The sequence below is a fragment of the Epinephelus lanceolatus genome, chromosome 16 (assembly GCF_041903045.1).
Source record: "Epinephelus lanceolatus isolate andai-2023 chromosome 16, ASM4190304v1, whole genome shotgun sequence".
Taxonomy (NCBI): domain Eukaryota; kingdom Metazoa; phylum Chordata; class Actinopteri; order Perciformes; family Serranidae; genus Epinephelus; species Epinephelus lanceolatus.
In genome coordinates, this window is record NC_135749.1 from 8,360,506 (window position 1) to 8,504,684 (window position 144,179).

A 144,179-nucleotide genomic window follows, 5' to 3' on the forward strand; every position below is an offset into this window, starting at 1 on the left:
CCCATTAGGCCCTGAGGCTCTGTGCAAAATTTCGGGTGATGACCACAAGGTGGCACTCTTTAAATTGAAGTATTTTATATCTCAACATTGGTTGGGAGGATTAACACGAAACTTGGTATAATTATTGTCAATGCCCTCCTGAGGATATCTGACGAAGGACTTACTGATCTGCCACTAGGTGGCGCTCTGGTGGCCGTCTAATTTAATATTTGGCACTGTGCCAACACCATAACACTCATGGAAATAAAATTGATAGGGGTGGTATAGACTGGCCCCTGTAACTCACACATCAAAAATGACCAGGAGGTGGCGCTATTTTCAATGCAAAAGCGTTTTTGGCTAATAACTCCCACATAACATGTCGCACATTGTTAAACCTTGTATTTACGTGTTCTCTGAATTCAGCTGAATTGTGTGGTGTAAGCCACGCCCACGTTTGCAGTAACTTTGCATTCGCTAAATCACGACAAATGAAAAACATACTTTTTCGAACTCCTCCTAGGCGATTTGACCGATTTGCACCAAACTTTGCATGTAGCATCTGTGGACCCTGAAGTTATTAAAAGAATTTTGATCGTCCAAAAAACGCCCAAAATATAAAACAACAAATTCCTGCACATTGTTTTCAAAACAGACAGTCTTTCATATCTTGACCAAATACAGTCCGATTACCACAACACTTGCTAATTGTGTTCCATGGCCCGATGAGGGTTTGTGCAAAATTCGGTGCAAATCAGCCAATAGGTGGCGCTCTGGTGGCAGTCTAATTAGTGTGAACGGAAGTAAATTGAAAAATCTTCAAATCCTGTTCAAAACTCATTGACTTTCAACCTCTTCTTGTCCCTCATACTTTGAGCTAGAGACACCATGTCAACTTTTAAAGAGTCAGAAGACCTTGAACTATTGGGCATGTATTCAGCTTCTACTTTTTGGAAAAATACATATGTGGGTTGGGTGCCTACCTGTATACTGAAAATGTAAGTAAGAGATAACGTTTATTTTTTTATTTATTACAGCTGACAAGACATCTAGGTGCATGCCGCCCGACGGCAGCATGCCCCGACCCAGCTTTAAGTTCACTGTTAATATACTGCATATATGTGTATATATATATATATATATATACATATATGCAGTGTATTAACAGTTCAGTCAGGACCATTTTTCTCAAGGAAAACTTTATTTTCTATTTGCAGTATTATATTTGACGGAATGGCTCTGTTCTGGGGCCCCTCTGCCTTTGCTCAGGCCTATGCAGAAAGCCTAAGGTGAAGAGAGCCCACCTCTCTGCTCTTGTGCAAACCCACGTGGAGAGCCTTAAGGCAGAGAGTGTGCTCTCTCTGCCTCTCCGCCTTTTCACGGGCATACAAGCAAAGCCTGAGGCAGAGTGAGAAAACCTCCCTGCCCTTCCATGCGCCTACATGGAAAGCCCAACGGCAGGGAGAGCAGCAGCAAAGACCCCCCGGGAACAGAACAGAGCAGCATCAATGACAAACAGAAATGATATTGATAAGTCAGACACAGCATGAAAAGAAGGCTCTGGGGTGGAGGAGGGTTGCAAAGCAGCTTGCAGAGGAAGCAGCAACAGTAGGCAGGCCAGAGCAGTTTGAATAGGGCGCCCTGAATGAGATTTGCCAACTGGTTGCATTGTAAGGAATCATGTGATCTATCAGCTGACTCCCTTCATCAATCAGCTGCTCCATTAGTTGATTGGGCTGTTTGAGATCAGCTGATGTAGCTGGGATGTGAGCTGAGCTTGACATCGTGTCCTGCCTGAACTAACGCTATGCTTAGTATTCGTCCTCCATTGTTGTTAAATTCAGTTCAATTCAATTTTATTTATAAAGCCCAATATCACAAATCACAATTTGCCTCAGAGGCTTTACAGCATACGACATCCCTCTGTCCTTTGGACCCTCACAGCGGATAAGGAAAAACTCCCCCCAAAAACCTTCAACGGGGAAAAAAAATGGTAGAAACCTCAGGAAGAGCAACTGAGGAGGTGTACAGTGTTCCATATGACACAATGATACATAAAGAGAGACAGAGAGAGAGAGAGATGCAGGACAGACAGTAATGATAATAGCTTACAACAACATTAATTGTGGTAGCATAGGTTGTAAGTATATATTAATATATTATATAACCATATGTGCATAATGACAGTAGAAGTATGACTAATAATAACAGCAGCAGTAGGAGGCATCAGGCAGGACCACAGCAGCAGCACAGCAACCACACACCATCCAGGTGTAGCTGCGATATGAGTTAGTGGAGCACAAAGGCTCCAGAGAAGAAGCCGAGTTAGTGACATGCAGAAATAGGATGTAAATGTTAGCAAGTTAACAATAACCAACTTTTCAGAAACTTTGTTGTTGTTCGGCAAGAGCTCAGCATACAGTTCACACCCAGCACCTCGTCGCGCTGCCAGTGTTTGTGGCATGGTGTAAATGTGCAGCGCTCCCCATTGCAAAGCATTTAAAATATATGCTGGTAGACATGGCCCCTTCAGCTGCTGACTGTATTAACCTGATTCTTGTCAGGAATGCATCTAGACTTGAGAAAGAAGCACATCAGTCCTTGATTGCTGAACAGAATGATTTCTCCACACCATGGCATTACGGTGGGGAATGCAGACCAGCTGCCGACTCCTGTGCATCAAAGATGGATTGTGAATTTAATAATACACCAAGGTGTTTCTGCTCAGTCTTCGTCAGGGTTTGTCAGGAACTCATTTCTCCATGTGTTGCTGATTTTTCTATTGGCTGGTCTTTTCTTCACATTCAGACACTGTGTGCTGTGCAGCTGTGGCAGATTGTTCTGTACAGTCAGTCACTTTGTAGACGCTTTGCTCCAATGCACCAATAAACTGTAAGCTGTCTTACTAATGCAATCAGACATTTAAACATATTTGCACTTCTGGCCAATAAGGTTGAGTTGCACTTCAAAGCAGGTGTTTGTTACCGGAAGCTAATTGAGAACATATAGGCAGCCATATGACATGGATGCCTAAAAGTTTACAGATTTTTATCCAAGTCAGACACCACAGGTGTTTTTTTTTTCATGCATCTTTTTTAGTTTTTTCCCCTCACCCAAGGTTCAATGTGTGGTAATTATTAAAGATTTTAGTGAGATAACCCTGAACATGTTATCGCTGCTTCTGGAGTAGGTGTGTTTGCATTTCAGTCAGATGAAAGCACAGTCTGTCCTTTTTCCCTTCCAACCCTGCATGGATGTTTACACTTTGCTTTGTGAATGAGGAGAACTTTGAGGAGGAAGCTGTTTTGCACAGCACTTAAAGGTAGACCTGGTGAAAAGTATATGTATTGGATTTTAGATACAGTACAGAGAATTGAATGTAATTGAGCGGTTTCAGTGTGTGGGTGTACAGTATGCACTGATGGAATCATTGCCATGACCAGCAAACACAGAATGTATCAGACAGGAAGCGCTCTGAGTAGTTGCCATGCTACGCAGGCAGGAGGGACTCGTGGCAAAACAAATTGATAATTAATTTTTTTCTAAAGCATGTTGTGACAAATTTTGTAGAATTATAACTTGTCCCTGACTTGTTGACTTTTGGATGAGCTTTAAAAGCTTGTCTCTACATTGTTGTGTGTGCTGTGAGATGGATAGCTCTAAATTAAGGTGAGCTCAGACTGAACACTGAGCAAACTTCAGAGGCACAGTGACAGCATAATGAGTGCTGTGGGCAGCACAAATTAAAGTAAGGTTGTGTCAGTGGCAACTGTCTCAACCTGCTTTATTATGCCAGTTTATTAATGTATGGAGGCAGGTAAAAAAGGAAGGAATTCCAGATTTAAAAAACAAAAAAACAGAAAGAACTGAAGATAGACGTCTTCATAGACCCAAACCTGAATTGACCCTGGACATTTGTTTTGAGATCCGATTGGACCCAATGATTTGAAAATATTTATAACTCGACCAGTTTGTTCTGAGATATAACAGACCAGACCCTGTGCATATTCAAGGTGAGACCAGCACCGGTCTTGGATCTATTTTATGGACCAGAATAACCACGTAAACAACATTGCTACTAAAAATGCAGCTCTCTTTGTTGTTGTTGTTGTTGTGAGCCGCATCTGCCCGCCAGCAACCAGTTTACGATAGTTATAAGTAAAGGTGTAAATCACCAGTTTCAATTTTATATCGATTCTTTGGACAACAACACAGTATTTGCCGATATTACAAAGTCTGCCACAATATGATTTTAATTCGATGTGATTTAGGGGCCTGTGATCGATATGAGATGATGTTATGTGTGTGTTTAACACAATCTGTCACAGAAGAAGCTGTCACCTCTTTCTTTTATGCTTTTGGACGTAAAAGATAAAAACAACACATAAATAATGTAAATAATTGTGACCACTTAAGTGAAGTAAAGTTAACTTTAAACTGACTCCACTAACACAAATAAAACAGCAAATGGGATAAGTTAACTTTCAGGGTTTTCTTCCAGAGAGACCTTTCTGGAATAAATCCTTTAATTTGAACCCAAACCATGATCTGTTTCCTAAAACTTCAGGACTAACTGGCTTTCAGCTCTGAAAGCAAACTTTTCCCAACAGCCATAAAACCTGGATTATGTTTACACTGCATAAATTAGCCTAGCGGCTAGCAGACTATTTTTCCTTTTCTCATAGCTCAACAAATGACATGTAACATTATTATTTTTTCTTACTCACCCTACTTCTTACTCATTGGTTTAAGTCACTGCATCTCCCAACAGAACAGCCCAGTTGAATTTTGAAAACAGAAGAGAGATTTAAAAAAGATGCAACTCCCTAAAGTTACCTCTGAAGTGCAGAAGTGCAGTCTGAAGTCCAGTCCATACTCCTTTAGTCTGCAAGGGTTCACCAATCAAAACAATCAAAAGGGCTTTTTCATTAAACAGATCCAAAGTGTAAATATTGTTGAGCTCACTATCTTTCCTCTGGTCTGCATCCGACTTGCTGGCACTGCTGCTCAAAGTTTTTTCCACCTTGCATTTGCTCTTTTAATCCCTTGTAACAAACCTAAGTCGGCCTAATCATCACTCAAGTTACACACATGGTGCTTATGTGTTTCTCTCTTGATCATTGCTGATCACGGGTCCTCTGGATCCACTAGGATTCCAGGTAGACCTGTGAAGACTTCCATTTGCAGCACCTGGTACCTTTATGCACACACAGAGTTTGTCCATACATGCTAGCTACAGCTATAAATGTCTGCACAGTTTGTACAACTGTTGTGGGCGAATAACTGCACACTTCAAAGCCAGTCCAACTAAGTGGCTAAAAATTCAATTAATGTTGCTCTATGTAAAAAAAATTTAAAAAAAAGCCACCTGACCTGTAGTGTGGAGATAATGATTGTGGTGGCTGTATTTCTTTCAGTTTGTTTTGGAGACACTGTCGAACACATAACAAATAATTGATAACACAAACAAGTAATAATACACAGAAGTTATTTAAATGTTATTTTCTTGCTTTGTCTACCTTATCTTGTAAGTCCTATTACTTTTAGTTTGTGGAAAATCTTCTATTTTGTGTTGTTCTGTAATCTTGTGGAGCTGACAGTCCCACGGGAGGATACAATAGAAGTGGCCTCTGAGAGGAGAAAGCTTAGATATATAGAGTCAGCAGCAGAGGCACAGCAGCGCAATTGGAAACTTAAGTTGGCTGTAGGGGTTTTGTAGGCAGATCAGTTTTGTTCCTGTTAACTGAACTGGGTATAAGAGGGCAGTGCCTAAAGCAAGCAGTGAGAAATTCAGCAGACACTGCAGTAAGTTCCAGTAAATGGCTGTGGGTTAGAAGAAAGGTGAGTGACTTATAGGTACGTGCAGAACTTACCACATAAACTCGTGATGCTGTGGATAGAAAAGTAGGATAAGGCTGAAGAGGCTGGGCTGGTTGGCTTGGTGGATTTAGCTGCATGATAACGGTATTGCAGGCTGTTGGATGAAAACTTGGCTTCCATAGGGATTCTCACCCTTATTTTGGTACATTGTACTGTGTATTAGTAACTCTAACTCTACTGTAGTTATTTCATGTGGAGGTAGCAGCTATATATTCAAAGAAACGTCAATAACAGCATCTCACATTTTTTACATGAGCCATTTCCGCCACTTTAATCAATACAAAACATGTATTTTTCAGAGGGACACAGCAGCTAGCATGTAGCTTGTTATCATTTGCATTATTTTATGTATCGTTCTTTGTCTTTCTGTACTTTTGAGTGCTTAAAAACTTTGTGAAAGCCCTCAGGGTTTTTTGCCTTTACCTGCACCGTCTTTCAATATTAATTTTTCTTGCCTTTTTTGTTTTTTAATTATGCATAAAGAAAACAAACAAACTATAAACTATGAAAAGGTTTAGAAAAAGGATCATGTTTGGGTTTGAATAATTTGTCCTGTAACTTTACTTGGTAAGTAAGGGAGAATGTCATGCGACCTGTTTGTCATGTGACTTGTATATTTTGTGACGTTGACTAAGTAATGTCGTTAAAAAAACCTCAAGGTTGACTTTTAGTTTCCTACAGGACACAAACAGCTGTCACCTGAGTTAAAGTCCTGTGTTTGTTTGACCCATCCACCCTCCCTCCTGCCTTCCTGCCCCATGCGGACTTTCTTGCTCTTTATTTCGTTTTGCTGCAGATGGGTTTCCACTGAAGTTAGTTGAAAGCCTGGAACATCTCATACAGATGCAAAAGGGTACTTTGTGCGTCGGAATCAGATGCCATCGGCCACTGACCAAGCTGTTGTATTTCATGCCCTAGGAATAACAACGGGCTGGTCATGCATGAGCTTAATTGAATATAAAATTTATGTCATAGCTACATGTACCACTAAAAGTAGTGAGAGGTGTTTAGCCCAATGTAATGAAGAAGTACATATATTTAATCGCAAATGTACCAGAGTAAGACTAAAAGGTACATTTATTAATTAAAAAAAGTTCTAATACTGACTGTGTTTACAAGGTCTTTAGTATCCCGGTTTTGATTGGGTTTTTTAAGTATCCCGTTTTTGTGTTTGTGCATGTAAACACCATATCCCGAATTCAGAAACCGGGTTATGCCCTTTTCCCGGTTTCAAGAAACCTGGTTTTGCCACCTGGAGTACTCCGATAGAAGCCGGGATACTGGAGCATGTATACGCCTTATCCCAGTTTCATGAATGGTTCAACTACGTCACACAGCCGGCTGAAGGATGCCCTACTCATTCTGAAGTTTTCTCTCCACTCTGAATCTGTAAACTCCATGAGAACGATCCTATCCCACCAGTCACGGCTACGTATTTTCATCCACTGTTGCCTTGTACTGCGTGGTGGCAGTGACAGCCAAATACCTATCAAAGTTGGTGACGTATTCAATATTTGTTGTCGCTCTCTCCTCCCATTGCTGAAGATGAAGTGGATGAGCCATAGCTGTAATGCGACGTGAGTATTTACTAACGCTAAGCCCGCTAGAAGCCACAGAGGTCTCATTTTTGTCTTACTTCTAAATATAATAAATATATCACATTTCCCGCTCAATCTGTTGTAAACAAAAGACGTAAAAGACGAAACACACGCCTGCGCAGATAGGATGCAGTGATCAGAAAACGGGTTACTGGTATTTATCATGTATACAGGGATATGAATAACCGGGTTTCTCTGTGTTCCATGTAAACATCATATCCCGGATATGCTCAAAGCCGGGATAAGCCTCAAAACCGGGATACTAAAGACCTTGTAAACACAGTCAGTGTAGATGTACCGTCTTAACACCCACCACTGCAAATGTAATACACAGCCTCTTTTTAAAGAGAGACATGGCCATGGTGAGTAGCAGCAGCACAAAGAGAAAAAAAAGGCAGAGCACAATGTAACAGAGTACAGTGACAACGCCACAGCTTCTCTGTCAATGGTTGTTGCTCACTGTTGACTGCTCTTTCTGTATTATGCCAACTTAAAAATCCTGTTTTAGCTGGAGGCTGTACGTTCAGAACATGTACAGACGTTCTATGGCCATGGCCCTCAGTATGCATGACGTCATTGCATTAAAAAATATTACAATAATGTTGTATTTGAGAAGCATATTGCCCATGATGGAGCATCTGGATTATCACTCTGTGTGTGTAACCTTATAGTTGTGGATATTTAGCTACATCTAGCTGAGTTATCAACCATATAACTTGAACTTTAAGCTACAGCCTGATCAATATTTTCCTAATAGCATTTCTGTCAAAGCAAATACGCCATTTTTTTTTTTTTTTTTACTGTTTTACCAATCCATACATGTGTTACATGAGGTCATTATATGGTTGATTTTATTACAACTATTAGAAAAAATGTTATTAAACTGGCAAACATGTCAGCAAACTACACTGAGCAACTTTAGCTTTCATTTGGAGTCACATTTTGGGTCATCTGATGAATGTAAGTCAAACGTGCACCCTCTTTATGGTTTAGTTTCTGTCTCCACTAACTCCTGAGAAAATAGTATCTGGCTCTTCAGCAGCTCTATACTCTAATATGTTAATGAGCCAAATGCCAGCTTTATTTGTCTGCCATTTGATGCTAGACAAGTAGTGTATTGTTGGTTTTTCAGAGCGTTTTTCTTTTTATGAAAACAGCTGCCTGCTCCTGCTGGGAACTGCTGGGTTGATGAGAGTGGTGTTTTGGGCCAGAGAAGAAGAGAGGAGGCTTAAAAGCTCCACAAAGCTGAAAGGAACCGCAGTCTGGTGATAATTTTCTGTGGGTTTGCCACCATAAACATGTGTATATGATACACATATACATTTTATCCGTTATCAGTATCCAAATATTGATGAGTGCAGCTTTATATGAGCCATGTCACCTACACAGGTACACAGAAAAAATACAAAAAAAGAGTTCTGCTTTTGGAACAGGGTATATTTTGATGTGTACATCAGTGTCAGAAATACAGACAGTGCAGCAACCACAGCTACACCAGGGTAAGGAGACATATATAACACAAAACTTCATATACCTACACTTTGTCACACCCCTTTGCCATGTGATACTGACACCAGGGGCACCCTTTGGCATCTCTATGAGACACACTGGGCTTTCAGCTAACTCCAATGCAAGCTCATCTGCTGCAATAGTTGACGCTGAAAGCAGAAGACACTCCACATAAGGTGGCCAATAGGGGTGGTGGATGGGTCAAACCAACATGGACTTTACCCAGGAGACCGCTGTAGGTGTCCAGTGTGTGCAAAAGTCAACATTGTTTTAATTAGCATTATGTAAATTATATAGGTACATGACATACTTATATCTCATGTAATGTATTTATGTCACGTAAGTACTTATTTTAATCCAAAACTCAATGTTTTTTAAAAAATAAAGATCTAATAGAGTATTTTTGTTACCTAAACTTAACTGCGGCGGTTGAATAACTTTTAAGTACATGTTGCATGTTTCACCCATGCGCTGTACAAAATTTATTTCACGCCTACAGAAGTGAAGCTAAAATATCCTGGATACAGCCACTGCCATCCTGCTCGGATAACGTCATTCGGAGCCGGAGTCTGTGTAGTAGGGATCTTTGCAGAATCAAGTTTCCCATCTATATGCCTGTTGCGAGCAGCACCACTCAATGTGAACCCACTGATTACCGGGAAAACAAGCACTTGAAGTAACAGCAGCATGAAAAAACTACCCTAAATGACAGAAACCATTGCAAAAATTTATTTCACGCCTACTTGTACTGAGTTTTTTTGTTTGTTTGTTTGGCTCATGTCCCATTTGCTAACATGGAGGGGTGGGCTCTCAGATCAGTACTGTAGGCAGCCACTAGGGGGCGATCGAGATGTTATGGCTTCACTTTTGGGGAGCTGTCATGTCGTCCATCTTTATATACAGTCTATGGTTTCACCCTCGAGACAATTGTATGCTGCATGCAGAAGGTAAAGAATGCCTTGTGCGTCAGTACTGTATGAGATGTTGAGGAGACGTTACCAAGTGTTGGTATTTGATGACCTGGGAATGAGAACATGTTGATATTTTCATAGCTTAGTGCATTTTCTTGGGTTTTGTTTATGCTCAGTTCAATGGTCACTGTCTGTGCCTGCCTCATCCCCTCACACTTTTTCTGGACCAGTACACCATCTTTTTAATTTACTTTAAAACATAAAAAATGCTGTGACACCATGATCTCAGCTTTATTGTTCCCAGAGCCTGTAGCCTCAAACAAAAGTACCAAAGAATAAACCAACAAAAATATTTTTGTGCCCAGTTAGGTAACCTTTCACTACCCTTGCTGAAATCCAGTAGCCTGGAAATCCAGACCCAAATCTAGAAAGATTTAGGGTCTGGCTATGAGTAATGCAAATGGCCCAACTCGAGGGGCGGCACCAAGCATGCATTTGAAAATATCACTGCATGCAATTGGATAACACTACGACCAATCAGAACAATACACGGGGTGATGTATCCAGAGTGCTACCAGCGGAGCTAACTGGTAGATTAGACTCTTGCCGTATCCGGTCGGCAAAACAGCAAAAACGTCCTTCTTGCAAAGGAAAGATTCGAGCACCGTCTTCTGTTCCTCTTTTAGAGAAAAAGCCAAGTCTAACTCGTTCATTGTAGCGGCCAAAGCCGTTTCAAACAACTGGTGTTCATCCGTAGCCATCTTGCAGTGTTTACTGACTGATTCCGGACTTTTGCAGCGCTGTCGTCATCTGTTTAGCTCGCCTCTGGCCTGCCTATATCAGATACACTGATGTGATTGGTGCAGCTCGGCTACAAGGGCATGGGTAATGAGCATCATTACTGATTGCCAGAGTGACTCGCTGAGCAAATTCAAATTGTGCTCTCGTGAGAACTCTGGATTTCCAGGGTAGAAATCCAGTTGATTTCAATGATCAATCCCAGTGTCATGTTCTGCATAAATATCTTGATTCAACTGTAAATACAAAATGACAAAAGCAAAATTCTCACAGATGCTTGCAAGTAAAACTGCACCAATGCAAATGGGTTATTTCACAAGCTGTAGTGCACATTGTGTTCCAATCAACAACCCGAGCTGCTGAAACAGAAGGCATTTATAAGGTGGATGTGAGGGTCAAAAATGAATCCCCTAATAACTACCCGGGCTCGCTAACCAAAAGGTCAACCTGATGAATCAGAGCTCAACTGACAGACACTGGGAGCAAGAGGAAATCCCCAGGAAGATTGAGGGCTGTGATCACCTTTTCATTTACCCTCATTACAGGAGAATGAGCCACTGTGCAGATCCATGGGCAGATGAGGGATTATCGCTTATGTGATCAAGAGGCCGGGATGGTTTGGACCTTGAGCACTGGATGTTCTTTGAAGGTGGAGTAATTTCAGTGTTATCCTGAACAGGAGCACTCCTGTGGGTGCTGTGATACAGATTGATTAGTATGCCTTGTCTGAGATTTCTGAAGTGGAAATGGAGAGAGGGGAAAATACTGCACAACAACTGCAACACTGTAACAACAGTCATCACCGCAGGCGTACGACCTTCTTTTGTGTTGTGTCTCCTTTTGGATTAATCTCACCTGGGACTGCATGGTTCATAAACAAACACAAAACAATTTCCCGACTAAATTACCGGCAAGAGTCGCCAAGGAGATGGAGGGGAAGCGCCAGTATCCGAGGGTGCCCTCAATTCATAACTTCACTCCCAGTCTGAAGTTTGAGTCGCTCTCATCTGATTTCTGTGTTGTGAGTGACACGGTCAATATGAAATGGCATCTGATCATGATGAATGAGTAGACTAACCTTGAAGACAACAAACAGGATGACAGGCTGTTGTTAGTTTTTCATGTCACTGTTTAGTAAAACATATCCAAGGAGACACACAAACTTGGCTCATGAAAGGAAAGCTATTTTATTAATGAACCGGCAGTTTGCAGAGATGAGTCAAAAAGATGCTGCCTGAGCATGAGAATGTCATGAGATAAATCTAAGCAAGGTCCTAATTGCTGTGGTCATGTCATAAAATAAAGAAAAATCCCAGGTAGCTGTGTAAGACAGGTCATTTGAGGTGTCAGAGCAGTGGATGGAGTTCTGAATATGTGCCAACTCTGGCCCATAAATGGCTGCCAGATGTAGCTGGGTTTTGGGGTTGCAGACTGGGCCTGATTTAGACTGCATATCAGTTCCAGTTTGAGGCACCTGGGCTGCTGCAGGCCCATGATTCTGGCAGGTCGTTTATCAGGATCCTGGCATGAGTCAGGTGACGAGCCCTGCCAGATTTAGGCCGTTGTTCGGCACAGCTTTTTTGGCATTCAAGGGCTCATGGATTTCGAATTTGACTGACAGCATAAGTGAAACTTTCTGTAGACTTTGTTTTCTCTTATTAACTATTCATTGAATCATTGAAAGCAAGAAAATATGAGCCTCTGAGGGGGTTTGAATCATCCAAACATTCAAGATGCATTTAAGCCCAATCACATTCCCCTCACTATTTTAAAAGAACACACTGATGCCCAGACCCCTATCCCCACGAAGTGGTAACCCAATGACCACTGGCACTCCCACTTCCCTGACAGCTCTGTCAAATTGTTTAATCTATCCTCCTGACTTTCTATTCTGGTCATTTTCATCTGTTTTAACGCCTAGACATAACATCTGGTACTCATCCTGAGTACATACAACCATATTTAACTGTCGTTTTAACATCTGTATTGGCCAGAAACGGCTCCCTTTTTTTATCCCCAAAGCCCGAAACATCTTTTTTTTTTGTTTGTTTGTCCTGTTGATCATTGAAAGCAGTGACAGGATTCAGTCCCCTGAGGTTTCACGCTCACTGATGGTCCAGATGGAGGTTCAGAGCAGTTTAAACTTCTTGCTTAGCATTAGCTCAGGGCCCTGGCAAAGCAGGCCCATGGTGAGCCATCAGTCAGTGTCTGGCCATCGGCGGGGGCCTCAGACTCTAGTTTTGTGTCCTGCACCATTGGCACTAGTTGGCCCTTGTCTGCTTTTTTTTTTGGCCAACTCTGCACATTGAATAAAAAGAGAAATCCCTCTTATTGGCAGATCAGCACAGTGCAAGAGAAGAGAAAAAGAAGTGAGGAAGTATATACGTCAAAAGTCAAGAGGGTGTGAGATAGAAACAAACTGTCACGACACACTGTCCCCTATTGGCAATCCTGCATGGCTGTCAGGCCAGGTGCTTTGGGCTTACCTAGGCGTAGAGCCTGTGTTAGTTTGAAAGGGGCCTTGGCAAAGTAATTGAGAGAGACGATTTGGACCAGCTGTTGGAGCAGAACTGAAGAGAGATGTTTCTGAATGCCATGAGGCAGACGGATGGTCAAGTTTCCTCATTTTTCCTGTGAAGTTTTGTTTCAAGTGATTGTCCGCGTGTTTAATATCTACAAATGAACTGTCAATGCAGCGCTTACGCGAAGCACTGTTAGACCATGGAGAGTGAGCTGACCGAGGGAACGCTAGTGGATCAGTGCCGGGGTAGCAAGACTACTGGTAGGCCTGCAACCCTCACCTTCACCTTTAGGCAGCCGAACGCTCACTCTCTGGTAATCCATACATACAGGCAGCCAAGCCCTGAAAGCCCTAGACCAGTGTTTCCCCTAAGTAATAGTGCCAATGCTATGTTGCTGCACAACAACTTGCCCCTTGTGGGATAATAAAGATTTCTTGAACTTCTTGAACTTGAATCCGTCCTATCGCTCTTCCAGTTTCCCTTTTTGAGTGACGAATACAGTAGGTGAAGAACGCAGACGAAGAACGTATGTACTAGTGGCCGTTGTATGTAGTCTTTGTGGTGTGTTCCAGTGCAACTCTTTGGCCGAGACCAAGTGGCAACCTTCCGTGCTGAAAAATGAAGCCAACACACAGTGCCGATAGCAGTGCAGTTCCTTGAATGGCCACTTGTCAGTCGATGTAGACCTCCATGTTGAAATATCCAACTTTACAGCAGAAATAAAGATCTTTACAGCCTGGTACAAAAAGAGTTTGGTCTCTTTAGCTAATTCCTCTGTTCATGCCAACTGTGAATTTGTATACAACTCACCCATTCACATTTTATCAAGGCTTAAAGTTACACATATTTAAGGGTAGGGCCACTTACCCTTGACATGCTGTCAGCCGATAGTGTCCTCGGCTTCTCAGTTAGATCCACCCCTCGCTCCTTTACAATACAGCCTCTCACCCAAAGTGGTCACCTCTGGCTCCCAAACACCAAGATGGTGACGGCCAAAGTGCCAAAGTCTACGCTTTAAAATGGGACTAATGGGTGATATCACAATATGTACATCCATTATTTGTAGTTTGTGGCGGAGACACAGGAGACGTGAGGCAAAGCTAAAAGGTGCCTTTGTTGCCACCAGTTCTGTGATGTAGGTTTGGTGTGTCTGGGCCTTTAGTGAGGCTTTAGCAGAGGCAGTGGAGACTCAAGCAGACCTGCAGCAGAGTCGTAAGCTCCTTTCTAAGTTCACACCCCCCATTTTTATTCAATTTCAAGCATGTTGTTATATCCATATTTTAAAGACAGTAATTGGGGAAAACATGCATATTTTACAGTTTAATATATTTTCATGTGACCTACTGTATGCTTTCATAGGACTTCTTTGAACTCTGTCTTCCTTTTTGTTTCAGCCCTGTATAGCCCTGATTTTACACACTTTAGTTATGCTGCTATTCACACATGGTTTTCAGTCTTTTATCTCCACATAATGCGTTCTGGTATCTAACCTAATTTCCCGACGGGGATCATTTAAGTTTCCTATTATCTTTCATCTACGTCTTATCTTAATAGGTCTTGGCTTTTTCTGATTGCAATACCCAGAAATCCGTTCCCTGTAATGTCAGTCGCCTGAGCAGCATGTGTGGGAGTGTAATTCAGGCTCTCGAAGACGAGCAAATCATACTGCGGCTGACAACAAGATTTATACACCTGATGGTGATCAAAGTGTATAAATGACAAAGGAGTTATTGATGAAAATGTATAATGACAAGGCAGTAAAAGGAAAAGATGAAAGAAGATAAAACTATCAGTTATTGTCAGTTTGCCTCGTCATCCTCTATATTCATTATGCCACACTCAGAGCAAACACATCAAGTTTTTCATATGACAGCTTTATCTTTCTTAGACTAATTTTAAATGTTTGGAAAGGTTCTGGAAGGGAAAATTGAGTTAAAATCAAAAGTCTCTTTGAAGGATACTCACTGTCAGTTCTCCTGTGGTGAAAGGAAAATTGTAAATATTTAAAAAGGGCCTGTTTGTTGTGTTGAGTCTGCCCCACTTGCTATTTGGAGTGCCAGTTTATTAAAGCACCTTCCCCCAGCAGTGTCACATTACTGATATGAGAGGAGAAGCTTTGCAGTAGCGATGTATTTAACATATCTAACACTCCAACACGGGGCCGTTATTTCAGCAGCCACATTGGCAATTTCTGCGTAAGTGAATTTTGCAGCGTCATGAGTGATGCTTCACTGGTTGAAAGGTGGATGGAGGACTGTCGCTGAAATTAGGGGAGAATACTAAATATCGTTTCATCTCCTCTACAGTCACCTCTGGGAAGCAGTCTGAAGAGAGTGAAGAAAAGAAATGAATGAGAGAAGGAAACGCTATCATAACCTGCTGCCCAACAGCCGGTCACATCAGGGCTGCAACTAACGACTGTAATCTGTCAGCTATGTATCTGATTAAAGGAGAATGCCAACAACTTTACACATTGAGCTCATCTATGAAAACAGCTGTATAGTGTCTTCTGTGGAAGTCAACTGCTTTCTTTAAGCAACATCAGGGCATCTTAGCTTAGGATTGGAAACTACACATTTTTAGCCGTGTTAATGGCATGACTTTAGGGAAGGCAGCGTTGGTCTTTGGGTCTTTCAGTCAGTTTGTCCTCTCCTTTGGTTCAGACTGAAATATCTCACAGCTACAGGATGGACTGAGATGAATTTTGGTACAGGTGTTCATGGTGCCCAGAGGATGCACAATGGTACCGTTAGTGATTTCCTAACTTTAAATCCAATGGCCACAGAAGGTAAAAGGTTGCGTCTATCCTCTGAAATATCTCAACATCTACTAGATGAAAAGGCACAACATTCAGTACAGATGTCCATGGTCCCCAGAGGATGAATCCTAATGACTTTGGTGATCTCCTGACATTTCACATAGTTCTGCCATGAGGTTGAATGTTGTGGTTTTGAATCCAATGTCTTGACAACTATTGGATGGATTGCCATGAAGTTTGCTACAGACATTTATCTTCTCCTCAGGATGAATGGTAGTAACTTGCTAGCATGTGCTGCTGATACACACACAGGAACTAACAAGCACTAATATGGACTCACAGCTGGATCCTCTAGCACAGCAAACCCAGAGTTTCCCACACATTCATATATTTGAGGCAGGCCGCCATGATTAAAACATCTGCCGCCATGTATTAATTTTTTATTTATGGTGATGGACCATTCATTAGGAGCGCTGTTGGAATATACAGGATATACAGATATCTTGACATCACGCTTTTGAAGCGCAGCCTGTAGACAGAGCAGTGGAACGTGAGGTGTAGTGAAAGTGAAACTTAACCATTCATTGTGCTCAGTCTTTAAGTTTGCTTTTAGATATTTCACTTCCTGCAGCAGTTGTCAATTGTGTACCACGCAACTCAGAACTTCACAAACTGCTGCTGAGGAAACAAAGAACTCAAGATGAGCTCCACCTATGCTGCATTCATGAACCTGCAAAAAGCTTGGAATTCAGAGAATGGTCACAATATTTCATGTCCTGCTGGCAGTGTTACTCTTGTCTTTGTCACACTGGATGCAGAAGCGCTGCAAGGTGCGCCAATTTTCCGTGACACGCTGCCTGCTTGCTTTCAGTGCCCATTTTAAGCAGATGGGCTATGCACACTGGATGCGGCACGGCACCAAGTGCCCTGGCCAGCTCGTGATATGCAGTGATACTTTTGGTGTCCAGTCTATTTTTTTTCTGCAAGCCATGAGCAAATCTGGCAAGAAATATTTTGTAAATGGTATAAAGGCCTCATTAGATATGATACAAATGATCTGATTATGATAAATGATCAAATATATGCACCCCATTGTGTCTAAACAGAGAAGCAAGCCTGGTGTAAATTAAGAAAATACATGAATGGGCTAGACTACATACATTTATGACGAGTCACCCCCGGGGGGGACAGTTGTGTCGGCCCAAAAGGCATGTCAGCCCACCCAGAAACTGCCCGGTATTCCAGATAGACAGTCCACCCCTGGTGTTAAGTTTTATTTCATAGTGTCTCTTCTTATGACAGGGATATTTTCACCGCCCTGTCGCCCTGTCAGCAAACCATATGCCCCCTGCCTCTTAAGATAACAAGCTCAACAACTGCTACCAGATTAGCCTGTTAGCTCCTGTTGGCTATAGAGCATAAAAAGTGACATTATGAAATTCAATAAAAATTCCAAAGACATAAAAATGTCATTGGGAGAAATACCATTAACTTAAAAAAAAAAAATCTATTATGAAATAAAAATGAACTCCTGTTGTTATTAAGATGTTGAACGTTGTAATAACATTTCATAATAATCATAATTTTGGTTCGTTTGATTAGTTTGGTTAATTTACATATAGATCAAAAATTTGTTAATTATTATTTATCTCATAATGTCTTTTAGGAAACCTCCTTCCCTCGTGTTAGTGAAGAACAGAAGAAGAGGTAGAGTAGGAAAGAAGGAAGCATGCTGAGGGAAATGGGACCTCTGCTGTTCCTCTATAGTGCTGTGTGTCTCTTCCTGTCCTTCAGAGAAACACAACATCAACAACAGTTGTGACTGATCTTCATGTTGATAAAACAGTATGATCAAGGTGAAATAGTACCCTGCCTGGAGAGATGAATGAGGCAGCCTTGCTAAAAACAAACAGAACGAGGCTGTAGCAGCTTTTTCATTTGCTTTGTGAAACAAATTGCACCCAAGATGAGACATAAAATACGCCAACCCTGCATTTGTTAATTCTCGCCCTTGAATTGACAAACTGAACTGCCTACATGTCATGTGTGCAATGAGGCAAATCGAGCAGCTTCATTTTTGTAGCCAAGTCCTCAGTCAGTAGTTATCAGCAGGGACGGCAGCTGTAGCCCCTCATTCAAATGCAGCTTTGAATGTATTTTTAAAGACTAATTCAAGGAAGCCTTATACATTATAGCAGCTCCAGCTGTGATGGTGACATTTGAAGAAATGACTTAGGTGCCTCAGAGAGATGAGATCATGACTAGTGTGAACAGTTCGCTGGGATTCGTCCTGTCATTATTCATGGACTTTTATCATGTTCTAGGCTCCAAAGGAAATTGCTTTGCGGGAAAAGATGCCTGTGCATGACAAGTATGTACCTACGTGTGTACTGTTCATGAATCAACCGAGCCAATTAGTCATGACATTAACTAATCCTGTAGCTTGCATCAACCATGGGAGCTGATGAATGCCGCGGCTGTTTCTATGGCTTTCAGCATATTGTCTTTGTGTGGTAAACCTGATAACAGCAGCAGGGCCAGGGAAGAATGTACTTGCGTCGCCATGGTGACCCCATCACAAAGTGCCTTTGCAATTTTGGGCTGTGCTCCGATTGTCAAATGCGCCCAATTGGGATTTGCAAATCTACCGTACATGAGATTCAAAAGAGGAAGAGATGCAAGAGAAATTTGTGTTTTGAACCATGTTTGCAAAATAATTATCCTCAGCCTGTGATGTGGGTAATTATGCAGGTAGGATGACATTATTCAAATGAAAAGCAGTTTAGCAAAATAGTTTTGTTTATCTGTTTTTTTGTGTGTGTGTGTGGTACACTTAAGCAAGGGAGTAAAACTAACCAGAGAAGAGAAAGCAAAAACAGCCACAATAAGTGTTAAATAAGTACACTTGAGAATAATGTGCTTTAAATGAGTTTGAGGAAAAGACGCTTTAGTCTCTTGGTGTAAGGTGAAAAGCAAGTTATAATAACAGCGTCCTATATATTGTGCCTGGGTAGATTTTTAGTAATGTTTTTAAAAAGAACCTCTTCTTCTGTCATCTAATGAGCAATTCTTACTTTAACTTAGACCCAAGAGTTTTCCCTGTATAGGCTAATAAAGGAATAATAAAAGGACGATTGATTGCAAACTCAAAAGTACATATTTTCCTCTTACCTATGGTGCTATTCATCAGCTTAGACTGTTGTGTGTGTTGCTGAGTGTTGGAGATGTTGACTTTCTCTCCATTATAATGGAAATAGATGACACTTGGCTTGTGGTGTTCAAAGCGCCAATAAACTCAACATGAACATGAACTCAACAGCAATGTCTCTTTTCTTTCAAGATAATCGACGGACCTCGTTGTCATGGATGTATAAAGAGAACTGGATACAGCCTTAGAGGTGGGGCCCCATTCATTCTTACTAAAGTTGCTCAGTGGTGAATGAAGCCAAAAAAGTTCGACATCCTGGAACGGTTATTGCCCAGATCTTCTGAGTTGTTGGGCCCATGGAGTAAGTGCACTAGAGACATGGGCTGGCCAAGCGGCTAACGTCTGTTGTCGGCCTGCCAACTTGAATGGAGATTAAATGATGGCTCTTTTAGACTTTCGAAATGAAATCCCGATCAAATGAGTCATTTTGCCAGGGCTGCGATGTTCAAAAATATATATACACTGATTTACAGACATCTCTTTTCTAATGTAGATTTATGGGGAAAAGTCTTTTGCCCAGTGGCATCACATGATGGACCCGATTATTGTAATTCTACTATTTGGCTACTTTAAAATTGACGGATCGTCTTGTTTTGAGCAGTTTCATGTAGGAACTCTTTTCTTACAACGAACTACACCCGCCAACTGCAACTATACCTCACAGAGGGAAGCGTGCATCTACTGCTTGCTCACCTAGCACCAGGAAGCAAGCTAACCTTACACCTCAGCCAAAGAGGATGCCATTAATATTTACATCTTACGCTGTCATGAGCAGAATTCTCACATCCATGAGCAGATGCATGCTGCCCAGCACAAAGAAAGAAAATATTTCCTACATGATCCTCGCAACAAGGTCTGTGGATTATCTTGAGTAACTGGGACGTGATTTCTGGAAACAGATATTGCTGTTAAATTTTTCATATGTATTGTTTTTGGCGCTTTGAGCACCACAAGCCAAGTTTGGGCTAGTTCCATTATATTCAACAGAAGGCAGATGTCTCTACAGGAGGTATCTCCAACACTCTGCAGCTTACACCAGAGTAATCTAGATCGATAAATAGCGCTACAGGTAATGCGTGGTTCCCATTACACAACATTTTTGTCCATTCCGACGGTCACTATGTCAGATTAGGCAATTGTGGAGTCATAAAATTGTGCCGTGACTTGGCCGACAGACATGACACACTACACGGTGGTCCACACCAATCCGCCCTGGTCATCTTTCATGACGTGTGTTATGTCATCGGGTTATTCTTGTGCTATTTTTATTATTATTACTATTATTTCAGTCACTGTGTCTGTTCATGTGCCAGGTGAAATGTTATTGTAGTAATGGACAAAGTTTCAGCAGGATGGCAGGAGCTACATTTGAAGCTCCGCATGCAAAATGTGCAAGTCACTGTGCTTGTTGTGGAGGATTGTGGAATCCTCCACAACAAGCTCCTGCAAATTTTTCACAATAAAAGCCTTTAAGAAAATGAAGGGATTCTCTCAAACCAAGTTATAAAGAGCTTTTAATTTTAAACAGATACAGGAAGTGTTGAGTTTGAAATGATGGTGTGATGCATTAACTTTATCAAGGCAACGGGAGCGTATTAAAAGTAAAAATATAAAAATACAGACGGAATAATAAATAACAGCCCGTTTATTATGTAGTCTGTTTCACATGAAGCTGGTAGCCTCTGCAGTTGTGGTGAGTAAAAGCCACTTTTTTTTATTTTATTTTCTTACTTTATATCCTCCATTATAAAGATGTCACATGTTTGCTAGCTTGATGCTAATGGCAGTACTCACCGGGTTGATAAAGTGCCTCTGCTGTTTCACACCATTATTTTTCCCTTTTTACTCTGTGTGGTAACATCCCCAGAGGAAAATCTAAAAGGCTGGGGTGTTGTTGTCATACAGTTGTCCACAGCACCAGATCGCTCTGTGTTTCTACTGGCCAAAGTGACAGCTGTGACAGGAGACATCGCCAACAACAAAAAGAAAATCATACATGCTGGACTTTCTGTTGGAACGTCCCGAGGCGGCCCAGACATGGCGTTGGTTTCCGTCTACTATGACACACTACACGAGATGAAACGATGGATTATTGCGTACGACTCATTGTCGTTCACGATCCGAGCTGGCACCATACAACACTACGTCGGGCTATAACTGGGCTGATATTGTGGAGTGTGTACCCGGCATTAGAAGTAAAAAAAAAATATTTTTGATTTAGAGGTGAACTGTTCCTTTAAATATGCTGAATGCTGCTGCTGTTGCCACTAACCTTCAATTAAAGTTACAATGCTTAAAGCGACTATAATCGATATTTTACGAGCTTTACAGTGAGTTTCAGTTCATTGTTCAGCCGTTCGGCCCACAACTCTCCTGTCTTGGTTCACCCCCACTCACTCCCTGATGATGCAGATGTTTTTAGTGCAAAACTTCTAAAAACCCACTGTACACTACCTGCTCAGCTCCAAACAGCACACACACTTACAGAGACCAGCTGGTGAACATAGTGAAGCATTCAGCAGCTAAAGATTTAACAGTCCTGTCATTCACAGGAGAGTGGTAGTGTTGCTCTGTAACTGCTGGATGTGTAAATAAGCAACTGTTGGCAAACAAGTTTACCGTATAAACTTGCTGATGTGTCAGTCACTTGCTTCTGAAAACTTTTAAACTGTATTATGAGAGAGAGAGCTGTAAATTGCCTCCTCGTGTGAAGGTGAAGAAGTCAAGAGGAAACAGGTATTTATCATGTAAAGATCAGATACTGCTGTTCTTAAACAAATAGCACTTCACACCCATGAGTTGTCCTGTGTTCCAGCATGTGTACTAAGACACGACTTGTTTTGAGACAACTATCATTTATAATTACATGGCAGAATCAGGAGAAATTATTTGTGCTGAATGCATTTATTTGAAATGTACAGATGATAATCATTCCACGCCGATCCCCAGAGAGTTCAGTAAATGAGCTGAAATTAAATGTCTGAAATGAGAAAATAAAAGTGTGACCTAAGCATACTGTACAACTTTAATTAATGTGTAATCCTGTAATCACGTAATCCCGCCTTTAATTTCTCTCCTATAATTTTCAATTAGTTCTGTGCTCTCTCCTCCAAAGCAGCTGAATACATTACATGCTCAGGTTGGTTAAGGCAAAATTATTTAGGTGAGATGTTCCAGTGTTCCTGAGTTGTCCCTTTCACCTCCTTGACAGAGGTAATTCATGCAGTTTGACAGTTGTGACTTCATACCTTGGAGCGCACAAGACAAAGACGAGTGATGGAGGACATCAAGAGACCAATGACAACTCTGAATGGGAGTGAGAGTTGAGAGACCGTGAAGACAAAACATTTGGCCGAGTGCTTTACAAATTGCAGCTGCATTGAAGAGAGGCAAAGAGAAAGCCACTCTTAAAAATGACATCTTGGCTAGTATGCCAAAAGGCACGAGGGAGAAGCTGGAAGAAGCTTCTACACAGCCAGATGAGACCAAGACTCAGCATTTTGGACATCTAACTAAATGCCTGCACATTATCATCTCATTTCCAGTGTGTGACATGGTGGAGGCAGCAGCATGAGGTCATCTCATATAGGGAGGCATGATAATATCGGCACGTCATTGGTATCGGTGATATCTGCTTTCAAGGAGCAATATGTAAGAAATCTAAAGCAAATAGTCGTAAAATCCTCCTAATATGTCACAGAGACTAAGGAATAATGTTAATATAACATACTGATCTCACCGACAACAATAATACAGCAGGAATATTCGCATTTAAAAAATTTTTTTACTGTACACAAATCATGTTTATGTTTTGAATTTGTGTTTTGGCCTGTTGTGCCACCCACCGCCGTCTACCAGTCACGCAGTCAGTAGAGTCTCAGCATCCGGGTTGCCAGTAGTTACGACTGAGCTGCAATGGCTGACGGTGCGACTAAACCCCAACAACCTCGTTATGATTCCCAAAAACGGCAAGATAAAACTCGAGGTAAAGCAAGGGTCTATATAGGAGATGCTTTTGAACGGTGGAGACGGTTGAAAGCGGAGAAGAATTTGAAATCGGATGTCGAAGTGGCTACTCTTGTCCTCAACAGGTAAGCTTTAGCCAAAGTTGGCTAACTAGCATCATAGTTAGACGGGGATGGACATTTCAAATACTTTCAACTGTTATTCATTTTCGATCACACATTGTAGCCCATGTGCAGGTGGATCATCGACCCGACTGATTTTTTTTAGAAATAAATGTTAGCAGCACGGCAAGCAGCATTAGCAGTGTCCCGATACAGAGCATTAGCAGCCGGCTCCTCCTCCACTGTATCCCGGCAGCAGCATTAGCAGCAGAGAAGCCGGACTTTCTCGAAGGGGGGGCAGACACAACTCGCGGCAGTATTTTGAATTTGAGTGCAGTAACCGTTTTGGCCACATTCTTACATACGGTGCCTTTAAAATAAAGTATCAGAATCGGCTAACATGCTTTTTATATTTTGCAAGATTACATACATTGAAAAGTATTGTATTTTATGTCTCAATCTGCTGGTGGGCCATCACAATGAGAATATACATGCATAACATGATGCTAATTCCACTACAGAAGAGATTTGATGATCAGTAAAATTAGGTAGGGAAACAAGTGGATGTATCGATATTGGTAATGGTTATTGGTCAAATGAGTTGTTGCATATCAGCACATCGGATATCGGCAAAAATTCCAATATCATGCATCTAATCTCATAGCAGTGTGTGAAATGACCATGACCTCTAAACACCGTGTTATATGGTGGTGGCACAAAATATGTTAAATGATGGGGTGGTGGCGTCATTGTGGTTTGCACTAAAACTAGTTGGTCGAGTTTTGAAAAATACTGTGTTTTTAGTGAAAGTAAGTATGTTAAGTACAGGATGTGAATACTTTGTAAAGAGTAATGTGATGAAATGACTTAGGTCCTGTTTATACGACAACGATTTCAACGGAAAACAGTAAACTTTTAAAAAACGTTTAAAAAACTACTACATTTACATGACAGCGGTATTTTGGGTGCCTGAAAACGCAACGTTTTGAAAATGGGTTCCAGAGTGCAATTTCTTGGAAACAGCACCGTCTCCATTGTCATGTAAACTTGCGATATGCAGTCCTCTGAAAACCGAGACTTTTCGCACATGCACATTACGGTTCCAGTCACTAGGCATGCGAGAAAGTCGACCATCACAACATGGCGGACTCCCGAGCTCTGTTTGTAGTGCTCACCCTATTGAATTTTTCAACGCTTATCCAGCAAAGTGTAGAATTACTGTAGCAACTCCACCTCGTCGTGTGTCCAGACAAACGTTCATGCATGTTGTTTCATTACAAAGTCACACCGCCATCTACTGGCCTGGCATGTATACTGCAGCATTTTTGGTCATTTTTGCAGATCCATGTGCATGGCGATTGTTATCAAAATGTTGTTGTCTGAACGCAGAACTTTTTTCGAAACGAAAATGAGAAATGATTGTGTTTTCAGTGGATTGTTTTCATGTAAACATGGTCTTAAAGGACTTAAGTATATAAAGTTAAAAGAAGTCAACATTTACTCGTATGTCACGTATGGGCTGCAAGTTCAACTTATAGTGATTAAAGTTAAGTAACTACGTAAAGGAACTGAGTACGTAAAGTTACACTGACTTTCTTGCTCTTCATTCTACTACTACGAGATCGTGACATTACCCACTGCCCTTTACTTGGGCCCAGTTGTCATGAATGTTAAAATTAGCTGTAGAGAGAGCATTTTAACATGGGGATCAATGGGGATTGAGTCACATTTGGAGCCATAATATGAACTGCAGTTTTTGGCACTATATTATTGGATTCATTTTTCAGCCCTAGAGGTTGCCACTTGGTGCCACCACCACATATTGTGATCTTAAGAGTTCGTGGTCATTTCACAGTTTTCTGTAGGATCAAGTTGAGGTGGAGATGCTTTTCTGATGCAGGCCCTGGAAGCCTTGTGCGGGTAGCTAGGTAAGGAAAACCTGATGCAGTGTGTAAGAGCCGCCCACTTGGGAGATTTCTTTTCCAGCAAGACAGTGAGCCCAATACAAAGCCACATCTGCAGAGTAACAGCTTTAATGTCCCTAAGTGTCCGAGTCAAAGTGCAGATCTTAATTCAATCAGGAATTTGTGGTTGGACTTGAAACAGGCTGTTAACTCATGATCCTCATGCTGACAGAGCTCAAGCACTGCTTTAAGGGAGAATGGGAAAAAATGGCACATCTGATAGACCTACCCACTCAGACTGAAGGCTGTTGTTGCTGCAAAAGGTGCATTGACTGAATACCAACTCAGAGGGAGTGATTACTTATGCAAACATTATATATTTGTAATTAATTTGGATCACTCTGTAGGTTTGTTTTCACTTTGATTCAATGTTGTTTGACAGAAAACATTAGAACTTTCAGGGGTGAATATTGCCTGTAGACGTTGTAAAGTAAGTTTTATGCATAAGGCATAACATCTATCACAGTTCTTTCAGTTCTGTTATTGCTTACTCGTGATGTGGTTTGCATTAGTTTAGTCGTACAGTAAATAAGAACACATCCTGCAGGGCAGGCCTCAGTGCGGAATAGTAGCACCAGAGACAGATGCAATTAATGACTCTCTCAGTCTGTCTGATAGAACTACAGTGAGCTGCCGCTGTGCAAATAACTCTCATAGTCAAAGTTTGTGATAGGCAATTTAAAGAACTCATTATTTTTATGTAATCGGTATGAGAAACCCCTTGTTCTCCATTTCCGAATTAATGAAGCGAGGGCGCTGCAAGGAGATGAAATCTGTTTCTTCCCAGGTGCTTTGATGATTTCAAGTGAAGTGACCGGAAGAAGTACAAAAGAATATGCGTGACACAGTATAATTGGCCTTTGTCTTCAGTCAGACATCCAGACTCTGTGTGTTCTGTATTGAAAAGAGATCTAACACACAGGGAGATGACACATGGGGCACAGCTGCTGCTGAAAAGTCTAAATATCAAATGCAAGAAAAGGCCAGAGGAGCAGGCTAGTGCGTTGCCACCATGCAGCTACTGCCAGTCATGACAGGGGGTGAGTTTACTGTACATCTTCTTTACTGTACATCATTAAGACTGATTTACAGCTGTATGAAGGCTCTACGCTGTTGTGAGCATTTATAGTCGTGCACGCTAGTTAGTGGTGGGTTTTCTTTTTTGTTTTAAGAGTATTTTTTGGTGGAGCAGTGGTTAGCACTGTTACCTCACAGCAAGAGGGTTCCTGGTTCGAACCCAGGGTTGGGGAGCCCTTCTGTCTGGAGTTTGCATGTTCTCCCAGTGTCAGCGTGGGTTTCCTCCAGGTACTCCAGCTTCCTCCCACAGTCCAAAGACATGCAGGTTAATTGGTGACTCTAAATTGTCCGTAGGTGTGAATGTGAGTGTGAATGGCTGTTGTCTCTATGTGTCAGCCCTGTGATAGTCTGGTGACCTGTCCAGGGTGAACCCGACCTCTCGTCCAATGTCAGCTAGGATAGGCTCCACCTCCAAAAGGAAATGAATGTTGTTAAAGTGCTATTACATTTGGTATAGAGCACATTCTGACTTGTTTAGGACTCAAAGCTCAAAGTTTAGCACTTGGGACTTGAGTGTAGAGAGTTAAGATGTACTTGTGACTTCTGATAAACAAAGTTACATATGTGATTTGTAGATTCCTCAATATTTATTGAGGTCCGGTTCTTTCTTAAAGAAGGAGTGTTTACCAGTGCAAAATGTTATGAGGTTAGAGTCAGTCAAGGTTACAGTATGTGATTTAGAGTAATTGTAGCTTACACAACTAGCCATTAGAAATGGTTGTTAAAATAGCTGTCAGCCATTTTTTTAATTGACTGCCTCCTGTGGTTAAAATGCCTTTCATGATGTTTTATGGTACTTCTCCACATTTTAGATTCCATGTAATATCAGGTGTTATTTTTCAGCAAGGCTCATTACTGAGTACTGTATGGGGAGAAAATTATAGTGGAGTTCTGTTTAAAGTACCACTTCAGTGCCACCTTGTTATTTCTTTTACTTTGAGTTTTATATCACAGTATAGAAAAGCACTTAAAGCTTTTCAGAAACTACTCTCCTATTCAGTGTTTGCTAAAAATCAAGCATGCTGCAGTAGATATACTTCTACACTAACTCATTCTGACCTGGGATTTGTTAGCAAGTCTTTTGTCTGCCTGGTTCGAGCGCAGTGATCAAGGTGACGATCTCGGCGTGCCGAACAATGGGTGCGACCCAATGTCACGACATCTTGAGAGAAGCCTGTGATCCCATGAGGCTTTTACAGATGGACGGTTCCATCCAAAGCTTCACTCTGGATGATATCCTGCTCATTATAGTGAGAGTAATTCCACTTAATACATTCCTCAGCCATGCTTTCTTTCCATTATCTCAATAAATCCAATGCCTCATATTCGGCATTCAGTCAATGCCTTATTTCCTCCTTTCTTTGCAGAGGCAAGCTATTTGCCATTAAAAGTCTTTGCCATTAACAGTAGTGTAATTTAGGGTGTAATTTAGTGGAATTGTGTGGAAGCGGCAGTGAGAAATTTGAAAGCCGACTGAATTCTTCCAGGGACTTGATGGCAACTGCGTTGTTACCTGCTGTGTAGCAGCTTTCAGAGATTTTAGATTGATTTTCTTTCTGCAGTTTTTTAGCATGAAGCACGGATGTGACATAGATTGCCCAAATGCACCAGTATAAGTCACTCCAAAGAACGCAGTGAAAATGGTCTTTCTACCGATGATAACAATGAAGAGACTCCTTATATTCAGAGTAATCACAGTAGAGGGTAAAGACAAGTCAGATGGAGACCAATGTCATTTCAAACGAAACACAAAGTCTCATCTTGGTACCTGAAGTCAAAGGTTAAAAGTTTACCATTACAATTATGTGCCACACAAAGTGGTATCAAAATCCTCTTCATAAACAGCTTACAGTTAGGATTAGAGAATTGCCATACATTAAAGAGCTGTAGATAATATCAGAAGCTGCAAAAAATAAAGCAGCAGAAGGATCACAGTTGGTGGCAGTGTTTGTTTTGCAGATGAAAATGATTATGAGAACTCTGGCAACAACTGACACACATTTACAGACAAAAATAAACTTTTTTTTTTGCTTTTTATTACTTATTAACTTCCTGTTTAGTTATCATTAAAACGTTGCTGTAACACTGAAAAAATAAATTTTGTTACCAGTATTATCCTTTTGCTGAAACTGACAATGAAGCCATATACCTGGAAAACAAAATCCAGCCTCACACATAATCCCTCATGCTTAGAAGTATTGTATTTTAGAAAACATGGCAATGGCAATAAACAGTGGCAGAGTCTTAACCAAACTATCTGTACGAGACAGCATGACAGATGTGCTGTATAGATCTAATATCTGTCTCTGCAGAGTTGTGGAACAGGCACAAGAATGTCTGAATATGACTACAATCAATTCTCGAGAAAGAAAAACTAAGGTTCTGAAGTAAATCTGGGAGGCATCAGTAAACTTGCACGCTATGACATCACGAGTGGGTGCTGTGCATGGAACTTTTAGAGGGTTTGCATAGATTAACAATAAGAAGTTTATGGTCCAATCAAGTGATCAGTATGAACATCAGTTACATTCGTTCAGGGGAATGAGGAGTTCAATTTCTTAGTTCCTACACTAATGCCTGAATGTCCGAGCTTTTTTACATGGAAAAATAAAAAGTAAAGCCTTTTGTTTTTATACATCATTTCGACAAATGTAACAGTGCTGTCAATTCACTGACAGTAATCAAGACTCCTCCTAGGCTGAAAAATGAAGCCTGAGCCGAAGTGCCAAAAACTGCAATTCCTCAAATGGCCACTGGAGGCTGGCTCCAAAACAGATTCAGTCACAAATACACTTAAAGGCGCTGTATGTAAGAATGTGGCCAAAATGGTTACTGCACTCAAATTCAAAATACTGCCGTGAGTCTTGTCCGCCCCCCCTCCCCTACAGATTCAAGGTTGCTGGACAGCGGCACGCTGGAGACTGATTTGTTTGGCCACGGGCGGCTGCCGTGGCAGGGCCGCGTCGCCATGTCCTTGATCTTCGGTTTTCCAGCGGACCGTTCAAGCAAGTTCGGCTTCTCTGCTGCTAACGCTGCTGCCGGGATACAGCTGAGGAGGAGCCAGCTGCTAATGCTATGTACCGGGACACTGCTAATGCTGCTGCCGGGATACAGCTGAGGAGGAGCCGTCTGCTAATGCTATGTACCGAGACACTGCTGATGCTGCTTGCCGTGCTGCTGTAGCTCAGTCGTAACTGTAACTTATGCTGAGACTCTACTGACTGCGTGACTGCTAGACGGCGGTGGGTGGCGCAACAGGCCAAAACACAAATTCATAACATAAACATGATTTGCGGACTGTAAAAATGTTTTTTAAATGCAAATATTCTGGCTGTACTATTGTTGTCGGTGAGATCAGTATGTTATATGAACATTATTCCTTAGTCTCTGTGACATATTAGGAGGATTTTATGACTATTTGCTTTAGATTTCTTACATATAGCTCCTTTAAGTTACAATGCCTAGCTTTCGCTGCTGTCACATTCTGTCAAATGAGTTGATAAATAGTGCCTACTCATCTTTCCCTGCAGATAACAAGATATAAAACCCACATATATCCTTTTTGTGACTGAAAAAATGTATTCATATATATATATATATATATATATATATATATATATACAGTACAGGCCAAAAGTTTGGACACACCTTCTCATTCAATGCATTTTCTTTATTTTCATGACTATTTACATTGTAGATTCTCACTGAAGGCATCAAAACTATGAATGAACACATGTGGAGTTATGTACTTAACAAAAAAAGGTGAAATAACTGAAAACATGTTTTATATTCTAGTTTCTTCAAAATAGCCACCCTTTGCTCTGATTACTGCTTTGCACACTCTTGGCATTCTCTCCATGAGCTTCAAGAGGTAGTCACCTGAAATGGTTTCCACTTCACAGGTGTGCCTTATCAGGATTAATTAGTGGAATTTCTTGCTTTATCAATGGGGTTGGGACCATCAGTTGTGTTGTGCAGAAGTCAGGTTAATACACAGCCGACAGCCCTATTGGACAACTGTTAAAATTCATATTATGGCAAGAACCAATCAGCTAACTAAAGAAAAACGAGTGGCCATCATTACTTTAAGAAATGAAGGTCAGTCAGTCCGGAAAATTGCAAAAACTTTAAATGTGTCCCCAAGTGGAGTCGCAAAAACCATCAAGCGCTACAACGAAACTGGCACACATGAGGACCGACCCAGGAAAGGAAGACCAAGAGTCACCTCTGCTTCTGAGGATAAGTTCATCCGAGTCACCAGCCTCAGAAATGGCAAGTTAACAGCAGCTCAGATCAGAGACCAGATGAATGCCACACAGAGTTCTAGCAGCAGACCCATCTCTAGAACAACTGTTAAGAGGAGACTGCGCCAATCAGGCCTTCATGGTCAAATAGCTGCTAGGAAACCACTGCTAAGGAGAGGCAACAAGCAGAAGAGATTTGTTTGGGCCAAGAAACACAAGGAATGGACATTAGACCAGTGGAAATCTGTGCTTTGGTCTGATGAGTCCAAATTTGAGATCTTTGGTTCCAAGCGCCGTGTCTTTGTGAGACGCAGAAAAGGTGAACGGATGGATTCCACATGCCTGGTTCCCACTGTGAAGCATGGAGGAGGAGGTGTGATGGTGTGGGGGTGTTTTGCTGGTGACACTGTTGGGGATTTATTCAAAATTGAAGGCACACTGAACCAGCATGGCTACCACAACATCCTGCAGCGACATGCCATCCCATCCGGTTTGCGTTTAGTTGGACGATCATTTATTTTTCAACAGGACAATGACCCCAAACACACCTCCAGGCTGTGTAAGGGCTATTTGACCAAGAAGGAGAGTGATGGAGTGCTGCGGCAGATGACCTGGCCTCCACAGTCACCGGACCTGAACCCAATCGAGATGGTTTGGGGTGAGCTGGACCGCAGAGTGAAGGCAAAGGGGCCAACAAGTGCTAAACACCTCTGGGAACTCCTTCAAGACTGTTGGAAAACCATTTCAGGTGACTACCTCTTGAAGCTCATGGAGAGAATGCCAAGAGTGTGCAAAGCAGTAATCAGAGCAAAGGGTGGCTATTTTGAAGAAACTAGAATATAAAACATGTTTTCAGTTATTTCACCTTTTTTTGTTAAGTACATAACTCCACATGTGTTCATTCATAGTTTTGATGCCTTCAGTGAGAATCTACAATGTAAATAGTCATGAAAATAAAGAAAATGCATTGAATGAGAAGGTGTGTCCAAACTTTTGGCCTGTATATATATATATATATATATATATATATATATATATATATATATATATATATATATCTCTAATAGAATAATAGACCTAACTATCTTTAATTACTTTTAATTAAAGATATATTTCTGTAAATATTGGAGCAATATTTCACAAAGCACTAACCAAATGTTTATTTCTTACTAAAATTCAGGACATCTTACTTCAATTCAACTTTCCTTTAATTAGGCCATAAAGGGATGTTTAAAAGAAGACTTCCGTTGTATGCCTCACAGAGTACGTGACACAATGCACATTCTCCTCTTAATACCACTGCACTTTTGAACTAACCCTACTAGTACAGGCAAACACACTGTGAAAGCAATGTGGGAATAGCAACCACCTGGTGTGACTTAAGCTCCATTCCTCTATCTACCTCTAATTGGAGTTCAATTACTGTATGCTTGTTAGCACTTTCAGGAGTGTTTGCTAATTGCACAAAGTTTTTCACAGGTTTTCTCTCACCAGAAGGCTTTGCTCTCTGTCCCAAGACATGGAGCTACATGTGCTCTATGACGACACCTTTATGTAACCATGTTGGCCACTGGCATCATGTGAATGTCCTCATTGATGCTTGTCCACCCGTCCACTTTCTCCTGGTTGATTACCTTTGACACCTTTCCAGTGGATGCTGTGAGTGGTTTTGATCTGGTGTTCACAAGCAACTGACGTCTGTTTCTGGTGTTCATTTGGACTCTTGTCCGGTGTCCTTGTTGTTGTGTCAACTACTATATAATCCGCTGCTGATAACGTTGGCCCAGAATATCCCTTCTAAATTCAGCGCAGTCGGCACAAGAAAATATTGGCAGCTGGGGTAGTGCCACGAAAAGCAGTGCTTTTTACTGAGACATTGCTGCATTTCCTGCTGGGATAGTGCCACGAAAAGCAGTCATTTTTTCCTGAGACATTGCTGCATTTCCAGACAGAATAGTGCCACAAAAAGCACCTGGTTTTCCCAAGACACTGCTGCGTTTCCAGTCATGATAGTGCCACGAAAAGCAACTGTTTTTTACCGAGACATTGCTGTGTTTCCAGCCATGATAGTGCCACGAAAAGCAGTTGTTTTTTATCAAGACATTTCTGCATTTCCAGCCGGGATAGTGCCACAAAAAGCAGTGGTTCTTTTACCAAGGCATTGCTGCTTTTCCAGCCATGATAGTGCCACAAAAAGCAGTTGTTTTTTACCGAGACATTGCTGCATTTCCAGCCCTGATAGTGCCATGAAAAGAGGTTTTTTTTTTTTTTTACCAAGGCATTGCTGCTTTTTCAGCCATGATAGTGCCACAAAAAGCAGTAGTTTTTTACCGAGACATTGCTGCATTTCCAGCCATGGTAGTGCCATTAAAGCAGTGGTTCTTTTACCAAGACATTGCTGCATTTGCAGCCATGGTAGTGCCACGAAAAGCTTTTTTTTTTTTTTTTTTTTTAACCGAGACATTACTGCATTTCCATCTGGGATAGTGCCATGAAAAGTGTTTGTTTTTTTGTTTTTTGTTTTTTGTTTTTTTTTCCATTCATTTGTTCATCAACAGCTTTTCTCGTCATGATTGTGGCACCAAAACTTTTTTTTTTAAGCCCAAACATAGTCTTTTCCCAACCATAACTGTTTATTGTGCGCAATCCTAACAACAGCATTGTTAATATGTAAAGTTTAAATGTATCTGCTACATAAAAAGGTAAAGTTAATGAAACTTATCCATGGTTTGCAGACTGTGCCAGCATTTTTGCTGCAGATTGGGTTAAGTTGTGTAGAACGGCCCTTACCATTCATCGTCAATATTGTCAGTGGTGCTTAGATTCAAAGGTTCCCAGTGGAGCTTTCTTGTAAACAATCAAAAGTCATGTTTACGGCTGAAATGAGTGAAAACAACTGAGGGAGTCTGTGTTGTGTTGTGTTGCTTTTGCAAAACATAATAGGGAGCCACTCTTAAACATTTCTTCATGCTGCTAATGGTCAAACACTCCACAGGGTACTGTGAGATACCGTACATATCTCCGTATATACAGTGGGCCATGCACTGTGGCCCTTATGCTGCGGATGTTACTGATGTAATGACACTTGAGTTGGTTCCATCGGCTGATAGAGACTGCGGTCGATGACTCTAAACAAGCTAGTAGGGGAAAAATAAGAATCTTCAAGTTGAAATATCAAAATAGCATATGTTAAATTTGAAAAAAACAGAAAGTGACATACTGTATCTTGTTTTGCAAGCTCACTCAGCCTGATGTGCTCTATCTGTTACTACAAGCACAAGAACCAAAGTGCCTCCGTCTCTCCTTCACTCCTTTTCCCAACATGCAGTTTGACGCTGTAGTGACAATCTGTTAGAGAGGCTGAGAACACACTAAAGCTTTTTCTCACTGAGGATTTCCCCACAGTCTTCCCTTGCAGCTTGTACTGTATTTCAGATTCATACACATCTTTACTGTCTCTCCGTGTATTTCATATTTTACATTCCCACTCCACATTGTTAGCAAACTATAGCAGGCACTACTGTCACTGTTTTGTGCTCGTGTACACTGTAATGAAATCTGAAACAAATCGTGTTTTACTTACACCGTGAAAATCTCTCTGGAAACAACCTGAGCTGTCCTGTAAAGCCTGAAGATGTACCTGGCTAACAGCTCTGCAGTTGGATTAAATTATTACATCCCTCCTCTACATTTTCAATATGTTCCGTCCATTGCAAATAGAGTGTACGTGAGTAAGGCTATGTAAGTTTCCACAGGGATGACATGCTACAGCAGGTGGATTAAAGTACATGTCGAGAAATAAAAACAGCAGCAGCAGCAGAAAAAGACTGTAAACTTATAAAAGACATTAATTATGGGGCAGAATAGTGCCACAGCTTCATTAAACAATGGTATAATGCCTCAGCAGACAGCAATTAAAATAACCATTAATGCAAACTAATACCACTATATCTCTCTTCTGTCAGAGCCCATTAGATGCCCAATGAAGAAGCGTGTTTTAGCTCATTTGGATCAATCTCTGAGTGAGTTAATGCTAAAGAATCCCAGTCCATTTTGCACTAAAAACCTCTCCAAACACAACATTAAAAGTCATTTTTCTCTACAGGTTTAAGTTTATGTCGCACTCTGACGATGAGTGGTGGAGACTGTGACATTACACTGTCATTACAGTGAGTTAAAGCTCATTTGGTTGTAAGAGCTGATATAAGCTGAAAAAAGTTGCACTCCACAGATTTATTGTTAATAGATTAGCTAAGGGCTGTGTCTTTTATTCATCCTCATAAATCCTAAAATGTTTAACAACGGGTTTTATTTCTTTATTGCTAGTTTTGTTAGACGTAGCTCTGTGGTTTCAAAGCGATATACAATTACTAAGTGGAATGAGTTATTTCAGGTGCACAGAGTTATAGAAGTTAAACATGCCTTGCATACACAGTGTCGTTGTGGCACTTTCAAAACTTGGATATGCACAAAACTGTCCAGGTTGAGTCATCTGAAGATCTGTGTTGAAAATATTTAGTTCTTTTCTTAGAAGAAAAGGTTAAAAGAGAGGTTAAGGACCTTTACTGCCAACACATTCTCACTCTGACCTTGCCACAAATCAGCGTTTGGTCATGGACTTTCCACGTCGACATAAGATGTGCAAGGTTCCCTGGGTGTGTCGGTTGTTGACATTCTGGGACACCATGTCAACTTCAGCCTGCTACATGCATCATCTGTTTTAAAATGCACTTCTGTTTTCACAGGAAATGTTCAGTTTGCATACAGTCTCTTTCACAATAAAAGCACTACATTGGTACAACACCACAAATTGACGTTTTTTTTTTTTCCTTCAACAACAAATGTGGTTGCGTTGAGCCAACACATGCATGTGGTTGGGTTTGGTAAAAAAGAGCAGGGTTTAGCTTTACAGTCTCACTGGACGCAAACACCAGCCTCCCAGGTGAAAGTCAGTGATTGTTGGACCCGTCCACCACCTCTCCCACCTGCCCCCCTCATGCTTATACTGTATTTTTATACTTACGTTGTTGAAGGTACCTATGTTGTCATGTTTTGTTTTTTTTTTTTGCCATATTTTACACAACCCTAATTCTAAAAAATAGTTGGGACACAGTGTAAAATTGTAAATTAAAAGAGAGTGCAATGATTTGTGAATCTTTACCGACTTATATTCAGTTGAACACAGTACGGAAACAAGATATGTAATGTTCAGACTGATAAACTTAGTTGTTTATTGTAAATATACACTCATTCTGAATTTGATGCCTGCAACAAGCTCCAAAGAAGTTGGAACAGGGGCAACAAAAGACACCTGCTTGGAAAATTCCACAGGTAAACAGTTTAATTGAATGCAAGGAATTTATGTATTTCAATAATATCATGAAAAGATTTAAATAATCCAGAAAAATCTGCATGTCAAGGGCAAGGCTGAAAACCAATATTGACTGCCTGTGACCGTTGACTCCTCAGGCTGCATTGCATTTATAACTGGCATGACTGTATAAAGAATATTGCTACATGGGCTCAAGAACACTTTAGAAATCCATTGTCAGTAAACACAGTTCATCGTTGCATCTACTAATGCAAGTTAAAACTCTACCATGCAAAGTGAAAGCCAGTTATCATCAACATCCAGAAACGCCGCCGACTTCTCTGAGCCTGAGCTCGTCTGAGATGGACTGAGACCTTTAGACCTCCGGGCTAAAGAGGAAATGGACACCAGCACAAAGTTCAAAGCCATCTGTGATGGTATGAGGGGGTTTGACCATGGCATCATGGGTAACTTGCACATCTGTGAAGGCACCATGAATGCTAAAAGGTGCATACAGGTTTTAACAGTGTATGCCACCACCCAGACGACTTATTTTTCAGTGAAGTCCCTGCTTATCCTGCAAGACAACGGCAAGACACATTCTGTACATGTTCCAACCGCGTAGCTTCCTAGTAAAAGTGTGTGGGAAGTAGACTGACCTGCCTGCAGTCCAGATGTGTCTCCCACTGATAACTGTGAAGTGTGACGCATGACTAGGGAGACTGTGGACTGTTGAGCAACTATAGTCGTATTTTAAATAAGAGTGGGAAAGAATTGTACTTTCATAACTTCAACAGTTAGTGTCCTCACTTCCCAAACACTTACTGAGTGTTGTTAAAAGAAAAGATGGGTTGTAGTTGGCTTAGTGGGGAGAGCAGGCGCCCCACGTACAAAGGCTCTGTCCTTGCTGCAGCGGCCCGGGTTTGATTCCAACCTGCGGCCCTTTGCTGCGTGTCGTCCCTTCTCTCTCTCCCCCCTTCACACTACACTATCCTATCCATCAAAAGCAAAAACGCCCAAAAATAAACCTTGAAAAAAGAGAAAAGATGATGTCACACATTGGTAAACATGCCCGTCTCAATTTTTTTGGAACGTGTTGCAGGCATCAAATATAGAATGTGTAATTTTCCAAAACATGAAAAATAAAATAAAGTTTATAAGTTTAGAAATTAAATACCTTGTGTCTGTTTTGTATTTAATTTAATATAGGAAAAAAATTAATGCAAATTATTGCATTCTGTTATTAAGTTTTTCAAGTGCACAACTTTATTTTGGAATCAAGCTTGTATTTTTAATTTAAATGTAAAGCACTTTTAGTATAATGAATGTGCTGTGTAAATTAAATCGCCATTGTCATTTTGTTCTGGAGCATCTCCTGAATTACTGCACCTGGTGGATGACAGAATAGCTTGTCTGTGACCATTAACGGTCTCGTATTTAAACATGTGGGTAACCTTATAAAACCATTGCAGCTGCAGCTAAACTGATGATGAGATCGCAGTTTGGCTTAAAATAAGTATGTTCGGGACTAAGTTAATGTAACGTGAAGTTTCTTAACTGACACATGACATGCATCACATGACATAAGTTGACACACTTAAATTGTTAAAACAGATTTAAAATAGTTTAGATTAAAATCGATTTTTTGTTTTACATGGGACACGAACAGCAGTCTCCTGGATGAAAGCCCTGTGTTTGTTTAAGCCATCCACCTCCCCTCCCCTCCCTCCTACTCTGAGCAGACTTTCTCACTTTTTACACCACATCACCTGACTTCTCTGTTCCTGTAATAAGTAAAACAGCCACTAGAGGTCACCTCTTAACAAAAACCATAAATATGGGTCATAATTTCGGCTAAAAACAGCCTTTGGGCTCGTAGTTTGCAGTAGGAAAATCTCATAATTTCATTTTATGGCCACTAAGCAGCAGCAGAACAAGCTGTAAACAAAGTACTGATATATTATCACCCTTTAATGTTGATGTGGCTCATGTGTTACCAAACAGTTGCCCATTTACAAACAGACAGACAGAGAGTGATCAATATTCACTCTCCTTGTATCTCTGTTTTGGTCTCCACCAACTCCTGAGGAAAATACCTGGCTCTTTGGCTGCTAAATGCTCCACTACATTCACCAGCTCGTCTCTGACTGTGTCCCTCTGCTGTTTGGTGCTGTGCAGGTAATGTACAGTTTACAGTACAGCAAGTTTTTCAGAGCTTTTCCGTGGTAAACAGCTGTCAGGCTGCAGAGTTGTGTGATAATTCTCTGCGGGTTTGTGACCCATTGTTGACATGGAAGTATTGATGAGTGCAGCTTTAGGGTGATGTTGTGTACCACTAACAGCAAGTAAACGATTCTGCATCAACTATGCTTTATACCAAAAAATGAACAAAATAAAATAAAAATATTAAATAAAAAAACAAACTCAAGGACCTCTTCCTTAACCGATGGAGTTTGCTCAGTGTTGCTGCATTGTTTTGTTGCTATCAGAGCAACAAAGTAATTTATATTTCCAGCAGGGTCTCTTAATCCTGCTATCCCCTTACAACACAAATTAGAGCGCAAACAATGACTAACTTAATCCATCGGCTGATAGACAGAACATTTTAGGCTTTTTTTTAATAATGGATGAATTATTTATGTCATTTTTAAGACAAATGCCAAACAATGCCTGGTTCCAACCAATGCAACGTGAGGATTTGCTGCTTTTCTTTGTCTTAAGTGATAATAAAGTGACTATTTTGGAGATTTAGACTGTTGGTCAGACAAAACAAACAATCTGGGGATGTTTTTTTCTGGCAGGAAAATGCAAGTAAAATGACTTTTTATAAGCAGAATAATTTATCAGAGGAACATTGATTGATTAGCTGCAGCCCTAAACATAATATAACCAAGTCTGATACTTCCCCATCCTGGACCAAGTGGTTTTTGGTTTTGAAGTTCGCAGTGCCCCATCAGAGTGCTGTTTCTTTCCAACAGGGGAGATAAGAAGCCTCAGCGCTGACGATAAAAGCTGGAATCTGTGGATTTGTGGAAAAACACAGTCCAGTTCAATTCAGTATTGTCACTGCCCGATAGAAGATATTGCCAACAGTTGCCAGGTTGTGCTCCACAAGAGATGGCAGTGTTAACATATTTTAAGTAAGACGTCTCACACACAGCATCAAACACGATTAATATACATTTGATGAATTCCCTGTGGGATTAGCACTGTTGCCCGTTCATTATTACAAGAATCAGCGTGTTAAAGAGGGAGACTGCTGGTGATATTTTGCCTCAGGGTGATTCTTCTCATGCTTCCTTTTGATTATAATTGTGTATGGAGCTAAGAATATATGCCTTTCTTTCTTTTGGAGCCTTGACAGGGACTTGGCTGGCCTTATAGCTGTGGAGACATCACGCTTCAGACTGCCAGCCCATTGTAAATATGACAGGCTGTCAGAGATATGCAGCAGTTTTTTTGTTCGATTAATTGGATTTGCTGTCTGAGTGTGCATGGACAAGGCGACAGAGGAAAGCTAATACCAGACAAACATGCTTAGACAGGTCACTGCATGCTGTGTATATTAAGTATAGTCATATTGAGGACACGTATATTTCATGTCCATGATCTTGTATGTTCTACACTGCAAATAGGGTTGCAAATTAAGCAAGTTGTAAATTAAACCAACAGAAAAAACTTGTTTCCCAGCACATACATCTTGTTATCCTAGTTTCTTCTTGCCTCCCAGGGTTGTGGGCTCACCAGTCAATCAATTTTGTTGCATAGCAGAGTATTTACAGTTCATTAATGAGGCAGCAGGGGACGAGAATGCTGGGACAGAGAGCTCCGGGGACAAAGCAGACATTTGAAGGAGAACAAGAGGAGTGACAGAGTTACAAAGTGTACATCTGAGAGAGCTCGTGTTTGGGAGGCGGATAGGGGTGGAAGGCTGAACTGAGAAAAGCAAAAAGCTTCATTCTCTAGCTTTAGCAGTGTCTTCATTATACGTGTGTCTGGGAGGAGACAGGCGGCGAACAGCACAGGACACATGCTTTACTGTGCTGACCCTTGATAATCAGCACTGCTAAGCCTCAGTGTGACCATACTTAACATTCGATTCCCAGATTTTCTTCTCAGCTATGACATCCTCTTAAATGACTTTCATATTTGTTTTCCATAGGCAGCAAAAGCTTGAAATCGTTTGCTCAGGAAATGAGTTGCATTTATAGAAACTCTGTCAAAAGTAGCTTGGTTTTCTGTCTGAGTCTTAGCAGTGCTTTGGCCTCCCAGTAGGGAGGAAGCACATGGCGCCTGAAAAGAAATAGCATTTCAGTGCATCCTCTGCAGTCGATAAGGAGTTGTCATCTTGCCCCACCTAACAAAAGCCAAGCCTGTCAGAACCAATATGAGTCCTCATCGATTTAAATACCCCCCCTGTTTTCAGCTGAGCCAACAGCAGGGGGGATTAGGAGCATAGTTTCGGCTATCGGAGCAATGGATCTGGACACCCCATCAGTTATTCAGGAGTAATTTGATTTAGTGGCTGACAAGCAGGCCGTATTGAGTCCAGGGAGGAGGAGTGGGTGAGGGGCAGTGGCAGGTGTGGCGGTGGCGTGAGGAGTCATAACAGATTAATAATTGTAATTGACAAGTGGCCAGCGCAGGGAGCCGGGCCGGGCCCCTTGTGCTTGATGGATGTCATTTATCAGCGCAATAATCGAGGGGCCTTGGCTGGTTGGAGTTGGCTGAGGCGAGGTGAGGCAAGTTGGGGGCCCCGCATCTCTTTTTATTTGAGGTCTTCTGTCAAAGTGCAAGCGGAGGTCTATCAGAGATCAAACTGCTTCTGAGCTAACATCTATCAGGAGGCTGTGGCCGCAGATGTCCCTTGGCTAGTCAGTCAATGCAGGAGCTGTCCATCTATCTCCCTTCGTTCCCAAGGTGTTAAAGCCATCTCTCACACACTGTGGTTTTCTACTTGCAAGGACATGCAGAAGAAAAGCTTTTGTCTCAGTGGATGTTCTGATGAAAACCCAGACACAGAACACGTAATAAACTAGAAGGTATTTGTTCAGAGACGTCTGCAAATACCTTAGTAACCATAGTAACCATCTTACCAAGACAAATGTATTATCACCCATGTGGATGTTGGTTTACACCACTGACAGACAGCCTGTTGTTGTAACATGAGGTGACAGATCCAGCCAACATGCCTGCTATTGCCCATTATGGGCAGGATATGGGCTGAGGTCTGGGTTCACTGGCGGTGGTTGGTCCCATATTTTTGGCCCTAATTTGACTGTGTTTGTGCTGCACACTGTCGAGCCCCCGTATGGACCCTCTATAGGCCATGATAAATTGTGTTTATCTGACCGCCACATTCTGCATTGGTGGTACTGTGTGGGTATCTGTGGGCAAGCCTACACAGTGTTGCTGACAGTAATGCAACAGAGGCCCAGTGCTTGCTGGGAAACCACAAAAACCAACTGGTTAGAAAGTCAAACTATAAATGACATGCACATATAACTCACTTGCACTGGCTAAGATGCTTTTGAGGAAACATAATGCTGCCGGGATGAACAAAATGAAGATGAGGTTGGTTGAGTCACAGTAATGCACTGTGGTATCATTTAAGCACAAGTGAGATCAGTGATAATAGGCCACTAGGAGTGTCTAAGATACTGAGATTGAAATTTCATACTCGACCTTGAAGACCTTATTCAAACAGTCTGACCACAAGGCCAATACTGTAGCTGTTCTGGAGTTTTAAATCATGGTTTTCCTCAGTAGATGGAGTTGCCCAGCTATTATGGAAATTCAAACATTCAAATTTCCACTTTTTGTGTGCATCTTAAGCACTTCTCATCTTTGTTGGCCTAAAAAATAGAAACTCAAATGATCAAAAGCTCCAGAAAAGCCTCTGAGTGGACTGTCTGGTGAGATCATTTTAGTAACAAAAATGTAACCTGGCTATAACTAGCTACATTTGTTATAATTCATTTTCAAAATAAATAAATGTACAGGCCATTTATTAAGGAGAGAAAATATTCAAATTCCTGCTTGTGGGCTTGCAGTTGCATGTAACCAGCAGAACCCAAGAAACAGACAGAACAAGCAAATGTTACTATTCCCCTTTTTCAACAGACATGGGCTGGCTTGGCTTGGTTTGGGTCATCAGCCCAGCACAGCAGGGGTTCGCATTTCCTACTTTCAGTTTCCTCCCACACTGAAGTACATGAGACAGATATTCTGTAAAATAATAAAACATCTTGTCCCTTCTCAGTGCTTGTAATGGCGTTTGCCATTTCCTCCTTTGCCTCTCTCCACTGGAGTTACCTATCTGACTGTCACCACTCCCTCCTTGTCTTTCATTTGACACTGCAGCTGCATGAAGGGGCGGCGCTGTCCTCCCTCTTTATCCTCCACATCCTCCTCCTTGTCATCATCTTCCTGAATAGTACGATCTGACCTGCTGAATGCGAGCTGTCTGAGTCATAAAAAGAGTCTGTACGCCCTGTTCCTCTGTCTTATTGCAGCTGTGTCCCGCCGCCACATTTTCTTCAGTGATTCTTGGTCAAAGGCTCTGACGGATGCGGAAAACGCAGAAAATTGAACCTGTTCTGACAGCTTTAATGACAGACGAAAGTTTGGTGCAAATGTGATTGACACAACGTGAAGTCGTATTTATTTTTAGATGTGCAACAATTTCAGATGAAAAAATGGACTCAGTGTGCGAAGGTCTTTAAGCTGTAAGATAAGAAAGTTTGAGACTAGCTAATGTCCCTGTGCTACGTTAATAGAGGGCTAGAGCTTAGATTTTCTGCCTGAGCCTGAACCCGACCCGACCGTAATTTCCCACCACTATCCTCGGGCTCCGGTGGGTCGGGCTCGTCATAATAGACCTAGGGTATGGAACCAACTACATGACGGTGCCACTGGCCGCGCACATGTGAGTTGTCGACGGTGACAGCGTGTGTGTCGACTTCGTCGAGTGTACCAAGTGCAGCATGATGCTGGTATATGACAGCAAAAAGACGGGGACCTCAACACTTAAGAGGCACATGACTAAGGCTTGCTGTGGACAGAAAGACGAGAGTCAGCCTTCAATGTCCGCGTTCGTATCCTTAAAAAGATGTTGGGTTTAAACTGGGCTCGGGCTCGTAATTACAGTTAAAGGGACGGGCCGGGCTGTATTTTTTGGGACTGATCTAAGCTCTATAGAGGGCTGACTACACAGTTAACAACAAGCTTAGAACACATATGCTGATAAAAGCACAAAACTTATCGGTAACATTCATTACATCTGATCTGATCCCACAAACAGGCTTTTCTGTCTTTGTTGTGTAGCTCCTACTGACATATCATACAGCTTCGGAAAGACAGTAAAAGAGCGGCAATGACGTCACCAGTGCTTTTCTAAAGAGTTCAGAGATTTTATACAGGAAGCACTTGAAGCGACCTCGCAAAACAGTTGGAGCACTCTGATAGGAGACTCTCTTCTCTAGGCCACATGCAGCTACATACACTCTTTGCTCATTGGGAACGATGGGGGAAAAAAAGACAATGCACTCAGAAAAAAACACTGTTGACACTCAGCCTTGGAGACTCGTCATTTATGATTGGTTTTACTTCAGCTGCGGTAGATTCAATCACATGCCACTAGAAGGAGCAAGAGGAACATGAGAGACTATCTGTAATACTGTGTGGATATAGTGACACTGTCAGCAAATATGACAAAACGTTATTTTTTATAAAAGTTAACAACTGGAGCTTAAAACACACATCACTGGTGTTAACCTTCTCTGTCTGCGGAATCATTCACAACTTGGCGTCGATGTTCCTGTAAGTAAATGGCTGAACTAATCCACCAGAAACTTTGAATATTGTTCACCCTTGTCATATTTAAACATAAACTCAATTCCGATATTAACCCGAAATTTAATCATAACCCTAAGCCCTGTAAAAGTATTTCTTTATCTTCCCACCCAGTTGAGACGTTGGTCCTCGGAAGAATAGAAGTACAGGACGCACACACACCCTGACACAGGCAGAGCTGAACAAAATGACAGCTTAGTAGAAAAAGTGAGGAAAACCCTAATACAGACGGAAGCGGAGAAAATCTGCTAAGATATGGGCTTAGGTGGGATGAAGAATGCTGAAAATGAGAGCAGGCATTACACAAGCGTGAGCTGATGGAGATGAAAATGTATCGATCGGTTTGCCTGTTGACCAGATTAAATCTAGGGGTTGTGCATCGAAATTATTAAAAGAGTCTGTACTTGTTTCACATGAGCATAAAATCAATAACCATTTCAGGCAGGCGCTGTTAACATATCCTTTCTTTTGAAGCCACAACTCCCCTGGAGAATTTCTTTAATGCCTTATTGTTGGTTCTCTTTCAGTTGGAGTGTTTTTCCAGGCTTTGATGCATCAAAACAGAGATCTCTCGCCCCGATCATATCAAAGGTGTATTTGTACTGTTAGTATTCTAGACATTTTGATTTGGCTCTGAGAGACTTTGATTTAACAACATGATTTGAATGTAATAAAAACAGGAATGAGTCATATTGCACTTTTCATGTCAAGATTAACATTCAAAAGCAACATTAATAAGACAACAAAGAGAATGTGTAACAGGGCGTCGTCAAGACTTGCAAGAATCTTTTAAGTAGGTGCTTAAGTCAAACTTTACACAAGGATGCACAGGCAGACATACAGACACATTTAATAGTGTACAGACAGTGAGAGTGCCTGTGTCTACTTTATTAGGGCACATCTGGCAGTAGTAGTAGGAGGTATTATCCTCGTGTGCCTCCAGAGCATCTTCAGTTCAGGGCTGGGGTTCATGAAGGGGTTGGAAACGTTCTGTTCATACGCACTGGTGCGATAATGTCACTCAGCTCCTGCAGAGTTTTTGGCAGCACATTGAAGCGGCAAACATCTTTTCCACAAAAGAATCTGTGATGGTGAAGTCTGTCCTGTTCCTGGAATAAATCTGATGTAATGGAGCACCATCCTGCTGGAAACATCATCTGACAAAGGCTAGACTGTAGCCTGGAAGGGATCCTGCTAGTCAGTGACAACGTGAAGATATACTGTGGTTTTAACAGTGTACATTGGCTTTATGGGGCTGTGAGAGAATTTTAAAGTGGGGTTGTATAAGATCCATAGTCGGTGTATTACCTACAGTAGATAGTGGTCGGCAAGCCCCCAGTTTGGATAAGCAGACAGGAATACCAACCATGGAAGCAAAGCAATGTGCTGCTGTCGACAGGGGCAGCACCAAAACACATTTAGCCACCTGAAAAAAAACAATACAAGTTACCTTGCCATCAGATAGCCCTTTCCAGTGGGGAGCTGAAGCCATCATATCCATTTATGCTCTTTTAAACCAGACTCCACTGACAAAAACAGTAGTTTTACCTTGTAAAACACAGGAGTAGCTTGTCTGTTGCTGCCTTGATTTGTTTGTTTGTTTGTTTGTGTTATTGTGTGACTTAGGTGAGTCTGAACTAACCCTTTAAACACAAAAGACACACAGTAACACAAACAAACCAGGCGGATGATAGAAGAGCAACTCTTTTGTTCTGCAAAGTACAGTTACTGTTTTTGCCAAAGGAATCTGGCGGCTTTGAAGAGAGCATAGATGGACTGCATCAGTTCCCAGTTTGAAAAGCTCTCTGAAGGCAACATAATGTAAATATATTGTTCACTGAAACCGATACTGACTTTTTCAGGTGGCTAAGGCCTTGTTCACACGTAGAGTATTTAGGTACCCAGTCAACATTTGTATGTGGGCTCCATGTGGGTAGTAAATGAGCTTCAAGAAAGAGCCCTATATGGGGTTGACCTTGGCTTTACCCAAGTGGGCCCCACATGGATTATGCTAGGGCACCAAGTGGATATGGGCCCAAAATGGGCATCTTATCTTGGGCCCACTTCAGTAAAACCACTCATGTGGGCAATAGAGCTCGTAAGTTGCGTGTTTCCATTTCCAGTACATGGGACCTTAAAAATCGATTTCTCATAATGTATTCCAGTGGCTAGATGAAAATTATTTTCTGGTCCTGTTTGAATTGTGCCATGAATTTCATGTATGTTGTTTGTGAATTTTTTCGTGCAAAGAAGGCTACAATTTAGCGGAAAGAAGTTTGATACTGTTAGGTTTTTTTTGTGAGAGCACTTTGTAGACTATAGCTCTTCGCTGCTCTCGACGCATATGATATACGTCACCACTCGCACTCGGAACATGGCTGTGTCTCTGGTACACTTCACCACGTCGAAAGAAAATCGAAAGAAAGAACAGCCGTTCTTGTTGGAATGGTGACATTCGGGTACAAAACACACCGGCATCTTGATCAGATGGCTCTGTAGATCGTGGCAGAAGACGCAGCAGCAGCACTGTGAGTTGAGAAGTGGAGGGAAAGTGTGATGACGTGACATCACATAGGCCTTTAACTGAAGAATCATATAGTAAACTGTCAAACTCTTAATATGAAAAAAATATTATTTAGACCCACACAAAACATTTGTGTAATCCAAGGCATTTAATGACTGGGACCATGGTGGGGTGGTGGTTAGCACTGTCGCCTCACAGCAAGAGGGTTGCCGGTTCGATCCCGGGTGTGGGAGCCCTTCTGTGCGGAGTTTGCATGTTCTCCCCGTGTCAGTGTGGGTTCTCTCCGGGCACTCCAGCTTCCTCCCACAGTCCAAAGACATGCAGGTTAATTGATAACTCTAAATTGTCCGTAGGTGTGAATGTGAGCGTGAATGGTTGTTTGTCTCTATGTGTCAGCCCTGCGATAGTCTGGCGACCTGTCCAGGGTGTACCCTGCCTCTCGCCCAATGTTGTTGGATAGGCTCCAGCCCCCCCGCGACCCTCAAGAGGATGAAGCGGTTAGAAGATGAATGAATGAATGAATGACTCCTATTCATATTTTCTGAGCCTAGAGGTCCGATAGGGGTCTACCGGAAGGGGAGTGACTTACGAGCTCTATTGGCATGGGGCCTTTATGGAACCCTTGGACAATCCCATGTAGGGCCCGTTTTTCTTGCGTTTTTTACTCACGACTTGGGCCCCATGTACAAATGTTGGCTGGGTATATTGAAAATATTGCTTTTTCTTTGCGTTTTGGCCTTTTGTATACTGAAAATTGATCTTTTGTAAAACTCTTGCTCCAACCTCGCCAACAGGACTTTTTACATGTTTACACATACATGTACAGTTACTCTTCTCCACTTTATTAAAGAGCAGAGGTGTCAGAATGCATTACGGAGGTCACTGCTACAGGTGGCCTTCAGGTAATAGCTTTTTTTTTTTTCAGACTTCTTACTTGCCAACTTCTTCCTTTTCTTTTTTGCATGATTGGTCAGTATGGATTTAGGGTTATGGTTGTATCTGCGCTTGTTGGTTTGGCATTCTTTTGACAATGCTTCAGTTGTGTTTTGCATTTTTATTTGGACCGAGATGTTTTTATATCACTGCTTGTGTGGACAGGAACTTTTTTGAGAACGAAGAAGGGGAAAAGCCCATTTTCAAAAATACTGGTGTCCATGAAGACTGGGCCGAGAATACATTTTGGTGCCAGCCCTGTCCACGGCAGTACATTATTTTGTTTTAAAGAGGCAACATATAGGACTCGTTTTTTTTTAGCTTGGCACCACCTAGCATCAGCGGTGTTGCTGGCACTGTCGCAAAGACCAAATTGACCGTGGGGATCAGAGATAATCAATAAACTGTAGGCTGTAAAGCCACCAGTATACCTCTATGTATATGCAGAATGAGAAGGTGTGTGGACACTCTACTAAATAAATGAGTAAAGAGACCGAGCAACAATTATCAGATTTATCTGAAGAAAAAACAAATAGTAATGCAAATAATTATAACAGAATGCACAGTACCAGGACAAACAACTCACAGTAAATTATATCAATATGTACAGTATCAGTACAAACAACAGTAGACACGTAAGGGATAATGTATAGTGAGCCGGTGACTGTTGAAAAATAACTCCCGACAGAGGAATGGAACCCCGACGCGCAGCGGAGTTATTTTTCAACTATCACCGGCTCACTATACATTATCCCGCTTAGAACATGGCTTACTACTAAAACATTCAAATGTTACAACTGGCATCAATATTGTTAAACTGCTGGCAGAGTGTATTGACAGAGGAGAGGCGTTCACCAGACAAACTGCGGCCGTTTTCTGGAGCAGAGGAGAGGATTTTACTCCACTTCTCCTGGTCGGAGATACTGGGTGCCCAGTAGCTGCGAAGGCTGCCCTCACATTTATGGCCAGTGACTGACATGATCTTCCTGCTCTCCAGCCCAGCTTGGGAGAGCTGTGTGGACTAACGTTAGCTGATTTTGATGCTCCTCAGTCTAAGGCCGTTGAAGTGAAAAGTCCAGTGTTCACTTAGCTTGGCGTAACTTAGCTGGGCGATGTCCGTCAATAGCTGCCTCTGTGAGAAGAGAACAGAAGGGAGGGAGGGGGGTATCACTGTCCGAGGGCTGCCATAGAATGGCAACGAGGATGTCAGCCGACCAACGCTCGCTACCCGGTCCCTGGTTGCGGCGATTTGCGATGCTGGCCAGCTAGGAATTAACTAGCAACCACTACAGTACAGTCCTCTCTGGTCTAGCTAACATTTAGCCGTGTTACTTACTGATCCATTAGAAAGAAATCTAGCTGGACATGAGTTTTGAAGCGTCTTTGGTCACAGAGCTACCTCTATCTCTTGAACGCCTGACTGAGGTTTATTCTTGTTTTTCCTCTTCTTTTTATCCTTTTTGTTCTTCTTTGCCTCCTCAGACAGAGGAGCTTGTTTTCTTTCACTAGGCCATTTTTCACTTGTTTCCAAACTTTGTCCATCTGCCATTGTGCTTGTGGCTCAACTATCTCATGCCCAACTCCTCATAAGGACCAGCTCCACTCCCTGATTGGCTGACCGACCAGTTTCGCAATACATGACGCGTTTCCTGCCGTAAAGCAGATTTTTTCCGCGAAATTTCGCCCCCAGTGGCAGAAGCTTATTACAAAGATTGCAAAGCCACTAAGTAACCTATGTAAACGTTGATAGTCTGATTTTACCGTGGCCATAGTCTCGCTCACCAGACCTTTCTCAAAAAAAGAAAGGTCTGCCGAACCAACACTCGCTACCCGGTCCCTGGTTGCAGCAATTTGCGATGCTGGCCAGCTAGGAATTAACTAGCAACCACTACAGTACAGTCCTCTCTGGTCTAGCTAACATTTAGCCGTGTTACTTACTGATACATTAGAAAGAAATCTAGCTGGACATGAGTTTTGAAGCGTCTTTGGTCACGGAGCTTTCACGGAGCTTTCTCAAAAAAAGAAAGGTCTGGCTGGGCCGACTCTCACTTTAAGATTGGAGAAAAAAACGCCCCGGCTGCTTGTATTTCGTTCAGTCAATCACAATCGTTCTGGGCGATGCCACACCAACGGTGCGCTTGCAAAAATATTGCCAGGGGGAAACAGGTTTTGGTGTAACACGCCCACAAAAATATCGCCTACAGGACGCAAACCATGGCAGAAAAATGGCTACATCCCCGCAAGATCAAACACCGCAAAAGTTAGTAAAGGACATGTTGAAAACTGCTACACAACCGGAGGTGGTAGGGCTGGACTTCAGCAGGTGGCTCGTTCCGCCCAATGAGAGGCTGATCTATGCAGCGAACTTCCGCCCACTCAGACTACCGTGGCCACTACCCTGTGCAACCCACATTATTTTCATAATGATATATTTCGATATATTTAGATGCTGTTGCCTCTTTAATGGCGGTACTCCTGCATGTTTCTTCAAACTGGGGTCATGCCGACCGCCATCTACTGTAGGTAATACATTAATTATAGAAAAGTGCCTTGATACAACCCCACTTCAAAAAATCAGAACTGTCCATCTAATGGCAGGACAGGAAGGATCCACACTGTCACCAACATGGCAATAAAATATATTTATTAAAAAAAAGGTTTAAGAGCTTTTTTCGTCCCCTTTTGCCAACACTGACTAGATCCGACTGTTCAAATCATTTCAGACCCATTTTCATGCATCCAAAATTTCCCAAACCTTTTAATCAGTTATGTTCTGGCTCTAATAAAAACCACAGCACTGAAACAACACTGTTAAAAGTAATAAACAACCTCCCACAGTGCAGCAGATCCAAGTGATCATTAGTCATTTCTTTTCTCTTAAATATCACTGCAGCCTTTGATATTATGATCATAATAATTATCAGTTTTTGAGGAATTAAGGAATTTGATTTATTTTGTACTGTATTGCTGACAGATCTCTCAATTGGTAGTTTATTGCCCTTTTCAATTATTTTATATCCCAGTTCCATGTGGAATAATAAAAGTACGTACTAAGTATGTGCCACTAAAATGATGCAATCAACTCAACATGAATGTCTTCAGGATATCAAATGTTAAACTGCACACAACCTTCTGCATAATGCATAGTGATACATGATAGTACAAAAAGAAAAAAGTATATTTAACTATTGTACATAAAATGATTTCCAAACCCCCTCTGACGACAAAGCTCAAAACCTGGACACTAGTAACGTGTTTGATAACACTCTAACTTTAGGTTTGTGTTGACATCACATAGGGTCAGAGCTGAGTTAGTACCTGACTCTTTGATGGGATACTGGGGCTGAGATGGCAAGTGAGAGCGTTGTCTGGGCGAATTATGAGAGAGGCCAGAGACGGTTTGAGTGAGGCCATAGATGTTTGAGTCCTGCACAGCAGCTGCAGGAAACACTGGGGTCTCTAGTGGCAGTACTGCTAACTGGGGCTGGTGTGCCATTGCCACATTTGAAATTCATCAGAAGCCCCTTGATTTAAAGAAACTCAGATGACAAGGTGTCAGCCCTCCTTGACTTACCTTTGGCTCTGCCAGTCACTGCCCCGTGGCGTTTAGGGCTCCCAGGTGGAGCAGTTACACCAGATGGAGGCAACCTATGACTGCTCCACAAGGCCCACTTTGTCTTAGAAAATTTTTAGCTTCATGCCAATTTCATTACATTAATCTGCAACACAGACATTTCATCTAGGAACTGGTCACCCCCGTCTAATTTCAGAATCATGCTGAATTTCTGCCTGCTTAGGTGTCATTTCATATGCAGTTTGAGAGACGGTATGACGACTTATTAAGTGCCTGAATGATCAAGGATCTAGCGGTTGGGCAGCTGGTTGGATTTCTGTCATATCCAAAACTTTGCTTGGTTGTCCTTAATGCAATCCAGCCACCAGCAAAAATTGTTGGCATTCTATGTTTCTGCAAACCAAGAATACATTACATCTATATGTTTGCACGTCATGTAGTGGATACGTTGAAAGTTTACAGCACAAAAACCACACGGTTACAGTTTGGAAAAGATTAAAATATAAGGTTTGGGAGGAACAATCTCTGCTGGAAATGCAGCAGTGTCTCAGTTAAAGGAAATGACCACTTTAGAATGAAAATACAGACAGTTCTTACTCACCCTCATGCTGACAAGAAGTCCAGTGTAGTTTTTTAATCCACAAAACTCCTTCGGGGTATCGGAGGATAACAGCTAGCCAGCTACTTGAGGTGCATGCAAGCCACATTTTGAAAATGTAATAAAACTCAGCTAATGCATTTCAAAAACGTCAGAACGGCTCGTCTGTCGTAATCCAAGTGCCCCGAAGCCACGGCATCCAAAATTGACTTGAAAAGACATAATTTACTCCACTTTTATAGCATCATTTCTCACCGTGGTCAGTTCCTGCAGCCGTGCTGTGTTTACATGGCAACTCGCGCTAGACTAGCTGATGGCTAGTGGTGGTGCTAGTTCTCGAGTCTCGCGCGAGTTGCCATGTAAACACAGGCTAACTGACCACTGTGAGAAATGATGCTATAAGAGTGGAGTAAATTACGTCTTTTCAAGTCAATTTTGCATGCTGCGTCTTCAGAGCACTTGGACTACGACGGACGAGCCGTTCTGACATTTTTGAAATGCATTAGCTGAGTTTTATTGCATTTTCAAAATTTGGCTTCCATGCACTTCAAGTAGCTGGCTAGCTGTTATCCTCCGATACCCCGAAGGAGTTTTGTGGATTAAAAAACTACACTGGACTTCTTGTCAGCATGAGGGTGAGTAAGTACTGTCTGTATTTTCATTCTAAAGTGGCCATTTTCTTTAAGTGCCTTAAAATTGCTACAAAACACCCATATTGTGGCTAAAAAGCCTCTGGAAACACAGCAGTGACCAACTAAATTGTTTGATGGTTTTGGACAGTGGTCAACTTGGCAGGCACCATCCACCATTCCCTCCCCCCTCCAGTGACAAGGTCAGCTTATATTCTACTTCACTTTAGAAACGTAGTGTATGAAATTTGCAAACGTATCCGTTGTTTTCAGAAACCTCAGTCAAACTTGACAGAAACCAAATAAAATCCACCAAAACACTTTTGGCCGCAGATTTGTGTTTCCATTGTCAGTTTAGACACGCTGTGTCACGCCAAGCCGCACCGGAGATGGACCTTCTTAGGAGTAGGTTCAAAAGCTGGGCCTACCGCCCTCAAGCGGGTAGCAGTGATGTCTCGCCAACCGTAGCCTACCCCTGGCAACCCCCGTTCTTCCACCCAAATAAGCATGTTTGTAGCTTCTAACTGAATCTCTGTGGTTTGGAGTTTAGTTTCTCTTCTGCGTCCTGTTTTTACTTTCGATATCTGCTTTATTTTACAGTTTAATGTTCGCTATCAACCGTATTAGAAGTTGTGTGAAGCCAAGCCAGCCCATGACTGTTGAAAAGCGGTTTTAGTTAGTCTCGCTTGTCATCTAGTTAGTTAGTCTACTGCTTTAATGATTAAAAACTCTGGTCTTGTTAAAACAACCTTTAATTCTCAGAGTTACATGGAAGAATATGCTGATCTGTTTATCCCCAGTGTCTCTATCTGCCTCTCATTCATTCTTCGGAGGCAGCTACAATAATCATGTTCTTACAAACATGCAATTAATGGCAACAACAGAAACAGATAAATAACACTTAGAGTAACATTTTAAAAGTAATGAATTGCAGATGTGAAAGCATACTCCACTGCTCATTTGGTCTTTAATGCAAAACCTCACCTCATTGAGTTTGCGACTTGCTGCAAGACAGTCTCCTTATAAGGACGTTTGTATGGCATTTTGATACAGTGATTGCAATGGCAATGGTGCCCATAAAAATGGCTGCCACTCCGACCATCCTGCTGTGTTGATTTAAATGGGAATTTCTATAGTTATGAAGCTACAAGAAAACAAACTCATATCAATTTTTAAAATCCCCGCCCCTGCCTCTGTCTCCCTAATTGAGAGCATATTGATTTACAATTACTATGACGCTGTACAACTAGATTGAGTATGGCAAGCTGGGTGGAGCAGTCATCTCCCATTGGTTTTCTATTAGAGGCAGTGAATCACTTTGAGGCAGCACGCAGGGCAAAAGAGTTAAAATGACTAAACTGTGATCTGGGAGGATGGAGAATGGCAGAATGGTAACCAGTTACACCTGAGATTTTCTGTAAATGGATCTAAATCACATCCTGTTATTTTCCTCCTGACATAGAACTCCGCTCAGATGCTGCTCTGCACTGATGTATTGTGCTTTCCAACCTTAAGTGCTGTAACAATGGAAGCAAGAAGTAAACTGCATTTGTTTGACAACATGATGGATCTGCTTTACCCATATAATGCTCCCTGACTGCGGCGCCCTCTCTTACTGTTAACTATAGGTGCCTCTTATATGTGTCACAATCCCAGGACACCATCTCTTTCTTTGATGCATAAACCAGTGCATTTAGCTCCTCACACAATATTCAAAGCCACATAAATCACTCGTAGTACCTGTTCCAACTTTCCACCAACAGGGACTGAACCTATTGTCCCTATCTGCAAGCATTATGCTCTATTTATACATAACTCACTGTCTGGAGGAGTGTATGTCTCCCTGAGGTAATGCATATGTTGAGGGCTTAACAAGTGATCCAGAAAGACAAGGCTTCTTCGTCACGAGGATACAAACACAGTGCTTTACTCGCAGAGCTATCTACCTATGCAGACAGAGGGACGCATTAACCACTGAGGATGCACTAATGCACAGTCAGTCCCGAAGGAGCTTCTATCCGACGGTCGCTGCCTCCGCAGCGCTTGCTGTTTTCATTGGCTCATCACATCCCATCACAGCCCATTTGCCTCTCAGTTAATCCAGTCCTCCAAACCCCTTTAAGTCTTTACCCTCTCAGCATGGGAAAATAGATGCACTGGCTAAACATGTCAGCACAGACTGCTGGAACAGAGGTAATCATCCAGAACATTAAACAGCACTGCAGAAAAAACAGATTATTTGTTGTACCTCAGAAACTCTTTGATTAGTCTTAAGAAATGTCAGCTCACAGTGTCAGTGGAATTTCTGAAAATGAAAAGACTTTAGCCTGAGGAAGGAGAGGCATGCTGGAAATGTGAATGTATTACTCTACCTACATGTTCTGTACTTTAGGGTAACTTCAGTGAAATCTTTATCGCCTCACTAAGTCAGATTTTAATGTCCTATATATCTTTTATGGGGTTATTGATTTCTCTAAAGTTAATGATTTAAATCCTAATACTGTCATCGCTTTAAAGACACCTTGGCTCACCCATGAGTGTCAATTGATTGCCATCAGCTCTGTTTAAAACAGATTTTCCAGGCTGTCTCTGCAATGAGGACAGAAAGAAAAGAGTGATCCTTTACAGTGCCAGAGATGTCTGGCTGTCATCCCTTTCCACTCCACCTATAAAAATCACTTCTGCATAAAGAATTTACTCATGTACCCTCTGGCCACTACTTTTATACATCTAAACAATCTAATTATCAATGCCATTACCTCCACTCTATTGTAATGGAACTAATGTTGTGGCAAATTGTAGGGAATGCCAGTTTTCATGGACACAGTTATAGCAAGAGTTGTGTCTCATCAGACTGTTTGTAGACCCCATCAAGTGTTCACTCTCCCTCTGTTTTCCTTCTGTTCGCATCTAAAGTGACTCCACTGCTTTTGTTTCAGCCCATTAGCCGCTGTAGTTCTCATATGTTGCACTCTTATTGGAACTCATACCTTATCGTTAGCTGCGCACTTCAGCACACAACTGCCGGTTTGAAGGCTTCAGCCTTTGCTATTTCTGCTGATCAACCAGAAGTCATGGCTCCTATTACACATTACGGGAGTCGTGAATATGAGCGGTGGGGAAGATAACGAGATGAAAGAAAATTTGAATATGCTGAAATGAGTGTGTAGCCCCAAACCTTTTTACACAAAAACTCATAATACGGCAGTCACACCAGCCAAACAGAACACTTTTCCAAAGGAATTACTCCATAAGCACTGACTAATTTGTAATTATATGTAATTTACTTGTGCTGGCCTGATGATTCCCTATTTCTTTTAGCAATAATAGAAAATATTAAAGGTCCAGTGTGTAGGATTTAGAAAGATATATTGGCAGAAATTGAATATGATATAATAAGTGTATTTTCTTTAGTGTATGATCACCTGAAAATAGAAATTCTCTAAATTAGCAGTTTATATCTTTATAGGGAGCGGGTCTTCGCCATGTTGCACAGCAGGCAGTTCTCACAATTTTTTAAAATGATTTCCTACCAACAGCAGTGCATTCAAATTCGTCCATATCCTGTGTATTTTAAAGGCTGCGACCACATGACTGATGCGCTGACAAGTAAACAAGGAAGAAGTCCTGAATGCTTGTAAGGAGGTAGGTTAGAGAGGTGGATAGGTCACAAGGCCAGATTTTCTACAAGGACTTTATCCTGAAGTCACATGTTTGGATCTGTGTGAGCTTTGTGTGTATTCTGAGCAACTCCAAGGTACATGCTTCTTTTCCTATAGCTAACCACAGTAACTTTTAAACGTAACCTCTGTATCTTAAAGCCCCTACAAGGAACTTTCTTTTTGAGTTGATTTTGGTGACCCTGCGGACAAAAGCGGTAGTGTTTTGCGGGAATGAAGCCTACATTTCCCATGAGCTCTAGCGTGTATTGTCGTAAAGACGCTTACCTGGCTCACGCATGTGTTTGTTTTGGGGATGAATGAAACAACAAGACGGGAAAACTTTGCCCCCGCTCCTATCGGGGATCCCAGCTCACCTCTGCCGCGCCCCAGCTCCACCTCTCCAGCGTAAGCGCCACCGCCGCCAGGGTAAACGCAGCGGTCGGCTGGTAAGGCTGAAGGCCTGTTTGGCGAGCACTTCCACGGCTTCTTGGACTGAGTATGGAGCGGTGCCTCGCCTCTTTATTTCTCGGCACCACTGGACCCTGTCGACACCTGGCTGGTACCTGTCGTCGGCCAGGATGAGGTGTTCCAGCCCCGCCGCCCCTGCTCTCCTCGTCCCCGCTGGCACGGCATGAATCTGCGCAACCTGTGGCCTCTGTGTGCTCCCTGGACAGCTAACGCCGTGGACCCGCCGGCTGCTGTCAGGATTGGGCTGGTAAATGCTAGATCGCTAGCGAACAAAACGTTTATTCTGAAGGATTTCCTGACTTCCCGAGGATTGGATTTTCTCTGTGTGACTGAGACGTGGCTGACTGTTGGTGAGTCCAGTGCTTTCACAGAACTTTTACCCGATGATTGCTGCTATTTGAACTCCCCGCAGACGTCGGGTTGAGGAGCAGGAATAGCGACTATTTATAAGAGTCACTATAAATATAAGCAGCTAGATAAGATGACGTGTGCCGTCTGAGTGCCGTAAATCGTTTCGTCCTGGAAGCGACCTGGGGCGGACCCGGAGACAGTTTCCTAAAGGTATGGATATACACTATATAGAAATAGCTTATCTTCACACCGATGGTCTCATTTGCTGTTGTAGGTCACACACAGACATCAGCAGAAACGAGAGACTTTTGCATATCCAGTTAAAAGTTCCTTGTAGCAGCTTTAATGTTAATTACATAACTGCATGTTAAGGGCATAATGTCATTGGGCCATTTGTGTTTTTGCGTCAGCCACTGTAGTTATCAGCCCCTCTGTGACAAACAGAGTCAGAAAAAGGTTTTGTTTTTTTTTTTTCTTTTTTTGAAAACTGCCTTTTTTTGGTGCTTTTACAGGTTTAAATAACCAGGTCTGTTTGTTTTTGAGAGGAAGAGGGTACCAAAGTTTGGGGGCACCAAAGTGGTTGGCAGCGGCCCTGTATAGGAACACAGAAAGGGGAGCAAAGGCTTCAGATAGAAGGGGCATCAATCAAAGTGACAAGAAAAATGATTTATGGACACAAATCCCTCTTACTGTTTTACTAAAATGTATTTTCCTAAGAACATTTTGAGATCATTTATAAACCAAATGAAGGAAGGCTTTCCATTTCGAGTATATTTACCCATGAGAATGATCACATTTATCATGTCCAAAAAAGATAAGTTTAAATCATCCGTATAAATTTTAAAGAATTTGAGAAATGTCACAAGTTGGAATGTCATTTATCAGAAGCGATATCCAGCTTCTTCATATCCAGCAAAATCTTTTCGACACAGGGCATGAGATAAATGTGTTCTTTGATGTGTCTGTCACATGACAAAAGGCACAAGGGTCCACTTAAAATGTGAAGCTTTTTTCATTTTTTTTTTTTAAACAGAAATTTTACAGCTTGGTAAACCTTATAAATTATTTTGAAATGGGTTTTTTGACCTTAGGGGAAATAGGCCATGTAATAAATTTAGAATGTGCTTTATCCATAATAGATTAAGTTTCCAAATCAGGCACTTGTATAAACAACCTTGTTTTATCATCATGAAACACTTTGGATTTCAGAACAGCACTAAAACATTTCTTATTACATTTGTTATCATTTAGGCTGTAATCATTAAAAACTAAATATGGCAATTCTGATATTGTATTTGAATACTTTGTCTGTTTACAGGTTTTGGGGATTAGCACTGCATTTGTTAAAACAAGTTTTATGAAGCCTTTAGCCAGGTTTTGACAAGGAAGAGGAATGTGTGGAATAACAAAGACAGTGGCGGCACAGTGATGCAGTGGTTAGCATTGTCACCTCACAGTAGGAGAGTTCCTGGTTCAAACCCAGGGTGGGGGGTTTGAACTCCAGGGCTGGAGCCCTTCTGTGCAGAGTTTGTTCTCTCTGTGTAGGTTAGGTTAATTGGTGACTCTAAATTGTCCGTAGGTGTGAATGTGAGTGTGAATGGTTGTCTGTCTCTATGTGTCAACCTTGTGATAGTCTGGCGACCTGTCCAGGGTGTACCCTGCCTCTCGCCCAGCGACAGCTAGGATAGGCTTCAGCCCCCCTGTGACCCCTAACAGGGTAAGTGGTTACAGAAAATGAATGAATGAACATAGACAATCAATTTGGACTCTTTTTTATGCCTCCATGCTGGTGGTAGGCGTAGCTGGAGGCATCATGTTTTCGGGTAGTCCTTAAGTACATCTGTCCCATTTTTGTGAACCACTCTCCCATTTTTCATATTTGGCACAAACGTCCACATTGACTCAGTGCATGTGAAGCATCCATTGACTAGTGCATGAAGACATACAACAGTGGGGCAGTAATTCTTGTTTGAACAGTCCATCGTCCAACAGTAGGGGTGACGTGCTCAGTCTAGGGAGTGTGCTTTTACTGTGTTTTCTTTACATATTTTGGGTATACTTACCAACCTTAAGACTTAGAAAGTAGGGAGGAATTTTGAAACCAAAGCGAGGGGTGTGGGTTCGTTCCCTAGAGAAGGTTGAGTTTTACAGACGACTGGTGATTTTTAAAGAATGAAAATAACAAAAGAACGAAAACAGCAAAATAATCGGTACACTGCATCAGCATGTTTTGTTGTTACCTTAAATTTGGTCTAGTTTTTGGTTCATGCACTCCAGCAGCGTACTAGGAGGAGAGGGCCAGGATGTAGACTTACCTGCCAAGAACTCAGAGCCAGTTGTCTTCTCTGGCCCACACACCCCTGGGCCCTTGATGCCTAAGTGAGGCGAAATGGAAGGCTTATGGTCTCTGGAAGACAGGTGGAGCTGAGTAACCCACCGGCAGAGGAGGGCAAGTATGGTTCCCCCAGCGAAACACCCGGGGTATCCCTCAAACCCTGCTGTAGCATCACATCTGACTTACCCACGGAGACGAGGTGTCCACAGGCAGCCATTCCCAACTAATGCAGGCCTGATTGCGCTCTTCTCCGAGACGCAATGGGGAAAAAAGGGTACACTTTCAGAGTTGTAGAGCTTGACTTAAACACGCTGTACATTGCCAGTAACATGTTGTCATAACAAAAAGGAAAAAAAGCTGTGAACATTTGCCCTAAATTGGGAGAAATACGTGGGAATTTGTGATCCCAGGAGAAAATAAGTGGGCGGGCAATGAAAAAAGGGTGTCCTGTGTTGTCGAGTGTGATCCTGAGCTAAATAGGTGTTGTGTTGAGCACCTCTCCATTTTAACCACTTTTGGAATGGTTTATTTGGCACCATTTAATTCCCAAAGCCATCAAAACTTCATGGGAGCTACCATACTGCTCACCTGAACCACCTGCTGCTGCTGCTTATATGGTACTTCATACTATAAGCCCTACCTCCACCTCATCATTCACCTGCAGGCTCTGTGTCTGTGTTCCCTAAGGGCCACATTTATTGTCATCACACCCCAGTCTTTGCTCTGCAGGACTCAATCTATCCTTGTGGGGAGGGGGGGCAAGTCCAAATCCTAGACATGTACCACATACGTCCTTAAATATCCACATATAACTTATTTGACATGGCTGACTGAAATGCAATAATTATTGCTTTTTCTTGGTTATACTTATGAGTGGTAATTTTACCACCAAATATTACAGTACATAGGGTAAGGCTAAGGTTATCTTTGATAGACAGAGGACCCCAGTATCAGGGAAGCTAATAAAAGAAACCCTCTATGAGAAAGTACATTGATGGATGAAAGCTTAGGAAACCGAGACAGTTTGGAAAGGCTGTATTAGGCTTTTCAGACTGCAATAAGGACCCAAGAAGGCTTTGACAAAGTTCCAAGGGGTCCCCTGGAAAGTGATGGAGAGATTAATTTCACACTGCATTTGATCCAGGATACAGTGACACAGGTCAAACCTGCATCATTGGTAACTGGGATTGGGTAGGGTACCGCTTTATCCCTGCAGGTCTTTGGTGTGTCAAAGTGCCTAATACCTTAGGGGATCCAAGGAGACTCGCCATCAGCTTTGATTGTGTGGTGCATCAATCATTGCAGGAGGAAAATGGGTTTTTAGAGGCAAGTGTGAACTGTGAAAACTATTGCATTGATTACCAGGACATGTACTGCTACTCTTTTGAATCACTGCTGCTCATTATTTGAGTGTAATAGTAGTGTTCGGGGTCCAACTGCAAGCATATCAAACAAGTTTTTCTCTCGCATGTCTTAAGCAGTGGATGCAATTTCATTGTAATCAACACAGCTGTCTGCACTGGCTTTGTGCAGGCTCACTTCTCAGCTGCATGTCATGGATGTGAACGGGACCTGAAGTGTGGCCCATGAGGCACAGTGGGTCATCCACGGAAAATCGGAAGTTCAATCCCTGGCTCTTCCAGTCTGCATTTCAGAGTATCCTTGGGCAATATACTGAACCCTAAAGTGCTCTTGATAGCTCTGTGTGTGACTGCGTGTAAATATTTAAGCTGAGTAGCAGGTGGCTGCCTTAAATGGTCGCCTTGGCCACCAATGTGTGAATGGGTCAATGTGACGTGGCGTTTAAGTACTTTGAGTGATGGGAAGATTGGAAAGGCCTCATACAGTGTGGGTCAATTTACCCCGCTTCAGGTCTTTTTCTTGGACAGTGCACACCTAAGTGCAAGCCTATTAAAGAAACATAGAATAAATATATTCATCCGTCTCTGGACAGAGCCAGAGAGCAGAGCACACTTCTCTAGTTTGCAATCCCACAGGTTCGCCCATCACTTTTGCCCAGCAGCTAGGAAGCAAGACATGGGCACTTCCAGGGTATTGAGGAGCTGCAGTGTTTATTCATGAGCAAACTGCAACCTACACTGTACATTTAATGCCACAACTGCACAGAAAGTTTGGCTGCTCCTTTTTAACGAATGACGCTTTGAAATACGACGGAAGTGGTATAGACATTGAAAGTTGCTTCAGCATTGCATGAACATTTGAGGTCTAGACACAGGATAATTACCACAGGTCTGCTTCGGAACAAATGTGACTCTCTTTGGGTCTCATTCTGATCAGTTCTCTTGGTTCTCGTACGCTTTCCATGGGGCCTTTTTGTCTAAAATTTTTAGACCTATGAAAACCTCTACTTCCTCTGTTACCCAGATTAAATGTAAGTCAGACCTGCCACTATCATCTTCAGGGCATCAAATATAGATGCTTTTTCACACCCTTCGACGTGTGATATTGATCCCACCGGCACCCTTCGGTGTCTTTTTGAGACACACTTTCAACTAACTCAGATGTAAACCCATCCATGGCAATACTTGATGCTGAGAGCAACTTATGTACTATAAAGAATAAGAAAGTCTGCATCAAACAAAACAAGGCTTTAATGTCAGGTGTGAAACACAAAGTCAGCATTTGTTCAATGTAATGTTTTATCACTTACTTACCTACGCTTTGTGTGAAACCAAAGTCAGTGTTGTTTTAATGTGATGCTCTGCAATTTAATGGTCGTCGTGCACAGACGTCGGTCACCTGAGATATTAAAGATGTGTTTCAATGTGTTTCAGCTGTGTCACATAGATACACCAGAGAGTGCCCTGTGCGTCACTGTGAGACGCTGAGGGGCTTGACAAAGTGTTGGCACATAACTATATTGATGATTTAATAACTTTTATGAACAGAGCAACACAGAAACGAGTGAGACAAAGAATGTCATATGAAAGTCTCCTGCAAAGGGACATTTAGAGAGTGTGTAGGAATTCTAATCATCACTTTCAGTGTCATTAGTATCTATCCCTTCTCTAATGGTCTTCTCACATAAAGTGTAGGCTGTTGTACAATTAAAAACTGAATCATCAGGAAATAAATTTCCCATGTGGGCTCACAGAGACAAAATCTTATCAAATGATGTGGCGGAACCTGGTGTCTAATGTGCATCTACTCAGAGATCTGGGAGCCTCTGAGCATCTCTGATGTAAAACATTTCCGTTGAACATTTAGTCTATTTATTTAGAGCCGAGCTGACCTGACCTGACTGAGAGTTGTTATTTCAGTGTGCAAATACTGAACAAACAAACTTTTCCAGTGTAAAATGGTGAGAAGCAGGTGTACAGACTTTTTCAAAGCCCCTCCTGCGAGCAGCTTTTGATGGTGCGGAATATTCACAGATGTAAAGTTTCAATTGAGCGTGTCATGAATTCTTGTGGTGTTGAGCGGCAACAAAATGATTGGAGGTAACCTCCCCGCTGATCATTCCCAAAAAGTAAAGAGAGCACATCATGGCCACCGCATTAGAATCACCAGGAGATTGATTCTCACAAAGAAATAATGTTCTGTACCTGTTGAGCATATCATCCTGGGTTTAGCTTTTCTTACCTTACATTTCCTTTCAAATTGTCATATTCACAGAATAAGTGTGTACTTATGTGGGAAATGACTTGTTATAAGCACATATGGGGTGATGAATAGGTGACTATATCAGTGCGAGTGATGAATGCTCCATACATGGCAACACTGAATATCAATAGATTTGATCTGAAGGCTTCTGTCACTGTATCATTTTAGGGGCTGCTTGCTGTGGTAGTCATCTTGGTGAAGGAGCTCTATTAGTCACCTGCCTGTCACCCATTATCCTCCACTATTCACTGTACAAATTAAGCCTCTTGCGTGGCATTCAGAACTGATAAACAGAAGTGAAGTCAGTGGATTCCAACCCAAAATACGTTTTTATAATTTGGCTCTGAAGTTATTTATTTTAGGAGCTGCTTTTATTCATAGAAGGCTCTCACTGCTGTCAACAGACTAAAATATTTATAACTGTTCTTAAGCAAGTTAGCCATCCTCCTCAGGACCCAGTGTGGCTTGTCACTATTTGTGCGTATAGATGATTTCAGTGAAAACTCTGCTAGAGAAAAGGGCTTCCCTCGCCAAACCAAATTTGTATTTTAATACTGGTAATTTAAGATTTAAGCCATGCTAATGGCTGTATGGAACGCAATGTTGGTCTGTTGTTTGGGCGGTCTGGCAGCCACTTTGTGCCTAATTTCAGGGCAATCCATCCTGCTTTTGATGAGCTATTTCATCCTCTCTTTTCCTTTAACACCATCAGCAGTTTGAGATTTCTTGCTTTTACCAAAACACCTAATCGACTATTAAGCAGATTGATTGGAAATTTGGTGCAGACTCCCATGGTTCCGAGCAATGCATCCTAATTACTTGGGTGATGTTTTCCCCCTAGACCACCATGAGATTGAAATTCGTGGATTCAATTCCATTTTATTTTATTTTTTTACATTTTGGGGAGCTCACATTCCCATTTTCATCAACAACAGACCACAGGCTGTGTCTGTCTGTGATGTTGTCTTGCGGTGTTTGTTGTCCAATATGAGACTCCTGCATGTGAGTGTTAGTGTAAAGCACATGCTTTTCCGTAGTTACAGTAGTCAATTAAAAGTGCCAAATAAGCTCAGGTTCCAGTATAACAATTGTAAAAAGGGCCATTTTTGCATTCGCTGCACAGATTACATAAAGCCTGTTTAATGAAATGATATCACAGCATCTTCCAACCATTCTTCACCACAGTGTTGCTGGACTCTAAAAGCTGGTTGCCAGCTACAAGCCAGGCTAAAGCTGCTTGAATTAGCCTGAGAAAAACAGGTGTAAATCACCGGTCTCATCGTGATACGATATTAAATTGATTCTTTGGAAGGTGATACAATATTTGCCAATATTAGAAATTCAATGCGATTTAGGGGCATGCGATCAAAAGACAATATTATATGCCTGTTACAAAAGAAACTGCCACCCCTTTCTTTTTACTTTTAAAGATAAAAAAAAAAAAAAACACATTAATAAATAAGTAATTGTAACTGCTTAAGTGCAATAAAGTTGACTTCAGATTGATTCCACTAACACATAAAACAGCACATGGTATAAGTTAACCTTCAGGGCTTTGCCAGAGAGCCCTTTCTGAAAGAAATATTTTCATTTTAAACCAAACTCTCATCTTTTCGCTAAAATTTCAGGTGTGTCTGGCTTAAAGTCCTGAAGGAAAACTTCTTCAAACAGCCATAAAACATGGATTAACAACGTCATTTAATATAAGTATCACATTCAGCTCAGTAATAACTGTCAAGGTTCACAGACAAGACAGTTGTTTTTTGCTAGTCACCCATTATTAGCTTTAGCATGTTTACATTGCATAAATTAGCCTGTACTCAGAGCTCAACAAATTATCTGTTGGTTTTAGTCTCTGTATCTCCTGACAGAACAGCACGGTTGAATTTCATCCTGCATGCGCATTTTTTTTCAGCCTGACATAGTTGAAACTGAGCAGCAAATGTTGCTGTAGTGGGATGTTGGCAAAGTGAGATGGCCATCCAGGCAGGTAACGTTATGTCGTGTTTTATCTCGTAACAGCATTGTTTATGTAAGGCATGTGCTTTGTCTGTTGACCTCTTTATTTCTCCAAAATCTGAAATATTTCCACACTGCTGATTTATTCCTGAGTAAAGGAATGCGATCCTCGTTGTCTTTTTCTCGGCTGCTTGCCATCTGCCTGCCGCTGTTTGACAGTGACACAGACTTTCAAAATAAAAGACGACGATAAGGATTGATGTTTTCACTTTGCATCGATGATACTGGATCATTGATCATTGAATCGACATATCGATCCAGACTGATGGATTGTTACACCCCTAGAGTTAAACAACGGTTTGGAGCCACGAGGGTGAAAAGGTTACATGAGCACTAGCGTTAATCTACAGATGTCTGTCCAATAAACAACTTAAGCATAAACCTCTAGAAGTCAACCACAACTTGAAAATGAGCAAGGAACAGGAGGGGAGCCCCCTTATTTTAGAGTAAGCAACTTTCATAATTAATAAAACATTTTAGATCATTCACTTGGCCTGCATTGATAGAGGAGTATTATATAGATAAAGTGGTGTCATGCAGCGTCAGCCAGTGTATTAAACTGCCTAATTTTCCCTCATCTCCTTCAGAAAAGTCTTGAGAAGAAAAAGTCATTTTTCAGGTTGGTTGTTTTTCTATGCAGATGCACTCTCCTGCAAAATCACACCAGCAATTTGAAGATGGAATGGTAAATAGAATGATTAATTATTTCCAAAGAAACTTTTTTAAGTCATCTTGCAAAAATTCCTGTATTTTTAGTTAATAACGCACATCTCAGTTCTGTCCAAAAACGCACAGCCAGAGCTGTGTCCTTAGTCCCTTCCTTTACACCTGTGCACAAATGATTGTACCAGCCCTTTACCCATCACCACATATTTTAAATACTTTGATAACACTGCCGTACTCTCACTACTCGGTGACTACACATAACCCTGTTACAGCCTATTAAAACTCACTTTTCCCCTTAGCATAATGGTTCACTGACAACTTCCTGCAGCTGAACATAGACAGACCAACTGCAATAGTCATTAACACATCAAACACATCTCACACTGGACTCAACCTGACCTCCATCCATAAAAGATCCTGGCAAAGATTCCATGTCATATGCAAACTCAGAGCACCCCTGTTGCCCCCACCCTCTGATGTTGCCTTGCAGAAGCATAATTCAACCCATCTAGTTATACCATTCCCCCTGCTTCTTCACTATGTTAACCATCTCCAACAAAAACACACTCACAGCCCCCAAACTCATCTGCCTTCCCACCCAAATCCAATCTCTCAGACTTGAACTACAGAGCCATCCCATGCCTAGTACTCACAATAGCAAACGGCACTGATCACCCCCTCAATCAACACTTCACATTACTCCCATCTGGTCGCAGATACGGGACTTGAAAATGGAGGACAGCTTGCGTCAGCACGAGTTTTGTCCCTTGTGCCATCGTAGCCCTGAACAAACTGCCTCGCTGACGCTGCTGAGAGCTGGGATACTGGAAGGGTTATGAATGTATTCATGAAGATTTTATGAATTGTCCGTATCTATATGTTACTGTGCTGTATCGGCTGTGAAACCAAATCTCCCTCTGGGACAATGGAATCAAAATTATCATTCATGCCCCCCTCGGGATAAACTGGAATAACTTTGGGGATCCCTACTGGCGCCATCATCAGGTGAAATTTCTCCAATACCTTGGTGTATGACCGTAATATAGATAGGCTTTTCCTGTCATATGGAGCTTTAATGCTGCTATTTCTCAAGATCATCTGTAAACCTGTGGCTTTGTTTTTAATCTCTATATCACCACTTTGCTTCATATGATCATAACCCGGCACCACTGTTTATCCAAACAAATGAGTAGCACAAAGACATTCATTTCCTGAGCACCAAAGGTTTGTCAGTTAAGTCAAAATCAATCCAGGATTAAAGCAAGATTAACATTTATTACAAAGAAAGTAGATCACTGTATTGGACTTGAAGGGTGAAATGCACACAGTTCAATATCACGGTCATTGAGTCCATGTACTTACAGGTATAACATGTTCCAGAAATATAAAGTATCATGGAACTTGATTATTTCCAGATGTTTCAAATGTGCTTCCAATCTGATATTGCTGTAGGTTACAGAATGTTGGAGGTCATTCTTTTTTTAAAATGATGACCATATATATTATGATAGTTGGAGGAAGGAAATTATTAAAAGGAGCAGCTGAGAATATTGTTGTTGATGGTGAGTAACAAAAGGTTACATAAATCATCTCTGACGATAGCGCTGAAATAATTATAAAGGAAGCCACTACACTGGGAGAGACTGGCCATTTTAGTCTATTACTGCAAAGCTTGATAATGAAAAAAAATTAATAAATGCCCAGCTGCATTTAAGGGCCATGACACACTGAGTCATGCCACTGTCTCATAACCCTGTCTGGACGGTTCTGTTTCCCAGTATTGTGTACTTTATTAGCAGGAAAGGAAGGAAACCAAAAAAAAGAAGTGGACAGCAACAAACATAGCATAGATTGTGCAGGAGAGGTAAAAAAAAAAACCCAAGGGAGTCACCGAAATTTGGCTTAAACATCCGCTTGGACTCAAAGATAAACTGAGTAGATTTTGGTGGTTAAGGTTAAAGGTCAAGATTAAGTCACTGTCACTGTAACCTTGTCCATCTCATTCTTGTGAACACGATATCTCAAAAACACAAGGAAATTTTGGACTCAAGGATGAACTGATTAAATGTTGGTGGTCAAAGGTCCAGGTTACTGTGACCTTTTCTGTCACCATCTCATAAATGCAATATCTCAAGAAAGCCTGAAGGGAATTTTTTCAACTTTGGCACAGACGTCCATCTGGACTTAAAAATAAACTGATTAGATTTTGGGGCTTAAAGGTAACTGTAACCTCACAGAACATGTTTTTTTGTCATAATTCAAGAATCTGTACACTAGTTTTTACAAAGTTTCAAACAAATGTTAAAAAAAAAATATGAAATGATGACATTTTATATCCAGAAGGTCAAAGGTCAGCTTCACAGTGACATCATAATGTTCAGCAAAACACATTTCTTGCCATCATTCAACACCATAACTCAGGAAACAGAAGGTGAAACATTAGGTCAGATATTGAATTGGTGCCCACCTTGAAACTGTGCTGTATACATCTTCTGTGTTGCTGGGTTGAACATGTCTGTGAAGCATCCATGTTTACGAATATGTAGCTTTTTGCAGTAATGTCCAAACATTGTCAACTGTCATGGCTAGGGATGCACCGAATATTCGTTAACCAAATATATTCGGCCGAATATTGCAAAAAATCACACATTCGGTATTCGGTGGAATAAGTTAAAAGCAAGGCCGAATAATAGCGGCATGTTTTGATAACACAATCAAACAGCGTGCCGTGAGGGGCGGAGTAAAATGTCGGCAGTGTGGCGATCCGTCCATCACCGCACTCGCATTTGCGACTAAAAATAGTTTTGAGCGAGCAAAATAGGCTTAAATCATTCAGCACGCTGTGTGAGCAGCCTACAGATGTCAACCAGCAGCAGAAACGAAAGGCGAATCCCACCGATTGTGGGTTGAACGGGGGTCACAGACACAGACAGGAATACGTATTCCTGTCAAATACAGCGGCCATCGGCTTACCGGCGAGGAGAAGTCGGCTCCAATAATATCCTCTTCTTGGTGTGTGGACTGTCCAGAAGTACCTGAACAGCCGAGCCAGCCGAACACAGGTTTGTGACGTGTCAGAGGAGAAATGAGCCGTTCACGGCCCACAAACCTCACCACACTTTAGGGACTGTTCTTTACTTATGAAGGGGAGGAGGGTGGCTGGTTGATTCTTATTTTATTTATTTATTTTATTTTGATCCCCCCTATATTAATCATTCATTGATGCTGTTTTTGAAGTATGAATAAGTCAATAAGTAATTTATTCCATTGAAATATCATTGATGTATTATAGAAAAGTGTTTTATCTTTTTATAAATGACAAAAGGCACATCTGCCTCGTTTTCATTGTGATATCGTGATACTACTCAGAACCATGATATTTTCATATCGTACAGTGGGATCCAATTTTGGTACCGTGACAACACTAATCTGGAGGGGGTTCATCTGCAAAGACTAATGAAAAACTAAACAACGATTTTCGGTATTCGGTATTCGGCCAAGCGTTTAATATTATTCGGCTTCGGCTTCGGCCACAAATTTTCATTTCGGTGCATCCCTAGTCATGGCTACATACTAGTGTGGACAGACATGTAAACTGTAACTGCAACTTGACAGGTTTGCAGAGACATACAACCGCACGGTGGTAATTCTAGTTTTCTGCGTTGTGTCTGTGATTTCCGTGGCTTCCTCTTGGATGTGTGCGGAAAACGTCAATTTTTTTTTAACCTTTATTGAAACGTGATCTCATTGAGACGCACAGTCTCATTTTTAAGAGTCCTTGTCAAGACAGAACAACATACAACATAAAGTTACAGACAATCAGGACATTCATACAAAGACAAAATAAAATGTCAAGAGAAAAACTAAAGTGGAAGTTTAAAAATTGTGTACAAGAACAGACCTCCACATATGCAATCTCCTGGTTTCTTAAAATAAGTTTAAAATCCCCTGCGGGAATCATACTGGACAGCTTTACTTCCTGCTGTAGCGTGTTCCAGGTTGAGGGGGCAGGGTAGCAGAAGGCTTTTTTATCAATTTCTGTTTGGACTGAGGGAATGGAGAGAGTGATGAAGCTCTGGGAGCTTAGGCCATGGCAACACTGTTCACGTGACATGTAAGTGAATAATTAAGGGCAGCTAACCAAGGATGGCTTTATAGACAAAGTTATACCAGTGTAAAGTTCTGTATGTATAAAGATGTCCAAGAAATAAAAAGAAATTACAGGCAGGGGGCAGGGTCTCTGCAGATACAATACACCTCCACATACTTCTTATGAGTCATAAGTGATGATTGAGAGGGATTACTTTTTTGTGAGTCTATAGATTGTTTTTTTTGGAGAATCTTGCATAGTGTAACTTTTACATAGTAGAATAATAATAGGCTATATGAAACACATGTACACACATACTGAGCACATTATGCACAGGTTATTTTTCCATATTAAATATTCATAGTGACAGTGATGGACAGGTTTGGCTGAGGAGCGGACTGATATTCCAAAAACGATGGCTCTCTGTATTTTATGACATATTGTCCATGAGTTGAGCTGTTACCTATGTGAGCCCCTCATTTCTTTGAAAAAGTTCCGCAGTAGTTTGTTTTGAGGTCTGAAACGCACCCCAGCTTTTACAATGTGTTATGGAATGTAATTCGGTTTAATTAGAGATAGAGAACAAATACCAGGCTGTGTGCCCTCATGCGGAGAGAAGTGATTAACCACTGGCTTTGTTTAAATATAATCCTGTCAATCACGATGTCCTTTGTCTGTGGCGCTAATAAGTATTTCATTGTTCAGCAAACACGATTTCCCCCAAAATAAGATGAAGGATTAAAAATAATGAACTGTTTGCCTGCTCATTTGCATTTTGTGTTAGGTTGAAGTGGGGGTTTGGGGAACAAATTGATCAGTGCTTCGTTTCTGTCAAGATGGCTGGAAGATGTTAATGTATGTGGGAGTGAGTGTGAAAGACCGTCACATTTGTGATAATTCATACATTATCACGTGTCAGTAACAAAGCCTGCCCTCAAATAAAGATCCACTATTATTTCCATGTTAGTGCTATGCATTGAGCACTAATTAGGTACATCCATCCATCTGTACAATAAGCCATTCATTTTCTAGAGGGAGGGGGAGGTGTCAAAATTCAGGGTTTTGCAGGTCCCTGAATGCAGCACAGTCTTTTTTTTGTTTGTTTGTTTTTTGTTTTTGTTTTTTTCCCTCAGCAGCAGGTTGTGAAGTTTGAGTTATCCAGCCCACAATCCAAACTCGATCAGAGCTGATCAGGTCAGATCGATGGATGAGAGGAGCAGCTGCTGCAGAGGCCAGTCAATGCAAACAGAACAGAACGGTTAAGTTTCACTTTCACTGTTCTGCAGCTCGGTGACCAGAGTACGCTCTGTGCTCCGTATGAGGTGCAGTGAATAACCGAACAGTATTCACGGTTTATTTTAATCGCACTCCTAATGAACATGGAACCCATCAATCAATACATTTCATATCCATGTTTATGCCTCATCCATCCATCCATCCATCCATCTATTTATCCACCATCCATTCATCTATAATGTATCTATCCATCCATCATTTATCCATCCTTCCACTCACCAATCAATCTTTACATTTTATATCCATGTTTATGTCTCCATCCATCCATCCATCCATCATTTAATCCATAATTTATCTCTTTGTCTATGCCTCCATCCATCCATCCATCCATCCATCATTTATCCATAATTTATCCATCCTTCCACCTACCCATAAATCATACATTTTTATATCCGTGTCTATGCCTCCATCCATCCATCCATCCAACTACTCATCAATCTATACATTTTTATATCCATGTTTATGCATCCATCCATCCATCATCCATCCATCCATCCATCCATCCATCCATCATCCATCTATTTTATATCCATGTCTATGCCTCCATCCATTCATCCTTATAAATTCTGTTCCAGCTCCATTCCTCCATTTTTACATTGATAATAATAATAATAATATATAATAATCCACAAAGTGCTGCACAAGTACAATAAAACAATCAAACAATAAAACGTGCAGTCAATAAAAACAAAGGCAGTATTACAATTTAAACAAAGCAACTAAAGCAAAGTAAATGAAAAGACCATAAAACATAGAGCAAATATAAGCTACTGAGGACCCAGTAAGAAATTCCATTTTGAAAAGATGGGTCTTCAGTTGTTTTTTAAAAAACTTCTCAAGAGACTTTAGACCGCAAACCTAATGGAAGATAGCGTAGTGTCTGAGCCACTACTTCAAAGGCACGATCACCTTTTGTTTTGAGTGTGGAACAGGGCACAGCCAGTAGATCCTGCTCAGAAGACTTAGGGGACCTAATGACAATATACCCATGGAGGAGATCACTGATGTATTCAGGTGCCTGGCAATGGAGGGCTCTATACGTGAGAACAAGTATCTTGAAATTAATCCTAAACCTGATGAGAAGCCAGTGTAAAGAAACTAAAATGGGAGTGATGTGGGTTGACCTGCTGGACCTGGTTAACAGCCGAGCAGCAGTGTTCTGGATAATTTGAAGACAACTCAGAGAAGATTTAATCAGACAAGTAAAGGGAGAATTACAGTAGTCCAGGCAGGGAGACACAAAAGCATCTCTAGCTCAGGTGGAGACACCACAGACCTGAGCTTTGCAATAGTTCTTAGTTACATAAAACAAGTAAGGATCAGTGATTTAATATGATGATCAGAATCCATGGCCTGATCAAAAATAACACCAAGATTTGACTGTACAGCTGAAGAAAGGGACCCAATACTGGGCAATATTTGAAGCTATTCTATCTGAAGCAATTATCAGAACCTCTGTGCTGTCTGTGATTAATTGTAAGTTGTCGTTTATGCATACTCCGTTCATATATCCATCATCTACTCCCTACACCTGTTCCAGTCATCCATTAAATGATTCATCAGTCCATCCATCCATAAATCTTTTCATTCAGGCATTCATTTTCTATGTCTGCTCCATCCAGCTGTCTTATTCCATTTATGTATTTTCTAACCTACTTATGGATGTTATTCATCCATCCACCTCTCACTCCATCCATTCATTTTATTAAAGCCACTTTTCCCATTCATCCATCTATCCATTTCCTAGCCCTGCATATCGTGTTTATGGCTATGGGGAGTATTGGAACCTGTTTCCACATACACTGGGGAAGGGAAAGGGTACTGGACCCTGGACAGGTTGTCATTGTACTAACAGTTCTATAAACTTTCCCACTCTAGTTGCAGCACTAGACAATTTACCATTTCAGATACTGTGTTACCCCTAATTAATTAGGCTTTATTGATAGAAGATAATTAGAATTACTCCTCAAAATCACATCAGAGCTCTTAATCAGTCTACTCCCTCCGCCATCCCAACAACACATGTAACCTTCAATTCTACCCCTTCAATTTGCGTCCACTAAAAGCACTTGTTTTTGCCACTGACAGGCTCAGATTGTTATTGTGTCTGACAACATTATGGAAAAGACCCTACAGAGAAATGAAACATTTTTCTTTACCTTTTGCTAACCTGGTCTGTTTGTCAATGCGTAATCAAGTCTACCAAGGAGAAGTCTCATTCTAAAATCTCAGTGACTTTTCCATATTCCCAAAATCAGCTAAACATTCAGCCATGGCATCAGAAATCATTTAGCTAAGAATAAGCTACACTTCTGCACTCCACCACAATGCACTCTTTCCAGCACTCCTCTCTCCAACTCTGGCTAACTTTTCCACTGTTGTGTCCCCTGCAACAGGTCAACCCTCCCGAGACTTCAGCACAAGGCTTCTCCTCGAGCACAACTTGGTCACTATAACAAATGAGCCAGTGAAAGGTAAGGAATTTTTTCCTTTGTAGGGTCCTATCTGTAATGTTGTCAGACATAAAATAACAATCCGGTTGTCATTTAGACAGAAAGAACTGGGAAAATAGGGTCTAGGTTGAAAAATATTAAATAAATAAATAAATACTACTACTACTACTAATAATAATAGTAATGATAATAATAATAATAATAATAATAATAATAATAATAATAATAATAATGATAATAATAAATTAATAAACAAATAGGAAAATAGTAATATTACACACATAAATATATATAACATGTACATACACATAACTGAATTTCTCCTGATGAAGATATTATATCATTTATAGTATCTATGTGTACCTTCCAGGCCTTAATTGTATCTGAAGTAGCTCCATTCAGTTCATTGCCAGGCTATCCAGTACAATAGCTATCCACTGACTCAGTGGGAGAGCATGAGGCTGTTGCCATCTCAAAGTGAGAAACTTTTTTCAGCAGTACAACCTGCAAGCCAGAGGCGCCGCTGATTGATTGCCATATTAAATGAAGTGTCATCTTTTAAAAATATAAGTTGTGGGGTGCAAGCTAATTGAATTTGGTTTGCTGTGGATAAGAAAGTTGTTATCTGCCCAGAATTTCTTGACAGGAGGGCAATCCCACATCAAATGCTCCTACTTCTAAAGCTGTATTTATAATTGCAAGTAATGGTGGACCCAAATCACACATCACAAAAGCTTCAATTTCTCTAAAAAGGACTCTATAGCCCCTTTTACACTGCCAGATTTTTGGCAAATATTGGGCCGTTTTGCCGGCAAGCTGCGAGCGTTTAGACACACAGAGCCGGATTGGCGAGGTGTCCAATTTTCCACCTCTTGGGTAGACATATTGGTGGAACCTTTTTGGTTTAAAAAGAACGAGGCGCCCTTCCACCACGGGAGGGGCTGTTGATGACTTGTGGGAGGAGCTGTTGATGATAAACAGGAAACAGCTGATAGCAGGAATTAGTGAGCAGCTAGTAGCATGAGGGAAACACAAACCCGACCGACACTTTAAAGATGAGCAACTGGGGAGACAAGGAATTGCGCGCCCTCCTTGTCCTCGCAAGCAAAGAGGCCATTAACTGTCAGATGACGAAGACGGTAAAGAAAGGGCCAACTTACGAGAGAATTGCCGAAGGACTGACCAGCCGCGGCTTCCCTCCCACGTCACTGTTTACATCACACGCTGAGCTACACGTTTTGTTACTTGCTCACGCCCCCCATTGCCCCGAAAAAGGCGCATTCTGCATAAACAAAAGTAGGTAAGCGGCATTTTGCTGCCAATGCTGAAAGAAGACTGATTGGGCTTTCCTGAAAATTTGCACAATTCCTGTTTAAAAAGGGCTTATATATATAGCTGTTGCCTTGCTCTCTGAAGCATTTAAATTTTTATAATAGCAAACAAATCTGGGGTCTGAAAGCAGATCTCCTTTCTCTGATAGTATTGTTGCTATGTCCACTGAGTGATCACTAGAGGTCAGTTTGCTTGCAAGCAGGCAGCTTGGTCTGTTACCAGTTATATAGTGGTTAACTCTTTATTTGTTAATTGCGAATTCTTCCTTTTGTGAAAGTATTGTTTTTAATTCTGATTTAGGTTTAGTAATAATATTGCACATGTGTAAGAAAACTGCCTTTGCTGAGACACTTCAGTAACAGATATTTTGTGTTCTAATTCTTGTATTTTTCTCAGTCTTGCTTTATTAACCCCTGAAGCATAAGATGTTGTAAAATTCCTAATATAGCCTTTTATGGAATCTCACACAATCAGCGGATCATCAACAGACTATTTACAGAGATAAACTTGTTTAATCACATTTTAAGTTGGCAACAGAAAGCATCGTCCTGCAACATAGAAAGGTTAAAACGCCACCTAGTGGCTCTTCTCAGTAGACTGTCAGCTAAGTAATAGTGATTTCAATAGAAATGTTAAGAACAGGACAGACACCAATAAAATCTGAGATACATTTAATATCTATAAAGTAATTTGTCCATTTTCTTAAACCCTTTTTCCTCAGCCTCACTTCCTCTGTAGGACAGTTACTGCTCTTTGCATATAAACTTCCTGCACAGCATGTGTTTCCTATCTGATATTTCTTGCCTTTATACCTTAACTTACCTCAATTAATGGATACTTTTGTGCTAATGTACAAGTAAAACTTGTCTTTAAGTGCCCTGCGTGATGATTTATTGCAAATTCAAGTAGTGTGAAAATAATTGCAGCCTGCTGAGATGCGACCTGTCGTAGCATTTTGCACTCTTTCATATTTTCAAAGATTACATGTGCGCTGCCTCTGAAGCTTGAATTTGAAGTTAATGGAAGGTCACAGCGTTTTAAGGAAAAGCATATAAACAATATTACAGGGACGTGACATCCTGGTGCTTACTAGGTGTTCTCCAATTCCCTCCCTGTGTTGGTAGAGGACCCTGTTTCGTTCAGAAGACAGCCTGTAATTTTTGCTTGTAATTTCTTCCTCCTTACCACCAGAGAGGACAAACCAGTTATTTGACCCCTGCTTTGAACCTTTAAAATGGAACATCTCAGCTTTTAAATTGTGGTAGTATTGTGGTGGTTGTGTGTGCTTTCCTAGACCTTTCGCTGACTTTGCCTTATTTGTACAAACTTTTGTTAGATTTTCAAAGTCACACAAGGAAATAGCACGTACAACTCCTTTTACCGCCTTTAATTGACAGCTTGTTGGCCTTCTCTCCAACCTCGGACATCCACTGGCCTTTCAAAACCAGCACTGGAAAAGTACTTTAGATAGAACTGTCCCTGCTGAAAAAATCCTGCTTTTTAAGATCTTGGCTCAAAAGTGTGATCCTACAGAAAAACATAGCTGCTGTATCCTGGTTAACCAGAGTCACAGATAACCTTTCAAAACACCTTAGCAAATTATCTGTGTGTTTAGGTTCATCAGTTTTTGCCACAGGCATCCATGATGCTAGACGGCCACAGTGGCATTTTTCCCCCTTTGAGATCTGAATATCCACATTAATAAGAAATGTTCATAGCGAGCAGTCTTGATCTAAAGATATATATGCGCTCTCTTCCTATTCAACCTTCATCTCAATGCCAATGCAGCCTCATTGGAGCTGACACTCTGTCCGCTTTCAAAGCCGGGTTTTCAAAGCCTGCCTCTATCGCTGCGAAATCCAGGAAATGCTGCACCCAAGGAATTGATGTCTTTGTAGGTGAAATTCATCTGGAGTAACAATCTCAGTGAAATGGCAGCAATGCTCCCCAGACCACTGTCTGAGAGATGACATTTTGTTGAACAGTATTTCATTCCTCATTATCTTCTCATGTTCAATCCATCATCTCTCCCTTTTCTCTCTGTGATGCACCTCTTTGCTCTTCTCCCCTTCTTTCTGCCCAAAATAACTTCCTCGCCTCGCATCAGTCCTTTTTTTTCTTTTTCATTTAGTCCCACATGTGACTCCATTCCACGTGATTACCTCTGCCTCTGTGAAATGTGCTGTCTATACAGGCTCCTCTGGGTATGTTGAATCTACATCAGTGTATGTTCAAGACATGTTTCTCTTTTGATATAAATCAGCGCTCGCCCTCAATACTATATCTGCTGAGCCTTTTATGCCCGTATATATGTATTGTTATATCACCATGAGTTATGATTGGTTGCTTTGATTCAAAACTCCATATGGTATATCCAGATTTAAAAAAAAAACCCTGCAGAAAAAAATGGGGGATTTAGTTCTGAATCCAGAGATGCTGAAAAAGGGAAGCAGGTAAATGTCAGCTGTGTGTGGTCAAGATCTCATCAAAGAGTGTGAATGTGTCATATTCAGACTCCACATGACAGAAAATGCTGTGTTTGAAAAGACCTGTTGCGTAAATTATTTGTTATAAAGGGACTCAAATAAAATAAAGGCTACAGCCCCATTTGTTAAAAAGAAGTAAGAAACAGCATCTTTTGGCAAATTGGCACACAATATACATTTGTCTTGTGTTCCTCTGTCACGCTTTTTCTTATTTCAAGAGAATTCTAATGGTTTGGATACAGCAGTAGTAAGAAATCCTTTGATCAGCCATACACAGCTTGGCAGTGCATGAGCTGGAGCAACACAAATGTACTGTGGAGTTTGTTCAGTCAGTGCTAGACCAGCATCATGATAGACCTGTCTAGGATGTTTCCCGTACTCATGCTCAGTGCATGCTGAAATTGGTTCTAGAACCCCTGTGACCATGAACAAGAGAAGTGGGTTTACAAACTGGACAAAAGGCTGGAAGATGGAAAAGACATGAACAAAGACAATGTTGCATTTCTATTGTGGACATAGAGAGTGCTGAATGTTATACAGTAGCACTCAAAGACAAAGTACAGACAAGAGTAAATAGCACAGACGAATGGGCAATAAAGAGATGTCAAAAACAAACGGTTGAGAACAGGTTCCAAATTGTCCAGTCCACTGGATTCATACACCACCAAACTTATGCTGGCATGTTTTTCTGAAAGTTGCACATTAAAAAACAATAACACCAAACCATCCTACATCTACTCTCCTGGAAACGTGCAGCAGGAAAGTGTCTTGGTGGAGACAAAGAAATAGTCCAAAGTGTGGCTTCATGTCATGAGAAAGATGACAACAGTGCCGATGCAATGTTTCTAAAATTATCATTTCAAGTAAGGGTGGAAAAACCAGCAATACACATCTTTGAATTCCAGGAACGCTGTGTATTTGACACTCTGGGCACGAACGCCACTGCTTCCCAACCGAGCAGCACGTCCATTACCGAGGGTAAATATCCCATGTTATGATAACATTAACGTCATGCAGGCAGGCTTAGCAGGTTTTTTGTTTATCTAAAAAGAAAAAACGGCCAGACAGTGCAGCTTTTGCAAACTTAAGTCACATATATGCCCTTTCTCCACACTGGCAATAGCTGTAGCTGGACACATAATGTTTTTGGGTTGCCCGTCTGTATGTTTATCTGTTCATCCCAGTCTTGTGAACATGCCTTAAGAGAATTCCTTCAAATTTGGCATAAAATGTCCACCTGGACTCAACAATGGACTGTTCAGAATTTTGGGTCAAAGGTCGAGGTCTCTGTGGCTTTATCCAACTAATTCCTGTGAACACAAAATCTCAAGAAGGCCTTGAGGGATTTATTTTTTTAAAATTGGGCATAAATGCTCACATGGACTCAACAATAACTGATTAGATTTTAGTGGTCAGCGTTCAAGGTCATTGTGACCTTGTCCACCACATTTCCGTGAACACAGTATCACACCTTGAGGGAATTTTTTTTTTTTTTTTAAATCTGGCACAAGCAACTACTTGAATTCAAAGATGAACAGATTAGAATTTGGTGGTCAGAGGTCAGGGTCAGTTTGACCTTGTGTCCATCTCATTTTGTGAAAGCAATATCTCAAGAGGGCTCTGAAGGAATTTTCTCAAATTTGGCACAAACATCCACTTGGATTCAAGAATGAACTGGTTAGAATTTGGTGACTAAAGGCCAAAGGTTTTCGACCATAGCTCAAGAATCCATAGGCTGAATATGACAAAATTTCATACTGATATCAAGTAGGATAAAACAATAAAGTGATGATGATTTATGTCAAAAGGTCAAAGGTCAGCTTCACTGTGACATCATAATGTTCTGCAAAAATACTTTCCTGACCATTATTCAACGTCTCAGGAACAGAAGGGGAGACAATTGGTCAGATACTGAATTTGTGACACTAATTTTGGTTGTCTATCTCAAAACTGTGCTTATTGTATAGATATTTTGTGCTGCGGAAAACCTGTGTAGGCTTTCTTTTTTCCACAAAGAAAATCAATATGGGCATTGATGAAAATAAAAAAAAAATCTCCAATAGGCAGGATCAATAATGGCATTGGTATCAGTGCTCATATTGTAGGCTACATGCAACACAACATTTGAAAAGAGTCCAAAGACTTTTGCCGATGAGAAATGAAAATGTAAATTGATGCAGACGGAATCAGAAAGCTCAGATTTTGTAGTAGGTGAGTAGCCTTGAATCTTGACCCAAAGAAGTTAGTTAATGCACCACAGCTCCCACAACTAGAACTACCATGCAGTTGTACCTCCTCAGTCATTACATAAGAGTTAGACATCAAGGGAAAATATTGTAATTGTGAGATTATGTAAACTAATATTACAACTGCAGTTCAATAGTGGCTTCTCTTTTGTGCTGTTTACTATGCATAAGCAATAAATCCTTCAATAGTATAACCAACACAACATTGGCTACAGTCAACATATACACTGCTGTGTCATGTAGGCCGGGCCTGTTATGTTGACATTAGATGAATTGATCCATGAATTGAAAAACATATTTCAGCCTGGACTGCATTGTATCCTTGACTGTGAAAACATGGATGCTTCACACACATCTTCCTCCCGGCAGCACAGAACATCTATACAAACAGCACATTTTCAAGATTAGTATCACCAAATCAGCATAAAGTGTTTTATGCAGAATATTATGATGTCACAGTGAAGCTGGCCTTTGACCTTTTGATATGAAATGTCATCACTTCAATATTTTATCCAATTTGACTTTTGTGTGAACTCTTGTTATAATTAGGGTACGAACTCTTGAGTTATGGCCACAAACATGATTTGTGAGGCCACGTTGACCTTGACCTTTGACCACCAAAATCGAATCAGTTTATCCTTCAGTCCAAGTGGACATTTGTGCCAAATTTGAAGAAATTCCCTCAGGACATTATGGAGATATCGCATTCACAAGAATGGGATGGACACCCTGAAAACGTAATACCTCTGGTTACGGTAGGAGGTATAAAAATAAATGTGAACGTTACAGATCTCCAGTCAGTATTGTAACACATCAGATAAACCAAAGTGCACACTCACTGTAGCTCTACCACTCGCCTCATTGTGAACATGTTGTTAATCGTTCCCGCTTCAGCTTCCAGACCAGCTGAGTGTGAGGCAGCGTGTGTGCTTGTGAAGCCTGCGGGACCAGGAGTTTTTTTTTTTTGTTTGTTTTATTGCAACTTTGGTGATCTGAAAATTGTCTTTTTACGTTGTGACGTCATTTTGAATGTGATTAATCATTCAAGCCATACATTACAGATTTCCCTGGGGTCCCTGGTACTTAAATGTAGTTTAAAGTAGTGATATTTAACATGTTATGCTTGTGAGCCTTTAATAGGAAGCAACCCACTTGCATTGTTTTCCATTATCCCTTATAATTTAAAAGCTGTACGAGATAAATGACAAGTTTTATCACGTGATCCTCATAAGAACAGTTTGTTAAGTGGCAGTAACACCTGTGATTCATGAACAGGATCTGAGCTCAGCTGCTGTGTGTGTTTGTGTTGGTGAATTTATGATGAGCACCATCTGAAATTCCAGATATTTTACAATTAACGTGTATGATTATTAACTTGTGTTTTATCAAAAATCTTTAAATACAGAACTAACTGATATCAGTCACTGAACAAAATATGGTAGACAACTCTACATTTCATTAAATCCCACAGATTTAACAACTTAGATAGTCAATAGTGATAGTTCATCAAACGTTTGATTAGCCTATCTGGAAGCTTTTTTAGGTTGTTGAGCAAAGGCGGATCATGAGACTAAAACTGATGGGAGATCAGTCAACTGGAAGAGCACCAACACCAATAAACGGCGCTATCAGGGACATAGAACAATTCCGCTGATATGTAGCGTGATACTGCCATTAGCTGCATCATCTAGCTTCTCATTTTCATGCACACATGATCAGCTGTCCACGTCTCACTCTGTATGTCTGTGTCAAAGCATTACTTATGCATGGACTACCTAACTGCAGCATGTGGGTACGAGCACCATAAAAGGAATGGAGGCAACCAATTGTGCTCTGCTGAACCATAAGTCTGACACGTGCAACAATACAGCGTTGACATATCCATGATAATTATCACATGCTGTGAGCAATGTTTGATGTGAGACAATGCTTTAAATGCTGCCGGTGCGGGGAACACAACTCGAGGATTGAAAATGTGCGCGGGCTCAGTCAAAGCTCATCAACACATCAAAACTATGGAGCAGATAACAAGATTTTAAAACCACCGAGTGTCAGCACTGATCCAAGCCACTCTTTGTACTGCGCGCCTGATCTGTAAGCAGATGATGTTGAGGAAATGATTGCTCTGTGGTATTGTTTTCACCTTCCCCTCTGTCTCTCTTATGCTTCTGTTCTCTGCAGCACTTGCATGTTTCTCTCTTTCCTCTTTCAGTCACATCAAAAGCAGCCTTTTCCGCTTAATGGGCCATTAGCTCTGCTCTGAGTCTCTGTCAAAAATCTCCCCAGGCCTCTCATCATGCCATTTCGCTCATATGTTTTAAGGGCAACAAAATAAAAAAGATAGAGTTGTGTTTCCTTTGTAGGCGAGTGGGAAAAAAAGTGCCTCCATTACAGCTGAAGATCATATGGAAATCTTTAAAGAAGGCCCTATAGCACAAGTACAAGCCAGACAATTTGTAAGTTGATCTCAGCCTGAGAAAGCAGTGGTGTTCTTGTTACTACACAAGATCTTAGCAGGAGACATAAAGTGTTTCAATTTCCAATTTCATTCCCAAGCATGTGACTTTAACTCAGGTTTTCACGGACGAGACCAAACATATTAGAGCTGACAAAAACATCAGATGTGTGTGGAGCGATGAAGAGACATTTCTCCAATTAACTGTGTTATCCACGTAATTTATGTTTGTTTAAGTTTTGACAGGGGCTTTAATTACATATTCTCACTGCATCCTCTTAATATTAGCAGTGCACGTAACAGTTGTGGATAGAAAGATGCATTAATCAGTATTTTCTTTTGCTAATTTCCTGGAAATTCAGTTAAAGTTAAGATAGATTTGGATGGAAACTTGAACACTTTAGTTTTATATTATTCTTATTAGCCTTTTTGTACCTTTTGTTTGTCCCACTGAGGCCAAAGATCTCTTTTCAAGTGAGACCTGGCCAAGAATAGCAGCAGCACAGAGATTCAACAACAAATGAAATTCACATGAAAGCACAGAGATTTGAGTGACAGAATAATCAGATAAAACAGTTGCAAGCAGACAGCCTGGACTCAATAGATTTCATCATAGTTTAAACAAGTTTTGAGGCTTTGCAGATTGTTCCATGCCGTAGGTGCAGAGAACCTTTTTCTTTTCTTCTGACTTTGGACACAATAAGATGCAAAAAGCCCTGGGAATGTAGCTTTTATCTTCCATATACGTCACTCATGGGGCAATATTTCATCCACCACATATCCAGCCACAAGCTTCATGTCTTCTTTGTAGCTGCAGCTGTCCACGATTAAAATCCAGTTTTGGTCGTTAAGCCAGTGTAGCACTACAGCCGACATCTGTGGCTGAGGAGGGCTCACATTTGGTGTGGTGTATTTCCTGGAGCTTCATGTTGTTGTACTGTCAGTCAGCCTGGAGGTGTTTTCAGATATGGTGGAAGAAGTACAGATCTGTCAGCAAAAGTAGTAACTTTGCGTGGTCATCTGTTGACGAACTGCAGCGTGACGCAACCAGTGTGTGCTAGGGGCAGCACTTGACATGTGTCACATGACGTGCCTTGCTGCAGTGGCGTCAGTTTGTTTTCAGCTTAAAGAGGCAACAGATAGCATCTTTTCCTAAATACAGTACAGGCCAAAAGTTTGGACACACCTTCTCATTCAATGCGTTTTCTTTATTTTCATGACTATTCACATTGTAGATTCTCACTGAAGGCATCAAAACTATGAATGAACACATGTGGAGTTATGTACTTAACAAAAAAAGGTGAAATAACTGAAAACATGTTTTATATTCTAGTTTCTTCAAAATAGCCACCCTTTGCTCTGATTACTGCTTTGCACACTCTTGGCATTCTCTCCATGAGCTTCAAGAGGTAGTCACCTGAAATGGTTTTCCAACAGTCTTGAAGGAGTTCCCAGAGGTGTTTAGCACTTGTTGGCCCCTTTGCCTTCACTCTGCGGTCCAGCTCACCCCAAACCATCTCGATTGGGTTCAGGTCCGGTGACTGTGGAGGCCAGGTCATCTGCCGCAGCACTCCATCACTCTCCTTCTTGGTCAAATAGCCCTTACACAGCCTGGAGGTGTGTTTGGGGTCATTGTCCTGTTGAAAAATAAATGATCGTCCAACTAAATGCAAACCGGATGGGATGGCATGTCGCTGCAGGATGCTGTGGTAGCCATGCTGGTTCAGTGTGCCTTCAATTTTGAATAAATCCCCAACAGTGTCACCAGCAAAACACCCCCACACCATCACACCTCCTCCTCCATGCTTCACAGTGGGAACCAGGCATGTGGAATCCATCCGTTCACCTTTTCTGCGTCTCACAAAGACACGGCGGTTGGAACCAAAGATCTCAAATTTGGACTCATCAGACCAAAGCACAGATTTCCACTGGTCTAATGTCCATTCCTTGTGTTTCTTGGCCCAAACAAATCTCTTCTGCTTGTTGCCTCTCCTTAGCAATGGTTTCCTAGCAGCTATTTGACCATGAAGGCCTGATTGGCGCAGTCTCCTCTTAACAGTTGTTCTAGAGATAGGTCTGCTGCTAGAACTCTGTGTGGCATTCATCTGGTCTCTGATCTGAGCTGCTGTTAACTTGCCATTTCTGAGGCTGGTGACTCGGATGAACTTATCCTCAGAAGCAGAGGTGACTCTTGGTCTTCCTTTCCTGGGTTGGTCCTCATGTGTGCCAGTTTTGTTGTAGCGCTTGATGGTTTTTGCGACTCCACTTGGGGACACATTTAAAGTTTTTGCAATTTTCCGGACTGACTGACCTTAATTTCTTAAAGTAATGATGGCCACTCGTTTTTCTTTAGTTAGCTGATTGGTTCTTGCCATAATATGAATTTTAACAGTTGTCCAATAGGGTTGTCGGCTGTGTATTAACCTGACTTCTGCACAACACAACTGATGGTCCCAACCCCATTGATAAAGCAAGAAATTCCACTAATTAACCCTGATAAGGCACACCTGTGAAGTGGAAACCATTTCAGGTGACTACCTCTTGAAGCTCATGGAGAGAATGCCAAGAGTGTGCAAAGCAGTAATCAGAGCAAAGGGTGGCTATTTTGAAGAAACTAGAATATAAAACATGTTTTCAGTTATTTCACTTTTTTTTGTTAAGTACATAACTCCACATGTGTTCATTCATAGTTTTGATGCCTTCAGTGAGAATCTACAATGTAAATAGTCATGAAAATAAAGAAAACGCATTGAATGAGAAGGTGTGTCCAAACTTTTGGCCTGTACTGTATATCATTATGAAAATAATGTGGGTTGCACAGGGTAGTGGCCACAGTAAAATCAGATTGTCAGCGTTTACATAGGTTACTTAGTGGCTGTTCAATAAGCTTCTGCCACCGGTGCTGAAATTTCGCAGAAAAAATATGCTTTACGGCAGGAAACGTGTCATGTATTGTGAAATTGGTCAGTCAGCTAATCAGGGAGTGGAGCTGGTCCTTATGAGGAGTTGGGCATGAGATAGTTGAGTCACAAGCACAATGGCAGACGGACAAAGTTTGGAGACAAGTGAAAAACGGCCTAGCAAAAGAACACAAGCTCCTCTGTGTGAGGAGACGAAGAGCAAAAAGGAGAGTGATAAAAGAAGAGGAAAAACAAGAGTAAACCTCAGTCAGGCGTTCAAGAGATAGAGGTAGCTCTGTGACCAAAGACGCTTCAAAACCCATGTACAGCTAGATTTCTTTCTAATGGATCAGTAAGTAACACGGCTAAATGTTAGCTAGACCAGAGAGGACTGTACTGTACTGGCTGCTAGTTAACTTCTAGCTGGCCAGCATCGCAAATCGCCGCAACCAGGGACCGGGTAGCGAGTGTTGGTCGGCTGACGTCCTCGCTGCCATTCTACGGCAGTGATACCCTACTACTGTTGTTTGTACCAATACTGTACATATTGGTATAATTTACTGTGAGTTGTTTGTACTGGTACTGTGCATTCTGCTATAACTATTTGCATTACTATTTGTTTTTTCTTCAGATAAATCTGATAATTGTTGCTCGGTCTCTTTACTCATTTATTTAGTAGAGTGTCCACACACCTTCTCATTCTGCATATACATAGAGGTATACTGGTGGCTTTACAGCCTACATTTTATTTAATTTAGAGTCTAATAGAGTCATATTATTGATTATCTCTGATCCCCACGGTCAATTTGGTCGTTGCGACAGTGCAACACAACACCACTGATGCTAGGTGGCGCTAAGCTAAAAAAACCAAATCCTATCTGTTGCCTCTTTAAGTCTCAGTGTAAATGTTAAATAGACTGCATTTACGAAGTCTTAACACAAGCCCCACCCACCCATTCACACATATATACGAGGTGCCACCTGCTCATCGGGAGTGATAACCATTCATTGCCGACACTTTGACACCTAGACTGCTGGGACCAGAGATCAAACCACTTCTGTCTGATTAGTAGAAGACGGCTTCACCTCCTGAGCCACAGACAAGTGTGAAGCCACCTCGGATTTTCCCATCTCTCGAGGTAGCTCGGCATGTTCACAATGTGCCATGTGTGGTACAGGGTGTGAGATCTTGACCCATATGTTGAGTCCACGATTCATGTGTTGCAGAGTGAAAGAATTTTATACTTCCGCAGGCATTGTACCAGTTAATTCTTTGATAACCTTGAGGTTTTCATCATTTGATGTGCTGTGCTGTGTTATATTTGTTAGAAAAGCACTGTAACAAATAAAGTTAGCTGCTGTTGAATAACTGTAATTGTGTGAAAGAGGTCATCGAGCAGCTCTTCTCCCCGGTGTGATAACGCCACATCCAGATGATCAGGAGACTTCTCCTCCTCACATATTATAAGCACTGAATATCATAAGTGACTCAGCCATTGATCCCATCCGTGACTACATTATCATGCGCAGACACTCCACCCTTGTCTAGGTACACACTGTCAGTGTCAGGTATAAACCAGTGATGCACGGACGAGCGAGCCATTTCATGCATGGATACACCGCAGGTATTATCAGCTGAACTGATGACTAGCTCAGATGCCCCCTATTTGATTCCAAGTGACACAGATTTCTGTTCTCTGATATAAAGTTGTAGGAGTCAAGTTGCAGTTCTTGCACAGCTTCACTGTCTAGAAGAAGAGAGGCAGCCTTGAAAATATAAACTCCAGCAACAATTGTTGTACTTTGAAAACCAATATTTATTTTAAACTGAGTACATTTTAGCCTAAAGTCTTTCTAAGGGTTTAATAAAGAGCATGTGCAGATATGCTGTATACAGACATCTGACCAGGAGAAACAGGGAATGATAGGGTACGTGTTATGGTATATATGGTCACACTGAAATCACATTTGAAAGAATCCAATAACCACACTGGCATTAAAGTGAGGAGGTGTTAGCTTACACTAAATATGGTCCACAATCAAGTGTAGTACTAACACATTCTCACTCTGACCTCGTCACTTATCAACTTTTGGTCATGGACTTTCCGTGTCCAGATACGACGCGCAAGGTACCCTGTCACATGAGTTGTCTTCTTTCAAAATACACTTCTGTTTTCACAGGGAATTTAACATGTACAGACAGTCTCTTTCAAAATAAACGTCGCACTATATCGGTATAACACCGATAATTTACGTTTTCTTTCCTTCAGTAATTCACGCACATGGTTGGGTTTCGACAACAAAAGCACATGTAGGTTTAGGAAAAAAGAACAGGGTTTGGCGTTCTAATCTTACAGGACGTGAACACTGCTCTCCCAGTTGAAGGTTGGTGTTTGTTGGACCCATCCACCACCCATCCTGCCCACCCCACTCTCACTTTCACCACCTTAACTTTCACTCTTCTGCCCCCGTGTTTCCCCCTGACGCCACCGAGAGCCGTTAAACTATAATGGCAAACGGGCCACGTATTATGCCGACGTCAAAGGATGTCTTTTTTCGTGAAAGAAAGTCGATGTAGTTGCTATATGTAAACTTTATTTGGAAAGCTCTTTCAAAACAGGTACAAAGTGCCTTAAAGGACAATTTTATATTGTAAAATACAATCAAGACAGAAATATAGAACATAAGACCTGATAAAACAGAGTGTCAGACAAACAAGAGGATTGAGGATTGATTTAAAAGAAGGCTCTGAGTTTGCTCAGGGACGGAGTTAATGCCTCCATGGATACTGTAATATGTCCTGGAAAAGAAGAGATATTTATTTTCCTTTTCCTTATAAACAATGTACAGCAGCACAATTAGAGATGGCTAAACGTCAGCAAACCTCCATAGTAATGTCATTCATGCAACAATAACCAGTTAAAATTTACCAGCATCAGCTAATATTAGCCAGTGGTCATGTGAACCAAGAAAGAAGCAAGAAAAAACAACTGAGAATAGGTGCATTTTGGTTTAAATTAAATCCGTACGAGAAAGAATGTGTTATGACTGCATGCATAAGTTACACCAATCAGTCATTTATTTCTCACATGGAATTATACAAGGTACAACTCCTGTGAAATATAATCCCATCAGCTCCGTTAACTCGTGTGCTGTAATTGAATTAATGGAAATAAAATTAGATTCAAGATTCAAGATTCAAGACCTTTATTTGTCCCCGAGGGGCAATTGATTCTGCCGCAGTAGCAATAAAAAACAACAGCAACAAACAACAATGACAACAACAAGGGTGACACACACAAGTCAACAGTCACATAAAATCAGTCGTAACTAAATAAATAAAAACGCATACTTGAATAAATATGAACTAATGATGATGCTACCTGTACTGTACAGAGTTAAGCAGTGAGATGGCAGAGGGTATGAAGGAGAATTTGTATCTGTTAGTTTTGGCTAATAATCAGTAAATCTCCACAGTTGCTCTCCAGACATCTCTCAAGCATTTTGCATCAGTGGCTGTTTGAGCCAGACTTCTTCACCTGTAGGCGATGTAATGTAATTACTGACCCTCCATTTTCTACCTACACATGCACCAATCATCAAATTGACATACTTTGAACATATTCAAAGACGAAAACACATCTAGAATTCTCTAACCCCAGTAATCAATATAGGTATCACAGTGCTTATATAGCTGAACATGTAGAGAACGTGTTGTGCTCGTTAGCATCCACAGCAGCAGGAGTGAAGACCCCTTCAGGCAGCCTATCTATTCACCCTGACATTGTTATTTATGAACACAACAGACTCTTCCTCTGATAAACAGTTCACTTGAACAGAAACAGCTAATTGGTATTAATCATGTTTGGGTTTACTTTCTATTTTTTTTTTCTTTTTATTAATCTTGCTCACCATAATCTTCCATCTTGCCTTAGCCGTCAGCCTCAACATCTGGACGCTGACAAGTGCTGTCTGTTTTATTCATAGCCACAGCGACAAGACAAGCGCAGCACGTGTGTGCACTGAACGGTGTGACATGCTTAGAGCAGACGTATCTGTGCAAGCAGAACATGTGGTGGAACTATTTTCAGTGTTTGAGTCATGATTGACAAGAAGAAGATCAAACCCAGTGCTGCAAAAAAATATTAAATTATACAAGAATTGATTTGGGAAGATTGTACCAGACAAACAAACTAATGTTGCTTTACATTGAAGAAATTAGAATTTAAAGTAATAATCTCAAAGATTTTAATTTAAATAAATGTTTATTAAAGGTTTAGTTTGTAGGATTCACTGCCATCTAGTGGTGAGGCTGCAGATTGCAACAAACTGAGACTTCTCACGTGTGTCAAGCGTGTAGGAGAACTACAGAAACCAACGCAACAGGTATAGCCCTATCTAGAGTCAGTGTTTGGTTTGTCTGTTCTGGGCTACTGTAGACACAACATGGCGAACTTGGTGGGAGAGGACCCGCTCCGTATATAGGCTCAGGAAAATCCAATGATTCTTAGTTTCAGGTGATTATACACTAATGAAAATGAAGTTCTGAATGTTATATTCTATTTCTGCCAGTATATTGCGCTAAATCCAACACACTCGAACTTTAAGTCACCATTTATTACCACATTCTGTTACACAATGTTGATTGAGCCTGAAAGCCCTTGCATTTGCTTTATTGTGAACTGGGTGTCTGTGGTGTAGGGCTGCCCCTGACTAAAAGTTTTCCCAGTCGACCAATAGTCATCATTGAGGGCCATTAGTCGACTAGTCGCCCACATGTTTGCAATTTAATGATTAAATGATATATTTTGGTGGTTTGAGTTGAAGGTGTGAGAAAGAATAGTATCAGTAACATTGTTAACACTGTGCTACATTACAGAGAAATACAAACCGTACTAATGAACCTTCATTAATATAGGCCTATATTTTATCTACAAGTGCACGTCACACTCTGAGCGAGCCGCCTGTTAATGACGCTGTGGGCTAATGGGCATGTAGCTACTTCCATGTTTCAGATGATACGTCATGTTTGTAGTCGACCAATGAAGATGAGTTTACATATCACCTTGGGTTCGTCCTTCACCTTCTCAAAATGATCCCACACTTTGGATTTCCTGTCCAACATGTTATTAACTAGCCTGTGGAATAACCACAGGTACCAGCCCTGGAGATTAACCTGACTCCTGTCTGACTGCTGAGCGTGGACACTTCCTGTGTCTGTCCTTTCAAATTAAACTCCCACATGGTCCAGTCATATAGGTTTTGATTTATTTTGACAAGGCACAACTCCTTATAAAGTTTTATGTTTGTTTGTTTTGTTTTCTGCAACTAAGCAACCAATGAAATCCTGCCGACTAATTACCTTTCTGGTCCACTAACGTTTGTTCGACTGTTAGGGGGCGGTCCTACTGTGGTGACATTCCTGGGACAAATCACAAGGGGACTCACTCATACACCAAAACACACATTTGTGCGCATGCACAAACACGCACACGCACAATGTGGTTATGCTGTGGTAACCCTTTAATTTTGCCACTTGCAGGACTCATAAAACAGGTTTCAAGCCTCAGTCTGTCAACAACCACACTGCAATTACAGCTTTTCGCCATAGGTGCTGCCAAAGAGAAGGAAACAGAGATTTTCCAGATTGTAATTTCAAAAGACATTACTGAATCATATGATTGAACAACAGATTGAGACAGAGAGTACGTCCTTTTATTTTAAAAGACTTTTATCAGTTTTTTACTTTGAAGTCAACTTCAGAAAACTTTAAAGGTTATCTACATTTAGGAATCAGAAATGTCAGCCCGCATTTACTGAGACAATAAATATATTTAAAAGTGGCATAATATCTAGCAATGACCTCAATGTAGGTTTCTATGTATAATCAATCAGACTTTATTTCTGCGGCACCTTTCAAACAAACCGAAATGCTTAACAAGTGTTGAGAAAAGTGACATAAAGGATGATAGAAAAGTAAAATGTTAAAATGATAAAATAGAATAAAATAAATCACAATGATCAAACATAAGATATTAATTAAAAAAAAAGTAAAATGAATAAGGATGATAATAATAAAATAAATAAATAGTGAAACCATAAAATCATAATTTTATACACAGGATAATATTGATTCTCAGGTATTAAGAAGTGCAGTGGTGTAAATGTGTCGTTGAGTGTATTTATGTAATAGTCTGCGTAGTGATGGGATAGTTTGGGATTGGGGGTTGGACTAGACAAGCATGTTGCTGCCTCCAACTCCTTTGTAGACACAAAATGTGAATTTATATTTCTCATCGTAAGTCTGTTAATGATTTCTTGTTTATCTCTGTTTTGTAGGGTTTTTGTATTTCATTTTGTTCTATTATGATTATTATTATTATTATCATTTTTAAATGTTCTAAATAAAAAAACAAATTTAATATATGGGTCTTTAGTTTATGTTTAAAAATACACTGAATTAGTGCTCTCTTTGCTGCTGTATAAATCAAGACTTTGACATTTAGAATACATTCTCAATGTAATTGTAAGGCCTATTCAAAGTCTTAAGATCTCCACCCCCAAAAAGCACAATCCTCTTTCTGTTTTTATATCAAAACAAGACAGAGTGGTGTTTCTACTTGTGTAATCTGTCTTTTACAGATTGCACAGACACCAGCCTGCAACACTTGTTAGCTTGTTAGGTCACGTTTCTTAGGTCATATTGTGTTATCACGATGGCATCATCTGATCGAACCTTGTATTTCCATGCTTTTAGATCAGAGTTACTGCTGTTAATACAGAGATCTCAATATACAGACAGTTATTTTAGACAAAAATGTTTTAAACTGAGCCACTCCATCACATATTACAGCCCAGGTCTGTTTAAAGTTTGTTTTCATCGAGTAGAGAATTAACAGCCTTGTAACCTTGCTCTGCTCTATCATGCAATTACAATTTCCCTGGTTTGTTGCTGATTGATGCTTCGCGAACCTCAATAAGCATTTTGATAAAGTAATTGAGTTTAAAGGTGAGTATGCTCCCTAAGACAGCGACACAGAAACCATCGCTGCTCCAGCCTTGTATCCTTTCAGTTTGCTGCTGATTAATGTTGTGTAAGACCATGGAATACAAACAAACGCTCACTGCGGCAAAAAGGAAAGTGTCATTAAAATATGCTCCCGTGTACAGACCCACTACTGGAGGGGAGTAACACAAACATATCCTTTGTCATTAACGGCGAGATGAGAGCTGAATGTTAATTTACTCCAAATCTATTCATCGATCGATAAAAAGACTCAAAGGTCAATCAAATTAGCTTGCTTGCTTGAAGCTGTTTCATTCCTCAAAAGGGTATAAATGTACAGAATCTACATAGCTTAGCTAACTTACACGGCTGCTATTTAATTAGGAGAAATGCCCCTGCATGCTACCATCAATATTTGTCGAGCCGGTGGATTCGATGCATGAGGCAGTGACACCAAAGAAAATTAGATCTCACCTTGAATGAAATATTTTATGCTGTAATGCCTAAAGCTTTATGACTCCGAAAAAAAAAATCTGTAGGCAGTTTGCATCCATTAACACATTTTATTGGAGGGCTGTGCATGTGTATTGTGGAATGTGACTGGATTTAAGTCTGGCACACTCAGACGACTGCTGCACAACTTCTGGCATCATTTATGTAGCATGGCGAGGACTCATGAATGATTCATGAAGCTTGATCAAGCCTTTGAAGTTATAATATGATTTGTGTATCTCTGAAGGTCATTCTCACAACTATTGATACTGCGTAGATGCTTTACTTGTTAGGTTAGAGAAGTCTTTAGCATATTCTGTGCTTTTAAGGAGGGGTTTCTCTTATACTGCACAACAGAAGGAAGCAGAAGTCTTACACTGCTGCTGTTTAAAGATAAATGAGTATACTGAGGCTGAGTGTTTGGGAGTTTTTTATGTGTACATGAAGGCAGTCAGCATTTAGTTTAAAGCATGATGTGAGATTTCTTTATAGCATGTTTGTTGAGCTCTTCGAAAGGTTTTAAGTGTCAGAACTTTGAGAGAGGAAAGAAATCAAATACATTATGTTATAACAGCTAATAAAAGACATATTCCAGCGAAGGAACAAGAGCACAAGCAGCTCCCTTTTAAAGATACTGTAGAGAACTGAAGCTCTTGTACAAACCGTCATGCTGATTTACAGCTCTGAGCTGCTCTGCTGAGTGGAGGACTAACTTTCTGGAGTTGTGCAATGTTTGTCAGAAATTTTACATGCAAATGAGTTCCATTATGCATGAGCTTGATCAGTTTGACCCAGTAAATGCTACTCTGCACATCCCCAGACCAGGTGTACAGTCACTCTTTACATATTTTGCAGATAGAGCAGTACAGTGTCAAATTATAAAACTGTCTATGTGTGAACAACCCGTTCTCATTCCCTGGTTGTCAAATAGCGACACTTTGTCACGTCCCTTGGCATCTCATAGCGATGCACACGGCAGCCTTTAGCATCTCTATGTGATGCAGAGCTGAAACATGTTGTAAGACGTGGTTGATGTTGAGCACTCATGGTGAGGTTTAGGCAACAAAAGTCCTTGATTAGGTTTAGACAAAAAAATCATGTTTTGACTTAAAATAAGCATGTTTGTTATGTAGCAACAATGTAACATGATATAAATGCATCACTAACTTGGGCTGCCCTCGACCAAGAATTTTCCTAGTCGACCAATAGTCATCATTTAGGACCAATGAACCTTCATTAATATAGGCCTATATTTTATCTCCAAGTGCACGTCACACACTGAGTGAGCCGCCTGTTAATGACGCTGTGGGCTAATGGGCATGTAGCTACTTCCATGTTTCAGATGATACGTCATGTTTGTAGTCGACCAATGAAGATGAGTTTACATATCACCTTGGGTTCGTCCTTCACCTTCTCAAAATGATCCCACACTTTGGATTTCCTGCCCGACATGTTATTAACTAGCCTGTGGAATAACCGCAGGTACCAGCCATGGAAATCAGAGGCAGTACACATGCAGCGTGTTTAACCACCTGGAAAACATGAGGTAGGGCTCTTGGTGCTACTCCTGTGCCTCTTCTGTGTCAGCTTTCAAGAGCGCGGCGGTAGGTTGCATCTCTAACAAGCATCATATAGCTTATTTACCTGAAGTGCAGAGCTGATCTTCTTCCAGGAGCTGTTTATAAGTGTGTAGGCCTATTGTCTGTGGGACAGATGTAAAGCTCTGGGTAGCCCTGCACTAACATGATCAACTTTTCCGTGTTTATCAGATTGAATATTTACAGAAGAAGTGAAAGATATCTGTCGGCTGTGATTAGTTTGTAACCTGACTCCTGTCTGACTGCTGAGCGTGGCCACTTCCTGTGTCTGTCCTTTCTAATTAAATTCCCACATGGTCCAGTCATATAGGTTTTGATTTATTTTGAAAAGGCGCAGCTTCTAATAGAGTTTCACATTTTGTTTTTTGCTTTTTCTACGGCTACGCGACCAATGAAATCTTGCCGTCTGCTGACCTTTATGGTAGACTAACATTTGGACGACCTTTAGGGGGCAGCCCTACTGACAACCATATGTAAATGACGTAATGTTACATCGGAACCTCAAAGTGAAAACAGCCATACACATTGTCATCTTTAAGATATGCCTTTATTTTGAAATTCACATGGCACATGTGTCACCATTTCTACCCAAGCACACCTCCTTTCTAAACATTCAAACAATGCTAGTGGAACTAGCTCCACACAGACAATGGTCAGCAGCCAAGAAAACAATGACGATATTTACTTATATCATCTCAGGCGCCTGAATTAAATGGAATCACATTGTTGTTGTCGTGTGATGAAACTTGTAATTAACACCCCTTGTACACAAGTTATGTAACTTTACATTTGAACACCACTGAGTTTTTGGTTTGGAATGGCACATGAACAGCGGCATCCTGGGTGAATGTCATGTTTGACTCATCCATCTCCATCTCTCCTGCCCTGCGTCGACTTTCTTGCTCTCTGTAAATCATCAGCTGTTTTCAGCGTCAAGTATTGCCACAGATTGGTTTACATAGAAGTAAGCTGAAAGCCCAGTGTGTCTCATAAAGATGCCAAGGGGTGCCTTTGGCATCACTATGATCCTAGGGGGCCTGACAAAGCATTGGGATTTAATGACATGGGGATAAGAATGGGCTGGTGTGAAACTCATTTTTATGTCTATGATTAAAAGTAGCTCATTCATACAAATGCCAAAAGTTTCTAAAATATGAATAGGACAGTGCGGATGCGTGTTCTGTCTATCCAATTCTAACAGTCAGTTGTTTGTCCATGTTTTATTCACTGTATATCAAGTACCACAAATCCATTTTTGCTTTGGGTGCATTTCATTTCTGGTTTAGCATGAAGAAACATCAGTTCATACTGGTAAAGCCTGGCCAGCTCACTGGCAACCACACACAGCACAAACTTTTTGGGTCATTGCCTTTTTTCTTCTTTTAGGGCTGTTACTCAAATATAATAATATAAAATGATAGGAAATAATTTTCATTAGTAGTTATTCTACCCATCATGTTCTCATTTTATAATGTGTAGTCAAAAACTCCCATCACTATTTCCTAAAGTCATTTAAATTGCTTCTTTTTTTACTTGGAAAAATACTTAATTACCAAAATCATCCCCAATTTATTTTCTGTTCAATTAACTGATAATTGTTTCAGCTCTAGCTGAGCTATTTCTGCCAATAGCTACATTAGCTAGTCAACTCATTACTTCTTTAACAAGTATGAAGTCAAAATGAAATGAAAAATGCCTTTTTAACCCTTTTAGATCGCATACGCAGCCATGTTATGCACCCATTTACAAGTATACGCAAAATGTAGCAGTTCCTCCATATTCTTATCAACATCCAATCATGTTTTCTTTCTGTCAACAAAATATGATGTGATGTGAACATATATATGATGTGGTCTTACTCAAGCTGGTACCATCCAATTTCTATCAATGACATCATGATATACACCCATCAATCAATATGCCACTTTTTGACGCACAGTACTAAGGTCAAGCTAGCTAGCAGCAGCATGCTACTTCGGTGTGTCTTTGTTTCCCCAAAACACCCTGGTCACGGCCTATTTGCTAGAATTTATTCAGTTTGAGGAAAGTGGTATCAGTGACAGCTCCAGATGATGTTATAGACATTTTCATTTTCACATGAAGCACATGATGGACTTTGTCTTTCTTTACCTGATGGATACTACTGTCCCGTCTGTGTACTCCGTCAGGGCCTCAATTTTATGACACGCCATCTTTTAAACAATCAAATCAAATTCCTCCCGATATTATAACCCACCTGCCTGTCATGTTTTACCTTGAAATACGCCATAATACTGAAGCTTGATACTCTTGAAATACCCTTTCATCTGGACTTTAAGTGGAGACTTGAGATTTAAGCATGTGGACAACATCAGTGTACGCTACACTGAGAGGTGCCCCTAATATATAGCCTGCCCTCATGGTATAAATAAGGTGGACAAAATTTTGTAAACACATTATAATGCAAAAATGCATCAGCACCACAAACTACAGCTACATTGTTTGTCCAAAAAGCTAAATAAAATCTCCATTTTGTTAATTTAAGCTGTGGTTATGACCGGAAACTACAAAGTAAATGATCAACGTAAACATAAAAATGGCTAATAGATAAGGGTGACAATTGCAGCCTTATATACCATTAAGTAAAGCAGAGGCAGTGATGCATGTAATAAGAATCTTTTTCTAAAGAGACCAAGAGTGTGTCTCTCTAATGTTCCATAGTGGCAGCATGAGTTTTAGACATAAAAGCAAAGAGCTGACATGCTGTGCCTTACATTAGCCACTTTTGGTAAATTTAAAAGGTCTGCAGAAGAGGTGAAAAGCACAGTGTGAGATATAAAGGCGCAGATACTCTGATATATCAGGTCCTCTGACCCATAACCATCAATTCAAAGTTTTTAAAAGCAATAATATAATACCACAGGTCTTGAAGGCCATGGGTTTTTTCACTGATTTCAAAAAGTGGTGACCGCATCATTCATAAAAGTGACATCCATTTTGACTTTACCTGAAAGCTGAAGCTGTGTCTGAAGAATCAGTGAATGAGCCACACATGCCAAATGATCCTGCAGTATTTCAGCAGAGCCGATAAAATCATTGGACACCTTAGACACATGCTGCTCTGCCAGCACTTTATGAACTTTTACTTTGGCTGTTTGATTCAGTGCAGCAAAGTTCATTATGGAAAAAGTAGTTTGACAAAAACAAAACAAGCCAAATTTAACAAGTAGTTGGCAATGTGTTTCTAAGGAGTTGGTGGAAATCATAAACAGAGCTTAAAAGCAGTAAATATTGCACTTGAGTTTGCCCTTTGGCCAGAAGCACAGCTCCAAATGAGTGAATGTGGCAACATTCAAACAGGCAACTATCTGCCAACATGTTGACTATATCAGTTTATTTAAATATCAGTTATTTAAAGGTCCAGTGTGGTGGATGTAGGGGGATATATTGACAAAAATACTACATATAGAGGTTTTCTTCTGTGTATAATCACTGGAAATTAGGATCTGTCGTGTTGCTGTTTCTTTAAAAAGTGCCGTTTACATCTTCACAGGAAGTGGGTATAGATGTACTAAGAGACCTGGATACAGCGTTGAAGGCGGTACCTTGTTCATTCCTGTGAAAGTTGCTCAGTGGCACATGTAGCGAAAAAAATAATCTATTTCAACGGTATGGAATTCAGCGGTGCTTTTTCGGCATCACTGGACCCATAGAGCAGGCTAGAGACAAGACTAGAGACTACCAATGTCAAGACGGTTGCTTTCGGTTTAGCGCTCCGTTAAAATAATTGGGGATAAAATTATTTAATTGTGCGGCTCTTGTAGACTTTCCAAATATTATCAGATCATTAATCCTATAAAATTAATTAAATCTTGATATGGCAACAGATCATTTCATGGGGGTTAGATGCTCAAAAAACTTCATTCATGCATTTACAGACATCTCTTTCCCAATGTAAGTCAATGGGAAAAAGTCTCTTTGAGCCCAAAGGCATCATGTGATGAACTCCGTAAGTTGCAGTACCACTGTTTGGCCACTACAAGAATTAGCCTCAAAGCCTGGCACACTTCCTGGGGGACTGGAAGCGGGTCCTCGTCCACAGAATCTTCCATGTTGCACCGCCATGTTTTTTTTTTTTTAAAGTAGCCCAAAACCAAACACAGGCCAGGGCGAGGGCCTTTCGCATTTTGGCGTTTTCACATCAGCCAGTGTAGCTAGCAGCCCCTTCACGATGAGCCGCATAGCGCTAGAAAACCACAGATTTTTAATGTGGAACTCTTTTATTCAGTGTTGTTTTTCCAATTTAAATCACCTTTTGGTCTGTTATGGAGAGATAGAGACTTGCGGAAAATTCAGCTCCTGGTAAAAACCTACTGAGCGTCTGGATTTTGAGCAATCAGAGAAAATAGTTAAGCACACATTTACAGGTGCTGGGCTAGCATCCCATCTACAGCAAGCAAGAAACACTAATTTGTAGTGTTGAACTGCTTTATTCAGTGTTCTTACTGGTTTTAATCACCTTGTGTGTTTATTTTGTGGAGGAAAATACCTCTGCAGATAATTCAGCTGGTTGCAATCTGCAATCCTCACCACCAGATGCCACAAAATCCATGAGACTTCTCCTGCAGCAATATCGAACTCAAGGCCCCTCTGTTTTACTGAATATCAGTATGGCTGTGATTTGCATGGAGTCACAGTTACAGTTTGTTCAGCTGCCCACAAGAGGCCAAAAATGAGTTAATGCAGGTTTAATCGTAGATCCACTTATTAGCAGTTTTCAACAGCATCTTGTGATCTTCATCAGACAATGGATTTTGCTTAGTTGTCAGGGATTTTGATTATATATAACCACTTGATTTCACGTGACCAATGATCCATGCTTCAGTCACATGATGACAACTGAGCAAACTCCATCCATGGTGCAGTTAAAATGCTATTAGGAACTCCAGACAAAAGAGCTAGTAAGTGGACTTTGATTCTTTTGTGGCCCATTAACTTTATTGTACCAATAGTTTTTGGTTAGCTGATTTTACAGCATTACCTTGCAAATATCCGTATCATAGACTACTGAAAGCTTTTCAGGAAGTCATTACTTGCCAATCGTTCAAGTTTGTAGTGACTTTTTGTATTCCAAAATGCACTCACAGCATCTTTCCCCGAAGCAACAAGCTGCATTTTTATTTTGTTTTCTTTTTGACACTTGTGACACAGCATGGCAAGTCATCACCGCTGGGCCGAAAAGACATTTGTAACTTTTGGCTTGTTATGGCTGAACGAGATCAGAGAAAACAAATGAAGAAGCTGTGGTTTGTCGAATGCTGCTATGCTGCAAGACAATTCAGGTGACAGACGAGATATGAGAGAGCTTCACACTGTGTCAGCTGGACTTTGGAGACGACTGCGGATTTATAACAGCAGCTGTTCGGAGAAAATCTCTTAAGGGGAGAAATACAGAGACATTTACATGTGCTTCCCTTTAACTGATTGACTGATTGATGATTCTCTTCCTGGTGCTAAGATTCCTGCCTTTGAGAATCCTGTTTCCAACCTGCTGCGATGAAAAACCTTTTCCCCAAAGGAGTTTCATTGACACCTCTACCTCACATCTTGACCTGTTTGCTCCCGCTTTTCACCTAGCACCTTTTCTTTTAATGCAAGTTCATTTATCCTTGAACTCAAAGGGTGTTCTGTCTTTGCAACTGGACCTATGAATAGATTCCTTGATCCTTATCACAGAGAACATTTGTTCCCACATGCATTTGCTTCCAAGTAGTCTCAGTGCATAGGAGGAGCTGTGGCATCATGCAGGGGATGAAAGGGGAAAACTCTCGCTCTGAAATGTAATTCATTCAGTACTTCCTGTCAGTACTCTGCCAGGCTCTCTGCGTCAGCTCCAAATGAATGTGTAAAAAATTTAAAAATTGAGTTCCTCAACCTTGAGGGGAGAGTTGTGATGGCGTGCACATTTGCTGCAGGCTGACAAAATGGGAGCTGAGTAAAGTTTTCACGTCGCATTTGGCTTTCCAGCAGACTGTTCTCACATGCAAGGCTTTCACGGCATCATGCATAATCATGATGTGTATTGCATCTGTTTTACTTTCCTGTGCAGTAAATTGGGAAACATAAAAGCCCGGTCGCATAACAGATTTCCTCTCTCATGGTGATTTCTTCCTGGTTCCATGGAATCTGCTTAGCCCCCGACGCTGAGCGAAATGGCACATCATCAAATACATAAGGGTCTAATAGCAAATGAGACACACTGGCTAGTCTTTAAGTACTCAGTCTCGCACCTCTTTTGGAATTGTCTCTCTTCAGCAGAGATTTCCTGTTTTATTCATTCTTCTGCAGCTCAGAGAAACAGCTTCAGCAGATTCACTTTCTGGAGGATAAAAATTCATTGCAGGCGAGATCCAGCCCACGGGCCTTAAGATTGGCATGCGATACACAAGTGTAGTTTATAGAGTACATTCCAACTTGGAAAATGAACTGCTGATGGGTTTTTTTTTTAGATTGTTTTCCTGACCAAAAAGCAGGAAAAACTGAGGGGCTTTTTGTTACTTTGAGGATGCACCTCAGGATGACATGCTGCTGCTTATGCCTTGTGCTTAGTTTAGAAATCTTAAGTGCATCAGAACTGATAAAAAACACAATAAATACAACCCACTTGTCAGAAAAATTGTTGGCATTGCACGTTTCTGTAATCCATGGAACATTTGCACATATTATAGGGTAAGGTGTGATTAGTTTAGTCACAAAAACCACTCAGTTATAGTCCAGAAAAGATGTTTTGGCTTGCAATGCCCACTTTTGGAGAAAAAGTAGCTATGTCTCAATAAAAAACAACTGCTTTTTATGGCACTATTATTGGTAGAAAAACAGCAATGGGACCCTGAAAAAGTACTGTGTTTGGAGGCTAAAAAGCTGCTGGAAACAAATCACTGATATGCTAAAAAGAAATAAAAAAATAATGGTCTCAAACAGTGGTCTGCAGCTTGGCAGTAGGGCTGTGCCATATCATCTTGTTCACGATGATACCAGTATAATTTTTAACATCATATGAACAATTAATATGCTGATATTCATGATATTTCGACTTGTTGACATATTGACGTTATACTCTTACTCATGGCTAGCCTGGAAATCCAGACCCAAATCTAGAAAGATTTAGTGTCTGGCTATGAGTAATGAAAATGGCCCAACTCGAGGGGCGGCACCAAGCATGCATTTGAAAATATCACTGCATGGAATTGGATAACACTACGACCAATCAGAATAAAACACAGGGCTGACTTATCCAGAGTGCTACCAGCAGAGCTAACTGGTAGATTAGACTCTTGCCGTATCAGGTCGGCAAAACAGCAAAAACGTCCTTCTTGCAAAGGAAAGACTCGAGCGCCATCTTGTGTTCCTCTTTTAGAGAAAAAGCCAAGTCTAACTCGTTCATTGTAGCGGCCAAAGCTGTTTCAAACAGCTGGTGTTCATCCGTAGCCATCTTGCAGTGTTTACTGACAGATTCCGGACTTCGTCGTCACAGCGCTGTCGTCATCTGTTTAGCTCACCTCTGGCCCGCCTATATCAGATACACTGATGTGATTGGTGCAGTTCGGTTTCATGGGCAGAGTGACTTGCTGAGCAGATTCAAAGTGTGCTCTCGCGAGAACTCTGGAGTTCCAGGGTAACTCAGGGCAAGAGCATGGCTGAAACAAAATAATTAGTGACTCCACTGTAGTTCCAAAAAGAGGAGCAGCTTTAGTAGTGTGGAATAAACTGTGGCATCCTGAATATTTTATGAACAGCCCCGGACTTCTCAGACTCCTAGTGAGTTACAGCTCAGAGGGAACTCGTTCAGTGGCTCCTCCAGAAGCAGCACAGCGTCTCTCCCTCTCTACTCTCGCCGTGTGCACACTGGAGTTGGTGTGAATATACTTGTGAACCAGTAGATTTTAATATATTTAACAGGATATGTAAAAACTTGGACCTGCTGATGAAGGTAGATGGAAAGTCAGGGGTTCCTCAAAGTCTGTAGGATTCATCCTCTTGGGACCATGAATGTATGTAGAAAAAAATGTCAAGGCAATCCATCCACCATTTTTTTAATTTAGATATTTTAGTCTAGCCATCCACTGAGCTATTTGAAAAAACTATAAACACTTCTGTCTTTATACATGTTTGGAGGACCCTTTGCACTTCGTTTCAAGCATGCCCCAACCGTTCATAAAACAAACTTTTCTGTAAACTTAAATTAATTTACACTTGCTACCTGCAGAACCCCGCATACATAAAGTGTGGTGAAATAAGCAGGCAGTTTGCTCAAGAGGACATCTAACACTCTCCGCAGGTAGACAGCGTTGCAGTCGAGGCACACACTGCAGTAATTGCAGGGGAGGGGAACTCTGTGAGAGGCCCTTTAGGTATTAATTGGTGTGCAGGGTTTTTCTGTTTTTCTTCACGCAGCCATTTCGGCACAATACTGCATCAGGGGGACAGATGAAGGCCAGCGCCATGTGGTTCGATGAGATTGCAACAGGAATGTGAGACAAATATCTTTCATTCAAAGGACACTTCAAAGCCACGCAAAGGCCGTGATGTTGATATCCATGAGCTATTTTTTTTTTGACAACGTCTGAGTTCGTATACCTCCTCCCCCTCCCGCTGGATAACCCCAGCGAATATTGCTTGGAAGAATGTTTGATATATGTATATCATGCCTGAGGGGTGTGTGTACAGAGTTGACACATCTGAATGATTGATACGACTTCATCGCATGCATCTCGGATTGGAAAAATAAATGAGAGAAGAGGGAGTCAGAATGGGTAATGAATGGATTTTGCCTGGGGTGTTGACATGTCTGTTCCAGGTGGACAAAACATTTCACCAAAAGTGCTTTATTTAAAACACATTTTTTAAATACAGGGACACCTTCACTATGTTGAGAAAACATAACATAAAAAAGCTGCATTAAAACCGTGACAATAGCTCTATTAATCTAAGAAACCTTGCACTAATCACAATATTATCTTTAAGTAGTGTTTTCATTCATGATACTATATTAACCTTGTGATAAGACTAGCGAAATAATACATAGAAGGGTTTCACTGTTAGTTTATGAAAAAAAAATGACACTGAAAACATTGATTGCTGCTAGTGCGTGCATCTAATACTGGTTTGTATGGAAAAGTCACTTGACTATAGGACACATTCACCTACCGCCCTCTGTGTATTATGTATGTCCCCTGTAACCTCCAAGTTCCTATTAAGCACAGCGTAGACAGTACACTTCACATGGCAGCTTCTATACATGACCCAGAAACCAACCAGTACTCTTATGCTCACCACATAATGCATTATGAAAGTTGCATACCGTTAACTGGCCCAGGTTTACTTTGTGTCCGTTTATTGAAAGGACATTTTTGTATTAAAGTCCCAGTGTGTAGGATTTAGGGCGAGATATTGGCAAAAGTGGAATGTAAAATGAGTGTGTCTCCTTTACTGTACTGAAAATAAGACAAGATGTGTTTCCGTTACCGTAGAATGAACCACTTATATCTGCATAGGGTGCCGGTCCATATCCACAGAGATCAGTATGCTGCACCGTTTCACCAGTAGCCTGGAATGGACTAACCAAACACTGGCTCAAGAGAGGACCGTGACAAGAGCATCTGAAAAACAGATTTTATTTTATTAAGATAAAAAACAACCACTGGGTCACTCAGTGTGAAAGTCCACCATACAGGCCCAGAAATGCATGGGAGGCCCTCTGACTGTAGTTAAAAATCCTTTATTAAAGGAGCTATATGTAAGAAATCTAAAGCAAATAGTTGTGAAATCCTCCTAATATGTCACAGAGACTAAGGAATAATGTTCATATAACATACCGATCTCACCGACAACAATAGTACAGCCAGAATATTTGCATCTAAAAAGTTTTTTGCAGTCTGCAAATCATGTTTATGATTTGAATTTGTGTTTTGGCCTGTTGCGCCACCCACCGTCGTCTACCAGTCACGCAGTCAGTGGAGTCTCAGCATCAGTTAAAGTTACGACTGAGCTACAGCAGCACGGCAAGCAGCATTAGCAGCAGAGAAGCCGGACTTGTTCGAACGGTCCGCTGGAAAACCGAAGATCAAGGACGCGGCGACGTGGCCCTGCCAGGGCAGCCGCCTGTGGCCAAACAAAGAAAACATCAGTGAAATAAAGTAAGAATTGTTTTAAGCTGTAACAAACATGCATTAAGTGACAGAAAATGAAAAATATGCAATAAAATATATGACAAAGACACAAGATGTACAACAGTGTGGATGGATAACAAACTCCAAACAGGTGTAAGGTTGAAATATTTATAGAGTGTAACTCATGAAAACTTGAACTATCATGAACTATCAGAAACGGCCAACATGCTTTTTCTTATTTTGCACTATGAATAAATATTACATACACTGAACAATGCATTTCATGTCTCCATCTGCTGTTGGGCCAACAGGATAAGAGTATATATGTATAATATGATGTTAATTCCACTACAGAAGAGACCTGATGATCACTAACATTAGGTCGGAAAAAAGTAGATTTATCAGCATCAGTTATCGGTCAAATGAGTTGTTACATGTTGGCATTCCAGATACTGGCATCCAATATCATGCTTTCCTAACCATGTCTGTTTGTTCCAGAGAATAAGAGACCTCTGCAGATAATTCAGCTCCTGGCAGAAACCTCCTGAACATTTGGATCTTAAGTTATCAGGGAAAGAAGGTGAGCACACATTAGCAAGTTCTAGGCCAGCGGCCCGTCTCTGACAGGCCAAACAGCATCGGAGAAACACTGATTTGTAACTCGAAAGTGCTTTTTTCAGAGTTTTTACCGGTTTTAATCACCTGATCCGTTTGGAGAGCAACAGACCTCTGCAGATAACTCAGCTCCTGTTAAAAACCTCCTTAACAATGAACACTGAAGGAACTCAGCTTGGTGCAATCTGCAGTTCTCACTACTTTACACCACAAAATTCCCCTAAAGCTTACACAGTGTTCCTTTAAACCCAACTTTAGATGCGCCATCTGAGCACAGTGTATGGCCATGATGGTGCCATAAGGTTAGGTAGTGCAAAACCTGCATTAGCAGATGTTCAGACAGAAAGTGTTGTGTTAAAACAATACAAGGGCTTTCATTGTTTTAGGAAGGGGTAAGACATGAATTACAATCCATGAAGGCCGGTATGAGTAATAGATCCATGAGTTTAATGGTTTATCAGACACCAGCAGCCTGCAGAGAGATTTATAGAGACACAGGATTTTACTACTCTGGACAGTTATCACAGCAGCGGTAATTTCATTGTGATGAAAACAGTGACAAATTCAGTGTTCATTTTAAAAAGTAATCTACCAGGAACATGTGCTTGCACCTGTTTGATTGGCCCAATATAGTGGCGCAAATTTCCTGACAAATGTGTCGTTAATCTAATCACCAAAACCACTACCGAGGACTTTTGGGGCCCTTGGATCTGGGGCCCACGGGGCAGTTGCCTGCTTGGCTCAGCAGGTAATCCATCTTTGGATGCACACTGTGAAATTCCTCACTGGGATTAATACAGTGCTGCCTGACCGACTGACAAGGCTCTGCACGCCCACACAGGTGTTTTTACTTATCATACTTGATTTGCTTGATTTATCATTCTTTAATTTTAACTTATCAGAGCAGGGAAAGCACAGGTGTAATTGATTACATGGAAAAGGGGATGCCCTCCATTTAGATGAGCTCTTTCCAGGGTCCTGGTAATGTGTATGCTGGTTCCCTGGCATGACCGAGGGTGGGCGTGTCCAAAGTCTGGTCCCGAGGCTAATTGTGGCCTGTGGACCATTTGCTGCAGGCCACAATTAGCCTGATTAGCTTGTCATTCAAAATATACTATGTGTGTCTGGCCACACAGTATGAGTTAATCAAGCAAGACCTTCAGACAGTTTGAGACATGCACCAAGTAGGAACTTCACAAGTGAAACTAATGTGTTTTCATAAACAGGTGCTAAACAAGCAAACGTACGGTTCCCTAACAACAGACGTTTGCTGCCAGGTAGCGGACATGGCCACAGCAAAGAAGCGTACAATTAGTATTTGATTTTTGCCAGAAACAGCTGGCTCACAGGTATTTTTACACTTTGTAATCTGGCTTCAATTCAAAAAAGTTTGGACACCCCTGGCTCACAAGGAGACTTGATGGAACTGAGCCATCATTAACAAAATTTATTTCACCTGAGCGTTTCCTACATTGACAAGTTAAAATGTCCTCTGTGAAAAAGGCCCATTTATCTCTGAGCAGAGGTCTAATCAGCCAGCACAAGTGGATACACCTGTGTGTGTGCGTGTGTGTGCAGAGCTTAGATTACTTACTCATGGAATTGTGGGAGAAAATAATAGTATTGATGTAACCTTGCTATATATACATTTTCAATTATACCCTGTTCATATAACTGCATGTTCAATACAAAAAGGCACGGACGAACCAACACTCCAAGTTCTCCAGGTTGTTGCTGGATTCTGGGGAGAATTTGAGTCAGGAAAAGACAATAAAAAATAGATTAAAATGTGAATACTGTGTTTGAAGTCAGATTTATAGAAAGACAGGTTAAAACCAGAAAATCTGAGATCCCTCTTTTTATTTCAGGATAAAATTAAAAATTTATCAAGAAATTCTCAGAATTTTGACATGTTTTTTCACATAACCTCAATAAAATCTCCTCAATATCTGAACATTATGCTCTTTTATAGTCTTTAGTCTGTAGTCTTTCTATAGTCTATAGTCTTTTATAGTGCAATATTAATTCTCACATTGATTCATAAGCTTTCATTTAGTATTTTATTTACACAACCATTTATATGTTGGGATTCACAGGCCCACAGATGATTTATTCATTCATTCATCTTCTAACCGCTTCATCCTCTTGAGGGTCGCGGGGGGGCTGGAGCCTATCCCAGCTGACATCGGGCGAGAGGCAGGGTTCACCCTGGACAGGTCGCCAGACTATCGCAGGGCTACACATAGAGACAAACAACCATTCACGCTCACATTCACACCTACAGACAATTAAGAGTCACCAATTAACCTAGTCCCCAATCTGCATGTCTTTGGACTGTGGGAGGAAGCCGGAGTGCCCGGAGAGAACCCACGCTGACACGGGGAGAACATGCAAACTCCACACAGAAGGGCTCCCACATCCGGGATCGAGCCGGCAACCCTCTTGCTGTGAGGCGACAGTGCTAACCACCACACCACCGTGCCGCCCCCAGATGATTTATCATTTGGTAAAATCATCACTGGACATTTAAAGGCTTTTTCCTCTGCATGCTCTTTGTCTTCAAACAAAGAGAGCTAGGTGACACCCATCTCCACAGGAGGTCTCACCTCACACCTCAGTGAGACACAAGTTTCACAACTTGATTGGACAGGACTTTTACAGTGACATGTGACTGATGTCACAGGCCTGTAGAAGATCTGCTCCCTTCCAACAGATCTCTCTTGCTCTGGAGCTACAACAGCTCACAGCTCTTGCTCTACAGCTGCATAGCAGCTCACACCTTTTTCTGGCTGGGCCTGGACCATCAAAGGTGGGGCAATTGATCACAGACTCTCTAACCTGAAACAGAAAGGTAGAGGGGCAAACACAAGGTTTGCAACTAGCTTTCCAGCAACAAAGAGAGCTAAGTGAGTTAGCACCCAGCGTCTAACTCTGCTAAACCCTGAGCGACCAGCTTCCTCGGAGTTTCACCTTTGGAACAAAGGACATAACAAAGACTGCAGCTGGAACCACCTTCCCAGCCTTCTTTTGCCGGCTAACAAAGCAGTACACCACCAAGTGACTCTTTCTCCCATCCACTCAAGGATCGGTAATGTAACAACTGGGTATAGCTTATCACAGCTTTACAGGCTAAGCAAGACTGTTTAACTTGTTGTGTGTGATTTAATGCTGTCATTGAGTTATTGTTGTGATAGATTGCAGTTAGGTCATTGATTAGTTGGCTTCGCCAAAGCTAAGTGTTTAGTTTGCTAATACTGTTCACAAACAGATTCTTCGTTATCTCCATTATTAGAACCAAACGACAGCCGTTGCTGTTTCAGAGCTGAAGGACCAGCGTTCTGAAAGTAACGGAAGTAACTGATGTCTTGTTTGAAAATGTACTTAAGTATTTGATTACTCAAACAGCAAACTAACGCGTTAGGTTACTCGTTACTGCAAAAAGTAATCAAAGTACTCTAACGCATCACAGTCTTTGCCTTACCTTAACCAAAGTGCTTTTGTTGCCTAAACCTCACCAGACAGGAGTGTAGATGTAAAGCCTGGATTGTGCTGTCACAGTCGTGCACTTTTTATGTCCACTTTGTACGACCACCTCCCTGTGATTCCAGCACAGCACATGAACATAGCATTTAATTAACTCAAAGAAATGCTGTCACTGAACATAATTATCTCACCAACCAAGTGTAATTCTGAAAACATTGTAGTTATACTCAAAAGTAATTTCATGTCATGCCGTCACACCATGAGCCTGAAGTGTTTAGATCTAGATCAGAAAAAACATTTTAGATACATGTGTGCACACCGTATACCACAGGCACACTGTATATATTGCGCAGCAGTGTCTGTTGAGCATAATTAGTATCAGTTGTGACAGTTCATATGGTGTATCGCTACAGTACGTTGGTTTAAAAGCAGTGGATTACATAGAAATTCCAGAGCCTTGGTGGTGATGAGTGTTTAACTGGAACATCATTTCTCTCTCACACATGGAGCTATTGCTTATTTTTCCGACTAAAGTATTTCTTATACTCTCAAATTAGTCTAATATGTCAGAGCCATGAAAGTCCAAATAAACTGGTGGAACAGGCTGCTTATTTTGCAGTTAGAGACTAACAGAGTGTGCTTTAGATCTCAATATCTTGTGATTTGTCATTTTTTGTTTCTGTGCACAGATTGCATCATTTGCATATTTTATCATACATATTTTCTTTCTTTTGTGTTGGTCTTCTGCTGCTCTGTTCTCCTGCTGTTATTTGCTGTATCTTATAATGTTGTGGCTCATATCTTCCACTACTTTGCAGTCAAAACTATCCACTGAATCTTTTCTCTTGACTAATAGCTGATGGCATTAATCCCCGCAACACAGACACACACACATAGAAATACATATGCAGTGCAGTACGTACCACAAAGCCCCTTGTGACTGTGTGTACCAGTAATGTGTATATTGCATTGCACATACACAGACTGTATATATCACCAATTATAACCAATGATATCAAAGTTGATTCATTGCTCAGTTGGTCGTTCTTGACATCATACAAAAACATCTCTGTTAAAGATCCACTTGTTTACTTGTTCTGGTGCTTTTGACCATATCACAGGGTCTTCATTAGCAGATGAAGTTTGTTTATAAGGTCTGAGCAAACGTCATCTGGTCTTGAACACTGTGCGATACTGCTGAAAGCTCCAGAACAAGTGAGTAAGTGGACCTTGAGTGGAGATTGTTTCGTTGACAAAGGCCCTGTTTACACCTGCTATTAACATGCACCCTGGGTGACTGGATCTCTGACCAACTGCGCAGAGCTAATAATCTGACTGTACATTCAACCCAACAGCGACCAGAGCTTCCAAAACAGCGGAAGTCATTCGTTTTCAATGAGAGCCCAGCAACTTGGGCAACTTGGGTGACCTGGTCGTCAGCCTCATGTCTTGGGCAACCAAAGCAACTGGAGCGGGTCCGGAGGGGAGTTAAAACTCGTTTAACTTTATGGTAATGAGTTCTGACGAGGTTCGGCGACAACCAATGCTGACGTACTTCGATGAAGCGGGAACCAGAGAACAAGTCATGTAACTTTGGTTCCTACAGCACACTTGTTCCAACAGTGGATATCGAGAAGTTTACTACTTGCATTCGCGCCCACTCAGTCCTTTATAATGTGTCGCTGTTCGGTTACAGAGACCAGAATAAAAAGAATGAGGCTTGGGACCCCGTCGCGGAGGTAGTTGGTTGGTCTGGTGAGTTTTAAAGTGTGTAATGTTAGTAATAGAGGAGAGATTTGTAGGCTAATGTTGTGACGTAGCATGCAAGTCTTCCTTGCTCGGTTTGAATGGGATGACATACGTTTTGTGTTTACATTGACCAAACATAACTTTCTGTTGGCCAACTATGAGCTTTCTGACTGGACAACAGCAAGCAGCAACTACGCTGCTTTCAAGCCAGTAGTCCGCTTTGTGGCTCCTTTAAATTGACAAGCACGATCGAACATTCAGTGATTCACGTGATGAGCGACTAGAGCGACCAAAGCTGCCACAAATATTTTTGACAGTGTGCTTCTTGGGCGTCCGCGAGAGACTTTTCCTCTTTGGAATCTTCTGGTGTGAACGTACAGTGAGAGACATCCGAGGAGGGGCTGGCCAATCAGTGTGCTCTGTGCCCTTTAGTGAGGTAAGATCTCATCTATTTTAAGTACTAAACGGTTGTAGAAGTGTGTATAGCCAGACAAACCTGTTGCCAGTTTAAAACGACAACAAAAAGGCATGTGGTCTTTACAAACAGAAATGATTCCCCTGGTTATTTGCATATAGAGCGGATGCAAATAACCAGGGGAATCATTTCTGTGAGATCAGATCACAAGACTCATTTTGAGACTCATTCTCATGCCAGGTATAAACCATAGACTATATGTAGAGATGGACAACGCGTCTCCACTACCTCCCACTGTGCTAAAATAAAGCCAAACTGTGTGTTCCAGTACCAATAATACCAACTATGTAGTATTCCAGAAAAAGATTTAGTGTGTTCCAATACAATATGCATCCAGTTGCATTTTGCAGTATGCAAGTCAGCATGTTTTCTGGCTATTCTGGCCCACAATCCTCTGCGTATCAGAAGATGTGTCACATCAACTAAGCTGCAAACAGTTGACAGCTTGACAGCTCATTTTGACAGCCGTCAGAAGCCACAATGATGAATGACAGCACATTAGAGTGACTGATGAGCAGTCAAATAGTAATGATACGCAGTAATATCAATTGTTAAATGAGCAAAATAATTAAAAATATTATAAACAACAAAAAATAGAAATAACAACAAGGAATGTAATTTTATTGTTGTGAATATACGTATGTTAGAATCTACAAAGTTTGCAGTTAATACTTAAAAAGTTAAAACTACATTGCAAACTAACAACAACAGAGCTCTCTGGGTTGACTTCCATCTCTAGTGAGCTCTGCGCATGGCGTTTTGTTTGATCTCCAAGGTAACAGATATATGAGCAAGAGGGTCAAAGTTTAGAGCGTGTTATGATGGAACAGTATGACCCTATTGTCGCACACTGCATGCAACAGGAGGTACTTTGTAAGGGCAGCTGCAGTGTCTACTAGAAATAAAATAAAAAGTATGGGATTCTGAACGCAGCCCGATTATCTTGGGAACGGCTGCTGCTACCTTGCACTGGTATCAAGTTGCTGCCCATCCAACCAAACGTGAGCAGTGCCATTATTGTGAGAACACCGTTTGGCACACACAGCTGTCAATCATGACCTCATTTTTATCATATTGTATAATAAGGATGGACAACACAACAGTTCCCAAATGTAAAGTTAAAACATATTGATCACCCCAAGATCATAAAGCCCACTCTCTCCATGTTAGCATATGGGTCATTTGATGCTATAAAAAGAGGGTTGACATCATGATGTGTGCCAATCAGTGTGCTCTCAAACAATGGCCCTGCTCGCAATTGTTTGGACAGGTGTATGGGCAGGAACTCAAAAACGCAGAGATCACTACTGCGAAGACTCTGGCTCCAAATGACATCACCAGGGCAAGGTGACAGCAGCCATATCTGGGATGTTTTGTCACGGTGGGAGGAAGAGAAGACGCCATTGGTTCGACAGACAGATTTAAAGCTCTCCACTTTTGATCAGGTCACCCGTGACACATGTTAACACCAGGTCTGAAGTGTTTTACAGGTAAGAGAGAATGAACACAGAATTCTATATCCATATTTATACAAAACTATACGAGTAAAGTCAGCCAATAGGAAAACAAATCACAGCAAACAAATAACCTAAATGATAAGTACAGATGATGAGTAATTCTGGCCAAGCCAAGGCCCCATCACCTCTATTCTTAGTAATAAACTTAAACTCTAAAGCATTTATGCTAATGAAATTAGGGTTAGGGACGCACTAGAGAATTATCAGACTGATTTCCATCATGGCAATCAGAGGGGAGAACTTGAACAAAGCCTTGGTAAGCTACTGGTCAGCTGTAATAATGATGTAATGTGAAAGCGGGGTGGTCTGATATTAACAGATATGAGTCATCAGAAAATGATTAAGCATCTTGTCTCATTGCCTTTCTGTTGTTTCTGACAAAGCCCACTCAAACCTCGCTTTACTCAAAACAAGAGCACATTGATGCCATCTTCACTTACCACACATCTTTCTATCATGTTTTTAAATTTCACAAGAAAACAAACTGTAGGTGTGATCCCACCCACAGTACTCTGAGGGATTCAGCCCACTGTAATCATGTGGAATCACTCCGCTCCCCGCTGGGCTGACAGTAAATGTGTGACGAGGAGGGCTGTTGCTGAGAGACGAGCTGCACCTCAATAAATGATAACTGGCTGCTGATCAGCCAGAGAGAGCAACACACATCTGAGCGGATCCACACAGCTCTGGACTGACATTATAAGAAGAGACTGACACGAAATGTCCACACACAGGACAGAATACTGTAGCTGTTAAATACTGTCCACACCAGAGTGCAACCAGGGAATAACACCACTGCTGCTGCTGCTCGGCCATTTTTATCTGCCAGTGCTGGATTAATCCTGCAGTGCTGTGCTGAAAATGAAAGACTTTACTCTGCTATACTGTGAATTGATTAAGATTACAGCTGTTAGGTTAAAGACTTTTTTAGGCCAAGTCACGAGCAGAGGTGAAAACTACACTCAAGTAAAAGTGCTGATACATTATAACTACTGGCTCAAAAAGTCAAATATTCTGTCTAAGCTGAGAACATTTAGATTCTGGCCCAAGTATAAACTTCTTGGCATAAACATAGTGTCTGTGGACAGACTGGCTGCTCTCTTTGCTGCTCACTGTCAACACAGTGCTCTCATGCACTGACCTCAGACCAGCCTTCACAGCCAGAGCTAGCTGTTGTCTGAGCTGTGCATGATCTTCTCGCTCCTGTTTAAAAGCCGTGCTCCGACAGAGAAAAACAGAAAGATCGAGGTCAGGGATGCTGTGTCTGGTCTGACTTTCCAGCTGTAGCCTCATCCATTATTCTACTGTGAACGTGAAAACAGAGAGACACAGCAGACTTAGGATCAGCAGACCACCAGAAAATCCAAGCATAAAGAAGGTAAATAAAAGTAGCACAAGGAGTGTTTTAAAATGAGTAGAAGTAGAGATGTTTCATGAGTAAAAGGTGTGCTACAAAAACACAGAGGGCCTTTTCACACCTGAATGTCGGAACCAAAGTTCAAACCAAGGTTGGCGTTTGTGTTACATCGTAAACACTTGATTTGGTTCGTTTTGGTTTTATATTGCAGATATGCAAGTGGACATGACAAACCAACATTTCGTCGTCATCACCTACGTGAGCTAGCCTGGAAATCCAGACCCAAATCTAGAAAGATTTAGGGTCTGGCTATGAGTAATGCAAATGGCCCAACTCGAGGGGCGGCACCAAGCGTGCATTTGAAAATATCACTGAACACAATTGGATAGCACTACGACCAATCAGAACAATACACGGGGTGATGTATCCAGAGTGCTACCAGCGGAGCTAACTGGCAGAGTAGACTCTTGCCGTATCCAGTCGGCAAAACAGCAAAAACGTCCTTCTTGCAAAGGAAAGATTCGAGCGCCATCTTCAGTTCCTCTTCTAGAGAAAAAGCCAAGTCTAACTCGTTCATTGTAACGGCCAAAGCCGTTTCAAACAACTGGTGTTCATCCGTAGCCATCTTGCAATGTTTACTGACTGATTCCGGACTTTCGCAGCGCTGTCGTCATCTGTTTAGCTCGCCTCTGGCCTGCCTATATCAGATACACTGATGTGATTGGTGCAGCTTGGCTACAAGGGCATGGGTAATGAGCATCATTACTGATTGCCAGAGTGACTCGCTGAGCAAATTCCAATTGTGCTCTTGCAAGAACTCTGGATTTCCAAGGTATACATGAGCTGCATCTTTAAGCACATTGAATGCTTTGTTCACACGCTCTGCTGCCTGGTATCTCGTCGTCCCCTCCTCTCACCATGTGGTTCCGCGGTTCATCTTGTTATGTTGTAATGTTCGTGGACAAATTAAAACCTACACTGTACATTTACTATCAATGTACAGCTTTACTGCTAATTTCTCCTCTGTTCCGTCTGTTCGAACGAGCCAAAAAAAAGTTTTGACACCAGAAACAAACCAAACCATGGTTCATTGGTCATGATCTGTTATTTCTCATGTTTCTATTGTCCTCCTACCTACCCAGGTGATTCCAATCATCCTATGTAAGGAGCATTAGTGTGCTGAGGGTTTCACCCTGAAGAAGGCTTTTGTGCCGAAACGCGTGGGCCGTAACCCACTTTCATCATGTTTTAACCTTTTCTAAATGAAACAGCCATTTTTTAAATAAAGGCTTTCTATACATTTAAAGAAGAGTGCCTTGGATTTCCCTTTTTTTGACGTCAACATTCCCACCAAAGAGCACCTTCGTCACATGATTAGATGAACCTTCTGAGCACTCTGGACTTTCTTTTTGACTGACAAACCATGGTTCAGTTTGATCTAGATTGAGACCATCTCTTTTTTTCCAACCCGGTCTTACTCCAAAGTCATTGATATCTGGCGCTTGGGCAATGACTTCTGGCGTCAGACACTGACAAAAAAAGATGTCCATCCAAGTCAACATGATACGCCGTTGGTCGTAAGTAAAGGCAGCGAAAGTCTGAGTACAATTGGTGGAGGGGTGGTGGATGGGTCCATCAACTACCGACTTTCACCCAGGAGGGTGCTTTTTTCGTTGCCTAAAACCAACCATGTGTGTGTTGGCAAAACATAACCACGTGTTTGTTGTTGAAGGAAAAAAATGTCAATTGACAATTCAATGTCAAAATACCCAGAGTGCCTTTCACGTCATATGTCAACATGCAAAGTCCATGACCAAATAACGTATAGGTGATGAGGTCACTTATCAACGGGAATGTGTTGTTTTGTCAGACCAAGGTTCAGCTGTTTGGTCCAGGGTAGAGCTTAGATCGGGCCCAAAAAATTCAGCCCGACCCAGCCCGAGCCTGTGCACGTTATGTCCGGGACCGGCCCGGCCCGTCAAATTAACTGTAATTATGGGCCCGAGCCCGATTAAAACCCAACATTTTTCAATAAGTTGGCTGTTATAATTAACGCTAAGGACACACCGAGCGCGTTAGTGCCGCAGAAGTCCTGCGAGTGTACTTGCAGGCGCTTGACTGTCCACACAGGCAGCGCATTTCTCCTGCGCTCTCCATGCCGGTTAAACATCGACTCCACTCATCTGTTCCCGTCAGTACTCGTTTTTTCACTTCAACGGGTCATTTTAAACATGGGTAAGGCCATATTTTAATCGTTTTTTATAACGTAATAAGTTAATGACAATTTGTCATTGCATGTCCATGTATTGAGCGTGTTGGGTAAACACCGCATGAATAGGGCATAATTTTTGGAGGCATGGAAAGCCGCTCCCCCTCCCACTTATCTCTACCCCCCCACCCCCACCCCACCCTTCTGTATGTGTGAATTGCAACCCCCAACCTGTAGCCATTTCTCTCTCTCTCTCTCTCTCTCTCTCTCTCTCTCTCTCATATCTGACCGGCCTGGGCCCATCAGAGGGGTGGGGGGTCCCGGCCTGACCTGGCTTGGGCGGGCCGGGCCGGGCCGGGCTCGGGCTCAGGCAGAGAATCTAAGCTCTAGTTCAGGGAAGGTTTCGCAAGCATGATTTAACTAAGAAGCTAAAAAGTCTGGTTCTAATGAGGCAGGTGTGAAATGGTCCTCACTTTAAAGTACACTGTGTCGCAATGCTTGGCTCCTGTTTATGAACAGTATCACTAATGAAACTGAAAGCCAACCCAGCTTTGTTGTTTTGACGCGCTGTATTTACCTTTTGCCTGTGCCACCATTTTCATAACTTCGCCTTGAATGCATGGTGCTTATGGGCTTGGCACCTGTTTGACTACTTTTTTATTAAGTCCCAACCTCACTGTGCCCAGGAACGTCCTGAACACAGCAAAATAAGAACACCAGAAAAATACAGTTGGCAGAGTGCAGGTTTACACCACACAGGATGAACTCCAGATCCACTTCTCCTGCTGCCAGATATTGTATGTGAGATACAGATACAACATAATTATATGGATGAGTGTATTCTAAATAACTCAAAAACAGCCAGAAATGGACTTTGTCAGTAAGCTACAGCACGACAAAGTAGGAAATAACAAAAATAAACCAAAACTAAAATCAACAAAAAAAGAAACCATTTAACTGCCAACTTACTCACTTATGGTAGGAGCACAAATATAGAAGAAAACTGAGTTAAAGTCTAGAAAACTTGGCAGGCAAAACGCTCTGCTTCAGAAACCCTCCCGCTTTGGTATCACGCCATGTGGAGAACAGAGCAAATCCAGGTCACAGCTGGACTGCAGAGCACTGCCTTGTCCGTCACGGCTCCCTTACAGTTAAGATGGCAGCAAAGGTAACAAAACAAACAGCTTATTCATCTCATGTCATACTTAACTTCAGAGGATTCTAACATGTCAGGTGTGGAATTAATCTGCAGATGCTGGAGTTCAAAGTAAGACCAAATTTTTCATGCATGTTTCAAAGCTTGTTGTTTTAAGCTGAGACGAAGTGAAGAGAAATGAGGAGTCAGCACTCAATGAAGGTTTAAAACAATTAATAAAGCAGGTTTCTCAGCAATTATGAGTCACCGCAACCATGAGAGGTCCTTGAGTGTACAGTCTGTCATGTTCACACAGAATGAGGCTGATTGGTCCGGTGGTTTGAGAGATTAGCAGCAGACAGATGGATATACACACTCACAACACACAACCAAACACATGATCCCCTCCAGGCTTACGTCTGGCGGAGATTATCAGAAAATACAGGCAGAGGGCAGAGTCTCTGCAGATAAATACACCACCACACACTTCTAGTGATCAGAAGTAATTATTAAAGGGATTAGTCTATACATTGTTTTTTGTTTTGTTTATTAAAATCCTGCATGGTATACTTTGAAAAAGTGACTTAAGGACTTGTTATAGTATAAATGTAAACTGTTGCTACCCACCTATAGTCAAGACCAAGTGATGCATGGAGGAAGTATGGCTGTTGTACACATCCCCCCACGCATGCTTTTACACAACACCTCTTATCAGCTTAGTTTTTAATATTTTTCTTCCCTGCCCACCAGCCTCAGCTGTGAGATCACATTTTACAGAAAACCATAGGTAATTTTTCTTCACTTTTGGGTGTTTTTTCTGTAATGGCACATGAGTGCAGACAAAAGCTGAAAGAGGCCCCCAAGGGCCAATAAAAACAGCCTCTTCCAGTATGGCCTGTGACTGAATTACCACCCACCTCCCCAAAGCCAGCTCCCTCGGCCCCAGCAGCCGAGCCTCTAATGCATTTACCAGCAGTGACGAGGAAAAGGCACACTGACAGGAGGGAATCAGCTTTCTCAGAGATGGTAATGGGGGGAAAAGGAGCCTCCAGCCCAGTTCCAAATCCTAATGTGGAGGGCAGGGCTGCCAGAAAGGAGGCAGTCATGGTGAGAGGCTGTGGGATTGGTGGGATTATAATGGCTTTTGGAGAGGATGAGAGGTGCAGATGGGCTGTGAGAGGAAACTGGGTCCAAACCCAGTGCCGACGGTGGACGTCATTTGTGGAGATGGCGGCGTTTCGCTCAGCAGTGCATCATAAATCCAATTAAGTGCTCCAATCCAAATAAACACATGCATAAACATGCACAGAGGCACACACAGACAGTGGGGCCATACTGCAAGTGCAGAATATTTGTTGTGAGATGCAAAGAAATTCATCAACTGAAAATGGCATCTGTATTTCTCAAGTAGTAAAAATCCAAGTGCCAGCAATGTTTTCCTCTGTCTGTGTGGCCTCCTTACAAGAAAGACAGGGTTGTTGCTCTTCATAAAGTCAAAACAAACTGCACTTCTAAATCATGGAGATGCTCAGACAGGCACAAGCCTTCAGACAGAGATTTTAAAGTTTTCTCTGCAGCTCAAACAGTCTAACCTCAACAGTTTCATATCATCAGAGATCATAAACTCCACAAATCGATACTTGACATTTTTACATCACTAACCTAACTGCTGCAATATCATATGTTAGCTGCCAAGAATCAATCTCCAGGGAAAGTCAGAAGAAGTCAGCGACGAGTTGCAAGTGATGAAGTTTTCTTCTTTACTTATATGGATGTAAAGATTGTTTATGGAGCTGCCGTGCTGGTGCTGGATGTCTGTGTGAGTTCTGTGGATCATCCTAAGTGGCCACAGCTTGTTTCTGTCTGGAGAAATTTTAAATGTGCTTTTTTCAATGCTTTAAGCTTCACAAACAAACCTTCTTTGTGCTGGGAAGTGTTATTGCTGAGAACGTGGTTACACTGCAGAAGACAATCAGACAGACAGTAAACAAACCTTCAAGTTAGCCAAAATGATCTGTAAGAGAAACCAAAGTGGAAAGAAAATTATATATTTTCACCCAAACAGTCTGTGGTAAACATTTATCATAGTTTATAGACCAGTTTTTTGTTTGTGATTTACCACACTGACGTAGACTTGGGAAGTTTAGCCTGAGTGGCTTCAACAATGCTATGGTTAACACATGGCGAGGTTTAGGCACAAAAACCACTTAGTTATAGTTAGAAAAAGATTGTGTTTTGGCTTATAAGACCTGCTTTTCGTGGCACTATTCCAGCTGGAAACGTAACAGTGTTTGGGAGAAAAACATCCACTTTTGTGGCACCATCTCTGGTGGAAACACAGCGACAGGTTGCTAATAAAACAACGGGATTTGTTGTTTGTTGGTCTCAAACGGTAGTCTGCAGCGTGGCAGACATCTTTCCTAGGTGTCAGGCCATCCATCATCCCCTAAACTCCCTGATGACAAACTCATATTCTCATATTAAACTCATATTCATGTAACATTAATATTGTTATAATTTTTTTTGTAAGGCAAAGACAATTGGTGTTATATATATCATACATTTGGACTGGTTTATACTATAATTGGTCATTTGCATCATATACTAAGACAGGTTTTTGTAAGATCAATACATGGTACTATTATTTGCATTGACGGGTTGTTTTTGTATGACAAAGTTAAAAGGTAATAACAACGGCATATTTAGAAAAGTCTAAGGTATATGTTTATCTACATAAGGAATCTGTCAACAAAGAAGAGGTGGATATAATAAGTTCATACTTCCTGCCACTCCTTTTCGAATGTGTAAATCAAACTAACTACACTGACAGTTGCTTTTCATTATTTGTAAATACTTCTTTCTGTCTGTCTGCTTGTTTGTAGGTTCGTGTTACTTTTTTACATGTTCATAATACATATCAATATCAGTATAGCTCATGTTTATGTGGTCAGAACCACTTCTCTTTAAAAACGTTATTATTCATAAGAAATGTACAAATTTAACGTATCTGTGGTTTGCAAAAACATTTTTTGTAGCAACTGGGCTGCATTCCCCATCTGTCTTTATCGTCATTTCCTGGCATCTCACTACTGTCAGCTGTGAAAGAAATGGCCAAACTTGTCATTATCTATAACCGCTTATAGTAGTCTGGGTCACAGGGGGGCTCGATCGATCCCAGCTGACACTGGGCGAGAGGCAGGGTACACCCTGGACAGGTCATCAGACTATCACAGGGCTGACACATGGAGACAGACAACCATTCACGCTCACATTCACACCTACGGACAATTTAGAGTCACCAATTACCCTGCATGTCTTTGGACTGTGGGAGGAAGCTGGAGTACCTGGAGGAAACCCACGCTGACACGGGGAGAACATGCAAAATCTGCACAGAAGGGCTCCAACCCTTGGATTTGACCCTGAAACCCTCTTGCTGTGAGGCAAAATTTTGAAAAGATGATCTGGCTAAACTAAGCTTATCATAACTGATAGAAATGATGCCCAACTTTACTCCAGAAATAAGACAAAAGTTGAGATAAACAGAATTCATCCTGCAACACCAAGATGTAATGACTGGTGATACCATCACTCATCGCTTTACCGTCACAGAGTGTGTTCTAACAGCAGCAGCCAATGTGACCTGCATCACAGGCACATCTTTCCAACCTCTGTATTATATATTTTTTCTTTCAAATATGTAGTCCTCAGCCTCAGCCAAGGCTGACTCAAGTGACATCACTTGGATTTCCCCTTTAAAAGTGATGTTATCACTGACCTGACAAACAGTGACCGTGCAACAAATTCTTTTACTGACTGAACTGAAATAAATTACTGAAATCAAAAGATGATACATGATTTTGTAACTCTGTTTGACAAATAAAACTTACCTTACTGGCTGGACACCATGAGTGCTCTCCCAAAGCAGAAATTGTGCATAAAAATATGCAAATATTGACAAAATAACACCAAATTGTGTCAAGATATAATATTTTGCAAAGATTGGGGATCTTGCAGGGCCACTTTTTGCAAGACTGCAACTAGATTCCTTTAAAATTGTTTTCCATCCTGCTCCTGGTGGAAAATATTAACCCAACTCCCTTTAAGAGATATGACATATTAACAATTACTTACTGTAAGTGTCCGCAAAATACATAACTCTATAAACACAAGATTAAAGGCATCATATGTGGACAGTATTATTGTAAATTAGTCATTGATATAATCCATAAACATATTACAAATTTTACATTTTTGATTTTGTCGCCTCAACTTGCAACAACCCTCCATTGGTTAGCTGCACCATTTGAGTGGGAAGAGATCGCGGGAATGAGAGGCGAACAGTTTCAAAAGTTAACGTTTCTCACTAAGATAAGTGCTGGATGGTGAATCACATACACGCTGGTAAACACAGACTCTTGTTCACTCCACAACTCCACCAATTTCTCATCCTTCTCCACACTACAAGAGAACCAAGACTTGATCACATTCCTCCCCCCCCCGGAGTCCCCTCCATGTTTGCTGTTTACATGGTTTGCTGCTTCCTGTTTGGTGCTGGAGAGAGTGTATTGGTTGTTGACAATGTTCATGCCGTTGTATTTCAGTATTTGCATGTAGCAAGACTGAAAACTCACCATAACAGGAAACATGTTGAGAGTAAAGATGAAAAAAAGACTTTGTTTTATAACCACGTTACACCAAACGATTGAGATCATGGGAGTGTGCACCAACTGAAGTAAAACCCTCATGTCTCTGTTACGACACATGACATTTGTCTACGACAGTGAAATCGCTTGAAAAGTCTTTATGTGTAAGGCTGGCAATACAGTCTACAGATGCTGATCCAAATGTTACTCACCATTTTAACATTATGGATTGTATTACAGTAAACAAAATTATACATTCAACATCACCATCACTGAGTTTCTGTCAGTAAGAGTTCTCTAAAGTCTCCAAAGAGGCGTCTGAACAGTTTGTCTGAGCTTTTAAAAGGCTGGAATATAAGTTAAAAAAAAGTCTAAATCTGTTTAAATCTAAATCAGAAAAGCATAAGCAATGTTGCATCTCATTTTCCCATACATTATTTTCTCAGGATGTTAACTGCTCTCCCTTACATTGATGGTAATTGATTTGATAAGTGATGACAAATGGTGCAGTATTTGTTGAAAACAATTGAACATCCTGCTAAATCACGGGGAGGAAAAGCAGCTCAGATCTTTGCAGCCAGCTATTCTCCCATCTCTCACATGTCTGTCAGATTCACTCCATGGGATGTTGGTGTGCCAGGAAAAGTACCCAGCTTTATTGCCTTTCCAACATCAATTTAATGTCTCACAGAGGGAGAAAAAAAAAAAAAATGGCAGGCAGGCATAGCAGGTTGAAAAATCACCTCAATGCAAAATGCAAAATACATTCATGTTTAATCCCCCTGCCTCCTCTCGGGTGTTTTAGAACATCCAGTCCTGATGTTGGAGAAGGTGTTTTGCATTTTCAAACCCAAAAAAAGGTGTTCTGTCTGTGTTACAGAATTGGGTAGATTGATTGTACATATAGGGATAATGCATTGTTAGGTAAACAACTACTCTGTCTGATGCCTCGCCAGCACTGCAATTTAATCACACCGAGGGTAAATATATGAATTCCTGCTCCTGAACACTCATTAAGGATGCTCACCATACGGCTCCTTCCTGGAATGAGGCATTTGCAGCTTCGGTAGTGAGAGTAATGACCATCATTCATACTGCCAGCTTTCATTGCCTGGTGGCGTGTTTAGCTACACATACTTGAGATTTGGAGGAAGGAAAGGCAATTGTATTTAATCATCCCCGGGGAGAGATTTGCCTTGAAAATCACGTTCAAGTGATCAATGGCTCATGCAGACAAGTAAAACGCTCCATCTGGACATTATTCTCCTTACATCTTTGTCCAGCACTTCTGACACCTGATTCATGTGACTGTGGGATGAGGTAACTGCACAGGATAAAAATACTTTGAAACCTTCATGTGAGGAAATTTAGCTCTTGCAGTTAAAGAAAATAAACATAATTAAAAATCACAATAAATAAGACTTATACTTAGTCATGATGATAGCATATCATCATAATATATGTATCTGCAGCTCCAATGACTCAGCAATTAATGACCGTAATTAAACACTTTACTCCCCTCTTCCTCATTCAGAAGTGTGATGTACGACCTCTTCACTAGAAGTTTCTGTCAGATGACTCCTTTAATTCCTCCTCCCAGTGACAGAGGTTCATAAAGACTGGCTGATGTCATTGAGTGTGCTCTAAATCAACACACAGTGACTGTAACCGGGTCAAAAAATTGAAACTGATGAGATCAGAAAGTTTGGATTATAACCAAATGTAGAATTCTGTATTTCATAGCATGAAAAATATACAAGACCCTCAATAATTTTTTTTTTAAATATACATCAGCCTGTGACATATTGGAATGTGACAGGATGGAAATATCTAAAGTAATATGGCTGAAATTCTCTCTGTGGTCCACTGCCAGTGTTGGGCTCGTTACTCTAAAAATATTAATAATTACTTATTACTCGCACTCTTTTTAAAAGTAGGCCTAATTATATTACTGTACTTAAAACTCCCTGCCAGTAGTAATTTGTTACACTACACGTTATATTAGTTTTCCGTTACACCCCATAAAATTGGTAATTGCGTATCTTCCCAAAGACAGGGTAAATTGTAAGTGTAGCTAAGGCTAGAAAGTAGGGCTGGGCCATATTGGCAAAAATTTATATCTTGGTATTTGCAGGCTGACTGGCGAGACATGATATATATATATATCGGTATTTTCTACAAAATGGGCTCCCTGTTTTCAATTGCAAGTCAAAGCCACATTTCAGATGTCATAAGCACTTGTGACTGTGATCAAAATAAAATGTGAAGACACGGATTTTATTCTCTGTGTTATTCTGTTTGAAAATATACAGCTGCACATGTGAAAGAAAATTATATCAAAGTTTAGTTGATTCAAAACACACATTAAACACACATTAAACATGGCCTAATAGAGAACATTTCAAACACAAGTACACAAATTGGCTTCACTATAATTCACTGACAAACACTTGTCTTTATCTGGACACATTTTCCCCACAAATACAACATGCTAACGTTATTAGCACAAGCCTTTTATTTTACATTGTATAAATTAGCCTAGCAGCTAGCGACCTTTTCGTCCTCTCATAAAACCAGGGACAACAGCAACATTTAACAAAGGTAACAGTACAAAATTTGGCTTCATAGACCATTTACACACTTCCACATTTTTTGACCGGAAATACGTAGACAACATGTACAGCGATTTCCTCTCTCTATTGTGACAACTAATATCCTATGGAAGATGGCGGAAGCAAGGAACAAGTTTAAAGCTAGCAGTTGTTGTAAGGATCCCTTTTCTCCATTAACTAGTTAGCTAGCTTTCACAAACACATGTATGTCGAGTACATTTGATGGGGTCATCCCTATGTTTCCGGGGTTCTTTTTTTCCCGGTTTCTCTGTTCCCCTCTTAACCCTGCAAAAAAGCTTCTATGTTCCCCGCTTACACATAAAGGGTTCTATGTTTCCCGCTTGGTTGAGCGGGCAACATAGAACCCGGGAAACATAGAACCTTTTTTTGTGTAAGCAGGGAACATAGAACCTTTTTTTGTGTAAGCAGGGAACATAGAACCTTTTTTGCAGGGTTAAGTGGGGAACATAGAACCCAGCAAACATAGAACCCTGGAAACATAGATACGCTCCCAATATTATTGAAGACTTTCACTTGAACAACCATAAACACAACAAATTGATGTCATATTGCTTCATTCAAAACAGACTATAATGCTTTAGTAAGGACGTCTATATCCTCTAATACTTACACTATACATAAACTAGATTTTATAGTAGACTCGCTAATGAATTGTTATTCTAGCTAACAGTTCAATAACAGTTAACCTGATATCTCTTTACTATCTTTGCTTACCTTGATAATTATGGATGAATTCTTCGTAGAAGAATTTATATCCTTTATCCAGTTTGTTCCCTTTCGTGCTACAGTTGTGCTCGACAGCTCTTACCACATCTGAAAATGTGATTTTTGGTAAAACCATTAAGCTTGTTGAGAAAACTTTCTCCATCTCCATTTATTTCAATATGTGTTTACGACTGACAGGAAGTCACGTTATTTGTCGTCTACATATTTTGCGGTTAGTGTGCAAATGGTCTATTACGACTCACAAGGTTCACTGACAAAACAACTGGCTGGGGACCACATGTGATTCCGATATTGCCCCCCATGTCTGTGTTTCATGCAGTGCAAGTGAAGTCTGTGTTGTACTTAAATTTCCTGACATTATCCCTCGGGTATGATGTGTACACACAGTCATTTATAACTCCACTCTACACAAAACAGAAATGTACAGAGGTAACCTACTGCTTTTCTTTTAAATGTTGATTAAACAAACAGAACCGATTGCACCGCACACACTATCACGTTATCTATCTTATCATTTTTTAAGATGTCGCTCATCTGATTGATTTGAGCTTGTGGGTCTCCATGCTGTGTAGCGAGATGAGCCTCCTGCACCCAAAAATGCTGTCGAAACTTTGATTAACGATTACCAACACAGCCTCCAAGGCAGAAATGAGATGCAGAGAAAACACAAAACCTAAATACGACCCAAATCACTGAGATGTCAATTCACACAGGACAGATATTATCACACAACCTGTTTGTTTGGTGAAATATGGTAGATAAATGCGTGGCGGATTTTGTAGTTGACAAGTTACCGACATAGCAGATTTGCACAGGATTAAAATCACAGATTACCGCTGCAGTTATTACAAATTACAAATTAGAGGTCCCCAGGTAAATCCCTACACTGTCAGGCACCATTACACACTGATGGTGCCAGGCCTCGTATCATGCTGACACGAAAGGACGGCTTTTTTCATTGGCGTCTGACGCAGAAGTCACTGCCCAAGCGCCGGTATTCAGCAACTTCAGAACAAGACTGGCTCGTATGATCACCTGGAACTAAGAATTGTTGTGCTCTCATTATCTTATAATGAGCTGTTTACACAGAGCGGGTCCTCTTCCACCATGCCCAGCCTGTCTCTGCAGCCGGGCCATTCGTGTTTTCGTATCGGCTTCCATAGTTCTCCTATACGCGTGGCACACAAGCGAAGTTGCAGTCTGCAACCTCATCACTAAACGCCTCTTAATCCCACACACTAGAGCTTTAAAGGAGCAGTAAGGCGTTTTAGTGCAGAAATAGTTGTACATTAGTGTGACGGGGTGGAACAGAAAACTTGTAGACACACATAAATCATCCTAATAGGATAATCATCCCAACCAAAATATGTTTCTTCTTTTTTAATTTGAGACATTCCTCATGAAGAGGGAAGTGTTTATTGAGTGTTACCTCACCTGAATGTGAGCGATGGTGAGAACAGACATGGGAGAATTACATTAGTTTAACAAAAAACGGTTGAAGTAGAAAAATAGCAATTGACTGAAAACAATATTAACAGTTCATACTGCCTATTTTTTTCCCTTTAATATAGGGGACCCAAGCTTAAAGCCCAGGTCAGACACAAGGTTTGCGAAGACGACAGGCAGCTACTTGCAAAGCACCGTTCTGCAACGTTCTTAAACCCTACCGCTGCACACCAATGCATCTAGATGTGTATCATCTCTATGCAACAACTCTCTGTACTTCCGTTCTGATTTCAGCTTTTCAGGCTTATTTTGTGGCTGAATATAATTTGTAGCCTCTTAAAATATGAATGAGGATAGTGATAGTGAGATACTGGCTACAGTCCCATTTGTAGCAGTGACCCACCATACGACACTGGCACACCGTCGGGACGGAAACAGAGGGCTCGGCGGGTACAGAGCACCTGCTGCAGAAAGCTAACACGCCGTCTATGGTCATTTTGACTTGACCAGCAGACTTCACTACAAGCCGATTGGATATAGAAACAGGTGATGAGCTTTACATTCTAAAACCAGCTGCAGGTGACATCATCAGCCGGCTTGAGTCAAGCTCAGATCTTTTCTCTGCAACGTTCTCAAATGGTTTCGTCTTATCGTGAATCTGTGGTCTGAACTGGGCTTAATGACTCCACCTCTAACCCTGTGATGAATTAGTAATGTCAATACTATCCTTCTTCAACAAAATCATTTTCATACAGTCCCTTTATTCATGTTTTATGAATATTAAAATCAATAATAGGATTTTGAAAGGGTTGCAATACCGCTAGTTCTAGTGGCACTGCAGGAATACAAGTTTGTGAGCTCCTGTTAACCAGTCAGCCAAGCTTTCACTCATAACTATTGCACCATGTTATCTCCTGGTTGTACTCCCCCTGCAACTGTGGCAGAATTTCATTCAGAGGCCCTGGTGTTTCGTGATGGCAGGAGGTCAGGAGGAGAAAAAAGGCTTTCATGGAAAACTGATTTGGTGATAACAAAACAGCAGCTGATATGAGAGTTGATTCAACTTGTTTTTTTCTTTGTCAGAGAGCCAGTCCCAGTAAGTATGTGTGCTGTGGCGTCGCTGTGGGTACACTGCACTGTGGAATGGGAAAAGATGTACTTAAAGGTAGCTGAGATGATGCCAAATTGTTTTTATAGACGTTATGGCTCTGATGCTGCTTTTGTTAAAACAGTGGCTGTATTGTTTATGCTTATTATAGCTGTACCTGTACATACACAGAGCCATCATAAGAATTGTATTATGCATAACCACGGTGATTTAAAAAGAAATCCAATTATTATTTTTTGCATTTGTCCTGATAGCTAAAAGTTTATGACGCACACTACAAAACTGCAATCTCCCTGTTTGATTCCAGCTGGGGCCCATTGTTACATTTTATACCCCTTTGTCTCTCCACTTATTTCCTGTCTGCTCCTACACTTTCTGCTATCTGATAAAGGTCAGCATGGAAAGAGAATTTGATTAGTTAAAAACATTGTTTCCTGAGTCGAGCTCATCCTGAAACAAAAGCCAGTGAATGAGAATGTGACTCAGTGGAGACTGTCTTCCCCTCAAAAATGACATCATAGGTTCTTTAAAACAGCTTATTACAACCCATATGTATATTTATTTCAGTCAGGACCACTTTAGTCCAAGAAAACTTTATTTCCAGTCCCTGCCCTTCCATGCGCCTACATGGAAAGTCTAAGGAGAGCAGCAGCAAACCCCCCCCCGGGAACAGAACAGAGCAGCATAAATGACAAACAGAAATGACACTGATAAGTCAGACACAGCATGAAATGGAGGAGCTGGGGTGGAGGTGGGTTGCAAACAGCAACAGTAGGCATGCCAGAGCAGTTTAAATACAGCGCCCTGAATGTGATTCGCCAATTGGTTGCATAGAAAGGACTCCCTTCCACCAATCAGCTGCTCCATCAGTTGACTGGGCTGTTTGAGATCAGCTGATGTAGCTATGCTCAATTTTAGGTGGCGCCCTCTAGTGGCCATAGTAATTATTAATATTTAAACCAGGAAACCAGGTGATGTAGTATATGCAACAAAGTCTGGGTAGGGAGGAGGTCGGGATAGATGGGTCATACAAACACAGGACTTTGACCCAGGAGGCTGCTGTTTGTGTCCCTTTTGAAATCAAATGTCACCGTTGAGTTATTTCAACTTGTGTACGTAACATGACAGGCTGTAATGTACTTACGTTAACTTGCGTACTTAACTTAAGTTGTGGAAACATTTGTTCTTATTTTAAACCAAACCATGGCAGGGCTCAACAATAAGGATTGCCCGATTGCCCGGGGCAAGTAAAACTCACAGTCGGGCATGTAAACTAACAACTCACTTGCCCGATCGGGCAAGTTGCTAAAAATAGTAAAAGTTAATAACTAATTGATAAAATAATTGTATTTTAAAACGTGCTCTTTTGCTCTGATGCAGTGGTCTCTCTGCCTGAAGTCACAGACACAGCTGTGTAACAATGTCCTGCCCACAGCCCCCATTGATATTATTTTGCGAGACGGACGCTTCATATAATAACATAACAATATACTATTTATGGTGTTATGCCATCGTGTCATTTCTGTCTCTACATGGTCATGCGTTAACAATTCTGCCCTGCTCTCTGTATCGTGCACGGCGGAGTTCCGCCACACACACAGGTGAGCATGCTAGAGCGGCTCGGGCCGCATTTTCCTGACCAAACCTGACCCCGAGCCCGGTGCAGTTTGTCAGCTGACAAAGTTATTGAAATGGACAGTGTGTAAATAACCAACAGACTGCTGTTACACACAGACAAACAGCTGCTTGCACAGCAGCGCAGCACGGCACTCATGCTGAGCTTGTGTTGCGTTCAGGCGTTGTCACGTAAATAACAACTTCCAGCACTTAAATAGGTCATAGCACAAAACAGCAGTATGTCAAGCGACTTTTTACTTTATTATATTCAATAAAATTGTATGTTCCTAAATCTTGAGACACCTCATATGTAAGCTAGACAGACATTTCACCTGCTCATTACTGTGCACACATGTACTGTATGTACTTAGTCCTAAAGAGCCCTTCTGGTGCCAGTAGATACATAGAAACATCCCAGCAGGCTGTGCTTTGCAAGCATACAAAAAGTTTCACACATGTGAAAATTATTTTTCATGCGTGTGCTTCACCTCCGCTGCTACAACTCCATCCTAGGGGAAACACTGCTGTGTGCGTTTTGTGCAACAGGTGGATGTGGTCTACTGGTAGAGTAGAGAGAGAGCTAAGTAGCGTTGAAGTAGAGTAGAGCAGGGCAGAGAGATGGAAGCAAAATATATTAAACCCGGTGTTAATACAGCAGAACTGGAGAGAGGGGTGAAAAATAAATAGAGGTGGGCATGGCTCAAGTAGGGCGCAAAATTATAGACGGAGAACGACTGACAAATTTTTCACTTTAAGCCCTGACACTGTCATTTTTGTGTAGGAATTAAGCTACAATACATGACATATTTTGTTTTAATTAATAAATGCAGTGTGAATAAAGATTACATAACATAAAAAAAACTGCAGTCTTTGTTATTTGATAGCTGCTTAAATTAAACAATTTTTATAGGGCAAGTAAAAACTGACTTCGGGCAAGTAGATCTCTGACCAACTTGCCCGACCGGGCAAGTGAAAAAAAAACCTTAGCGTTGACCCCTGCATGATCTTTTCCTAATCCTAATAGTCCATGGGCCAGGCCATATATCGGTACCATCTTAGTGGGCAAAACCTTACCTATACCAATTTTACATCGGGTCAACATAAGTAATTGAACATATGATAGTCTTTCCACAGGAGCAGCTTCTGTTTGTATCGGACATTTTGTTATTTTCCATTTATAGTTCCTTTGCCTTGTTTCCGAAAGGCACACAAACAGACAAAATCACAATAACCTTTCTGTTCCTGACTCAAATTTGACCCGATTTTAAATGTTTTTATATCAGGAAAACAGGTTTCTTTCATCTGATAGCCCCAAAATAACATGGGTAGTTACATATACTACCATCTTCAAACTTCAAAGCTACAGCTGAGTGAACCTGTTGTTAGCACACCTTTGATGTGCCTTTACCAAAACGGGGACAAGACAACAATAGCTGAAAAACTGTTACATTTTTGTCTATGGCAGCACAATGAAGAGGCTCTATACTGTATCACAAACTCTTGCATTAATTTCGAACCCTGTTGACGAAGTAAGAGACCAGGAGGAACCGGCAGAAGTAGAAGGTCAGAGGAAGAGGACACCACTAAACATGATCACGTTTATGCTTCAGCAGATGAGGAGGAAGAATGAAATGATGAGGAAGATAAACCTGCTGAGATGGAAGATAGTTTCCTATCAATATGCTGTGATTGTCCATCAGTGACAGATGATGCATGTTGAGAGCAGAGACAGAGAGGTGCCCCCAGGTCCCAATGAGATGTGTGGTGTCTTATGTTGAAGGCAAAGTCCAATATTGAGCTGTGTCTGCCAGGGAAATTTCATAGCATGGTGCTGGACATGACAAACCAGGAGGGACGGTGTGTTTGCAGCAACAAGTGGAGTGAAATGTACCAAATAGACCTACAGGCAAACATTTCTGTGGGTTGTGTTAGAGGGTAGGAAAAAACGACCTATGTGGTTGTTTGGGTTGGAGGATTTCCCCGAGGTACATCTCATCTCATTACTGAAACACAGTCATGCGTTACAGTCATTTTGAGTGCTGCTTTTTGAGCAGGGCTGTTTTTCCATATATGCAGTGGGCCCCCTAACCACCAGGGGGCCCCTGTGCAGTAGTGGTTCGCCCTTGTTTTGTTGTTTATTTTAGTGGTATATGTTTTGTAAGGGAAAAACTCAACTCTAGTCCAGTCATGCTGGCGCCTGGAGGCACAGCATCCCGAGGAATTGCATTCATGTTTTATGCAGCTTTATGCAGAACACAATTTATGGTCAGTACCACCGAACAGCAACGGAAAGTACTGGTGTGGTTCTTGGGGAATGGACACTGCCTGTCACCATCCACAAATGTATGTTTTGGTTTGTTTGTTTGTTTTTATATCACCAGTAAAATCACTCATTTTAATCACATAATCAGGTCTTGTAGTTATTAACTGTAGTGGCCATGCATAGATATAAGTCTCCTTTAGTGCATGGAAATAATACAGCCTAAGGTAGGTGTGTATCAAGCAGTTGTGTCTGTGTGTAATTCTGCTGTGCAGCCTGATTATATACCACTGTAGCATTAGGCCATGAAACTTGAACTACTGTTGCTGTGTGTGCTGCACTGGGTTTTATGCCCCTGCATGTCAGTGATCAGTATCCCACACATCATGTTGGCACACATTATGTCTCTTCACTTTTCAAACCCAAATCCCCTCTTTCTATACAATATACTTACATTATACTGTATGTTTTATTGAAGGATTGGTACCATACAGGTTACATAATACATTACCCAGATAGCACACATACATCTGGCCGACGTCGGCCTGATGTATCAAGTTTAGATTGTTAAGACGTAGCAGGGAGAGCGTTTGTTCATTGCCAAGACGTCGCTGAGACGTCGGCCTTTAATCGAAAATGACCACAACGCGACGTTCAAACGATCAATAAAAGAAGCTGCACCCAGTGGGCGTTCCTTCATTAATATTCATATGCTTCGTTAACTACGACCTTTATTCATTTAGGTCGGACCTTTCAAACTACGAATAATTCACCATTCAATGTGAGAAATCAATGCTAACATTCAAAAATAGCTGACTGTTACCCTATTTCGTGTGTAAGTGTGCACAGTGAAGAGACGAAAGTCAATTTGACAAACTTTATTTTCAAATTTCCACAAACAATATCTGATGACCAGTCCGCTTCTCCTGGCAGCCTGCAAGACACAGAAAAGACTATGAGCACATAACTTCAAGAAACAAATCCCAACTTCATCACTGTATTTTTTTTTTTTTTTTTTAGCATTTCAGCTGTCTTCAAGCCAGATTGAAGGCTTTGGGTCCATCACTCTGCTTCATTTAGTGTGGAAACTGTTAAATAACGGGATCCGGCGTTAACTCCGTTAACTGTTAACAGCAGCTCAACAATCAGTCCTTCATCTCGGAAAAACTGTGGCTTCAAAACTGTGCTATTAGGCCTACCTGTAGCCACCGGGTCAGTTTGCTTTGCAGAGGAGGAGACCTCAACTGATAAATTGCCCATAAAATCACATTAACAACATACTGAAGACATCCTTAAACTTCACTATTTCACCTCCGCGCTCCTCTCCACTAGTCTCCCACACACTTGAGCACACGTCCAGGGCCCCGGAGGTCAGGCCGGGGGGGGCGCAGGACCACAGGTGGCAGCTCCAGGCACTTCAACTTTAACCCAAAACGAGTGCTCACGATAAGCAGATGAGCAGATAACGTCAACTAGGGAAAATAAAATGAAAACACCACAGTTGTAGCCTGTTAGCTACACAGAAGAAACAACAAAGCTATTTTCTGCCAATTTATTCCAGTTAGCTTACCTGAAACCAACTGCGATGAGATGCTGTGTCCTGCGAGCTCAGTTCCAAACAAACACCCCGGAGATGAAATTCCGCCTCTGTGGCGACTTCCATATGTGGGCAGACATTCTACCGCACTGGGCCGACCTAAAGCCGACGTAACAGAGACGTTTGATGAGCTGGGACAAAAGAGTATTAAATTTAAAGATACCCGCCCGTGCGGCCGACGCTTGACAGACGTTAAATATTCAGGGCCGATGTGTCGTCCTCAGGCCGACGTCGGCCAGCTGTATGTGTGTTATCTGGGTACAGTGTCCTCAGTTTTTTGTTTTCTAAAATTGATTGATATGGTGATTACTGCTAGGCCTGAGGCCTCGTGCCAATGACCAAATCACAGCCGTACTCATATTCATTACAACAGCACTTCCTCTCATGTGAAATGGCTTAATTGCATTTTGCTGCGGGGAATAAGTCATGATGAGGCTTCAACCCTTAGCTGGTGAGCCTTAAGCCAGCTTGCTTTGACAGCATATTTATAATAAAGACCACATGTCCCCAGTTGTTCTGATTGGTTTATAGATAGAAGATCAAATTTTGTTTGCAAATCAGCCCAGTTTTTATAAAGTTCAGCAGTGAGTGACTCAGAGTACTACTTCTTTAGATCCGAATGGATTGTGATAAAACTTAGGTAGGCTCCCATAGTAAAAGGTACAATATTCTCAAAGAATGCATCTCTGTTAGTTGACACAAAACTGAAGAAATTCTTATTGTAAAGCAGAGGGTGGTTAAGTGTCCTAAGAGGTGGTTCATATGTACCAGGGGCGATTGCTCTGAGACAACAAGGGAGGCTGAACTTTCCCTAAAATTTCATAGAAGAAATGGTCAAATATGCACTATTGAATTTACATTAAAATAAGAATTTACATTGCATTAAACGTGCGCTAGGATGCGTTTCACATCATGACTATGATGTTCAAACATCAGCTGTTCACCAGATTTCAAATGCGTCCTTTGTGTCATACATTCTCGTGTCAGCACGGTGGATGCGGACCCTCCAAGCATTCCTATGAGACATGTAGCAAAGCGAGACAGTCATTGGATAGCTGCGACAAAATCGTCACTTCCAGGGAGGCTCAGCTTCTCTGGGACCTAATGGAGCGGTAGGTGGGAGAGGACGCTCGGTGTCTGCATGATGATTGGAGGAATTGTCTAAAAGGCTGAACCCCTTTGTGACTGACAGCGCTTTGGAAATACACACCGGCATCATTGCATTTCGAGCTCAGTCCCATGCGGATATTTGCGAGTGGAGTCTTCTGACAGAGTGCCGTCCGGAGTTCCTTATTTCCATCAGCGATATAGCTCATTTTCACCTTTTGTACAGTTCAGGTGTTTAAACCCATCTGAAAATCTTTGAGGTGTGTTTTGCTGTGGTTCTATGGCATGAGTGTGGTTGAGAAACGACTTCAGTTAAATGTTCCTTTTATAAGTTACTGCCTCGCTACAATATGACACATTTTATGATGTAAACTTAAAGTGAGCTTCCCCTGGTTGAAAGACCAGCAGCCACCACTGATATGTATATACGTCTACTACCACAGCCAAAAACAAATAATTTAGTCTGGAAAAGAAGTGGTGAACATTAAAGAAAAGAGAACTACAAATAGGTTCAGAAGTCTCCAAGGCTCCATTTAATAGTTTTATTCCACTGACAGTGGAAAGGTCTTTGCCTCACCAGAAGATGATCCCTTAGAACTAGACCTATCAAACAGTGGATCAATAGCAGAGTTCAGAACTCCTGATTAGGAGCATGAACGTTTACTAAGATGACAGGTTTCATAAGAAAGAGGTCTAAAAACAACAGCCAGTGGAGTCACTGATGACATCAGATGCTATAAACTGTATTCTCTTGGTGATTAGTCTGTTTCACCCCTGGACTTGTAAGTAAATGTGCAGTGAAAGATTTGACGAACCTATATTTTAAGCTTCCTGTAGAAATAATACATCTGACACATTCAAAGTTAAAAACCTCACTGGATGACTCCCATCAACATCACCTATGTTAGCGATATTAAAAGACATACAGGGCCCTTAATTCATTGGGACAAGCTACATGGATAACACACATTTAAAAGTAAAAAAAAAAAAAAAAAAAAAGCTGCCAAGGGATAATTCCCCAAAACATTCTATCGATCCCACATAAGAATAAGAAAACACAAAGGCTTTCCCTATATAACCAAAACTTTATCTCTCATTGAGGGCAGCTCCTTTCTTCGGAACTTGTATGTTCATTTGTTCTACCTTCAGGGATTATAGGCTAAAGATAACAGATCGAGCAAAGCATTTAGAAGAACCCAACAATGCAGATTTTAGACATTAACATTTTGCTGTTTGAAAGTTTCTGTTAATCAGAATCAGCAGCATGATAGTTCAACTTGGTCGAGTTCCACAAAGTAGATTAGAATGAACAAAGATGTGGGTGAAAGCTAGCAGTTTATCTCCACAGGAGGCCGCGTCAGTGCTGCATGAATAACTTATCTTTTTTAAAAGTCACTGCTCTACATCTTCTCCACAGTACAAGTGGTAAAACTCTTCGGCAAACTCTGGTGTAATGAACTAATAATTTTACCTTCAGTGGTGACCTGAAGATGGGCAGGATATAAGAGGCCGAAGCAACTTCCTTCTCATAGAGCAGGGATTTTACCTCTTTGAATGCTGCTTGTTTTCCCCTTAGTGCCATGCTAAAATCCTCATGGAAAGACACCCAATCATAGGCGGATATCCTTTGGAAAAAAGGGGAATCCCCACCCCCACCCCCAGCCCGATATATCATTTGAGGAAACTATATAATAATAAAAACTGGAAGCACTTGTGCCAATTTTAACGCAACACAATAAAACTTTAAAAAGTTTGCATCCTCCCCCCTCATCTGCCTCACAATGGTTTGGTCCGTGTCCGCATACATCGGTACGCAGCAGCACTTGGCAGGACTGACTGTGGATCAGTGTGTCAGAGTAGAGGAAACTGAGCTCCAGTAAATAACTATTTGGCAAAAGTTCACTTTAAACAAGAGACATGTTGGACACCTTTATTTATTTCTAATTTTCAACAGAATAAAACCACTTGTAACCAGACAGCGTTTTGTTCACTTTGTTACTTCGTGGTTGAATCTTCTGTGTGAACGAAGCAGTCATACAAACAGCCCAGCCACTAAAAATCATTCAAACTCAAATGATTTTTGACCAATTTTAGTTACAATTTACAGACGTGTGTTTACAAAAGAGAAAACTTCATTCTCGTGCATTTTTTTTATCTTTTGTTAATGGTAACTGTAATATTTCTGTATCTAAAATCAATGTACCTTAAACAATTAAGCTCCAAGTATATTTTTCCTGCATTTGAAGTCGTTGCCATGGTGCGATCTTGTTCATAATCTTTTCAATATATGAAGACACGTTATTTTAATCTTTGAAAAAAAGTCTCTGGCAGCCTTGATAGAGATGTGTGTCTTTTTTTACACTGACAGCAAAACAAATAAATCTGCTTCTTTGAGAAAATTAAATCCAATCAGGCATGCATTAGCTTTAATTCTGTTAACAGGTGTTGCCTCTCTCCTACTACTGTAAATAACCAGCATGGTGTGGTTGTGTGTGTGTGTGTGTGTGTGTGTGTGTGTGTGTGGGTGTTTAACTTATTGGCCATTTAGGTCAGCAAAAATGGCATGAAAAAGAAAAACCGACATCTGATAATTTTTCAGTGCACCCAAATGCCAAGTAAGTAGAGAGACCCTGTAATATGAAAGGCAATTTAATGAAATCTTTAAAAAAGTCCTGGAGTGCTTACGGAAATGTTTCATAACGGTGTCATTAGGCACAGGAAGCACAGAGAACAAAGCCAGGCACAGAGAGGCAGAGACAGTCAGACAGGGTCACAGAGTCTCAGGTAAGTCTGATAAGTTTGTGTTTAAAAGCACCCTGTTTGATTTAGACAGGAAATAAAGTAGAGATGACAGTGTTGGTACTGTGTTGAATTTGTGTAGCAGGCATAAAATGAGTGACACTTATTGAATGACCATATAAATAAATGATGACAAGATAAATTCAAAATGAAACTATCTTCATTGTGATTGAATAAGAGAAACGACGCCCATATTTGATGTACACTGCCACTTACTGGTCATTCTTGGTAATGCAGGTTGAACATATTAAAAACATATTATGTATTGATAAGGGACGCTGTTCTAAACAATATTATTACTTTTAATATAATTATTAAATACATTTGACCATGTTGGTTCCATTTATATGCCCCCCCCCCGAAACAATGAAATGGAATTTCCGCCCTTGCACCCAACACCCACAGAAGTGCAGCTGCTGCTTCTGTCTGCTGATCATGCAGTGCTTTCCTGAAGGGAGTGAAAGAGGACCCTTGGTGCTCACCAGTCGGTCACAGTGGTCATTTAAGCCATCCTTAACCCCATTGTTTGACCCATAATAGAACTTAACTTGCTCCTAAGTAGTTTGCAACGGTGACGGAAAACTGAGCGAAGCCTCTTGATATCATCCAGAAGTACTAGCCAGTTACCAGGCAGCAGCGTCATAGCCATGTCTTCAGCTTTTTTGTTTGAGGCTTCACCGTCTTTTTCCAGTTTGATTTAACAATTTAACGGAAATGAATATGTTGCTTTTTAACAGTTTTTCATCATTGTTGTAGGCCTAAAGGGACCATTACGTTCTCCAATACTAAAAATGTGTAGCCTATTCACTTTATTTTCAAACACAGAAGTAAACAGTGATCAACTTACGTGTTTTTGTGTGTGACTTCCGGTCAGCCACTTTCCCTTTCAGGAGCTAACGGTGCAAGTTAATTTTTTTCAGTTTTCAGTTGTTTATGTTAGTCAATTAGTACCAGCAGAGAACCTGCAGAACCAAATCAGCGAAAAAACACACCGGGCTACACAGCCTCTCTACCTGAGCAGCTGAAGCTGCGGCTCGCACCCTCGACACACAGATGGTGCTTCTGCATGCCAGCCAAACGTGTGCGCAACTGTGAGAAATAAATATGTGAGGTGTACACTGCTTTTCTATTTTTTTTTTCTTTTCTTTCTTTCTTTCTTTCTGTCAGCGACATACACTCCTAACACAGGACGGGTTGTTTTTATTGACTGAGTTGATGGTTAAGCCATAGTGATGCGCGGATCGGCTCTGATAGCACCTGAATCAGCATGTACGCATCAACCATCCAGCCGTTACAACATGATTGAGCTAGCAAAGCAGTTTTGTGTTGCTATGTGTGGTATTTATTCAGTTTTGGGAAATCACGATATCTAGAAAGCATCAGTGGCTGCAGCTGACAGGGACAGCTAACGTTAACACTAGCAGCAAAGCTAACATCAGGATCGTCATCCGTTAAAAGCCTCCCGTTGTCTGATACGACATGAAACTACTCCAGTTAGCTCAATCATGTTGTAACTAAGACATCCGCTGGAAAAAATATTTTTTTCATGGGCCGTTGATCGTTACTGAGTTATTACAGACACGGCTAACGGCTAACAGCTAACGGTTAGCCCAGCTAATCTATGATAACCATGTTATTAATTACAAAATGTGCACACAGAAATAGTAACGTTTGTTCAGTCATTGTGTTTATAGACTTTACAAACATCAGATTTGTCTAAACGGTGATACAGTGACGTGAAAAATGTGATAACAAGGCGATTCCCATTTACACAGTGGTCAAGAGTGCTGGACCTGAAGTGTTGCACAAAAAAACGGAAGCTGGCTGCATTCTGTTTTGCCTCCGTGTTTCCGTGAAAAATAAGGTGAATACACCAAATTTTATAACGAGTTTTAATATTTTGTCAACTAAAATGTATGTCATACGTCTACGGCCTGGTGCCTGTTTCCCAAAATTTTGCTGACATTAAGTTCAATCAGGAGAGACAGAAGAACGACGTAGAGATAATGTTTAACACAGAATATGAGTGTACAGATTAACAGATGATTTGTGCTGATTAAGATTTAACAGAAATCTTTGGCGTTTGGACACCAGAGGGAGATATTTTGTGATCAAGGGAAATCTGATAAAGATAAATCCACCCATAGAGTCCAGACACTGGTGGCGGTGGTGGCTGATGACTCTGAGGCTGATTACTGCTGAGGCGTATGAGGCTGATGAATCTGTAATAACAAGGTGGTGATGGGGAGGTGGAGGGCGTGCACGACGTCAGCAGAAAAGAGAAAGAACTACAGCAGAGAAAGAACCATATTTAATATGAGGAGCAGTGGTATGATAGGCAGGGTGAGAGAGAAACTTCCAGTCTGAGCATGAAAAGTGTTGTCTTTCAAAAGGAAAAGTCTCAGAGGAAAATAGAGAATTTTATGTGTGTGGACAGGTTTGCTTTCACCGCAAACGCTGCAAAGTTAGAGTACCAACTACTCATAAATAGCCCACTGCAGAGGAGCCACCTTGAGGTAACACATAACAGTGACTGCTCATTTAGACCTTTATTCATGATAGGATGTATTACCTTCATTATAAGGCTCAAATATGTTTTGCAGCAGCAGTCCAGACAGATTTTGTTATTATTATGTTGCTAAAAATGTCTCATTTGAAAGTAAAGGTTGCCGACCTTGACTTAGCTAAACAACAGCATAATTGTGTCATGCTGGAGGGATAAACTCCAGCGAAAGAGATTTCTCACATCCAGACAATCCAAGGTTGTTCACATGAATGAGTCTTGACTGCTTCGGTGATTAATTATTGTAATGCAGTACTCAAAAATCTGATATAGAATCTATTTGAAAAATAATTATTAGAGCTCAAGCGATTAGTTGATTGACAAAAAAATAACTAAAATTAAATTCACAGGTTCCAGTTTCTAACATTTGAATATTTGCTGCTTTTCTTCACTTTTGTGAAGTGAATATCTTTTGGTTTTGTGCTGACCAAAAGATCAGTCCAAATGAATCTACAAAAAAAACAAGTCATTAGTTGCAGCTCTAATAATGTGAGATCAGTGAGTCATTACAAACAATCATGAGCTGGAGACAAAGCAGAGAAGCAGGTAGCTGCTCACTCATTTTGTAATGAAGCATGTGTGTGTGTGTTTGTTCCCCGAACTCAGCCCTTGACCTGAGCTGGTATCCACTTTAACTGGGACACAGTATGTGGAGGCGAAGGCTCTAATGCCTCCACGAAGAAGTAAACACGGCAGCTTTTCTCAACACAGTGTACCGCTGCACCTGGTCAAACAGCACCTGAGGGCTGTTTTCATCTTGTGCTGCCGAGTCTTCCCTCACTTCACAAAGTTGTTTATCTCTTACTGAAAATCTGTTTTTATGTTTCCTTTCCTATGTGAAACCACACAGGCAGCATTTTTCAACCCTGCTGTGAATTGCTTAAACCTGCCTCTCATACTGAGCTCTCTTGTACACATGATCCAAAAAATACAGACATGGTTCGTTCTTTCTGATTTTTATGCTGCAGGTTTTTGTCATCAGGCAGTTGAAATCCGTATTCTTTTGCTTGTTTTTGTCAGGTATACTTAATTGTTGCTGATTGATCTATTAAAAAAGAGCACTCTTTATTCTTTTTGTGTTTGCTCCCTCTGATGGAGGAAGAGCTGCAGGAGCACCCTTCATATTTTGGCCCGCATTGACACAGTCTCACAAAGCTCCCGGAGCATCAACAATCCAGTGGCAGACGATCAAAATGCCTCCCCCGGTGCTTCCCCCCCAGCGAGCTCTCGTCAGAGAAAGTGGGTGTTTGTGAATGAAACAAATGTGTTTCACAAAGCTACCTGAGAGCTCCGAGCACAGCTCTTTAAAGTCCTCTCCGCGGGTCCTTGAAACTTTTTGTTGTGGAAAGGCGCTTTGTGCGAAAGACAGAAAAGATGGGGCAGTGTGAGGCCGCCCACGCTCTGCGGTGGTACAGTTCATCTCAGGGAGGTCGCAGGGGTTAAGATCACCAATCAGACAATGGTGATTGAGCTTGTGGGATGAGAAACAGGGTTAGCCTCTGACGATCCAATCAAGAGTCTACAGGCAGGATACAAAGTGTGTGCTTTAGCTAACTCTTTCACATTGGGATTCAATCAGGTGCTTTGTGGGGAGATGGGGAGCCCTCTCATGTCAAGGTTAGAGATATTGGAAGAGAGAGAGATGGATGCATTAGAGAGGCTCTTTAAAGGTGTTAACGCCGGCGAAACAAGGAGCGGCTGAATCTTCCTTTTGAGCGGCATCCAAATTGGCTGGCATGTTATCCCAGAGTAAAGTCACATCAAAGTTTGTCCCTGGGCTGATTGACTGGAGAGAGCTGCATTTGAAAATTGTCAACGTGTCACTTTTCTCCCTCCCTCCCTCCCTCCCTCCCTTCCTCCCTCCCCTCTGTCCCATCTCTTTCAGGCACTCTGCTAAGCTGGACAGATTGGCGCACCCTTAATTCCCATTATTCGATGCATTTTCAAACAGCCACACAGATACTGACAGTGAATTTCAACCACGGCCACAGCCGTCCGACGCAGCACGGCTATGCCTGCTGCCTGCGGCTCGTATTGATTTCCAAATTCTACTGAGTTTGCTTTGTTGTGGACTGAGGCAAGGAGCATCAAGAGCAACCAAAAGCATGTTAAGGGTTTCCATGACAACGAGGGGTAGGCTGGAATTTTTTCTGCCAGTTGTATAAGGGAAAGGGCAGATAGGTAAATCCCCGTGGTGACAGGATGATTGTTGTCCAAACTTATCTGTATTGTCTTAGATCACACGCATACACACACGAGTGCATGGCAGCAAACAGGTGTACATAGACAGAGAACATATAAAGGCTAGACATACATGAAACTGCATTTTATAACAAAATTCTGCTCAATAATATTTATAATAGTCCTTTAAAATATACAATTCCCGTCTCATCTATTGATCCGTTCATCTGTCAGCTAATTATACAAGCTAAAGCAATAATATCTGGTTGACTTTTTCCTCAAGTGTCAGGCAAGACTCTTGTAGCCAATTAGAAATTTGGCCATCACTGGTGTTAATTTGACGGCCACTTCATGTCTGTCTTTCCAATATCCATCAATGACAGTTTATCTGCATGTATTTAGGTTTCGACCTCAGGGCATACAAGTGGCAGGTCGTTAACATATGAACTTAAAAAAGAGGTCCTAAAATTGAGCCTTGCAGGACATAAAAAAAAGCATTCAACAAACACCGAGGTCTGGTTTGCAACTCCGCTGGACTTTTTTCTTTTAGTCAGATGAGACTCCATCTGTAAATTGCATTACCGCATAAATTAAAATTGGAGTTGCGAGAGGAAACCATTGTGATTTACTGCATCAGATGCTTTTCACAAGCCAAAAAATACAGCCCCCACAGCACTGCTGTTGGCTCCTTTAATGTATCTTTTAAATGGCATTGTAGTTAGCCATTTCAGTTGAATGATTTATTTTTCAAACCGAATTGCATGAGATGGAGTGAGTCTTGAGGTTAAGAAGTCAGTTAGTTTCTGATAAAGGCCATTTAATGGAATGATAACGCCCTCTAAAGTTACTAGTAGGTGTACGGGCCCCTTCTAACCCATATCTATGAGGCTAATAACCACTGATAATGCCGTTTTCATTAAGTGATAACATTCAAAATGGTTAGAATGTAAGTCTAATCTCTGCTCCACTGTGCTCACCACCTAGTTCCCAACTTTGTCTGCCGTTTGGTGCTGAGCAGGTAGTGTATAGCGGGTCCTATCAGAGCTTTTCTTGTGAAACCAGGTTGATGAGAGCGATAAGACTAAACAAGTTATGTCCAGTAAAATAAAAATAATAAGCCGAAAGAGCTGAAAATGTTCTGTAGACTGGAGAGGAAATGGAGCGAGGGGTGACAATTCTCTGTGGGTTTGTCACAATGAGTGATAGGGGTAGGCAATATGGCCCTAAAATACTATCAGGATATTTCAGGACTTCAAGAAGTGACTAAAAATATTAGTTAAAAAAAACATATATATACACATATATATATACATATATATATATATATATATATATATATATATATATATATATATATATATACATATATATATATATATATAAATTTAAGAACATAGAATTGCAACACAATAAGTGATCTAGTTTTACAGTTTGACTTTAAATATTCAGTAAAAAATAAACAAAAATTATCTCTCATTTCTTTAGTTTGTGAACAACAACAGTAACTCAGAGTGAGATTCAGATTCTGTTACAATATTAATAGCTCAACAAAATAATATATACCACATATTACATATTTAAACAGCTCCCAAATACAAAAAATGTCCCCTCGGATCTCTATATATAAATCATCTGTTATGGAACCAGAACTGTCACACATTCACATATATGTAATTTTTTGTTGAGCCACAAGCATCACATAGGTTTACATTACCAAAGGTTTATGACAGAATCACTTGACGACACCGACCTGTGTGCGCATGGTGAGAGAGGAGAGGGAAAGACGCTGTGCTGCTGCCAGAGGAGCCGCTGAATGAGTTCCCTCTGAGCGGTAAGTCACTAAAACAGTCTGAGAAGTCCGGGGCTGTTCATAAAACATTCAGGACGCCACAGTTTATTCCACACTGCTGAAGCTGCTCCTCTTTTTGGAACCACAGCGGAGTCTGTAATAATTTCACTGTCAGCCATGCTTGTTGTTGCCATGTGTAACAGTATAACGTCAATGTCAACAAATCGAAATATCATGTTATGAATGTTTTGTTATATTAAAATTATACCGGTATTATCGTGAACAAGAAAACCCCTTATGAGCCATCACTTTTACATTACACAAAGTTCTTTTAATTGTTGTTAGTATAAAAATAGTGAATAGTGCAGCTTTAAGTATTCAGTTGTGGTTTAATATCATCACTAAGTTTAACGATAATCATATGGTTGAATTTATTAAAGGCTGTTCCTTTTGTCTTACAAAATCATGGTCCCCTGAGGATGAATCCAAACATTTTGCTTACCTCATAACCTCAAACCTTCCTTGCTCCACCAGGCCGAACACACACACTCAAATATAAGAAATATTGAAATTAAATGTATTGAGCACATTCCTTCTCCCCAGAGGAATGCATCCTTCCATTATGGGCACTCCTCAAGTGACAAAACGTGCCCTTTGGAAACAAGATGTTTCATACTATAGTGGACAGTTTTGGCCATTAGCTAGGAATCAATATGCAGAATCGGACAATAGCATTTAATGCATTCTTTTCTAGCCCTTAGAATGAGCCTTTTGACCATTCCTCATAAAGGATGCAGAAATAAATCTTGGGTTTGACAGTGTGACCCTGAGAAACTTGAGGCATGCTTTAGGAAACCTTTTTTGAGGCAGATTTTATTTGCCAAGTTCGGGAGTGAAGGCAAAGTATTTTAGGACGGAGCTGTAAAACAACCTGTAATTCTGCAATGAAATTAAACATTGCAACTGTACTCTTGGTGTCTAAAAAGCCCTTGAGGCTAGGGCACTTGGTGTGCGCAAGACGAAAATAAAGAAAATCAAATCAATCCTGCCTGCAGTAATTAAAGTTATTTTTCCGCCTATAATAATGACTTGTGACACTCTAAAGGAAGGAGGCCTCTGGGGTGTGAGACAATCGAAAAGGAAAGTTTGTGTTTCAGTCTTGTCTCATTAGTTGGAAAAGGACATGGCAACAGTCTTTTTCAGAAAAACAACTGAAAGACTGGAAGAAAAACCACAGGAAGAGAAAGGACATTTTTCACCTCCAGGTAATCTTCTCTTTGCACTGCAACAATTATTCAGCCTGATGAGGTTATGGACAGAGTAGAGGACACATCCAAAACTCGCCTTCAGCATTTTGGAAGTACAGAGGAAGCTTTTCTGTGCTGTACACCCTGCAGAATGAGCTTTTGTTCCAGCGCTTGTTGTTTATTCCGTCGGACGCCTCTGAACTCCCTCGAACACTTATTACGAAAACATTAATATTTGCTGGAATTGACTGAAAAGAGATTTGAGGTGAATATAAGCTTTGCCATCCAGTCTAATCGCACACCTTAGCGCAAAGTAAACAGCAAATAACACACGGAGGGATAAAAGTGATGAAGGTGT